The sequence below is a fragment of the Rhinatrema bivittatum genome, chromosome 8 (genome assembly GCF_901001135.1).
Source record: "Rhinatrema bivittatum chromosome 8, aRhiBiv1.1, whole genome shotgun sequence".
Taxonomy (NCBI): domain Eukaryota; kingdom Metazoa; phylum Chordata; class Amphibia; order Gymnophiona; family Rhinatrematidae; genus Rhinatrema; species Rhinatrema bivittatum.
Genome location: NC_042622.1, coordinates 105,510,867 through 105,631,134, shown reverse-complemented (window position 1 = coordinate 105,631,134; position 120,268 = coordinate 105,510,867). Strand labels below are relative to the sequence as shown.

General features: G+C 43.9%; 1 protein-coding gene across 2 annotated transcripts; it reads left to right on the top strand.

Annotated features, from left to right (window-relative positions):
* The first annotated feature begins 29,433 nt into the window (after positions 1-29,433).
* Positions 29,434-101,150, top strand: ZBTB34 (zinc finger and BTB domain containing 34). Of its 2 annotated transcripts, XM_029612883.1 has the most exons (3): positions 29,434-29,702; positions 52,823-52,939; positions 94,395-101,150. In XM_029612883.1, exon 3 carries the CDS (start codon positions 94,415-94,417, stop codon positions 95,933-95,935), a length of 1,521 nt encoding a protein of 506 aa, XP_029468743.1. In that variant the 5' UTR covers positions 29,434-29,702; positions 52,823-52,939; positions 94,395-94,414; the 3' UTR covers positions 95,936-101,150. The 2 variants fall into 2 exon arrangements, with proteins under 2 accessions (XP_029468743.1, XP_029468742.1); XM_029612882.1 differs by lacking the exon at positions 52,823-52,939.
* Positions 101,151-120,268: the final 19,118 nt, after the last annotated feature.

Genomic DNA, 120,268 nt, shown 5'->3' with positions numbered 1-120,268 from the left:
AGTGAGTAAAAAGTATTACAAAGACAGTTTTAAAATATATTTTATGTTTAAAATATTTAAAGCAAATAGAACCAAAACACAGTCTTATCAATCAAAACCAACGCAACAAAAAGACACTGTCTATTATTTCTCCGTGCTGTGACCATCAAATGTTATACAAAATTGGATTAAATAGAATTAATAGAATGATACTGCAGCAGCAAGCCAGACAACGGCAGTATGACAACTTGCCATCCGGACCACTCGTCATTTGCGGTGTGATGTTTTTAAAGTCCCAGAGATTTAAAGATTATAAGAATGTTCATTCAAGATAACCTCCATCTGTTCCCCGAAGTAAAGTTGAAGAAATAAGCCCGACAACGGCCGGTGTTTTGCGATATCACAATCGCTTCTTCAGGAGTATTTTTTAAAGGTAAATTTTCAGGACAGATGCTATTAATTAAAGAAAATATAAGTCAAACATATTGATTCCACAAAATTAGATAAGTACTTAGCTCTAGATGACACGGCAACGCGAACCTTCATCCCGGATGCGTACGTCTCTGACGCTGTTCAAATGAGAATGGGACAGAGGAAGCCCTGAACTACCTTCCCTTTAAAAAAGCCCGTGCTTTTGGCGTGTGATGACGTATCTCCGTAGCTGATAGATCATTACTATAGTAACATGTAAACAATTGTGCGTGCAGTGAGAGCACTTGTGATTCTCTGTTGACAAATTATTGCTGTGATAGCATGTGAACTATCTTACATTCATAGGAACACTTTAAGTTCTAATGCCGAATTCAAACCCACGTGTTCCATGGTCCCAAGCCGGTGGATCCAACATTGTTCTGCACGCAGTAGCCGAGTATTAAAGACCCCACCTCTCCAATTGGGGGACAATGGTTCAAGTACACAAACTTTTAAATCGTCAAAAGTGTGTTGAAAGCAAATACAATGGGATGTCAATGGAGCTGTAAGTCGACCTGTAGAGATACAGGACCGATGTTCGATGAGGCAGGTTTTGAGTGCCCGTTGAGTCTTGCCTACGTACCAAAGGTTGCAGAGGCACTGTATGAGATAAATTAACCCTGTTGAACGACAATCTGTGAAATGTCTTAGGACAAAGGTAAAATCAATTCTTGCAAAATATATAGCCAACGTGTCAATCATTACATGGCAAACTGTACATGTACCACAAGATGTATGTGCTCCTATTTTGATAGCAGACTGGGGCACCGAGGAATCGGAGTGTACCAACAAATCTTTGAAATTGGAACTCCGTGTAAATGCAAACCTAGGAACATCTTGAAATTCATTGTGGATCTGTAACATATGCCAATTGTGATAAATGATTCGCTTCATAATCTGAGTCATAGATGAGAAGGGCAAGACACAAGTCAAAATGTCTGTGGGTTCCATAGGACGTGGTAAGAATAACCATTCTCTATTGGTGAATTTTGCTCGGGTAAAAGCACGTTTCACACATCGCGGGGGATAGCCTCTCTTGATAAACAGATCTGTCAATGAAACTGCTTGATGACGGAATTCTTCTGTTGATGTGCACAATCTTCTTAGCCAAAAAAATTGGCTCACTGGAAGGTTTTCTTTCAGAGAACGCAGGTGTGCACTGGTGAAATATAAGAATATATTGGACGAAACTGCTTTTCTATAAATGGTGGTGTCAAAGCCATGCGGTTTTTTAAAAATCTTACTATCCAAAAAATGAATATCAGTGATACTAGTATCAGATGTGAAGTGAAGATGGGAATTCCGACCATTCAGCCAACTTAAAAAATCTTGAAAAAAGGCAATGGGACCATTCCAAAATAAAAGTATGTCATCTATATATCTTTTCCATACTTGTATGTATTGGATGAATGGATTGTTGTTGTAGATCCAGTTGTCTTCAAAAACGGCCATATAAAGGTTGGCCAAATCTGGTGCCATAGTGGCACCCATGGCAGTGCCACAAATTTGTTGGTAGAAATCTACTTCGAATGCAAAAAAATGTTTTGTCAAAGCAATATCTAATAATGCAGACAAGAAACTGGACGGAATCCTATGTGGACGTGGCCTTCTTCAAAAACCTTTTCTGCAATGTGTAGCATCTCATCCTGAGGAATAGAGGTATACAGTGCTTCAACATCAAGGGTTACTAACAAAAGCTGAGAAGTGTCCTCATGAAAAGTTTCAAGAAATTGAATAATCTGTTGAGAGTCTCTAATGTATGACTCTTGTGTAACAACAAAAGGAGCTAAGAAGAAATCAATAAATCTAGACAATGGCTCTAAAAGCGATCCTTTGCTGGAAACTATTGGTCTTCCTGGTGGATTTGAAATATTTTTATGAATTTTTGGTAAATGATAAAATACTGGGACAACTGGATGTTTGTTCAGTAAGAAAGCAATTTCATGAACTGTCAAAAAACCTTGGTCTATCCCCCTTTGAACAATTTGTTCAATTACATGAAAAATCTCATCTGTGGGGTCTGATGAAAGTGGTGTGTAAAATTGAGTATTTTGAAGTTGCCGTTGTGCTTCCGCTACATATTGGATACGATCCATAATTACAATTTTTCCCCCTTTATCAGCTGGTTTAATGATGAGATTTTGATTTGCTTGCAAATCTCTCAAAGCTTGGACTTCCAATCTGGTCAAGAGCGGTCAGAAGTGAAAGAAGCTCTTAAATCACGTAAGGTAGTTTGGTAGGAAGTGAATATTATGGGATCAACCGGACCTGGAGGAAACCACTTAGACTTGTTCCTTAGAATGGAAATATCACAACTAGATGGTGTATCAATGAAATAATGTTTTATGTATAGTTTTCGGACAAATTTAAATAAAGCTATTTGAAGTTGGAGCAAATCTGCTTTAGGTGTAGGTATAAATGTTAAACCTTTTTCAAGAAGTTGTGTTTGAAGAGATGACAACTGAAAAGTGGAAAGATTCAAAATCAACGATTCTGTTGAGTCTGGGACCGGGTCTGTCTGGTGTAGTTGGGCCCTTCTATCCAACGGCCCCCTCGAGACCGTGGGGGGCGTCGGAAGCCCCGACCTTGGCCTAAAAAACGATTCTCAGTCGAAGACTCTCTTTGTGGTGCTGTGTTCACATTTGGGACCAACTCATCACCTGATGAGTTATCACTGCCTGAGTCTAAAGTAACTCTGTTAGGCTTTTTCTTGGCTTTTTCATCCATCCATGGATAGACGTAGCCTTGAGTATAGTCCCTTTCATCTCTTTGTAATTTTTCAAATTTCATTTTTTTCAAATCTTCCTTAAATTTGTCCAATAAGTCATTTGTATTTTTAAGTTTTTCAGTGTAATTATCTAATTCCGAAGAGCTAGATAATTGTTCTTATCTTGATTTCAGATTCTTTTGTTTGTGCTGTTTTAATGATTAAAACCATCATATCAAGACTGCATTTGTTTAAAATTGCATTCCAATTGATCAAAAAGTCAGGATCTTCATTGTATAAGTGTGGTGCCTTAAGAATGCGTAAGCCCCGTGGTATCCTCTGGTGCCGGCAGTATTCCAAGAGGGTTTCTGCATGCAAAGTAGTGCGTATCAAACGGTGACTCAATTTATTATAAGTAATCCAAAGATCTGAATCTAATGGGCCTGTGGTAATGGAAAAAATTGACGGTTTCAATAGTAACGTTTGAATTTCAGCTTCTGAGAAGCTAAGAGTTTTCAGGGCGTCTGTCCCTGCCATAGGTTCAAATAATATGACAAACCAAATAGAACCAAAACACAGTCTTATCAATCAAAACCAACGCAACAAAAAGACACTGTCTATTATTTCTCCGTGCTGTGACCATCAAATGTTATACAAAATTGGATTAAATACTAAATTAATAGAATGATACCGCATCAGCAAGCCAGACAACGGCAGTATGACAACTTGCCGTCCGGACCACTCGTCATTTGCGGTGTGATGTTTTTAAAGTCCCAGAGATTTAAAGATTATAAGAATGTTCATTCAAGATAACCTCCATCTGTTCCCCGAAGTAAAGTTGAAGAAATAAGCCCGACAACGGCCGGTGTTTCGTGATATCACAATCGCTTCTTCAGGAGTATTTTTTAAAGGTAAATTTTCAGGACAGATGCTATTAATTAAAGAAAATATAAGTCAAACATATTGATTCCACAAAATTAGATAAGTACTTAGCTCTAGATGACACGGCAATGCGAACCTTCATCCCGGATGCGTACCTCTCCGACGCTGTTTAAATGAGAACGGGACAGAGCCATTGTCTTTTTGTTGCGTTGGTAAAATTTTTAAAGAACATATATATCTTTATCTTCCAATGTGTGATAAACATCTCCCTTTTACATAGGCATAAATGTAACAAATATTTGTAAGAAGTAAATGAACAAATACAATTTTCCTAGCAAAGTAGAAACCCACCTTAGGAATCCCATCTTCTCAGTATCACTCTCAATTCATTAAAAGTCTTCTTAAATCTGTCTTCTTCAACTGATTACTGTCTCTAGTAGGCACTCGTTTTAGACCTTGTCTACTCCACCCGCTGTATTTCTATGAATTTTCTCTACCAGTTTCCACCTTTTCCTGACACTGTAGTGTTTTGGCAACGAATGGCATGCATCAGAGGAACAGTATATAAAAACTGGAACACTGTTCTCTTCTTAGCAGTGGCATAGCAGCCCTAGCATCTAGGCCTGACTTGTGACTTTTTTTTTTCTTTTTTAATAGGTTTTCAAAACGAAATGAGATCCCAACAAAATTTTGTTGGAATTTAACTCGTTCCATTTAAATGATCTGAAACAAAATAGGAAATTTCATCTCTCATCCTATTTTGTTTCTCCTGAATGCCCATCCCTATTTATAATAACCAACTCAATGTACTCTAGATGGTAAAAAAGAAAGCTGCAGGACTGCCTACTTTAGGTGTTATTTTTAAACCTAAGCTGTCTGTCCCTATGTAAATGCTAGCTCCTACCACCCCAAATCTAAATCCTTATGATGTGGAAAGATTAAAAGTCCTTTCTGCTCTTTAACCACTGAAGAACAGTGAGGTAGATAAGTAAGAAGTATAAATATAACTAACTTTGAGCTCAGTTTATGGAACAGCCCACATTTCAGATCCTTTGTACCCGAATGTAAAAGGTGGAGTCATTTTAACATTGCATTTGTGAGTGGCAAAATGTTCCTTGCCTTCCAGCATGGTGGTTTCTGCTGAGAACAGACCACTTATCCCATCACCACCTTCTTGGCCTTGCTCCAGCTGTCATAACTGATGCAGTTTCACAAGATCAGGAGTGAATGTTTGCATTCAAAACAAGAGAGCAAACCGGCTTCAACTTGAAAACTGGTCACTTGGACAGTCCTGAGAAAAATCAATATTCACACCCACAGCTGCTGTGGTTGCTCTTGGCAAAATTTTTGTTTTGATCTTTCATAGATTACGGCAGCCTGTTGGCCAATACTGTGGTATAGTATATCTAATTTCTTTCAGGGTGGGAGACTGTTTTTGGATGTAATTTATTAAGTATAAAAAATGTTCTAAATTTGCTTTCTTGGTGATTTTTGCCTTTTATGATCTACATGCAACAACTGTCTTTCCAGATTATTAATAATGCTAATAACAGTTTGCATTTATATATTTTTATAAGCCTCTGAACATCAAAGGAGGTTGCGTGAATGGAAAAAGACAAAAGATGAGTGACAGAACAAGGGGTAGAGTCTTTGAAATTACATTGCTGTTCAGAAGCCCAAAAGGGGGCATTTCCACTCTCAAAATATATTTCAGGATTTCATTCTATGGTGTCATTCATCCAAAGCTGAATTATAGATACAAGCAAGTAAGCAGCCAGCCACTATGGAGCTGCATGCCAGTGCATTCTCTATTAACACTACACGTGAGCACTTTCCCCTGTGTGAAAGGGGAGCAGCCAGAACATCAACAATTTTGCTGTTACCACTAAGGGTCTGATTCATCAGTGTCTTTTCCTATAGATATAGAAAGGGAGAAAAACCTTGGTGCATCAGAGCCTGAGCATGAGGCATTAACTGAATCATCGGGCTGAGAAAGAACTGCAGGCACTCCAAACTCACAATCCTCATGTACAGATGTGTACTTGTTTTGCATGAAAGTGCAAAAGGTAATGAATGAGACTATTTTCAGTTTGTATGAATTGAACAGAGGTGGACAAATAGAAAACACATATACATGAAAATATGTATAAAAAAAGCTAAAAAATGGGCCTCCAGCAGGACAAGACCTGGTTTGGGTCTGTGGCCAGGTCCCAGTCACCAAGGCCTGGATCCAGTCCAAGGCTGAGCCGGGTCCTGGATGCCAAGGTTCAGGCCCAATCCCTCTGGAGGAGGGTGCCATAGTAACGTCACTGTGGCGCAACTTCCAAGCAGAGGACACCCAAAGTTGACAAACAAGAAGATAAGGCCTGGACCTCAGTGGCTGGGACCCTGCCTTGGCCAGGCCCCAGCATCAGGCCTAGGCATTGGGGACTGGGACCCAGCCTCAGCTGAACTCCAGTGTCAGACCTGAGCTGCAGCTGTTTTACTTCACCAAACGAACCAACAAACCAAACTTTACAGGGCTGCATTGATCATATTAATACTTTATTTATGTATGTATGTATGTATTTAAAAACTTTTTTATACCAGCATTAGTAGGTATATCATACCGGTTCACAATTGAACCAAAGGTGGAAAATACATAAAACAGAGAGCTGGGGGGGAGGGACAACAGAAAGAGGAGGCCGAAAGAGAGCCCACAGAGCAGCAATTAGTAATTAAATAACAGGCTAAATAACAGAAACTATCAATATAAATAACAGGAGAGGCAAAAACAAAATCAAAAAAGTCGAACTATGTACATGGGATCAGGTCAAAAATGGCGCAGCATCAGGTTAATGTGGGAGGGAGCTAATCAGGGTAAGCCTGCTTAAAGAGCCACGTCTTTAATTTCTTTTTGAATTTGGTGGTGCAAGGTTCGAGTCAGAGATTTGTAGGTAATGAATTCCATCGTGTGGGACCAGCAATGGAGATGGCACGATCCCACGTTAAGGAGAGGTGTGCCTTTTTGAGGGAGGGCACATGGAGGGTTCCTTTGTTGTTTGCTCTGGTAGGGCGGTTGGAGTGTGTAAGGCAGAATGGGTTGTCAACCAGTTAGAATTGTGACTGTATATGGATTTATGGATGATGGTGAGGGTTTTATATAGAATACGTGAAGGGATGGGGAGCCAATGTAGGTCTTTAAGGATGGGGGTGATGTGGGCTGATTTACGGGAATTTGTAATGGTCCTTGCTACCGTATTCTGGAGCATTTGAAGCAGTTTTATGGTGGAGTAGGGAAGCCCTAAGAGGAGAGAGTTACAGTAATCCATTTTAGAAGATAGGGTGGTTTGGATGACAGAGCGGAAGTCGTGGGTATGGAGTAAGGGTTTTAATTTTTTTAGAACATTGAGCTTGAAAAAGCCTTCTTTGACAATGTTATTGATGTATTTCTTTAAGTTCAGTTGCTGATCTATGAAGACCCCAAGGTCTCTTACAAATGGTTGAGCAGAAATGGAACTGAATGCTGGGTCATTTGCCAGGGAGAGTTTAGGAGTTTGGTGTTGGGAGATGAAGAGCAGTTCCATTTTAGTAGTGTTTAGGGCAAGGTGGAGATTTGAGAGTAAGGTGTTTAATAGAGGAAAGGCATATAGGTAGAACTTTAAGCCAAGGTCTGAGAGGAGCTGGCAGAGGGGTGTAAAGTAGATGTTAAATAGGGTGGAGGAGAGGGAGGAACCTTGTGGGACCCTTGTGAGAGGGAGTAAGGAGTAGAATCAGCATTACTTATTTTGACAGAGAATTTTCTATTAGGTAGGATTTGAACCACAGGAGGGCTAAGCTAGAGTTGCCAATGTCAGCAAGATGGGAGAGGAGGTGGTTGTGGCTAATAGTGTCAAATGCAGAGGAGATGTCAAGGAGGGCAAGGATGTAGCAGTGGCCTTGGTCCATGCCTCTGATGAGATGGTCAGAGAGGGTAAGAAGGAGGGTTTCCGTGTTAAAGTGCTTGCGAAAGCCAAATTGTGTAGGGTGAAGAATATTGTGGTTTTCGAGGTAATCCATGAGTTGTGAGTTGACTACCTTTTCCATAATTTTGGAGATAAATGGGAGGTTTGAGATGGGACAGAAGTTTGATGGATCGTTAGAGTCTAACGATGGTTTTTTGAATAGAGGTTTAACCACTGCATGCTTGAGGGTGTCTGGGACTATGCCGGAGGAGAGAGCAATTAATGATGTCAGCTATCGGTTTGCCAATGGAGTTAGGGATAGATAGGAGTGCTTTGGTGGGGATGGTGTCTGTGGGATGGGTGGCGGGTTTAATCTTTTTGAGAGTTGAGTCAATTTCCTTAGAGGAAGTGAGGTCAAGGGAGTCGAGGGTGGCGGTAGTTGGGCCAGTACTGGGGGGGATGCGGTAAGGAATGTTGGGGAATCTGAGGAGGATATTTGCAATTTTAGTGTGGAAATAGAGTGACAATTCTTCGCATTTAGTGGAGGCTTCAGAGTCTGGGATGGTGGGCGGAGCAGATTTAGTGAGATCCGCAACATAAGAAAAAAGGGCTTTGGGGTTGAACATGTATTCTTTTTTTTCTTTTTTTTTTTTTTTTTAATTTATGCATTTCGATTTACAAACATAACCCATCAAACGTGAATACAGAGTCAAGGATACATACTATTTTTAAACAATTAAATTCTATCTTCAAACAATACTCCTGTCCTGTACTCACTAAAGAAAAGAAGAAGGTAATAAATCATGAAGTTAATACTAATAGAGCCATCTTAGAAGACAATACCTGAAAGAAAGAAAGAAAGAAACTCTTCTTCCAGGTGAACAACTGATACTGAGTATTATAGCAGGAATCTCTCTAACTAGCCTCTACAACCCCTGACACAGCCTCTTGAGGGTGTGAATCAAGAAAAACCTTTAACTGTGAAACCTCAAAGAAGATATACTTCTGTTGCTGAAATTGGACTTCACATTTACAGGAATATTTCAGCAACATTCTACCACCTTTTTTCTCTAATTCTGATCTTAATGCTAAAAAGTTTTTTCTCCTTTCTTGAGATTGCTTCGATAAATCGGGATATATCCATATCTTCCCACCATGAAAAAAGGCTTTCCTATTTCTCATATATGCTTTAAATATTAGGTCTCTATCTATAGAAAAAGCAAATGCTACATGTAACACAGCTCTACTAGATATTACTGTATCTATATTAGATTCCAATACATCTGTTAAATTCAAAGATGCCTGTCTTTCTCCAGTATTCTGTACAGAAGCATTCTTTGAATTTACATAGTAAACCTTCGAGAAAGTGGGAAGAGTAGATACAGGTATCTTTAAAATCTCTACCAAATATTCTTTTAGCATTTCATGTGGAGATATTATTTCCAGCTTGGGAAAATTTATTATACGTAAATTCAAATATTTGAAAGAGTTTTCCAAAGCTTCCAATTTTTTATCGTAAATTATTTCAGCTCTGGCAAACTTCTGTTGCCAAGTTTCCAATTTATCGAGACATTTTTCTAGTTGTTGATTCTTAGCTTCAGAGTTGGACATAGATATTTCAATATTTTTAAATCTCTGATTTGAATCAGATGTTATCCTAGAGAGATTAATAACTGCAAGTTATAACGCTTTGATAGCGTCCCAAAGTGTATCCATGGTGATTGTTGCTGGTTTATCTAACTGCAAATGAGTCTCGGGTTCCCTTGATTCAATTTCCCTCGTTGTGGCAAGGGTTCCTTCTCCATTTAGCTGAATAGAATCTTGAACTCTCACAGCTTGAAAATAAATTTGTGCTGGAGGAGGAGGAGGAATAGTGGGGGCTCCGGGACTTAAGGATGTTTCGGTCAGGGAAGGTGACACTTGCTCTGTCACTTCCAGCGACCTGTCTCTCCGGTTCCATTCCTGCTGAAGGGGTTAAAAAGGAAGGTATCCGGGATTGTGAGACCAAAGATACAGGGGATGATGTCTGCATCTCCCTGATTTTGGCCTTACGTTTGGTGTGAGGCATTAGTCTAGTAACAATTAATTCCTCTTTTATACCTTCCTACCCAATACTCAAGAAAATTATAACTTCATGAACTGGAGGGATAGAGGGGAGGGTAGCTCTATTTAGTACTCACTTTTGTCCATATATTCCGCGAAGACTTGCCAAAGAGTTGTATTTTCTGGCGTTTTTTCTGGACAAAGCCACGCGCCGCAGGGCGTCCGATTTTGTTAATCCCGGAAGTCCCGCCTCCGTTGACGTCAGCAGTCAGGAAGGTGCTTCGCGAATCCAATTAGGGCTATTTTCCTTGGCAAGAAGAAATCGCAGCGAAAAGTAATTATGGTCCCTCAGCAGAGCTCCCTCTCACCTCCTCCTCCGGGGTTGAACATGTATTCACGTAAAAGTCGCATTTGACTTGAGGGTGGCGAGCCTGTAGCAGTGAAGGGCGGATTTGTAACTAGAGGTATGCTGAGGTGATGGTTCCTTACGCCATGTTCTCTCTGTCTGAGTTTATTTTTCATTAATTTTAACTCAGTGGTATACCATGGTTTCAGATTTTTAGAGGAAAGGTGCATTTCTTGTCTAGTGATAGGACATAGTTTGCAATGTCCAGAGTGAGATTGGTCCACGAGGCTAGAGCAGCTTCAGGGTTGGTGCAGTCAAGTTTGGGTAGGGAGGTAGCTAAGGATGATATTAGGTCTTCAGTTGAGCAGGGTTTTCTGGACACCTTGGTAGTACTATGGGCAGGGTTGCTGCTGGTCAGGGCATTTATAGATAGGAGTGTTTCTATGGTCCAACCGGGGTATGGGGTGCAAGAGGGAGTGTTAGCAGAGTAGATACAGGAGTTGATAAAGATAAGGTTTAAGGTGTGCCCAGATTTATGGGTAGGGGATGAGATGGTTTGTTTAAAGCCAATAGCGTGAAGGGAGTTAAGAAAGGTTTCCCAGGATGACGAAAGTGGGAGAGAGTCTACATGGAGAATAAATCTCCAAGTATAATGGCAGGGATTTCATTATTGATATTATCCGAAATGAATTCAATGATGGGGGATGTGTTGCATTCGAGGAAGGCAGGGGGGGAGTAGACTAGGCCAAGATTTGAACAGGCCAATTTCAAGTTTGGAGGGGGTCGACGGTTACAGGTTTGAGTTTTAAGTACTTTTTAGCTGCCAAAAGGAGGCCTCCGCATCTTTCCTTAGGTCTCGGGATGGAGAGGATCTCATAAGAGGGAGTAGGAAGCTGGTTGAGGAGGACATATCAGAGTCTTTAAGCCATGTTGCTGTGACGGCAAAGATATCAGGCTTGCAGTCAATTAGAAGATCATTAAGGATGGGGGGGGGGGGGGGTTTGGAGAGGGATTGAGCATTGAATAAGACTATGGAGAGGGTTGTGAGACCTAGTAATTGAGTCAGGGGGGAGATGAGGATGGGGAGGGGATTTGTGGAGGTGAGGGAAGGGGGGTCTGAAGGATGAGTGGTGAATGCGGGGGATGGGGTAGGCTGCCATTACAAATATTTGCTGTACAATGAACAATACAGGTTGTAGGGTAGCGGTGGGCTCTTATCCAAACAGCATTACAAAATAGTATATGCTTCAGCAATAAAGGGGAAAATAAACCTGTTGACATTAGCTACTGTCCAAGCCTGTCATTTAAAACTTCAAACTAAACACTACAAAATTATGCCTAAGGATAAGCTCATGAAATGAATTTTGCCAAACAGGGTAGGCCTAGAAAGAATGTTTTTTGCAGCTGTAATGAGGCTTGCTGTAGGGGAACAAAAATGTACCTAGGAGGAGGAGGACACCAAGGTCATAGGAGACCTAAGCAGTACAGTTTGTACATTTAAATTTTTCAAATTCTATGGAGGGCCCCTTTCTAACATGCATGTTTTTTGGCCAGATTTGGATACTATTATTAAAAAAAAACAAAAACATAAAACCAAGCCACACCTGTGTTTCAACCATGAAAAATGTAGCCTCTATCAGGGTAGAATATCGTAGTACAGTGGAGCTGAGAATCAGGGAAGCCAGGGTTCACATTCTGCTTTCACACTGACATTGTGACTTTAGGCAAGTCACATCACCCTCCATTGTTTCAGGTACTAACTTACTGTATCTGAATATAACTCACCTTGAGCACTGGTTTGAAAAGGAAAGTTGTAAAATCTAGATCCGGAGAACTGCTCCAAACAATGCTAAACAGCCTTTCAGCTCCAGGCCACCCTTTCATATCCAGCTAAGGTGACTTATTTGAAATGGGATGGGGGTTTCAATCTGGTTTCAGGGGGGCCATAGCAGGAACTTGTACACTGGGCCTACAGTCAGATTCCTGTCTGTGAATTATGCTACACACATCAGTCACAGACTTAACAAGGGCACGATGAAAGAGAACATGCAAGATGGATAATGATCAGCAAAGAACTTTTCATTCAAACTGCATTCAAGGGTGCCACCTGGCCTGGTTTTCAGGATGTCCCTAATGAATATACAAGATATAGTTGCATGCACTGCCTCACTTGTATGCAGAGAGCCCCAAATTTATGCGTTGAGGTATATCTTGAAAATCAGACAAGAGTGCACCCTTGAAGACGACATTTTGACACCCCTGAGTTAAAAGACTTCGGAAATTATGTTCCACACCCATAAAAATATTAGGATACTGTGAGTTTAAACATTTGCAAACTTAGTAAAACAAAAAAGCTGTGTTTAAAAAAAAAGAAAATAAAAAGTGACATTTTTAGCACTCTGCATTCTAGCTGAAAATTGCAGTTTTACTTTTTGGAGTTATTGTGACAATTGTCATGCATCTGCAAGCTGTTGTGATAAACTTCATCAAGATAATTAACTAATGAGCAGAACTGTATGACAGCCACAAATATTTTTGGCACCAAGAAGTGATGTAACATGAGGTCAGCCCCTTATCAATACTACATGTGATTTCTGCTAATTATACTTTCTTGACTGCTTACATGATATCATCCCTGGTAAATCATTTGTGAAAAAGTCAAAATAGCACCTTGGAACGTGTGTAAACAAAAATGTCAATTAAGTGAAGCCCATTATCAAAGCCTTCTGCTAGGAAGGTCTATTTTTTAGTTCAAAGCTCCTCAAGCCAACTCTCCTTAGCCACTGAGACTTATCAAGTCTCCTGACCTGATTCATTTTCAGAACTCCACACATCCACTGGAAACTATGAATACACTATAGGGTCACTGTAGAAAAAGTGAGTTCACAGCTTTAAACAAATTGTAGCGAGACAAGCTGATGTGATCAGCTGGGACATTCCTATTCTAACTGATGAAAACCTCAATGCAAGAAGACTGAATATTGTATTAAAGGAGAAAAACACAGGAATGGCAGTGCTGCTAGAAGTGTCAGAGTACCAAGTACTTATTCACTGAACATATGGTGTGAGAGAAGAGATGCAAGTACTTAAGAATGCAGTCTGAAACCAAGAAGATGTGGAAGAAAGATACAAAAATAGACCCTAATTGTTTTGGGCATGATTTAAATGAATTCCTAAGTGCTCCTTGCTATGCTACCTATACATTTTACATCGTATGAACTCCAAAAGGAAGCTCTCTTTGGCATAATGAGAGATGAGCAGTCGAGTTAAAAGACTGAGATTGTTCCCAACATACCCTGGTTTAGGAATGAGGTTCTTTCTTCTCAGGTTATGCACACAATAGATCCATTTGGAGGCACTGTTCAAGATAAGGTGATTCATGTCCTGTATATTATGCTTATCTTCCTTTATTAAATAGATGTGGCCCAATGAGAGTCGATCATCTGCTAAGGTGGATCAGTGAATGGCAAAAGGTTGAGTGTCATGGTTGTAGCCTAGCTTGTGCGTAATAAATTGTCATACTTAGTCTTGCCAAACATAAGGAAAATATTGTATTTATGATGGATGACAGCTTGTGAAAGTGGCAAAGCACCGAGCATTTAATGTGTGTATTCTGTTCTGCAAAGTTCCCAACCACATGATGTGTTGCTGCATATTTTAGCAAGACTATATAAACTGAATAGTGCTAATTGAAAGATGAGAAATCTGACCTGGATAAAAGGTCTTTATATGATTATATCAATAAGGCAAGTGGGGTAGATATCGCTACCCCTTGCTAGGATTATACCACATAGATTTGTACTGTTTGTACATTGATAATAATGATAACAATTAGACCACACTCCAACTTGTGAAGATTTCTTATGGTTTAACAAATCTGCATCTACTTTTATTTACATTTTTTATGTGAACAAGCAGATAAAAATGGTTCCAAAATTAAGGGGAAGCAGTGCCCATGACAAGTTGAGGATTTAAGCACCTGCCTAGAAATATTTGAATATGAGAGAAAAATCAGGGATGGCCAACTGTGATCCTCAAGAGCTCCAGACAGGTCTGATTTTCAGGACAACCCCAATGAATATGCATAAAATATATGTGCATGCATTACCTCCACTGTATCCAAATACATCTCATGTATATTCATAAGGGATATCCTGACAATCAAACCTGTTTGTGACTCTTGAGGAATGGAGTTGGCCATCTCTGCTCAAGGTTGTTTTGACTGTCCTTCCCTACATCAGGGCTTTCTGAACCTCTCTTGGGAACTCCACAGATTTTCAGGATAAACATAATGAATATGCAAGAGATAAATGTGCATGCATTGGAGAATCAGTATATGCACATCTGTCTCATGCAAGATCATTGTGGTTATTCTGGAAACTCAGCTGGCTCTAGAGTCCACAGGCCAGGTTTAGGAAACCCTGACCCACAAGACCACTTGTCTTACTCTTTCTGTTGTCGTCTGTCTGTCATGAGAAGGCCATTATCCAGTATTTTCTCTCGGTTTTCTAAACCCCTTCCCAGCACTATAAGTCAAACAGTACAGCACTCTAATTCAGAAAGCCTCATTTGTGTCCTGCTTTCAGTGCTCTTTACTGTAAGACTAACACTTGGCTTTTGAAAATCCCTTCAGAAGCAAGAGTATTAGCCAGGAGCTGAGCCTATGTTTGACAGTGCAGAGTACTAACCAATGGACTACTGGGTCCCTCCTTGCACTTATGTGAAAACTATTGATATAAACCTAAGTGCCATACTGGGTCAATTCAGTGGTCTACTGAACTCAGCACCTGTCTCCCAGTCAAGGCCACCTGTTATGCAAATTCAACTCCAGGGTCTCCTTTTCTGGAAACTGTGTACATTATCTATAGGCAACTATAAAGTAACCTCCTAATGTAAATTCCAGCATGAACGTGACCTTTATTTATTTATTTATTTATTTAAATTCTTTTAATATACCGATGCTCAAGGCAAGTCTTATCATACCGGTTTTCAATAAACAAGGGGAGAACCAAATTAACATGGATAGAGAAAGACAAAGTTACAATAAAACAAGGGGTGTATAACATGGCCGTTAGAAAGAAGGGGTAGATTGAACAAGTACAAACTAGATGGTAAGTAAACTAAACAAAGAGCAATTGATTAAATATCAAACATATTAGGTAAATGTAATGATGCAGACCAGCAGCACCAAATGTGTTAAAAATAATATTGTTGGCTAGGAATGTGGTTAGTTTCATTGAGATGATGTAAAATATTGTGTGTAGTGGCAGCTATGCGCCGATTACACAGTCAGGTAATATATACACTGGTGAAGCTATGCTCCATAATTAAAACTCAAAAAAAAAAATGCAAAGGCAGCTGTAGGCAAATCTGGCCCTCAAATGCTGCAGACAGTTCTGGTTTTCAAGATGTCCACAATGAATATGCATGAGAGAGATTTGCATGCATTGTCTCCATTGTCCAATCTCATGCACAGGCATTGTAGACATCCTAAAAACCTGACCTGTTTGTGGCACTCGAGGACCAGAGTTGCCTACCCCTAGTGGAGGTATCAAACAAAACTGGAACCAAACAGTACAGACTTACTGTAGGTCAGGAGTGGCCAACTCTGATCCTCCAGAACCACAAATAGGCCAGATGCATCTCTTTCTCATGCATGTTCATTGTGAATATTCTGAAAACCTGGCCTGTTTGTGGCACTGGAGCTGGTCACCTCTGCAGTATGTGCTTTCATTTACTATTAGTGTATGCTATATTGAGGAGTGTTTTATTTCAAAAATAATCTATTGTAAGAATGTGCATAGGAAAAAGTTAGTTTGTTTTTTTTTTTTGGGGGGGGGGTTGTTTGTGTCATTTCTCCATTTTAGTGTGTGCACTAAAACATAGAAATGAAAAAAAAAAAAGTGTTTTGTGTCATTTTGGATTGAAACAATAACAAATATGGGTGTTGTCATTATTGGCCTTAAGCCTACCCATCCCTAGTCTGGTTTTCTGGATGGCCACAATTACTATACATGAACTAGATTTGCAAATGCTCGGTTTCCAATGTATGCAATTACATTGCATATCCTGACAGCCGGATCGGTTAGGTGCATCTCCCAGAGAGTGTTGGGAAACATTGATTTACACATATTGAAGGCTCCATGGCTTTGTTTTCTCTGTCTACTGCCTTGCATTATAAATGCTCTTGAAATTTACACCCATATGTAAAAAACAAATCAGAAAGGGAAGAATAGATACAATGGTGAAAGAAATTTGCTAGAGGTGGATGCAAGGAGAGGCGAGTCCAAAATACCATATCTGCAAAGGTTCCCTGCAGCCATACTACCGTACACGACCTGTGGAAAAAGGGAACAATTTATCCGTCAGTCCACAAAAGGAAACCATTCATCAAAGGTTGGAGATAACTCAGTGAAAGCTGGTCATGGGACAAGAGTAGGCCTGAGAGGATCTGAGGCTGATATTGTGTCACGGTTGTTTAACTAGGAGGGTTCTTAATGCGCAAGAAGTGTCAGATTTCTAGGCTTAGGGATCGATTTTTAAGACCTGTGCGCGTGCGTCCATGTGCACACAGTTCCCAACGCACACATGAATGTAATGATTTTATAACATGCAAGCGTCGGCGTGCGCATGTTATAAAATACGGGTCCTGCGCGCACATGCATGCCGGATTTTCATGTCCGTATGTGCGGGTGGGTGGCCAGCTCCGTGCACAGGGGAGGAAATTTTAGCAAAATACATGCAGCGACACAATCGGGCCTTCCTCAGTTTGCTCCCAGGCCGCTCCAATTAAGGAGCAGACTTAGAGGGAACTTTCCTACCCCTAACTCTATCCTTCCTCCCTCTTCCCCGCCCCCTAAACCTACCCTAACTATCCCCAAATTTTTTATTTTCCTACTTACTGCTCTTCTGGAGCAGACATAATCTCCGCGCGCCAACCGGCTACCAGCGCGCACTTTCCCGGGACAGTGGGTAATGGCACTGTCCTGGCCCGCCCCTTTTACAGGGCCCGGCACTTCTACAGGTAATGGGGGTTACACCCGTGGCTGGGCCCATTATAAAAATGTGCACAGCTTGCGTAAGGCTTGGCCACGTGCATAACCCCCGGTTTTTATGTGCATGGCCCTTTTAAAATTGGGCCGATAATTAACAGTGGTGTACATAATAAAAACCAATGTGAATTTCTGTCTCTTTTGGGAAAAATCAAGCCCCAAAATTTTGGTAAGGCAAAACAAGAACTTCCAACCATCCTTTATTGTATAGGATGTCCTGTATTTTGATTAAAAATAAATTGCCTTTACATTTACATTCAATACACGAATTGCCCTTATTTATTCAATTAGACAGGCTGATACAATACCATGCGCTCAGATTAACCAGGGGTTGGATGCGCATTTTTGATGCGCATCCATAACCTCGTATGCAATAAAGGGATTAGCGCATGAAAAAAAAAAGTCTTTCCAGCGGTTAGGGTAGGAAAACGGACGCTCAATTTATGAGTATCCATTTTCCTAACCTTTGCACAACCACTTCTGGGTGCCCAATGCATGGATGCACTAGGGATGCACAATTTATCCCCAGTGCATCCTTTTTAGCGTGGCAGCTCATTTGCCTATTGCATCGAGTGCCCAGGAGAGGTAACTGGGCACACGTTTTAAGTGTGTCTGTATTGCATCGGCCTGAATGTTGGCAACCTTACTGGGTCATTTATCGTTTCACATTAGCAACTTATCATGTGCAATAATGCCGTAACGTGCACAATAAAAACATGCAATGCAAAATGCGTATGCAAATTAAAAATTGAGTATTCGAGTGGGAGGAGTTTGGGCAGAGTAAACGAAAATGAAGGTCTGCTAGCACAAAGTGCAATAGAGTAGCACATACTATTTTGGGATTTAACACCAGAAATAACTACACTTTTTTTTTTTTTTTTGCGATATAGTGAAAAACCTATTTAATGCGCTTCTGCGGCCAATAATGTGGATCGCAGATATTATTGCAGCGATTATCGCACATGATGAAAAGAAGAATTATAACAGACACACCTACCAGGCCTCCCTGCCCCAATAAAAACACCTGTTCTTACCTGGTCTAGCTTCCTTAAGCCATAATGTTTGTGGCAAATTTAATTGTTGGGGCATACTGGATGCTTCCGGAGGCAACAAGCGGAACAACAGCAACCTCAAGTACAGGTAAGGGCTATTCCAAGCCATCCAAGGGAAGTCCCTGCACCGGAGGCGGAGCCACTGGCCCCGCAGGGTCGGGGCCCAGGGCAGCGCCTGGCACACAGACGGCCATGGTGGAGGAGATACAGGGACCGCATCTTTCCTCCACAAACATCCTTGCTGGGCATGCCAGAGGACCATGTGGTTTGCAGATATCACTTCAGCTCTCAGGCTATCCTGGAATTATATGAAGAAATTTGAGGGGATCTGGATCCGGTCACCGAAAGGTCCACTCTGTGCCTGGCCTCACCAAACTGTTGTCCATCCTGCATTTGATGGCAACCGGCCCCTTCCAAACGACAGTAGAGGTCATGGGGGGAATGTCCCAAACCACTTTTTCCCACTGCCTGGACCAGATCATCACAGCAGTCTCTGACTGCATTAATCGCTACATAGCATTTCCTCGGGACAGGCAGGACTTGATGGACTTGAAGAGAGGCTTTTATGCTTTCACAAACTTTCCCAATGATCAGGGAGCTATCGACTGCACTCACGTGGCCATCATTCCAGCCCATGACAGGGAGGAGATGTACCGCAACAGAAAGCTCTTCCACTCCATTAACATGCAAGTGGTCCGTGATGCTCGAATGCACATCCTCGACGTGGTGGCCAGGTACCTGGGATTCCTTTATACTTAGGTAGTCAGGCCTGTGTGAAAATTCTGAGGATGGTGTGTACGATGATGGTTGGCTCATAGGTAAGAGAGACGCTTCTTTCTATATTCCATCTCTGTTTATGTGTTTGTGGCAAACTGCATGGACATGGGAGGTAGCTGGGGGGGAATCGAACAGCATCGTTGCCATGACAAGTAGCTTGTACAGTTACGTCTTCAGGCCATTGCCCCAGGGCCTGCCTTTTTTTTCCCCATGCTACAGAGGCCTGCTAATCTTGTGAGGGCAAACAATGCCCCTGCCCTAAAGCTTGGTGTGTGAGCAGGCACTAAACACTTTCAACGTGTTCATTTTCAAAATGGCCCTGTTCCTATCATCCCATTGGGAGCTACTTAAATATCACTGATTAATCACGAGCATGAAGTGTCTACACTGCTGGTACTGCACAATCACGTGTGGCAGGTTAGTTATGCCTCATCCAGATTGTTGGCCACAGTTTGGCTTGACCCTCACACTGCTGAACCAAAAGCAGTGACTGTTCATGTTGGTGGCCTAGCATATTCCCTGTGTCAGGGCTCACACATTGGTTTCTATGGAGGACATACTGAAGAGCAGGCAGGGACATTCGCAATCATACTATGAGATACTGTTTTTTCAGCTAACACAAGTGTGGCAGGTCTTCTGTATTGCTTCAGGGTTGGCAGACAGCTACCCACCAGTAGCCTTAGCTCACTTGTGAGGGCCTGGCACTTAGTTGTTGGAATACCCAGATGTGATTTAGTAGTCTGGAAGAGCAGAGCTACTTTTGATTACTGCTATCGAGCACATATACTAGCCCAGAACATACAACTACAGTACCTGCACCTAAATCAACTCCTTAAACTCTCTCATATCCCGGTTTTCCGCTATTATTAGGTATTACTCTACTCTATCATGTATGTAAATTCTGAGTATATCAAGTATGTAAACCTTGTTTTATTGTGTATGTAAATTTGTAAACCGCTTAGACGGACACGTAAGTGATCCCATGTGCGGTATATATCTCAATTGAGATGAATGTCGGTATATAAAAATAAATAAATAAATAAATAAATAAATAACTTTTAAATAAATAAATAAAACAGAACAATGTGATATGCACTTAGGATAGGCAAATCGGCCTTTAAGGCTCAGGGAAAGGTACAGGCTACCTTACATAGTCTTAGAGGATTCTGTGGTTTCCAAGCCAGATATGCAAGTGACAATGCTATGATTGATAGCTTAAATCTTTCATTGCTGCAGGAGATTTTGGGTACGGTTGCAGAACCTGGCTTCTCACATCCATTGCCATTCCCAACTCACTGGCAGAGACAAGGTACAATGAGGCCTTATGTGCTACCTGCTGTGTCATCGAACTCACCTTTGGAGTTCTCAGAAGTTCATTTTGCTGTTTGGACAAGACGGGTGGAGCTTTAATGTATGCCCCACCCAAAGTTGGAGATATAGTGCTGCTCTGCTGTACCTTCCATAATCTCGCTCTATGCCATGGACTATGAATGGATATACTTCCGGATCCCCATGTGTCCCCGCATGAGCCGAGGTCACCACGCTGAGTGGCAGCCAGCTTCACCAAAACCTTATACAATGCTACTTTGCCTGGTAGGCCTCATCTACCACACTCCTTGCAGGGAAGGAAGGCCAGTAGACTGTTAGCTGCTGCTCTCCTAACTATCATCTTTCTTTCTCTCATTACTTCTCTGTCCGTGTCAGTGTGTAACATAAAGCATGTATGCCTACTCAGGATTTGTCTTGACAATGGAGCCGTACAGTGTACTGGAAAAAGAGTTTTGAAAGTAAAGATGACATATAATACATGTGGCTGCCATAATGTGTTCTGCCTGATAGTGACACTAAAAGAGCCATGTTTGGTAGGGATCTGAATCGTGTGCCCGATCGTCTTAACGATCGAAATCGTCTGGCAGGAGAAGAAAATCGTGTTTGGCACGTTTTTTTAGTAAAAAATCGGTTTTTCCAATTAGTGCGCACTAACGGGAATTAGCGCACACTAACCATTGTTAGTGCGCACTAACAGAAATTGATACAATTTGACACTTTTCAGGGCAGTTTAGGCATGAATATGTATTCCTATTGGCTGTCCTCTTATTCATTGATGTTACCAAGGTTCCCACTGACAATATATGGGGGATGGGAAATGGAAATGGTAGGTAGCTTGACAAAAAAAGTAATGTGATTAGTCAATGTGACTAGAACTTGTGCCCTATCCCTAATACCGGGAGTGTTGTGATCTTCCTGCACGCAGTGCCCTATCCCTGATACTGAGAGTGTTGTGATCTTCCTGCACGCAGTGCCCTATCCCTGATACCGGGAGTGTTGTGATGATCTTCCTGCACGCAGTGCCCTATCCCTGCTACTGAGAGTGTTGTGATCTTCCTGCACGCAGTGCCCTATCCCTGATACCAGGAGTGTTGTGATCTTCCTGCACACAGTGCCCTATCCCGGTTACCGGGGGTGTTGTGATCTTCCTGCACGCAGTTCCCTATCCCTAATACTGGGAGTGTTGTGATTTTCCTGCACACAGTGCCCTATCCCGGTTACCGGGAGTGTTGTGATCCTCCTGATGGTTATTATTGGATTTAAGCGGTGCTACTACGTTAGTGATTTTGTTTTCAAAGTATGTAGCTAATTCTGTGCTTTGGTTAAAGCTTGGTCATCTGGAATAGTTGGTGGGGAAGATTTTGTAAGAGATGTGTCGTAAGAGAAGAGGGCTTTAGAGTCAAAGATAAAGTGGTGAATTTTAAGTGCGAAGAAATCCCTCTTTGTTCGGAGGATCATGTTCCTGTAACGGTGCATAGAATCTTTGTAGGCTGCTTGCGTCGAAGAGGAAGGGTTTTTCCGCCATTTGTGTTCTTTACATCTTAATTCTTGTTTGAGGGCTTTCAGTTCAGAAGTGAACCAGGGTTTCCTGTTGTCAGTATTCGGGTGTAAGACTTTCATGGTTGTAGGGCAGGTTAGATCTGCTACTTTATTGGATATTTTGAACCAAGAAGTGGTAGCCGCTTCAGCATCAGAGAGATCAAGGAGATTTAGTTCTTTGGTGAGGTAGGAGCTGAGGTTGTCTAAGGAGCATGGTTTCCTGAATTGGATGGTAGCCTTGTGGGATGGTAGGGGTGTGGTTTTGGATAACTAGGGTCGTTGTAATCAAAAGGTGGTCTGACCAAGGGATGGGAGAGCAAATGGGTTTAGTAGTGAAGGTGAGGCCTTCGTTTAAGAATATTAGGTCCAGAGTGTGACTTCCTTTATGTGTTGGGCTGTCTATGATTTGTTGGAAACCCAGGTATTTGAGTGAGGAGAGAAAGGTTTCACAATTTGAGGAATGTGGATGAACGTCGACGTGGAGGTTGAAGTTTCCCAAAATTATGGCTGGGGTGTCATAGTTAATATATTTGGCGATACGTTCAATAAGCGGGGAAGGGTCAGATTCTAGGAGCCCTGGGGGGGCGTAAATTAGGCATATTTGAAGCTGGGTGGATTTAAAGACTGCGAATTCGAGATTAGCTGCAGATTCTGAGTGTAAAAGTGCACATCTAAGTTCTTTTTTTACCGTGAGGAGGAGGCCGCTGCCTCTCTTTTTGAGTCATGGGATTGAGAAGGTGTCATACAACTGCAATGGAAGTTGGTTGATTAGCACTGTGTCCGTGGGTTTCATCCATGTTTCCGTAATTGCGCATATGTCAGGTTTGGTATCCAGTAGGTAGTCATTGAGAATGTGGGGTTTTTTAGTGAGCGATTGGGCATTAAACAGAGTAAGTGAGAACAAAGAAAGGCCCAGTAGTTGAGTGAGAGGGGAGATCATGATGGGGATCAGCCTTTTAGGTTGAATGTTAGGATGGGTGGAGGGTTTGGAGTAGTATCTGAAGTGGTTATGGATGATGGGTATTGGGAAGGTGAGCATGATGGCTGGTGTAAGTTGGTGGGTCCATTGAGTGGTCGTCTGCTGCTTGAGCCTAATGAGTAGGTTCGTCTGTTGAGTGTACGTCTGCTTCGTGAAAAACTGTTGAGGGTTGCTGTATGAGTCCGCTGAAAAACCGTCTGCTGAGCGAGTCCTTTGAGTGACCGTTTGAGTGAGTCTGCTGTATGTCCTTCTGTTTTGCGAGTCTGCGGGTCAACTGAGTGAACTAGTAAGGAATCGGCTTGCTGGGGGAAGAGTTTGACTGATGAAGAGGCTGGATGGATAATTGAAGAGATTTGATGATAGCTGGAGGAGGCAAGCTGTGAGCTGGGAGAAGTTGGAAGAATGGTAGAAAAGGTTGAATGGATACTGGAGATGGGACGTTTGAGACAGTGAAGGGATGAAGGCCGTCCGTGAAGGGGGGAGACGCCCTAGTCCTGGGGCTCGCAAAGGGGCGCACTAAGGGGCAGGCCCCTTAGGTCGCGCTCCTTCGGACGCGCGCCACCGCCAATTTAAAGGGTTTCTAGGAGCCCTCTGATAGGTCTGGGGCCTCTTCTGTGGGCACAGCTTACTCACGGTGTGGCGTTAGGGGCTTTCCTTTTTCGGTTCCGGCTTTCTCTTTTTTGTTTTTGTTTTTTTTAGTTTTAGTTCTTGGTTCCCGTTTGCGCCTCCTCTGCGCATTATCTGTCTTAGGGTGATAATGTCCAATGATCTGAAAGCGGCAAAGCAATGTAACATGGCAGTGGCTAACGCAAGAAGGATGCTAGGCTGCGTAGAGAGAGGCATAACCAGCAGAATAAAGGACGTGATATACCCCTGTATAGTTCATTGATGAGGTCTTACCTGTAATACCCTTAAGTTGGAGATTGTATCTCACAAAGGCTAAAGACATAAGAACATAAGAAATTGCCATGCTGGGTCAGACCAAGGGTCCATCAAGCCCAGCATCCTGTTTCCAACAGAGGCCAAAACCAGGCCACAAGAACCTGGCAATTACCCAAACACTAAGAAGATCCCATGCTACTGATGCAATTAATAGCAGTGGCTATTCCCTAAGTAAAATTGATTAATAGCCATTAATGGACTTCTCCTCCAAGAACTTATCCAAACCTTTTTTGAACCCAGCTACACGTGATGGATGCAGTCCAGAGAAAGGCAACCCAAACAGCTTGGAATCTCCAGCAAAAGAGTTATGAGACGAGATTGAAGGACCTAAATGTGTATATACTGGAGGAGAGGAGGCATGGCAGGGGTGATATGATATAGCCCTTCAAATACATGAAAAGTATTAATAAGGCACTGGAATCAAACCTTTATTTGTTGGAAAGAAAATTGTAGAACAAGAAGTTATAATATGAAGCCCCACACTGGACTAATGTCAGGAAGCATTTTTTCATGGAAAGGGTAGTAGATATATATAGAATGCCTACCCAATGGAGGTAGTGAGGACAAGGATAACACAGAAGATTCCTAGAGGCTAAATGATGGAGACTAAGAAAAGAATAACCTGTGTTGACTGGGATAACCTGCCCAGAGTAACAATTAATCTTATGAACATAAATATATCTAGATATGATATAAAGTTTGCTGAGCAAACTGGATGGACCGCTTGAATCTTTTTCTAGCGACATGTACTATGTTACTATGTAACTTAATTTTAATAATTAATTTTGCATTACTTATTGATTTGGCCGATGATCTGTTTCCAGTTATACCGTAATCATTTGCGTTAATTTTTATGCATGCTTTGCTGATGCATCAATGTATCCAGCTGTTCCCTCTATTAAGACTGTAGCTAACATATTACAATAATTATTTGCTCTGAGTATCCAAAGGCCAGTACATAATTGGTACTGGCCTTTGGATACTCATGATTGGTATCATGAATGTCGGTATAAAAAAGCCCTAAATAATAAATAAATGTCGGTATAAAAAAGCCCTAAATAATAAATAAATAAATAATCTTAACTGAAAACTGGCAGTGAAAATAAGATTTATAAATGTATACAATGCTGTCATTATTGACACACATCAAAATGGTTATAGTATTGCTACCCCAAAGCGGTGACAGATCTAAAGCAAATTTAATGATTATATAAACTGTAACATTGATTGGGGGGTGGTGGGATTGAAACTTGTGTTTTTAGGTTTTCTAATTACCAAGTCTATAAATTAGCTAATAATTAGAGTAGTACAGTCCAGAAACAGCTGACCCTTTCTAAGAGGATGGCACATTTTTAGAATGAGATCCTCCTCACCGTACCATCTAGCACCATAGCCTTCACTACCTTTACCACAAATCTACCATTAGCCAGTAGTACATTTTCTCAATGGAGGAAGGTAAATAGTATAGTGCCCCTAGCAATCTGTACTGGGACTGGTGCTTTTTAACATACCGGTATTTATAAATGATCTGGATAAGGGAATATATAAAGTGATCAAATTTGCAGCTGTTACAAAATTTTTCTCAGTTCTTAAACACAAGTTCAAGGAGGACCTTGAGTGACTGGGCATCCAAAGGCAGATGAAATTTAATGTGGACAAGTGCAAAGTAATGTGCATAGGGAAAAATAATCCAAACTGTAGCTACACAATGCCTGGCATTACCCATTGTGCACGTACACAAGACAGCACCTCTAAATAGGTGATATCACACTGTCTTATCATCATGTAACCTGGTTTATCCTCTACATTCCCTACTGCATCCACTGCTTCTTAGTGTTTGGGTAATTGCCAGGTTCTTGTGGCCTGGTTTTGGCCTCTGCTGGAAACAGGATGCTGGGCTTGATGGACCCTTGGTCTGACCCAGCATGGCAATTTCTTATGTTCTTATGCTGGCAATCAGTAGGATTGGTGCATCAACTTTCGGTGCAGTGTGGTGCCAGTCTCAGGGTAAGAAGCATAAAAAACTATGGGATCCACATAAGAATTGCCATACTGGGTCAGACAGTGTCCATTAAGCTCAATATCCTGTTTCCAACAGTGAACAATCTGGGTACCAAATACCTGGCAAAATCCTAAATAGATTCCTGTAACATACCATTAGACTGGATCCACACAGCACAGTAACTTAGAAACATAGAAAACATAGAAATGACGGCAGAAGAAGACCAAACGGCCCATCCAGTCTGCCCAGCAAGCCTCACACATTTTTTTCTCTCATACTTATCATTTTCTCTTAACTCTTGGTTCTATTTCCCTTCCACCCCCACCATTAATGTAGAGAGCAGTGATGGAGCTGCATCCAAGTGAAATACCTAGCTTGATTAGTTAGGGGTAGTAGGGGTAGTAACTGCTGCAATAAGCAAGCTACACCCATGTTTATTCCCTTTACCCAGACTATGTCATACAGCCCCTATTGGTTGTTTTTCTTCTCTCCTGCCGTTGAAGCGGAGAGCCATGCTGGTTATGCATTGAAAGTGAAGTATCAGGCCCTTTTGGTTTAGGGTAGTAACCGCCGTAACAAGCCAGCTACTCCCTGCTTTGTGAGTGCGAATCCTTTTTTTTTTTTTTTTTCTTCTCCCCTGCAGTTGAAGCTATTCTGGATATGCGTGAAGCCTCAGCTTTTCTTATTCCCCTGCTGTTGAAGCAGAGAGCTATGCTGGAAATGCTTGATGTATCAGCCTCTCCCATGCCATGAAGCAGAGAGCCATGCTGGATATGCATCGAAAGCGAAGTATCAGGCACATTTGGTTTGGGGTAGTAACCGCCGTAATAAGCCAGCTACTCCCCGCTTTGTGAGTGCGAACCCTATTTTCTTCTCCCCTGCCGTTGAAGCAGAGAACTATGCTGTATATGCTTGGAAAGTGAAGTATTAGGCTTATTTGGTTTGGGGTAGTAACCGCCGTAACAAGCCAGCTACTCCCCTCTTTGTGATAGCAAATCCTTTTTTCCACATTTCCTCTTGCCGTTGAAGCTTAGAGCGATGTTGGAGTCACAGTAAGCATCTGTATGTTTATTTAATAAGGGTATTGTTTCCGGGCAGTAGCCATCTTAACACTGTATTAAGCACTGCCCCTTCTGCCAAGTCGGGAGTAGGCCAAGCTGCGGTGAGAATCAGGGAGAGGATGTGTGAGCTTTTGGGAGGAAGGAATGTGGAAAGAATTTTCAGGGGAAGGAAGAATAAGCAGGGAGAACCTAGGGATTGGAGGAGTACGCGGGGGAGGGAAATGTGGAAAGATCTTGGTGGAAGTTAAGGGAAGGGAATGTGGGAAGCGCTTTCTGGGAACTAAGGAGAGGGAAGATTGAACCTGGGATGGGGGGGGGGGGGAGCAAAGAGAGAGGCAATGGAGATGAAGAGGGGAAAAGAACCCAGGATTAATGGACAGGGGCCAGGAAGTACTGGGACTTGAGAAAGTACCCTGGCTAGGAGGGAATGTGGCGGGAAAAGGGAAATGGTTATCAGATAGAGGGATATGAAGGAGCGAGGACTCTTGATTTTATGGGTTGGGGGGGGTTCCAGAAAGATAAGGCGAGAAGAATGGAGCAAAGAGCACAAAAAACAAGGAGAGGACGAATGGGGAAAGGTGAGCAGGCACTAAGGATCTGAAGAGAGCAGGAGCAAGAAAAGTAACGAATGAAGCAAGAGAAGAGAGCAGAAAGAGAAAGCATTAAAATATCCACTTTGAATGAAAACGACAAAGGGAAAACAGAAGGGTAAAAAATGATATCCGATGAAGCAACAGAACAAAAAAAAGAACTAAGAGAGAATATTAATAGCATGGGTTTAAAATATCCTAGGAACAAAGTCTCTACTCTAACCTGGCCATGTCTTTCACACATAATTTAAATGTTAATATCTGGATTTTGTTGCCTGAACTGATTTTTTTCTGGTGCGTAATTCATTCTGTTGCAAGTAGGACATAATATGAAGAGTATGCTTTTGAGAGTAGATTACAATTTTTCAAAGGGACAGTCCACCAAACAACAGCCCCTCATCTCAAGCTATTTTATGATGTTATCTCCCGTCCTTTTTATTTTCTTTTTGAAAATGTGTTTTTGTAATTGTAACCACTTATATTTTTGTTGTTTTTAATGATGTTTATGTGATGTGAACCGTTGTGATGTTTCCTTTCGAATGACGGTATACAAAACTTTTTAAATAAATCCCCCACCCACAAATGAACCTGATTACTGGTACTACAGTGAACAGCTTCAGCTACCAAAAAATATTTTTTCACTCGAGCCACAACGAAGCTCTAGAATTCAATGCTGGAGGCAATTAGTGTAGCTGGATTTGAAAAGGTTTGGAAAAGTTCCTGGAAGAAAAATGATTAACCACTTAGACTTGGGGAAAGCCACCACTGATCCCCGCGCAAAAGCAGCATGAAATCTACTATTTTGAATCCTGTGTGGAGCTTTCTACCCGGATTGGCAACTGAAACAGGATCCTGGAAATGATAGACCCTTAGCCTGCCTCAGTAGGGTAGTTCTTATTAGAGCGGTGTATGCGCTGTTTGTAAAATAAATACATACAAATTATGGAGCTTCCAGTACGGAATAAAATGCAGCAATTGAGGAGTAGAAGAAATTCCAGCAATACCGTGCAAAAGCAGCTAGCAGCATACACAGCACAAGAGCTGAAACTGCTGGGGAACCGGTACAAATTCTGACCCTGCAAGAGCCCAGGGTACTCCCCCGCCCACCGCCTTTTCAAGGCTAGTCCTGCTGGGCATGATTTATTTATCTGATTTATATTCAATTTCTTTTAGGTACTTCAAAGTGGATTACATTCAAGTGTTGTAAAACTTATTTCGTTATTCTTAGTGCCTCTGGATATTTCCAGATATGGATATGGCTCACTTTGGACGTGGCCATTCGACCCAGTTCCTGCAGCAAGGAAACTACGGACCAGTCTTTAGAGCCGACGTACTAGTGCACTGTAGGTAGTTGCAGTTCTCGTTCTCTGCCACTGACGTCAATACAAATACCATAATGCACCGGGGGTTGCGGGTAAGGGTTGGCCAGAAAACTAGGACAGAGTTGAATCTTTCACTTCAACACTTGTCGGCTGAAGAAACTACGGTACTGACGGAGCATAGCGAGCGATGGCAGCCTCCCCCTTCCTGACTTTACCTCCGGAGCGCAGTGGCGGAGACTCCCTCAGCTTCAGCTACGAACGTTAGGTGGGGAGGGAGGGTGGCTGTATGGAATTTGGTGACGTTCCCTCGGCCCCGGAGTTGGAGGGGGCGGGGCAAGAATATAGTGACGTCCCCTCGGCCCGAAGTTGAACGGGGCGGGGTAGGAATTTGGTGACGTCCCCTCGGCCCGGAGTTGAACGGGGGCGGGGTAGGAATTTCGTGATGTCCCCTCGGCCCAGAGTTGAACGGGGGCGGGGTAGGAATTTCGTGACGTCCCCTCGGACCTGGCCTTGCCTCTTCCCCCGCCGCGCTCAGAGCTGGGGGTGAGGGAGCGGCTGACCCGGAAGCGGCCTCAGCGGGGACTAGGAGCACGGGGAATCGCTTCCGGTTGCGGCGGGAGTGGGGCTGGGAGTGTGGGAAGCGCGGCTGCGGCGCCAGGCCTGCGAGCGCCCTTGGAGCGATGTGAGAAGGAACTGCGAACGGAAGGTGAGTAGGGACCAGAAAGGGAACTGAAACGGGACTTGCCTCAGGGAACTGTGATGCCACACTCCTTGCCCTGCCCCTGGAGCTTCCCGCTCGCAACCCATGGGGATCTGGGAAAAAGGTCTCAGTTATATTTAAATTCCCGTTGAGTCCAAAAATAATGATAGTAGTACATACAGCTTTATATGTCGAAAAATTAATATGGGCATAGCTTCAATGTTTTAAATGGGGGAGAGGGCGTAAAATGTATATTTTTATTTAAGCCAGGTATTTGAGTGCATTCATTTTCAGCTTTAAAATAAAAATCGTGTATGTTGATGGTAGTTGCAGTCCTTGACAAATTAAATAGGCAAGTATTTTATTCCTTTTTGTATACCTCTGTCATGGAATTTGGGATCGGGAGAAGTTACTTTTTCCCTTTAGGTTATTGCGGGATTCAAAATCCTTATTAGCGATTTGTTGCCCTTTTTTAACCTAAAGAAATCTCTTTCCGGCTGATGACTAGTAGGGCTCCTCCATATAACCTTTATCTGCATTTAGAAGGGAAAATGCAATCAAATCTAAGCTTTTCTTTCTTGTAAAGGAGCATTTTGTGTGGCTCTTTCTCCTCCTTTGCCAAATGACTCCTTGGAGGTCTTTGAGATGTTGGTTACTGGATGCTACTTAAAGTCGGAAGGAAACTGCATTTTTTTCCAACTTATCGCTAAAAACTTGAATGAAGTATGAGTGAGACCGATTGGTGAAAGAAACTTGAGAGAAAATGAGCCGTGCACAGTATTAACATACAAAATGAATTATCGCTTGCTTTTCAGAGTATTTGCACAACTTTTAAAATATTTTCAAAAGATATGTAGTCAAAATGAAACTTTCTCTTATGGTGAAACTTTATGTAAGGAGTAGAATTGGGGTGTGGCTATGCTGATCCTCGGTAATGTATATGAGGCATGAGTAGCTTAAAGAATGGGCGTGGGTTTAAGTACATTAAAAAAATGTAGCTATCATAGCTATATCTTGCTCAAAAAATCAGACACATGTAAGAAATATATCATAGAACAAAAGACCAGAACATGGTCTCAGATTTTCAGTGTTATCCATAGGAATGTTATTCCCATGGGAATCCCATGGGACACGTCCCATGGGATGGGACGGGACGGCACACATTTGTATTTCCCATGGTAGTCGATACTTGATATTGTAAAATAAATTTAGGCTGAAATTGTCATACTTAGATTATACTTTTGAGTGTTAAAGTTAATAAAGTTAATAAATTTTGTCGTTTTGCATGTCTCTTTGTACATGTAGTCCTATTTAGTAGACACTAAACGTAAACTTTCATAAATTTAATAATTTTATTTGAACTGTATTCCATATTAATATTGTAATGGGAATCCCATGGAATGGGATGGGACAGGCATAAATTGCCATGGGATGGGATGGGACAGAAAAATATGTCCCATGGACAAGCCTGCAGATTTTGCTCCTTTTTTATTGATGCTGTTTTGCTTTTTTTATATTTTGCTTTTTTTCTCAATTTTAAGTTTAATTTTTTTTTTCTTTTTGCTTTTCTAAATTTGATGCCAGGTGACTTGGCTCCTGGGATTTTTCCAGCCTTACATGGGATAGGGTCAAAATAAATACTAGAACAAATTAAAAAAAAAATTGTTAAAGGTAGAGAGCTGCTGTTTTAATAAAAATAAATTATGCCATGTATTAAGAGGGTTATTTGGCTATTTAAATAATACAGATAATGGAAATAATTTTAAAGTACTCCTTAAGAATTTACAAATTGCATCATGAAATTAGAGTATTCTAGTATGTCTGTCTATTTGTTCTTTTAAACCAATATTCTCTCTTATATATGATGGAAGCAATAGATTCATCAGTACTGAATATATAATAAAGCAATGAGAGAAAATTAGGCCTAATGAGAATTCTTCGCACTTGTGGTACATGCCCTATTCCAGGGGATAATTTTTTATTTAAAACATATATCCAGGAGCAACACCTACCTAGGTAGTTGTAGTGAGGTTCATAGCGCCGTGATCTCAGCCCTGGTTCCAACTGAGCAAGAGGTCAAAAGAAGCAGGAGGAAACTGCTGGATCAGAACAAAGCACATACATACATAGCCTTGAGGTTTCTGAATTTAAAATCTTAACAGTAAAATTGTTCAAGCAGAATAGTAATCAGCATCTTTATTTAAAGAAGTCTATGTCTAATAAAGGTTTTACTTGAGGCACTCTTTAAACTCAGACTTGATTCATGAATTTAATATGTACATGGTGATGCACATAGGGAAAAATAACCCATGCTATAGTTACAAGATGTTAGGATGCATATTAGGAGTTACCACCCAGAAAAAAGATATAGCGTCATAGTGGATAATACATTGAAATCTTCGGCTCGGTGTATTGCAGCAGTCAAAAAGCAAATAATGTTAGGAATTATTAGAAAGGGAATGGTGAATAAAACAGAGAATGTCATAATGCCTCTGTACCCCTCCATGGTGAGATTGCACCTTGAGTAGTGAGTACTGTGTATAATTTTGGTTGCCGCATCTCTAAAAAGATATAGTTGCACTGGAGAAAATACAGAGGAGCGACCAAAATAAAGGGGATGGAACAGGTCCCCTATAAGAAAAGTTAGTTTATTGCTATTTAGCTTGGAGAAGAGATGTCTGAGGGGGATATGACAAGAGGTCTATAAAATCATGAGGCCTAGAATGGGTAAATGTGAATCGGTTATTTACTCTTTCAGATAATAGGACTAGGGGGCACTCTATGAAGTTAAGTAGCACATTTTAAAACAAATCGGAGATTAGCCACTGTTGGAAACAGGATCCTGGAATTGATGGACCCTCAGTCTGACCCGGTATGGCAATTTCTTATGTTCTTATATTAATTGATTTGGGCGTCTTAGAGAGTGAATAGCAGAAAACAGTGAATTCGATATTATAAAAGATATTCCGGTTATATATGGCAGAGAAATTATTGTTCAGTTTGAAAAGGGATGTTAGTATGCAGAAGTAACTACTATAGATGCTTCATTAATACCCTACCTATAGACATGTTAACTGACTCGTTTATCAAATACATACGTGTCTTTTATTGGCCTTTAGAAACCTATAGATTGGAATATACTTATTCATGCTCTAGGCTGAGGTCGCTCTGACAGAAGTGTGGCCTTGCCAAAGCAGCTTCTATTATAACCTGAGAACAAGTCTGTGAGGGTAAATCTCCATTTCTTTTTTTCACAAAGTAGCAATAGTGCTCCATTGCAGTATTTTCTTACTTAATGCAAAATGGCCATCACTATGGTTGTTTCTACATTTATTTGCCAGTCTTAGCCAGTCATAGTGATCTATTTTTCATTCATTATCAAAGCAGTGCATAGAGTTGCTGTGGAAAGCACCCTCATTGCACGGAGTACAAACCTTTGCAGCAGCCAGAAGCATTTACAATCACAAAAAGACACATCCAGAAAACTTTAAACCAAGGTTTAAACGTGGCTACTCTGCATCCCTTCACATTCTTTCAACTCTGGTGTACAGCAATCTTCTTGGCCTCCATATCCACTATCTATTTTTCAGGAGAGCTCTTAAGATGAAATTTCTTGAATATGGCATTTTAAGTAATCTGCACAGGCATTGTCTCCAAAAGGCGAGACCCACTGGCATTGAGAAGCCACTAAAATACTTTAGTATCAAACACTGTTTAAGGCTTCACAACACTCGTAAGTTCTTCTGGTGATGCACTGATACTTATGCAGAACAAATCAGATTTCAAGTGGGCGCACACAGTAAGGGGGAATACACAGGGAGAAGGGGGGGAGTAGAGAACCAGGAGATAAAGTAAGCGAAGTGTGGAGTAAGGCGTGCAAGGGATACTTATTTATCTGTGGATGAGTAGCCTGCCCTTGTGTTCCTATTTCTGGAGTTGGCTGACCAGGGGCAGATGTTATACCCAGGAGAAGAATGAAGGCGGAGGATGGGTTCTGAATGCTGCCTGGCATGATGCCAGCAAGGGTTCTGGAAAGCAGATGCCTTATCTTCATGACCCTGAGACAGCCAGTAGTTTCATTCCATGGACACTGATTACATGTGACTTTTTAACTGACATGTTGTAGGATGGCAGCCTGCTTCATGTTTTACATGATTCTGCCATATTTCCTGCATGTCTGTGAAATGTCTAGTACACATTTCCCGCATGACTGTAAACTGTACCTCACCCACCAGTAGCTTCTTACAGCTAACTATTAGAATGCAGCTCAGTTGCATGTTGAGCCTTTGGTTGAACAGTCAGAAAAGTATATAAGCAGGAGGTTGTTTGTCCTGGTGGGTCTGGTAATACTTTCCATACTTTCTCTGGAGATCCTGTTCCAGACTCCGCATAAGAACTGACTCATAAAAATTTCTCTTGGCCTCCCTCTTCCCATTTGGATAGATCAGGTGCAGGTGAACTGCAGTCCTGTAATGTCACAATTTTCAGGACATCCACAGTGAATATACATGAAGTATATTTACATGCTAGGCAGGCAGTGCATGCATACATATACCACATGTGTATTCATAGAAACATAACTGCAGAAAGACCGAATGGCCCATCCATCCAATTAATTTAGCTTTATAATTCTTATCACTTCCTTAGAGATCCTCTGTATTTATCACATGCTTTCTTGAATTCACATACTGTTTGTTTCTACCACTTCCACTGTGAGGCTGTTCCACACATCTACCACCCTCTCTGTAAAGAAATATTTCCTAACATTGCTCCTGAGTCTACCTCTTTTCAACCTCATCTCATGACCCCTCGCTCTAGACCCACCTTTCCATTGAAAAAGGCTCACCTCCTGTGCATAGAAATTTTAGAGATATTTGAATTCCTCTATAAAATGTTCTATGTAAAGGCTATGCCTATATATACCCTGGTTTTAAGTTATATGTAAACCGACACGATGTGCAAACGGTTGTCGGTATATAAAAGCGTTTAAATAAATAAATATCACCCCTATCTCATCTTTCCTCTAGGGCAGTGGTTCTCAACCTTTTTCCCCATCATGACACACCTGACAGACCACGCTCACATGTGTGACACACTACTCGTTATAATTAACGGCAGAAATAAAAATAAAGGCCCAGTATTATTTTTATTAAGAATGACACAAGGGAAAGATACTGTCTGAACAGAAATTGCATAAATAGTAAACATCCCACACCAAAACAGCACCAATTTCCAGTACTCTAACAGTAAACACCTTACTTAAGAAAAGGCAACACTGAAAATATTACACCAGGCCTTAAGACATCAATACACCTCCTATTAGGAAAAAGGAACAAGCCAGGCTACTATACACAGAAAGTCCATGCCAGCAGAAAACCTCACCTGAATCACATGTGCTGACCCTCACCTAACAAAGAATAAAGAGACCAAAACGCATAACTGGAAGTATGCAGACAAAAACTGAATTGGAAACTGCAACAAGCCAGGGTCTCTGTTATGCAGTGTGACAAAGGAAAAAGAGAAGCATTGCCAGTCCCTATAAAACAAATCAAGAAATATAAAATCAGTAGCAGTAAAACCATACTAACAAAAAGAACAGATTATTTCAAAACAGCTGATGAATGGAATATCCAATAATTAAAAACTCATATAAAAATTTTCTAGATACCAATAAAATATTTTAAAATAGCAGACACAAAGGCCCAATAATGAAAAATGATACAAAAACGTTTTGCTCTGCATACCTGGGAACGTTTGATATCCAGGTGCCCTGAGATTGTTTTGAATTAGCAGAAGGAGGGATTTGTTTGCTAGCAACTTTCTCCTCTCTCTCTCACACTGGTTCTCAATCACTCACATATACACATGCTTTTTCTCTCTCACTTATATAGGCTCTTAATTACACATTTACACACATGCTGTCTATCTTTTCACGCTTACACATACAGGCTTTCAATCACACACATACATGCTGTCTTTTTATCTCACACACAGGCTCTCAATCACATACTTGCATGCTCCCTCACCTAACCCAGCTCTCAATCACACACAGACACACACATGGCCTCTCTTGTACTTATACACACAGGCTCTTAATCATACATACAAATGATCTCTCTCACACACATATACTCTTTCACACAAACAGGTTTTCAATCACAAACGTACACATACAGGATCTCAGTCATACACTTCCATTTATGCTATCTCTCACACACAGGCTCTCAATCACACACGTACTCTTTCACATATATATAGGCTCTCAATCATTCACATACATGCTGTCTCACACACAGGACCTGAAACACATATGCTTGCTCATTCACTCACTCCACCCCCCCGACCTAGGGACTGCAACAGCCTCCTCCACTTCCAACCCTAAAAGCAGTAGCAAACTCCTTCACTTTCAGCCCTCGTGGAGAAAGGAGTCCCATCGGCTGTGGGGGTTGAAGTTGTTCTTCGTTTTTCTCCGAGCCGCGCTGCTCATTCCTCTCTTCTCTTCTTCGGGCCAATGCTACCCGGACTAGTGTGGTCTCTTCTTCCCGCACACGCGCCCGCTGCTCACCACTTCCTCTTCCGGGCCATGGGGGAGGGAAGAAGAGAGCTTGCCGGTGCCGCTGACTCCAGCTGTCCTGCTGCTTTCTGTCCAGGCTATCAGCGTTTTAATCATAGGTGGAGGACCAATTTTCTCGGGTAGGGGGAGCAGCTGGATCAGCGGGGGACCAGGAAGTGTGGCGACACACTGGATGACAACACTGCTCTAGGGTATAGATGTTTAGATCTTTAAAATGAAGAATGTACTTTAGAATGATGAATTGTGAATATCCTGAAAATCAGACCTATTTGCGGCACTCCGGGACTGGAGTTGCCTACCCTGGGATAGATTCAGAAGGTGCAGCATGAGAAAAATGAGATGTCAAAGAAGGAGCTCCCCAATAACCCAGAGGCCCATGGTGGTTCCACTCCCTTTCTTCTACAGTGGCAGCATTTGGAGTTTTGTCCCTTGGACCCATGTCTAACCTTCCTTTCTCCTGCCTGGATGGTGAAGGGTGGTGAAGTTTTGTAAGAGCGTAAAGGCTATGTTTCAGATGAGGCATGACAGGAATGATTGAGGAGACTGGCATAAGAGGAATCCTTTACTCAAGTGTTTCCCCAACCCTTTCCTGGAGGCACATCTAGCCTGTTGCTACAATGAATATGCATAAGATTTATATACACTGGGTCTCCAGTGTATGCAGATCTGTCTTGTGCATATTCATTATGTTCATCCTGAAAACCAGACTGGTTAGGTGTACCTCCAGGAGCGGGTTGAGAAACACTGCTTTACTCAACCACATTGATAGCTCTAGTGTCCTCACACTCATGCATCAACTCCATTTAGGTCACTGACTTGGATATCAGTGTTATTTAAAACTGATACACTTTTGAGACATGGCTTAGCTTTTCTGGACATATAATGTACAGCAGTCTTTGATTAGGTCTCATATGCTCTTTACACTACATTAATTAACTAAAACTGTCTATCACCCACAATGTAGCTGTTCTTGTCTTAATTTGTTGTTCTCTGGAAAGACATGAGGGTCATGTGGGAGAGGAAATGGTGCCGCCTTTGGATTCTTTGGCTCCTCCAGGTATTGTTGTCCCCTTAAGTGTGTACTACATAAAAGAAAGGCACAGTAAGCTCTAACATGTTAGCCTAGATTATGATGTCTACCCTTAATATCCAGGGTGGCCCATGGAAAAGTAGCCTGCCTCCAATGCACTGGTATTGAAGGCAGACTACTTTTTCATGGGCCACCCTATATATTAAGCATGTTATAATACTGTTCGTTCTTATCATATATGTTATATAACCCTGGCCTGGAGGCATACATAACTGGTTTTGGTTTTTAGGATATCTGTAATGAATCTGCATGAGATATTTGCATCCACTAAAGATCTAGTCTGTGCAAATCTGTATCATATATATCCATAGTTTAATATCTAGAAATGTATGGCTCTAGGACTAGGTTGGAAAACATAATTTCTTTTGACCTTTACTCTGTGGGTTTGCACAATGATGATTGTGATAAAACTATATTACTGTTGGGTATCATTCTTATTAGAATTAGTTGACTCCTTCCAGCTCCAAGTTTCTCCAACAATGTTGTGACTGGCCATATCCTCCAAGGGAATTAATTGCAAGAGGCATGATACTGGCCCCCACCCCTCACCTCCTCTCTTAATACTTCTGGCATGCCATCTCATTCTGGCTTATCTTGCAGACCACTTGTGAGCTTGCAGCTCTCCATTTATATTTGTTTTATACTTTCATGTGCCACACCAGTGTTGTTGATGGCAGTCTGGACTTGAGGCTAGATATGCGTTGCTGCTTCTGCAAGCTGTCAATGACTCTAGGGCAGGGGAAAGCAAACTTTTGGGCCCAAGGATTGCATTGGGGGCCTGGTCAGAGGAGCCAGGGGCATGCACTTGCCACCAGGGACTAGAATCCCTTTCCTTGCTGTGGGCTGGATGGAAAACTCCAACAAACCAGATGAGGCTTGCAGACTACAGCTTGTCTCCCTCTGTCCTATAATGATCCTTATAGAACTGTTGGTAATGTTGGGCAACCTCATAGACCAAGATCTCCGGTCCCCTGGATGAAAGTTTGCCAATCAGGGCTTTTCTTCTATACTTGGTTCTCTGCTTGTTGGTAGCTAGTGGAACCTCTACATTCCTCTGGTCCCTAGAACAGTGTTTTTCAACCCAGTCCTCAGGGCATACCTAACCAGTCAAGTTTTCAGGATATTCACAGTGAATATGCATAAAATAGATTTGCATACAATGCTGAAAACTTGACTGGTTAGGTGTGCCCCGAGGACTGGGTTGAGAAGCACTGCCCTAGAGCCTGAGGATCGGCCAAGGTCCTAACTACAGCCATTTTGAATGGTTGAGATCCCCATAAGCTGCATGCTATTTTAGCTGCAAACTGTTGCCTTGTACATCCAGTTTGCAGGAAGTTTCTATATATAAGCATCCTGTTCTCCCAGTGAAGGTGTTTATCATCTGTATCTTACGAATGATGTAATTCGTCGTATTGAGGATATTTGTGTGTTAAGTGCTACTGGTCTCTTTGTTTGTCCCCTGTAAATTAGTACTTGGATGATGTCTATATAATTTCCATTGATCTGGGCATGTTTTGTATTTTTATGATTATATTTCCATCTTCCATCAGGTGTGCAGATGTAATGCTCTGCTTTGATCCTGATAGGCATTTGCAAGGTTTTAGAATGGCGACTTTTCCCATTGTTTTCTATGGAGCTGAGCTGCTTAAGTAGATTGAAGCATGTTTAAATGACATAGTAACATAGCAGTTGTTGGCTGATAAGAGCCTTTTGGCCCGTCAAGTTTGTCTATGTAGTTGTGCCTTCTACTGTGTAACTGCAGACATTGCTTGATCTCTAGTCTTCTCCCTTCCTTGCTCTTCCCAGTTGCCTCTCTGTCCCAAGTACACTTCAGTTCTTTCCAGGCCTGGATCTGTCAACAGGCACACTAGGCCTGTGCCTAGGGCAGCAGGCTGGCTGAAGATTTATTGCCTTTCAGCAGAGAGCAGCTCTCTGATTCCTGATGCAGCTCCTTACCTCCAGGGACTTTGCAGGAAACAGAAGAGCCTGCAGCAGATGGGGCAAAGAAATATCATTTTGGGGAGACTAGAAGAGGCTGAGTAGAGATCATTGGAGGGTGGGAAGAAAGGCTGGGGGTTGAGAGGGGATCAGCTGTTGGGCATATGTCTGTGTGAAAGAGGATCAAGAGTAGGGGGGTAGTGTTCATGTGTGTGAGAGAAGAGGGGTTCATGTCATGTGTGCATGGTGATATTGGGTGTGGTGATAAATAGTAGATGCAAGGAGGTGCAAGACCAGAGCATGGAAGGGATATCTCCCTTCTCCCCACCCGCTGCAATTCAAATCCTCCCTCCCTTGATGTTAGATTATTTCCCCCAGATGCAAAAACCACCCTTCCTACCTTTCCCTTCTCCCCCAGTCCTGGAAACCATTCCCCAACCCTTCTTACTCCCTCTTCCCCTTCAATTCAGGAACCTACCTCCCTCTCCCTCCTCCATCCCAGATTCCTAATCTTTCCCCACCCCTAGTCCTCTTTCCTTCTCGTACTCCTCCCCCTTTCTCCTCTACCCATCCCAGAGGTCTCCCAGTACTTACTTGAAATCTCTTTTGTTCATCCAATAAAAATAAAATAAAATTATGCGAATGTAGTCTAAAACTATTTTATTTTTATAATGTAATATAAAAGATGGAAATGGTAGACAATTTGCTTCAGAATTTTTTAATTTTGCCACAAGAAACTAGGGGACTATGTTCTAGATCTCCTGTTCCTGTTGTCCAGCATTGAAGGGGTGACAGTGCCTAGGGAGGCCAAAATCCTAAATCCATCTTTGATTCTATCATTGTTTTGGTTGCTAACAGCCATGTTGGTAGATATTCCAGGCATAGTACACAAGCTTCATTACAAGCTGCAGACTCATCCCTCTCCCAATATGCCAGGGGTAGGCAACTTCATACCATGGAGGTGGTGTATGCAAATTCATGGTGGATACCTTCAAAACCTGACTAACTTGTGGCACTCAAGGAGAGTTGCCTACCCCTGGTGTATTGGGATAGGGCAATGAGTCTGTACCTTGTAATGAAGCTTGTATACTATGGAATTTGGAGCAGGGGCCAGTTAAAAACCTTGATACAAAAGGTTTATTTGACTTTTCTGTGAGATGCAGTACCACGAAGACTTTCTGCATGCAATTTTCTGCCAGAAATTTTTAAAAATCAGATTTGGGCAAATCAGACTCGGTATGGTAGATTAATTGTGTATGTTTAGTACCCATATAGAAGCATGGAGTCCATTTTAAATGGGGATTATTTAAAGCAAAATTTTGTGAAAATGGAAATGTGGTTTTACCAAGTATATGATTTGTTTGATTTTGACCCAACACACTTGTCTAAAAAGAGCCTGTTACCTCTCTGGTCCCATTTAGACTAGTCATATGGTTGTACTTAACATACCAAATTTTCATTATAGCTTAAGTAGTACTTGTTCTGCTAGTGTGTAGGCACGAGTGTTTGTAGTTTTGCATTATTCCAAGTGTAACATACTTGGGTAAACACTCTAGACATTTTATGTTCTGTGTTTGTGAACATTCACAAAACAATAGAAGCCTTGATTATTGCAAATTGCAAGCTTGTAATAATCCACAGAATTGACAGTTTTGCAGCAAAACCATGAACACCTAATTCTGGAAAACAAAACAAACCTGTTCTCTGTTCATTATGCTGTATTTTTCTGTTTGATTTCCCAGAAGTGGGACTTTATAACACATTTTGATCCTGCTAGAAATCCTTAAAAGGAAATGTGTGTGTCATCCTGTGTATTATTTCAGAAGTACATACTGGTGAAGATTAATGCTCTGCAGAAAATTCAAGATTTTACCTTTCAGGGATTTTTATTCTCTTTAGGAAGCTGATTGCATCTGTGGAAGAAATCTCTTGCTGACTTTCACAAATTTCGTTACGTACTGGTATTGATCTCTCTGTTAATGTCACAAATGACACTGCACACAATAAGAAATGCCCAACTGGGTCAAATCGGGATCCATCAAGCCCCCCATCCTGTCTCTGACAGTGGCCAGTTTGGGTCACAAGTCCCTGGCAGATCCCTTGAAGTACACCTATTTCTTGTTACTTGCTCCCTGAGATAGCAATACCTTTAGGCTACCTGGCTAATAATGTTTAATGGACTTTTCCTTCAGGAACCCTTTTAAACCCTGCTGTGCTAGCCACCTTGACCATATGCTCTGAAAACATATTCCACAGTTTGTGTGTGGAGTACAAAAGTACTTTCCTCAATGTGTGTTAAATCTGCTGTTTCTTAGTGTCCAGTCAGATGAATCTAGAACAAGTGGGTTTTGCACTTCTTCCAGCAGATGGAGACAGAGCAAACTGAAGTCACAGTACATATACCTCTGCAGTGTCAGCCTGCCAGTATGCTCCACCTCCAGCAGATGGTGGATGTGCATCTCCCTACTGGGGATTGCTTCATTTTGAAAAAGGAGAATTCAGGATATTACATTCACCCCCGCTCTCCTGCAGTGATACCAAAAGGACCCTCCCACAAATGAGAATTCCTTAGGTGATTTCCTTGGTCCCTCAGATGAGTGCCTTGGTCCGGTAGCTGGTTTTTCAGCCAGCGTGGACTTAGCTGCTTAAGCAACTGAAAGGCAGCGGGTGCAGGAAGCTGTATGCGGCGATGACAGCATATGCCCTCTGCCTCCGAAGCCAGAGACCATCTCTGCAGTCAGCCAGGTAAGGCTGAGCTCAGATAAGTTTAAAAAAAAAAGAGACCAAAAGATCAGGTAATATGTAATTATGAAAGGTGCTCAACAAACAGACCCAAATACACTCCAAGGAGTGGGGAAAAAAGCACTAAAGTGAATAAAAAAAAATGGTAACAATTACAAAAGTACAATTTGACATTTGCTCAAAGTAAATATAATATTAGAACTAGACTTTTTCATACTATGTTACTCAGTTTTCTTAAAAATTTCTTGTTCTATGTAATGCTCACAGGCAAGTTTATTGTTCACTGTAAACCGGTTTGATTTGTATCCTATGCAAGAAGATCGGTATATAAAAGCTAAAAATAAATAAATAGACTTTCCTAAATGTATTGTATCGGACAAACACATATAAATCCCTATGCGTGTCTATGGGTTTGACACAATTCTGGATCCTCCCTAATAAAATACAGAAATAGGACAACTGTAAACATGGCAGACTTGCACATCATAGCAATATTGTTACAATATAGACAGCTCAAAATGATGTATTGGAACCTCACAGAGGTTCAACTGTCAACAAATAGTTTCATTTTTTGATCAATATATACTGTATCACAATGATGTTACAGTATGAATAAATACATCAGAATGTTGTTACAAAGTAATATACATACTCTACATGCAGTAAAGAAAACTAATGCAATAATAGATGTAAACAATGGTGCATTTATTCAGTGATCAGTTAGAAATAATTATGTGAACATGGTGTTCCTCCTAGGTGTGATATCAAATGCCCCGACAAGGCCCTTGTTTCGCCAAGTATGGCTTCCTCAGGGGGAAACACTGACAAGTTGGACACCAAAAAAATTTCATAAAGCTCCATTCCTGCTGATGCAGGGATAGCAAGAAATAAAACTGGATTTAAAATGCCAATGGACTTATTAAATCAAGTAATGCTACTGACCAACTTGATATCCTTTTTAAATCCTTTCAAATCAAAGCAGGCACAGCAGGTGCTAAATGTAAATGTTTATTCCGAAGGGCAGAAGTTGCGTTCAGGCGAGAATTGTGAAAAAACATATCGCCTCTCAAAACTCGACCGGTTCAGAAAATGTCCGCATGGAACAGAAACATTTGAGTGAATTAAGTGCAGGAATGCCTCTCGATCCGGCAGCCGCACATCACCAATCCCATATCGGGAGGAACTTCAAACAGAGCCAGTCGCAGCGTCATCCTCCCATGCCCTGCATACTCAAAGTGAGGCTCACTTTGAGTTCTTATTGTCAAACCCATAGACATGCATAGGGATTTACATGTTTGTCCAATACAGTATGTTTAGGAAAGTCTAGGTGTTCTAATATTTTATTTATTTTGAGCAAATGTCAAAGTTGTACTTGTTACCATTTTCAATCATATTAGTGTTTTTTCCCCATTCTTTTGGAGTGTATTTGGGTCTCTATAATTTACAGAGACTTAAAAGGAGGCTTTTGTAGCATCGGGGTTCCTCCCTTTTCCCAGTCTTCTGTGCTCGACGTGCCGTTCCGATGTTCATCCCGCTCCGTGGGAGGTCAATGGATGTGGGCAGCCTCTATAGGCTAGGCCCCGCTCTGAGGCTTTTTCGCTGCATGCTACATGGTAGGCCACAACAGCATTTCGCGCACTTTCTTAGGCTGCCCTCTACAGGATTGTTGGTTCGGCGTGTGCATCTAGCTCTGCATCCAGTTTTTGGATGCTTAGTCGGGCCTTGTATTATGTGCGTTAAGTGGCCTAATGCTTACCTGTGTGCGCAAGTTGTTGTGCACTGAAATTGTTTTACAGTGCTTATTTTTGGGACGCATAGGTTGAATGCCTAGTATTTTTGGTCATTAAAAAAAAAAGCTAGACCCAGGCCTCCAGCTGCTGCTGCTCAAGCGCACTGTCTGCCAAAATGGCATCTATGCCTAAGAAACCTAAGTGCCTTTCTATTTGCATTGCCTGTCATATTAGCCAGGAGTGCCCGCTAATTTGTGCCAGTGCTTTTTGGAGACTCAGGGAGAATTGTCTTCCTTTGATTTCTCTAAATCTGGCGCTTTCCAGCCAGATATAGGCCTGGGTATAGATGTCTCAGGTGGGGTGCCTGATTTTGGAACTTCCCTAACTGGTTTCTCAGCAAGGGATGGTAGCTTAGTGAGTACGCCTCAAGTACCTCCTGGATTGGATGCTTCTACCATTTTGTGGGTAGAATTGTTCCAGGGATTGCAATTCTTTCTCCAGATGCAATCTTCAGCCCTCTCTAATACTCCCAGAGCAGAGTTGCAGGTAGGAACCTTGCTGGGACCTACTGGTAAGCGCCAGAGTACTGCTAGAGTGGCAGCGGGACTTCCCGATGGAGGTCCGAACGGCATGGATGATGCTGATCCTGACTCCCTTGAGAGTGGTGAGATTCCTCCAGGATTAGAACCGTGTAGAATTATGCTAGGGTTCTTTCATAAACATGAACTGCCAGTTCTGATTTCCCAGACATTGAAAATGCGCGTAGTTCCTGTGACTGAGCCAAAGAAAAATCCCATTTTGACTTCCTTGCGTAAGGCCTCTCGTTTTTTTCCCCATGATGGAAGCCATTCAAGAATTAAATAATCTTGAGTGGGGTGCCTCAGAGGCTAATTTCAAAGGGGGTTGGGTTTTGGAAGGCCTGTACCCTCTGGATCCAGCGGCAAGAGAGCGTTTACGTTTTCCGAAGGTAGAAGCACTTGTGTGTGCAGTCTCCAAGCAGACCACTATTCCCGTGGAAGGAGGAGCAGCCTTGAAGGATGCTCATCATAGGATTGAGACTCTCCTTAAGCAAGCATTTGATGCAGTGGCAATGTCCTTGTAGATCGCTTCTTGTTGTTCCCTGGTGGCTTGATCTTGTTTGCTTCTCTCCTAGGAGGTCGATGAGTCTAACTATGGGGTGAACTCCAGGACATTTATGGAGCCAGCTGCTGCTTTTTTGGCAGATGCAGGTTGTGATTTGATCTGCTCTTCAGCTAGAGGAGTGGCTTCCATAGTAGCGGCCAGGCATCAGTTATGGCTGAGAAATTGGTTGGCCGAAGCGACCTCCAAGGCTAACCTTACCAAATTGCCAGAGGATAAGAAGCAGATGCCATGCTCTTTTAACATGAGTGGTCGTTCTAGAGGATCCAGGCATTTTTATCCCTATAGAGGAATAACCTTTCAGAGAACTCCACCTTTTGGTAGGTCTCTGTCCTTCTGTCCTCAGCAACCAAGAAGGGGCATGTGTTCGGGTAGTGGAACCTCCCGACCCTCCCAATTACGGTTTGCCAACCTACCCCGGGAACAGGAGATAGAACTGGCCCCCTATCAGAGGTGGGTTGAGATCACATCAGATCAATGGGTCCTGGAAGTGATATGAGAAGGATATGCTCTGGAGTTTCGCAGTTTTCCTCGGGACATGTTCATGGTGTCTCCCTGTAACTCACCACAGAAGGAAGCAGGCAGTGGAAAGTACATTGGCAAGGCTCCTCAGCCTGAGGGCTATGGTTCCAGTGCACAAGTCTCAAGAAAATATGGGTTGATATTCCATTTATTTCATTGTGCCTAAGGAGGGCTCCTTCCATCCCATCCTGGATCTCAAAGGTGTCAACTGTCATCTGCAGGTGTCACATTTGTTCATGGAAAAATTGTGCTCTGTAATAATGGCCATACAGTCAGAGGAATTTCTGACCTCTTTGGATCTGTCTGAGGCGTCCGACTAGAGCATCAACACTTTCTGCGGTTTGTAGTTCTGGGACACCATTATCTGTTTTGGGCCCTGCCCTTTGGTCTGGCCACTGCCCTAAGGACCTTTTCCAAGATAATTGTGGTAGTGGCAGCAGAATTGAGAAAAGATGAGATCCTTGTCCACTTATTTTTGGATGATTCAAGCCAAGACATAAGAACATGCCATACTGGGTCTGACCAAGGGACCATCAAGCCCAGAATCCTGTTTCCAACAGTGTCCATTCCAGGCCATAAGAATCTGGCAAGTACCCAAAAACTAAGTCTAAGCTGGAAGAGAGTAGAGTGACCCTCGAGGTGACCCCCCCCCCCCCCCTCCGTTGCAGGAGCTTGGCTGGTTGGTGAACCTGATCAAGAGCAGTCTTCAACCAGTTCAGTCATTGGAATACCTCTGGGTTCGGTTCGACAAAGCAGGGCAAGGTTTTCCTGCTGGAAGCACGCATTTAGAAGCTGATGACACAGCTCCGTCTGACCATATGGTCCTACCTGCAAGTACTTGGTATAATGGCAGCATCCCTGGAAGTGGTCCCATGGACGAGGGCGTACATGCATCCTCTTCAGCACTCCTGCTGTCTCGGTGGAACCCACAATCTCAGGACTTTTTGATTCGGGTCCTCCTGCCAATGGAAGTCTCCTCCCAACTGCAGTGGTGGCTGCAGGCAGATCATCTAATGAAGGGAGTTTCCATAGCATCACCGGACTGGCTAGTACTGACAATAGATGTGAGCCTCCTTGGTTGGGGAGTTCACTGACAGCGCAAGGGTGCTGCAAAACAGAAGTGTCTCTCTGGAATATCAATTGACTGGAAGCCAGGGTGGTCCAGTTGGCATGTTTGCAGGTCAGCAACAGGCTGCAAGATCGATTAGTCTGGATAATGTTGGACAATGCAACGTGGCTTACATCAATAGGCAGGGAGGAACCAAGAGCCAGCAAGAATCGCAGGAAAAAGGTCAGCTTATGGATTGGGCAGAAGTGCATCTCCAGATGATCTTAACCTCACACATAGCTGAAAAAGACAATGTATGAACAGACTTTCTCAGCAGGGAAAGTCTGGACCCAGGAGAATGGGCTTTGTCAGACAAGGTATTTCAGCTGATTCTGGATTGCTGGGGTCCCCACCTCCTGGTGACTTCTCACAATGCAAAAGCTCCGCGAATCTTCAGTCGCAGGAGAGATCTGAAATAGTTGGGGATTGATACCCTAGTGCTGGAGTGGCCAGAAGACAAGTTGCTGTTTGCTGTTCCTCCATGGCCCATGTTGGGCAGATTGATCTGAAGGATCGAGCATCACAGAGGTACAGTGCTCTTGGTTGCTCCAGATTGGCCCAGTAGGCCGTGGTATGTGGATTTGCGGTGGCTCCTGGGAGACTCTCCCCTTCAACTTCCAGCACATAGGAACCTACTAAATCAGGGTCCCAGTTCTTCACGAAGATCTGATTCTGTTTTGTCTTATGGTATGGACCTTGAGAGGGCTCGATGATTGAAACATGGATACTTAGTGGCAGTGATTTCCACTTTTCTTAGAGCTAGAAAATTCTCCACTTCTGTGTTCTATGTGCGAGTTTGGCGAGTGTTTTGAGGCTTGGTTTGAGGATCGAGGTACTCTTCCTCATTAGGTCAAGATCCCGCTCGTTTTGTAATCTTTGCAGAATGGCTTGAATAAAGGTTTAGCCCTTAATTCCTTAAAGATACAAGTAGCGGCTCTCACCTGTTTCCAGGACCAGGTGAATGGTGGTTCCTTGTTGGCTCATCCTGATATGGCCCATTTCCTGAAAGGAGTGAAATATCTTCGTCCTCCCTTTTTGGTTGCCAGTACTCTTATGGAGACTTAAATTGGTCTTGGATTTCTTAGCAGGTTCTTTGTTTAGACCGATGAGTAACCTGTCCTTGCGGTTACTGACCTTGAAAACTGTGTTTCTTGTGGCAATTTGTTCTGTGCAGAGTTTCCGAGCTGCAGGCCTTGTCTTGCCGGGAGCCCTTCCTCTGGGTGACTCCAGGGGCGATACAGCTGCATACTTTTCCTTTTCTACCAAAGGTGGTCACTGAATTTCTCTTGAATCAGGCCATCTCTGGACAGAAAGACATAGAGGAGTATCGTCTTTTTCAACCCTTGGATGTCAAAAGACACATCATCCGGTATCTGGAGGTTACTGAGCCTTTACGGAAAACAGATCGCCTGTTTCTTTCTTCACAGTGGTACTAAACAAGGAGAGCTGGCCTCGCAGGCTACAATAACCCACTGGATTAAGGAGGTAGTCATGGCAGCATATGTTGATGCTGGCAGGCTGTTACCTAGTCAGGTTAGGGCTCATTCCACTAGGACTCAGACAGTGTCATGGGCAGAAGTTAGGTTGCTGTCTCCTGTTGACATGGTCCTCATTACACACCTTTTCCAGGTATTATTGTCTGGATGTGCAGGCCAAAGAGGACACAGCCTTTGCAGGTGTGGTTTTTGACAGGACCACGGGCAGCCTCCTGCCCTATTTGGGAATAGCTTGAGTACATCCCACTTGTTCTGGATTCATCCGACCGGATGCTAAGAAATGAGAAATTACTACTTATCTGATAATTTCCTTTTCTTTAGTACAGTCAGATTTATCCAGCTTCCCTCACTTGGCTGCTGAATGATTGTACTATGGTCCTCTTGGGTGACTGTGTTACAAGGATTACTGGTAAGTGCTAGTCCAATCCGTAGACCAGTTTCTTGTCTGAGCCCAGTGCTTCCTCTGGGCTGAGTATTGACATGATTGTTTTTAATCAAGTTTTTTGCTAGTCTGCCCACAGTTTGCTTTTGAAGAAAATACTGGCAGGCTAATGTCACTGCAGGGGTATATATGCTGTGAATTCAGTTTGCTCCGTCTCCATCTGCTGGTAGAGGTGCATAACCCACTTATTCTGGATTCATCTGACTGTCCTAAAATAAGTTGGATATCTAAGTGTAGTATAGGAGACAATACATTCCTTTTCATTATGTCATCAAGTAAGAGTGATAATCCTACAGATTCTGCTGTCTCTTGTGGACAGCAGATCAGCTTTCTTTTCTTCTGTGGGTTGTTCAGAATAGTATGACACTAAAGGATCTTACAGGTACAAAATTTAGGGCATTACTTTTCAGAACTTCCCTCACTTCCCACAATTTGTAGGCATTAGCACATCTTCAACAAATTTCACTTAATCTCTCACCTTCCTCATTTCTCTTCCCATTGAGACTGTCTCTCTTTTGCTTTTGTGTGAATCTCCTCTTGTTTTTCACTGACTTTTTTTCTTTCCCCATTTCTCTTTCCCCCATATCTTGTCTCATGCGCTTTCCTTTCTGTACATTTATGGTGCCAGAGTTTCTGGAGATCAACGCTCATTTCAAGATATTAGGTTACAATATGGCTTCCATTGGTTCAGAATTTCAGTGCGATACTGGCTTGGGAAGGTAAAATTGAGCCCAAATAGTTTGTTTGTTTGTTTATTTATTCTTTTATATACCGACCTTCATGACGGGTGTCATATCAAATCGGTTTACATGGAACAAGGGGTAAAAAATCATTCTATCAACCGTTTAACAGTAAAATAATCAGAGGAGGTAAAAAAGTTCTTGGTTTTGGGGTTGTATTTACTGCTCCAAAGTCCTGGCAATGAGGCTTGGGCCCAGTAATGGAAGAAGGTGTGTTCAGTATTTTCAGCCTAGGTCATTTTCATGTTGCTAGCTGACCAAATCCAAATAGATTGCTTTCCTTGCCAAAATCCAGTGTTATTGCAGACAGCTTTTCTTTTGACTTCTGCCAATTTAGCATATTTTTGTTCTATTAAAGTACACTTTCACATGATTTTAAAGTACTTGAGAAATCACTGCTGAAATAGATTTAAAAAAGGTGCTGATGCTTTAAGAAGTCTTGAATATTTATGAGATTAATCTTGAGCAGACCAAGTTTTATATAGATCTGTTTTGGTATCAAGAATGTTAATACGTCTGTGATAGAAAATATCGTTTTTTGAAAATAAGCTGTTTTGCTTATCAGATTGGGTTTCTGTTTTATTAGGATAATTGTTATACAAGTTATTCATGCTGGAATTTTATTTTTCATATTATGAAAACTCAAACTGGAAAATAACATACTTAATTAGTAGCTTGCTATAGCTGCATTTAGAGAGTTTAGAAACATAGGCTGTATGGTTGTCTTCTGCCGTCATGTTTATATCTAGTCCGCCTTTCCACACACCAGCTGCTCAGCTCTATGATCCCTAGCTCTCCCCCCACAGAGATCCCCCTGTGCTTGCCAGTTGCTGGTTTAATAGAGAGAGGGGATGTTTTTTGAGAGAGGAACCATAGCTCAGTATAATCTGAGAGCAAATGTGAAATTGAGCTTCCAAGGTTTAAATACTTAACTACAACATTTGTGTAGTGCTTATCAATACTCTGTATGTAGAGATTAAAGACTGAATTAATGCACATCAACTTGACCCCTCAAGATGAGCATTTCTTGAGCTACAGTAAGGTCAAGACAACATGCAACAGTGAACTGAAAAGTTCACTGTTGCAACATGCATGTTGCAGAAAAATGTTACTCTTCTGCTTTCCTTGGTAGAATTTTGTGTTTCTAGAAACCTAATTATTTTAGCCAAACATTAGTTAAGCAATGAAAGTATAGTGGCAATCTCTGGATAATAGAACATGCCTGCACTGGTAGTATTAGAAGCTAGTACGAAATTAAGCCCATCCATGGACATTCCATGAAGTGTACCATTTTGCATACCCCAACCTCTGATTATAGCTCGTGTTGCACCTGGGCCATGGGCATTCTTGGTGCTTCAACAGCCTAAGACTTCCAAGGCACATGTGCCCAGTTGGCACCTGCACAGTTCATACTGGCAATGCAGATGTGGGGCAATTTCTCTTTATTGTATTTTATTTAGTTATTTTATATATACAGTATTTCCAAATAAAGATCACAACAGTTTACAACATAACATACATATTATGGCATGACTTATACAATGACTTAGTGTAATCACATAACATACATTGGCATGAACATTGACTTAATGTAATCAAGTGAGAGATCTATGGGGTGTTCTAGTGTTTTAACTAAAGGTACTGGAATAAGAGGTTAGTGGTTTATAAGATGTTTCAGATTTATTTTGGTGGCGTCTGGGTGTGATGGGCTATTTAGTTCTGTTAATTTATTAATGTCTTTTGACCTTATTGGTGCTTGTTCTGAGCACAGATAGTTTTAAGTTGTCCTCATTGGTGTTTGCTCTGATTTCAGATAAGTTTTAAGGTAGGTTATAGGCATTTTAAATTACCATGTTTTCAGTTCACTTTTGTATTTCTTTCTGGGGACAGTCATAACGTCTCAGGTAGTGATTTCCATAGTATTGGGCCAGCAATGGAGAATACATGGTCTCTTATTTTTGTTAGATGAGTGTTCGGTAATGTTGGCACAGCTAATAATCCTTTATTTTGAGATCTTGATGATCTCTGTGGTTTGTATGGTTGTAGTCCTATGGCTGCCAGACCTGGGTTATTAGAATGGATGGTTGTATGTATTAGTGTTAAGTTGTAAATTCGGGATTGTACAGGTAGCCAATGTAGAGCTATCAGTGAGTGCGTGATGTGATCACATTTTCTTGATCCTATTAAGAGCCTTGCTGCGGCATTTTGTAGAAGTTGTAGCTTTTTTTTATTAGACGGGTACTTCTAGTAAAAGAGTTACAGTAGTCTGTCAGAGAAGATGAGGGTTTGTAGGACCATGCAGAAGTCTTCATGAGTCAGGGGTTTCAGTCTATGTAGTAAATGCAGTTTTGCATAGCTTGTTTTAATTAATTTATGTATGTGCTTTTCCATTGTTAGGCTTTCATCTATCTGTATTCCTAAGTTTTGTACTTTTGTCAGGGTGTAATTTTAAAGTTACCGAGGTCTAGTGGCTGGGGTGTAACTATGGGTAGATTCCTTAGAATGATTTATGGTGGGGGTTTTTTGTGTTTATGGGTTGTTAGTTTGAGTTGGGATAGTTCAAATTATATTGCTTTTATGTGTGTCGAGAGTGTCGGTGCTGTATTTTCAGCAGATTTGGTGCATGGTATGTAGAACTGGATGTCGTTAGCATATAAGTAGAAGGCGATTCCTAGTGGATGAGTGCTAAACAAAGCTAATGAGTGGAACGATTGAGAGAAAAGGGCCATGGTAAGTCAAAATTTACATTGAAAGTGATGACATTAAAACCATACTTTAAATCTCCATTACCAATAATGTAGCTAGCTTGGCAATATTTTCTAGAAATATAATTTCTTAAACTGTACAATTTTTAGCCTTTGTTCAATAAGAGACTTATCAGATCATACTGATGTATGTGCATGCTCTCCGTCCCACAAAATAATTTAATTGCTGGATCTTGCCCAGTCAAACTTGGTGTAGAGCTTGATTGTTGATGGAGGACATTAGACCATTCCTTATTTTTCTGCCCACCAGCGATGTAGTAAGAGGACCAGCCCCCATTTTTGTGATCTCCCCTCTGGTTCTAAAAGGAGGTGTCAGCCAGATTTTTGCTGGTAAGTTCTGTTTCTAGCAGATGGTGGACATCCAAAGAATGGTATCTGAAAATTTTTTTCCCCATCTCTTCTCCATGGCTCTGGATCTATTATGGCTGATTTTCCTTTCAGCCTTCCTACCAGTATGCCCAAAATTCTACTGCAAGGATAATTACTGGGATGCCGATGTGTGATCATATCTCACCCATTCTAAAGAGTTTACATTGGCTCCCTGTTAAATGGAGGATTTCTTTTAAGATACTCATGTTAGTTTTTAAAAGTTTGAATGGTGTTCCTGCAAGTTTTAATGTGGCGCTGAAACTATACTGTCTATCACGAAACTTAAGATCCGCTAGCCAAATGCTTTTGAAGGTTCCTTCTCCTAGGATCGTTTGCAATGATGAATCTCATTGGAGACTATTCTATGTGCAGGGCCCTGTAATGTGGAATTATCTCCCTCAAAGTCTAAAGGAAGAGTCCTCTTTATTAAAATTTAGAAAACTAAAGACCTTTCTTTTTTTTTTCCTCAGGCTCATGCTTAATATGAATTTAAATAGGCAGCAGATTTTATGCTGTGCACTGATGTATAAGAACAGAAGGCCAGTACCGATTATGGACCAAAAATGACTATGCATGTGGTCAGCTAGGTATTTTGTTTAAGTTCTTGTTTGTTTTGTTTTATGAATGTTTTATTGTAAACCGCTTAGTAATTTTGATTTGCCAAATCCATCCCATCCTTCCTTCCGGCCCTTTTAAGTCTTACAAATAGCATGAGGTGTGGCCTGCCGAGTCTTTCCAGCACCTGACTTGAAAAGGCCTAAAGATGGGATCCATGGCAGTCGATCCCGCAGCAGCAAAAAAAGAAAAAAAAAAAGGACCTGCTTCTCGTGGCAGGGAAGGAGGTCTGCTGCAGCAAGGAATGTGACCTGGGGATGGCTGAAGAGGCTCTTTATGTGTGTGAGACAGTGGAAACCTGTGTGTGTGTGATTGCCTCTATATGTGAATGAAAAACTAAGAGGCCTGTGTGTGTGTGTGTAGGAGAGCATTTGATAGTGAGAGCTTGGATATGTGTGAGCATGTTAGTGAGACCATATCTGTGTGAGAGAAAAAGAGAGCTTAGTGTGTGTGGGAACACACGTGAGAGCTTAGGTATGTTTGTGGGAGAGCATATGAGTGACAGCTTGTGTGTGGGAGAGTATGGGAGAATGAGAGGTGTGTGTATGTGTGAGAGAGAGCCTGTCTGTTTGAGGAAGGAAGGGAAGGAGAGACCCTGAAAAAGACATTAGAAAGACCAATAAGGAAAAAGTGGCAAAAAGATCAGGAGCAGGACTAGAAAAAAAGGACGACAAATGTAAAAAAAGAAAAAAATGTGTGTATGTATATATTTACCTATAGAGAGAGAGAGAGATATGCCATCTTTGGGAATGTGCATTTTTTGTATTTTGCTCACTCTTTAGAGTTCTACTGTTCAGAGTTTGGTTTCTCAGGATTTCTGTTTTGGTTCTGACTGCATACTTGCTTCTAATTTGTAGTCCCTTATTTCTGTAAGGGTCTGTCTGTGTTCTGCATATGTGATTGAGGTGCAGTATTTCTGCTAGCATGTTTCTCTGTAGGAATTTGTAACAGTCCGGTTTATTCTGTTACCCCAGTAGAATGTGTATTAGTGTTTTCCCATCGATAGCAGGGCTGAATTAGCCATGCTGTCTGGAACGACCCTCCAGGGCGGCCTAGGCGGAGCTTCTCAAAGATCTGTGCGGCCTCGTGTGCTTTCCCGCATGGCGCCATCATCTTCTCTCCAGTCTGTTTTTTTTCTGCGCTGCAGGCTGCATGCAGAGCTCATTCCTTTTCGGTCTTTAGCTTTTTTTTTTTTTGCCTCACAAAAGCACTTTTAAGTGCTGAAAAATGGCTCCAAAACCGCTTAACTTTAAATATTGCCAGTGTGGGAAGATTGTCCGTCACAGATTGTCATAATTATTATTATTTTGCCTGGGCCTGGAGCACGACCAATCCTCTTGCTGGGATAGTGATTGGATGTCATCCCAGGCCCAGCGCTAGCGAGGATTGAAGATTTCCTGCTTGAAGGAGGAGTCCTCTGCCCATTTGTCGGAGTAACTATTGGCCCACTCCTCACCGGGCCCCGCATGGATCGCCTGGACAAACCTAAGAGGGCCTCCTCCCTCGGATCACTGGAGACAAGACCGGGCTGGGTGGATCAATCCCCTAAAGTGCCCATGCGCCACCACGGATCAGTGAAACAAAAGGCGTTTGGAAATGTGCTGCTGAAGTCCATGCACAAGTCTGCGTCTGCCAGTGTCTGAGCGACGCTGATGCAGAAGCACTGCGTCCGAGAGGCGCCTCTGATCACAATCTCATCGAAGGCGAAGCATCTAGTTGCCTAATACAAGGATGCTTTGCAGTATTCCAAATGCATCGAAGTAACACAGATGCGTGTCGACAGACTCGACACGGATGAAGCAAACCACGAAGCAGTCATCTGTGTAGGTGCCAGCGTCATTTGAACACAATGCAGAAAGCGCCAGAGGAATGCCAGTCTCATCAATCACTGGGCAAATCTTCTAGTAAGACACCTCACAAGCATCAACCGGGTGTGGATCCTCAGGTTGTATTCTCCCCAGAGGACATGGCTGAGCTTGATTTCTCAGACGTGGAGCCTCTCTCTGAACAGCTTTCCACTGGTTCCTCTGACTCCTCAGAGTTTACTCAGATTGTGTCCAAAGGAAAGCGAAGTTCCCATCACTTGCAGGATCACCTCTAGAAAAGACACGAGGTCTCACAAAATGGAGCAGTCAACGCACCGCCCAAAGGGTCCCAACTCTGACATCTTGCTAGCTGCATTGCCTCCAATGAAGCACAGTCTGAGCAGACGAAATCTCACCCCTGGGGGGAGGGGGGGTGATCTTGCGACACAAGCCATATCACAAATTGCTCTAATTCTGTCAGTTCTTCATCTCCTTTGAGGGACAGCCCATCTAGCCCTTCTTTTAGACCTCTCGCCTCTGGAAGAACTCTGCCTCCAAGAAAGAGTAGCCTGGCACAAGAGCCTAGAAGTCTATGCCCTCAGTTTTCTACGCAGCCAGATATTGGTCCAGAGAACTCCCCTCCATCCTCGCCAGGTTCCTCAACGCCAGAAAAGCAGCCAGAACAGTCTTAGCCACCAGAGCACCTTTCCTACTCCAAGTTTGTAGAAAAGGTTGGAACTCTCCTCAGCATTGAAACCAAGAAAGTTCCAGATCCACGGGCAGAAGTGTTTAGGAATTCTGAAGATATTCGAGGTCCCGGCCAAATCTACTGCCTTGCCATCCCACGCGGTTTTGGATTCGTTAATGGCAAACACCTGGGAGACCCCCTACTCTGGGCAACCAACATCCAGGAAAACTGACCTAATATTTAGAATGCAGCCATCACCATACTATGGCATGGTCCAGCTCCCGTACGTCTCGGTGGTCGAATCTGCCATGAAGCAGTCGAAGACCCGCTGTCACTCGAATTCTCCAGGTTGGGACTGTAAGTATCTAGATGATTTTGGGAAGAGATCCTTCTAAGTGGGTATGCTGAATGCTAAAAATCCAACAGCATCAGTTTTACATCACACAGTACCTGTATGAGTGCTTGCAGTCCCTGAAACCCAATCTTATGTCCACCTCGTCGGATGCAACACCACCACAACTGTTCTATGACTGGAGGAGGGGTTGACACCTATGCCTCATTTATGAGGCCTTTGAAACGTCTGCTCGTACTTCAGCGGGGGTCATAGTGGCCTGGTTGCAAGCCAGTGCTAAATGGGAGGACATAGATGAAAAGCTAGCAGACCTCCTCTTAAGGGCAACAGTTTGTTCAGAGACAAACTGTGGAGGACAGTCTCCGAACTAAAGGAGCAGAACATGGCTGTTCATTCCCCCAGTGTCACCAACAGAGCAACAGACCTTGAGCAGGAGGTACTATCCAAGTTACATAGAGGGCTACTGCCAAAGGCGTCCCTTCTGACCATACCCGCCTTACCATCCGCCAGCCTTCCAGCAAAACAGACCGCAACAGCAGCAGGGGCCCATGACAAGAGGCAAGCACAGAACAACCCCAAAACCCAACAGGGTTTTAGAGGGCCACCTTTAATGCCACAACTAGGAGACAGGATATCGCTTTTGTATGATTCTTGGCCAGCGATTACCTTGGATCATTGTGTGTTGAATCCTTCCACATCTAGTGCAATCTCTCCCCCCCCCCCCCCCCCCCCCCCAAATTCCCACATGCATGGACATCTGCTTCAGGAGGAAGTAAACAATCTCATGGATCACTGAGCATGGACAAAGCCCCAACACCAACTGGACAAGGGATTCTACTCCCAATACCTCGTCATACCCAAAAAGTCTGGAGGGCTTCAGCCAATACTGAACTTGCGAGCTCTGAACACATTTATTCAGAAGACGTAGTTCAAAATGATGTCTCAAGTCTATTCTACCCTTCTTACAACCCAACAATTGGATGTGCCCACTGGATCTCAAGAATGCATACTTCCACATTCCAATGCACTGCTCTTCCTGACACTACCTATGTTTTCAAGTCAATATGTACCATTACCAGTACAAGGTCCTCCCCTTTGGACTATCATCCGTGCCGAGGAACTTCACAAAGTGTTTAGCGGTAGCATTGACCTATTTAAGAAGGAAAGGAATATAATTTCCATACCTTGACGATTGGTTACTGGTGGCACCAAAGCCCACCACTCTACAGTTCAACCTAGAAATGACAATTTGTTGTCTGGAAGGGCTGGGGTTCGTTTTAAACTATGAAAAATCCATCCTTTATCCCACACAAACACTGCAGTTCTTTTGGGCCAAGATAATTATTGTTGTGGAGAAAGCATTTTTACCAAAAGAGCCCACATCCTTCGCAACCTGGCTTGCAGTTGAAAGGTAGTGCACTCTCCTGGGCCACATGGCAGCGGCAATATATGTAGTACCACAAACACATCTACACATGTGCTGTTTACAGTGGGATCTGAAGGCGCATTGGGCTCAGTTCTCACAACCATTTGCCCAAAGAATGTCTGACCCCATCCATGGCGTACTATCTGATGTGGTTGTACCCTGCAGTTCTCACCATAGGAGCACAGTTCCCCACCCCGTCCCATCAATTGGTTCTAACCACAGATGTCTTAACCAAGGGGTGGGGAGCCCATATGGAACATGTGTGCAAGGACTGTGGTCTGCATGGGAATGAGCTCAACAGATAAACCTGTTGGAGCTCAGAGCAATAAAGAATGCCCTCCACATGTTCAGAAACCTCCTGCGGGGAAAGAATGTCATGATACACATGGACATCCAGGTAGCCATGTTCTACATGAACAAGGAAGGAAGGTCTGGTTCCTGAATCTTGTGCAGGTAAGCAGTCCAGATCATGGAATGGGCGGAGGAACAATCTGTGTGTCTGTCTCTCTTTCTCTAGGCGACCTATCTTCCGGGCGTGGCAAACACCACGGCCGACAGACTAAGCAGGATTTTTCATCCGCATGAATGGGCCTTTCACCAAGATGTGGCAAACGAACTCTTTGCAATGTGGGGGTCTTCCTTGCATGGACCTTTTCGACGCTACACATCGGGAAAATAAGGAGATTCTGCTAAGTCTACCCCAGTAGGGAGCGATTCTTACAGGGCGTTTCTCATAACGTGAACTAGGGGACTTTTTTACCCCCCCCCCCCCCCCTCAATTCCACTAATTTCCAGGCAGTCTAGAAGTGTATTGTGGACGTCGCAGACCTCATTCTGACTGCTCCAGCTTGGCCCAGGCAACCATGGTACTCCTATTTAGTTCAAATCTCCATCGCCCCACCTATTCCTGACACAAGAATTCTGCACCCTCCTTCACCCCATGAACTCATCACTACATCTCAGTGCTTGTAGGTGAAAGGAGAGTGTTGAGCCACTTGCTGACGGAGATCCAAGATGTCTTGGTGTCATCCAGGAAGACTTCTTCCAGGAGACATTATTAAGGCAAGTGGCACAGACACTCGGCCTGGAATGGGAGCAGAAACAAACCCCTTCTCTTACTCCAGTAACAACTTCAGGGAGCATCTCCATTCCTAATTTCAGGTGGGCCTGGAGACTGCATCTGTGTGGGTCCATGTGAGTGCTATCGCTGCGTCGTATCATCCATGCAACGGACTTCCGGAGTGAAATCACCCTCTGGTCTCCCGATTCATGAAAGGCATCTTGCGCTTAAGACTGCCTATGATGAAGCCACCTGTTCTGTTGGACCTCAACATAGTGCTGGAACAGCTCATGCTTCCTCCCTTTGAACTGCTGTATTGCAGCCATATGAAATATCTAAATTGAAAGGTACTCTTCCTGGTTGTAGTGACTCAGCAAGACGAGTCAGTGAGTTACAGACACTGGTCCACTGTTCCCCATATCTGCAGTTTCACCATGTTAATTTAAGGTCACCTTGTGAACATCCCCGTCACTTGTCCCTAAGGTTGTATCTGCTTTCCAGGCCCGACGGCATGGAGGGAGAGATCGCTCGCGGGACCCCGCTGGACCACCAAGGACTTTTATTTCAGCTAAGTGAACAGGGGGAAGGGAAGTGAAAGCAGGAATGGGTTTGGCACATTTCTTAGAAACAGATCTCTACCACTTTGCGACTTGGATCTTCACTTTTACTGCTCCTAGCTGAAGGGCGGGAGCCAGCAACAGCAAATAGTTTGCGCTTAAACTTTGGCTTTTTCCACCGCTGCCAACCCTTAAGCCGTGCGGGTTAAACCCCGCCCTACCTCCGACATCACCAGGAGGCGTCGGCTTAAGGGACCCTGCGCAACGCCGGAGTCATCTCTACCACTTTGCGACTTGGATCTTCACTTTTACTGCTCCTAGCTGAAGGGCGGGAGCCAGCAACAGCAAATAGTTTGCGCTTAAACTTTGGCTTTTTCCACCGCTGCCAACCCTTAAGCCGCGTGGGTTAAACCCCGCCCTACCTCCGACATCACCAGGAGGCGTCGGCTTAAGGGACCCTGCGCAACGCCGGAGTCATCTCTACCACTTTGCGACTTGGATCTTCACTTTTACTGCTCCTAGCTGAAGGGCGGGAGCCAGCAACAGCAAATAGTTTGCGCTTAAACTTTGGCTTTTTCCACCGCTGCCAACCCTTAAGCCGCACGGGTTAAACCCCGCCCTACCTCCGACGTCACCAGGAGGCGTCGGCTTAAGGGACCCTGCGCAACGCCAGAGGCGCGCGCGCCGGGCGTCGCGCACCGAAGGAGCGCAACAAAGGGGCACGCCCCTTTGTGTGCCCCTTCGTGTGCTCCCGAGTGCACGACTTACTTTATATTTCTATTTTCTTTTGCAGATAATATAATCTTCTTCCTTCAAGCACGACATGAAGATTTCCACAATACTTGGCCAAGGAAGATATGGACCACTTCAATCAAAAAGAACTTCTTCTAGACCTCGACAAGTAACCCCAATCATGCATCATACTTACCCTACGCTGAACACTTTCATATTTACAACACTAACATTTCTCTTAATAAATATCCAATCCATTAGAAAGAAAACACCATTAATTTACGATTTAATTACTGCCTCCTCAGCTGATGTATTCCTATTCACTGAAACTTGGCTAAATGAACATGATATCGTAACCTTAAATAATTTATGTCCGGAAGGCTACATCCCTATATCACAACCTCGAGCTGACCATAGAGGTGGTGGTCTATTAGCAATAATTAAATCATCACTCTCTCCAATTAAAAAAACCATTACTAAAATAGAAACAAGAATAGAAATTCTCCTTATCACCACTAATATAATAAATATCTGTTTGATTTACAGTCCTCCTGGAACACTCCATACTCGTGAATCTTCATTACTAGAAACATTAGCTACACTACCTTGCGATCTATCTAACACAATCATTGCAGGTGACTTTAATTTACATTTCAACAAACCTCAACAAAACTCTGTCCAAACAAATTTAACTGAAGCACTATATGGCTTAAACTTTGTTCCCCTTATAAATGAACCTACACATAGACTAGGTAACACCCTAGATCAAATTTTCTATAACCAATCTACCATTGAGCTAAACTCATATATTACAACTGTTCCCTGGTCTGACCATTATCTTATAAAAGCTGCTGGAAAAATTAAAACTTCATGTAAAAACAATATTAATCCTTACACCTGTATTTCCAAAATTCCACGCCGAAAGAAAATAAACACTGAATTATTTACTGATACTTTGTTACCAATAATTAACCAAAATTCACATTCAAATGTGACTGATATGTTAACTTTTTGGAATAATTCCATTACAGAAACTTTAGATCAAATTGCATCATTTAAACTACAGAAAACATTTAGGAAAAAATCAGCTACCTGGTACAATGACTCTTTAAAAGCATCTAAAAGAAAACTTCGAAATTTAGAACGAAAATGGCGAAAAAAAACCCTTCCTACATGTAAACAAGAATACTATGCTTGTCTACAAAAATACAAAAAAGAAATAATAAACACCAAGAAAGCCTATTATACCTCAAATACAAAACGCTTATGGCAATCCCAGAATACTATTTTCAATTGTGAAAGATTTAACCACAATACAAGATACTTTATCTCCTATCACATCAAACGAGTTTTGTGATAAAATCGCTATACACTTTAAAAAGAAAACAAATGACATTTCTACAGAATTTTTCTCATTACCTATACCTAACAATACCTCTTTGCAAACGATCTGTACTTTTTCAGAATTCTCCCCAGTTAACAATAAAACTATCATCAACATACTATCAAAATCCAAACTTTCCAACAGTCCTTTTAATCCATGTTCAGGTCATCTACTCAGGGATTCAAAAGATCATCTTGCTCCTGCTATTACAAATTTAGTAAATGCCTCATTATCACAAGGCACTTTTCCAGATGTCTTAAAACAAACTTCTATCTTACCAATTCCCAAAAAGAAAAACCAAGACCCTACAGATTTAACAAATTATCGTCCAATTGCCTCAATACCATCCATTGCAAAAATTATAGAATCCGTAGCACTACACCAGCTATCAGAATATATTGATGAAAATAACATCCTACACAATAACCAACACGGGTTCAGAAAAGGTCATAGTACAGAATCTTTACTCACATCATCTTTCGATACAGTCATCAGAGGCTTTGATTCTAATACAAATTATCTACTGGTACTACTTGATATCTCCGCTGCGTTTGATACGCTAAATCACAAAATCCTACTTTCAATTTTATCGCAGATTGGTATCACAGGGCTTGCTCTACAATGGTTTCTTCATTTTTATCAAATCGTAAACAGAGAATCATGGTTGGTCAATATCATTCGGACTGGTACGCCACTGAGACGGGCGTTCCATAAGGCTCAGCGCTGTCACCTTTACTGTTTAATCTCTATTTATTACCTCTCTGTCGTCTCCTTGCAGGATTGAACCTCAATTTCAAAATTTACGCAGATGATATACAGTTCACTATACCTTTTACAGAATCCTGGTCCAAAACTTTTTCACTACTAGATTTATATTTATCAACAATAAAAACATGGCTCTCACACAACAGGCTGAAATTAAATACAAATAAGACAGAATTAATTTATTTATCAACTGTACCGGATTCAACCCTTCAACCACCTCCGAATTTTATTTTTCAGAATCAAACTAGCACTATAAAACCTTATGCAAAAAATCTGGGTATACTCATCGATTCCAGACTTGCTATGACAAATCACATATCAGACATTGTAAAAAAATCATTTTACAAAATATTTATGCTAAAAAAACTTAAACCACTTCTTCTTCCAAAAGATTTTCGCTCGGTCACCCAAGCTCTAATCCTATCCTCTCTAGATTACTGCAATTCACTATATCTTGGCTTGCCGCAATCAACCATACAACCTTTACAGCTAATACAGAATACCGCAGCCCGAATGTTGTGTAATGTATCTCGACTAGACCATATTTCACCTGTTTTGCAATATTTGCATTGGCTTCCCATTCCATATCGTATAACCTACAAAATTCTATCCACAATTCATAATCTGCTCTATAATACTAACGCTATTTGGCTATGCTCACTTTTAAGAATTTACAGACCGACTAGGCATCTCCGTTCCTTAGATAAATGTATTTTAGAAATACCAACAATAAAATCTGCTACTTTATCTCTAACCCGCAAATGAGCATTTTCTGTAGCCGGCCCAATAATGTGGAACTCACTTCCAGAACATATCCGACTGACAGCCAACCGCTCAGAATTTAAGAAACTACTAAAAACTCATCTTTTCTCCAGTGCATATAATCTGTATTAAAATCTTCACACATTACAGTATATAACTTCAATTTGTTCAATCTTGTTTGTACTAAGTATTGTAATTATGTTTTAATATGTGACCAAATTATGTATGTTTGAATGTGAACCGCCTAGACGGATAGTTTACCTACCCATTGTACGGTATATAAAACTTTTAAATAAATAAATAAATAAAAACTTTTAAATAAATCACATTGTCGACGTTCTTCCCAAAACCACATGGTAACGAGAGAGAACGATTACTCCATATATTGGACTGCAAGAGAGCTTTAGCTTAGTATAAACACAGGACACATTCCGAGAAAAGAGCTTCTCAGCTTTGTCTCCTTTAACCTGAACATACTGGGCCTCCTGTTGGTCAAATAAACTCTTTCCAATTGGATTTCTCAGTGCCTTCACTTTTGCTACACCAAGCGAGCAACGAGCCTTTTGGGCACACCAAAGGCTCATAAAGTAAGAGCAGTGGCAGCTTCAGTGGCTCATCTCCATAAGGTTCCAGTGCTGGATGTTTTGTAAAGCGGCCACGTGATCCTCTATGCACACTTTCACATCTCATTACTGTCTAGATCAGTAGGCTTCTTTGGACGCAGCGCTAGGTTCGGCAATGTTAGTCAGCATTGAGACGGTGAGTCTGTCCACAGCAGAGGTGGGTTGAGCACATACCGGCAATCCAGGACGACAGGACTCTCTTCTGTCCCATTCCTGAGTCTTCAGATTGTGCTCCCAACCCTCAGTTGGGTACTCCCAGCAGCATTGCTAATTCAGCCCTGCTATCAACAGGGATAAAAGTAAGTTTGCTTACCGGTAAACAGTGTTTTCCATAGATAACAGGATGAATTAGCCATGCTGACTCACCCATCTCCCTGGATAGCCTCTTCACTGGATGTGCTATACTGTGGACTGAAGATGGTGCCGCATGGGAAAGCGTGGGCAGCTGCACAGCGCCAAAGCTCTGTGATCTTTGAGAAGCTCCACCTAGGCTGCCCCAGAGGGACGTCCCAGACAGCATGGCTAATTCATCCTGCTATCTACGGAAAACACCATTTTCGGTAAGCTAACTTGCTTTTCTGGGGCCTGTTTAATATGTGCATTACTGTCTTCATAAATTTGCTGCTGTTTGAGTCCTAAGTTAGCACTGTAATTGTATGGTATAGCATGGCTTGGTTCTAGGTGCCTTTTTTTTTTTTAATTACAGGGGTTTGTGTCACTTCAGAAAGTGTTTAGTAGTGAGGGATTTTGTTTCACTGAGGTGACCCCAGAATTTTAAGATATAGATACTTTAGTATTGTGCGGTCCTCATTAATAGGATTATATTTTGTAATAGGTGGGGGGACTATTTGTTTAAAATTTCTTCTGTCCTTTATTGTTTGACATAACCCAATGTGCAAACATTTTATTTATATAGAGAGATAGTGAACTGACTTAGTTGTGCTCTGCTCCGTTCTTATGATTATTGCTATTTCATTGTAGCTGTGTTTTTAATGATGAATTCCAAGGCCCCCCCTCCACATCTACAGCCCCTGTTATGGATGACAATGTATAATGTGACCCCCAACACAACAGTTTGCCCTCGCCTGGTCTAGGAGGATGCAAGGAAAGGAAATTAGTAGATAAGGACCAATTTCTCCTTAAACTTAGGGGCACAGGAGGGAAGCAGAGTTCAGAATATTGCCATAAGAAGTGTATTGGGACTCAAACTGGGGCTAGATAAAATGCTGTGCCTTTTCTTTATCCTCTCAAATGCAAATTTGCTTTAAACCAGTAATTCAGAAATGCTGCTTCTCCTAGGACAAGCAGGATGGTAGTCCTCACATGTGAGTGACATTGGATGGAGCCTGGCATGGAAAACTTTTGACAAAGTTCTAGAAGCTTTGACCACACTGAGCATGCCCAGCCTGCTGCTATCCACGCATCCATGTGAGGTCCCACTTCAATCTCGTCTTTTCCCTGGAGCAGTTGCCTAGTGGTTTGTGGAGCTCTCTATTTTCTTGTTTTTCCTCGATAATTTTCGGGTGAATCCTGTTTCCTTGTCTGGTTCCCCTTCGCGGTTGGTGCCTCTTTGGTGTGGTAGGTTGTTTTTGATACCTTTTTCCAACTTTACGCCTTATTCCCAACTAACCTCACGGTGACTGCCGTTTTAGACCCAGATTACTTTTAAGTGGCGTTAATCTATTATGTAAGTACAGCACTTCCCAACCCAATACTAGAGGCATAGGTAACCAGTCTAGTTTTTAGGTTATCCACAATGAATGTGTTAGATTAGGTGCATGCATCTAGTCTTCGAAGTGTGCAAATATAGCTTATATATATTCATCCTGAAAAGCAGAACAGTTAGGTGTGCCTTTGGGATAGGATTGGGAAGGACTGATTTAAAATAAGAATCAGATGAAAAATATATTGAATGTGTTTCAGAATGTTTTGTTTTTTTGAGGGGGGTTGTGGGTTTTGGTTTTTTTTTTTAAACCTTATGGTTTAAAATTGACGGGGTTGATCTAGTATTCTGGTAGTTACTGATAACATGCTTAGTAGAAGATTTGAAATAGTTCTTGTTTCAGCATCCTCTCCTTTGAACTGGAAATATTGCTGCATTACCATTATCAGATTAAAAGTGTGCTTCCATGCAGGCACTCGCTAGGTGACCAAATAGCAGCCCTAGTATTACCTCTGCATAAAGCTGTTATTTTGTGGTTACAAAGAGTCGCTATTGCCCTGTGAATGTAAAAGAGAATAAAATAGGCCATTATATGAGATTTTTATAATAACTACCCTGTGATGTGGGGCCTGCATTTCTGCTAACTTGATTGGTTTGTCATCTGTTCTCATTCTTCTAGGCTTTACTTTCTTGAAGTGAGGGCAACCCCAGCTGTTATAATCAGCTAGTTCAGGGAATTAATGGGAGAAAAAGGAGCAACCTTTACTGATTTTCATCTAGTATTAGTTTTAATAAATGTCTTTACTATACTGTATTCCTTTTTTGGCTGGGAGAGGGGGGTGGGATCTGGTAGTTCCTCCTATCTCCTTTTCCTTCCAGTTCAGTTGGAATCGGGGCTATAATTCATGCACTGAGAGCTTTTATTCAGATTTACTTATGGATTTTTTTTTCCCTTTTCTTTAGCTGTACCTTGTTTGGTCATTGTAGTAATGGTCCTGGGGCCAGGCTCCATGCAGCAGGACTCTTTGTGGAATCCTGTATCTAACGGTCTAAATGCAGCCACTAAGTTTCGCTTTTAACAATGACCATGTATTTACCTCCCTAGAGAGCTATGAACTCTGCTTCCAGAGCAGCCCCAGCCAACCCAGGATATGTAAGGCCCGAACTGGAAGTTGAACTGGATACAGTCCGCATGGCAGCATGTAGCATTACCACTGGGCCTACCCTCTGTCCTCTGTTATCTGGATTCTTCTTGATCATTTCCCTTTCATTGGACTTCTGTTTCACTGTGGTTATGAAAGGTGATGTGGTAGTGCCGATATCCATTGCCCTTGGCCGATCAAAAGGGAGTCTGGTTCAGATCCCCGAACCCGGAGTGATTTGAAATGGTTTAAATATATTATGAATGACTGGTGATTTAAAGCTATGAGCACATGGAGAGCCATTTCATAGTCCCTTTATAATCAAGGAGGTACAAAAAGCAGTTTCTCATGTGATTGTTCCAGTGCAAAAAATATGATGCTTATTCATACAATTTTTGGGGGCATATATGGGATCTTCATTACACATCTATTTTTGAAGTGAGATTTTGTGATTTTCGTATTCTTATTCTTAGGGGGTTTTCACATATATCTATATGTAGCATCTGCCACCGAGCTGGGCCTCTGAACTAGTGCTTCTGTTGACCACAGATTTACCTATTAGCTTAGCACTTTTGTTAGCTACACTTTTATGGGAAAAATGAAAATGTATCAAGACTGTGGAATTCTTTTTCTGTGACTTCATTTCTCCAGCTCTCATAAGGGATATGACACACATTGCCTCTGGAATTTGCCATATTGTTTCCCAAATACTTCTATTCCTAGGCCATTACTTTCTTGACTTTTGTTGCCAAGAGGGAGGATGCTGCACCATAACAGCTGCTCTAATAATCTCTCTAGCTGACTAATAGATGTCAGAGTACAGAGGAGAGTCGGCTGAAATATCTGAATTTAATAAATACCAATGTGCAGACTCCTGTCACCTTTAAAAAAAAACAAAACTTTTTTTGGAAGAAAGCTAAAGATCTATCACTAAAATAGCCCAGCTAGAACTAAAAGAATTGCTTTGACTGTGTGTATGGGAGGAAAATGGGGGGGTTTAATTCTTTTTAAACTGGGTAAAAGTTTGGATACTTTACTCTTCTATAGCTAAGCTCCTCTTCTGTCCCTTCCAGTATTGGTGAGTTCTACTTCAGTCAGCATTTGTGTTTTGCTAATGCTAAGGAGCCCCGAGCTAGAAATTAAGCCTGGGACTCCTTGGAAGTTTGCTTTAAATAAATATTTCCTAGACAAAGGCAACAGTTCACTGAAAAAAATATTTATTTTATACTTAATCAATATTAGATTCTCCTAGGACAAGCAGGATGGTAGTCCTCGCAGATAAGTGACATCAGATGGAGCCCGGCATGGAAAACTATCTGCTCAGCCACGCAGGGTCCCTCTTCAATCTCGTTATTTCCACAAAGCAGTCGCCTTGCGGTTCTCGGAGTGCTCTCCATAAATTTCAAAAATTTTCTTTTTATCGAGGAGGTTTTTCCTCCGTGTGGGGTCCCTCTTCACTGTCAGTTCCCCCCAGCGTCTTGGTAGGTGTTTCTCTCATTCTTTGCTGTCTATTTTGAGCCTGTCGCCACCTGGTGGCTGCCAGCCATCGACCGCTTGCTGACTTATTTTCATGGCGTCTTCCGGTTTTCGTAAGTGTCCCCAGTGCCCGCAGACCATGTGTCTCATGGATCCGCAGAGGTCTGTACCCTTTGCCTGGTGGCTTCCCACGATGTACACAGGTGCCCCGACTGTACTCAGATGACCCCCAAGGACTTTCGTTCCCAGCTGGAAAAGATGGAGCAGCTTTTTGGCACCAAAAAGTTCGCTGTTTCTACTCCAGCATCAGGAACTTTGATACCAAAGGGTCGCAGAGACTTCTCCCACTCGGCGTCACCTTCTACGTCCTGTCCGATTTTTTTTTTTTTTTTTTCCCAGGCCATCAGGAGGCCCAGAACCATCGGTTCCCTCAGGGCCCTCAATGTCTCTGGCACCATCAATGCCCCCCGGTGCTGTCTGTGCCCTTGAGCCTCTGGTTTTGACTGGACCGCAGGCAGCCTCCTGCCCTGTTCGGGAGTAGCTTTGGTACATCCCACTGGTTTTGGATTCACCTGTCCATATGCTAGCAAAGGAGAAATGACTACTTACCTTATAATTTCCGTTCCTTTAATAAGGACAGGTAAATCCACCTTCCCGCCCTTGGCTGCCGGATGGTTGTGCTTTTGTGCTCCTGCATGGCTGCGTGTTCCAGGGAGTACTGGTAAGTGGCAATCCAGTCCCTAGATTTCACTCTTTGTCTGAGCTTAGTGTTTTCCTGTTGGCGAGTGATAGAATGATTCTGTTAATCAAGTTTTTGTTAGTTTGTCTGCAGTTGGCTTTTGCAGAGAATGCTGGCAGGCTGATGTCACTGCAGGGGTATGTATACTGTGATGTCAGTTTTGCTCCATCTCCAGCTGGTAGAGTTGCATAACCCACTTGCTTTGGATTCTCCTGTCCTTATTAAAGAAAAGGAAATTATCAGTTAAGTAGTAATTTCTCCGATGCACTGGAGGAAAATACGGAGAAGGGTGACCAAAATTGATAAAGCGCATGGAATGGCTCCCCTATGAGGAAAGGCTAAAGAGATGAGGGCTGTTCAGCTTTGAGAAGACAGCTGAGGGGGGCTATGATAGTCTATGAAATCATTAAAAGAAGTTGAATGGCTAAATGTGAAATTATTTACTCTTTCAGGTAATATAAAGACTAGGAAGCATTTCATAAAGGTAGCCTAATGGTTAGAGTAGTAGGCTATGAACTAGGGAAACCATGGTTCAAATCCCATTGCCACTCCTTGTGACCTTGGTCAAGTCACTTTACCCTCCATTGCTTCAGGATTGTGAGCTCTCTGGGGATAAGAAAATACCGTATTCTCACAGAACAAGCGGGATGGTAGTCCTCACATATGGGTGACATCACAGGATGGAGCTCAATGACGGAACACTTTTGTCAAAGTTTCTAGAACTTTGACTGGCCCCTACTGGGTATGCCCAGCATGGCACTAACCCTGCAGCCAGCAGGGGTCCCTCTTCAGTCGTCTTTTTTCCACGCAGCTGTAGCCACGCTGTTAAGGAGCTCTGCAAGGATTCCTGACAGGAATTTTCCTCATGGAATTATTAAAAGTTAAATTGCCCCACAGGGGTCCCTCCGTTAATTTTTTCAGTCCGCGGTACTCCGGTAAGTTTTTACCTGTTTTCAGTCGAGTTTGTCACCAAAGCAATCCTCACCAGACAGGGCATCGGGAGCTGCGACTCCGCCTTTAACGGTGGTCCCTCCGGCTATGCCTCTGCCTCCTTCTGTTCCGGAGCCGGGGCTGCTTGCTCCAGGTCTCCAAGAAGAACTGGACCGGATGATTCAGGAGGCCATCGACAAGGCGATGCACAGACTCCAGGTTCCCCCGGCACTGACATCGGTACCGATAGTGGAACAGACTACTGAACCGATTCCAGCAGCCTTGGCACCACTGCTATCGAGGATGGAAGGGCTTATAGCCGCTTTTCCACTGATGGACCCCGGGTCACCGATGGCTCCAGTGCCCTCCCCGCCTACTTTATCATCGGGAGGAGAAACACCGTTCCGCATCCCTTCATCGGGAGTTCTGCCTCAGCCATAGACATCGGTGCCAATACCCCTATCGGCACCATCGAGCCATCCACTTATGCCCTCGATGCCTGTGCCAGGGCCTTCATTGCTTTCATCGGTGCCTACGGTTATTCCTCCGATGCCTTCGGAGCCTAGACTGGGACCTTCAGGTATCCAACTACCCCATCCCTCTCCAGTTCCTAGAGCAGAGCTTTCCAAAGTGTGTGTCGGGACACATTAGTGTGTCACCTGTAGTGTGGAGGTGTGTCGCCCAGTCCACAGGGCCGGCGGAAGCAGGGAACTATAGCAGGAAGATCGGCGGGCAGTGGTGGGGCTTACATCACCACGGCCCGAAGAAAAGGGTCACGTTCACTCCTCCTCCTTCCTGCCTGTGCAACCCTGGAAGAAAAACGTTGCCGGAGCCGCGTGGGCAGGAAGGAGGAGGAGCATCTGCTGCGTACAGAAGAAGAGCAGCATTAATGGGCCGTTGCGGATCCCACGTCGCGACGGCCCGAGAAGAGGAGGAAACCCGATAGCAGGGCCGCTGCGGATCCCACATCGCGGCAGCCCGAGAAGAGGAGGAAACCCGATAGCAGGGCCGCTGCAGATCCAGTGTCACGGCCAGGGAAGATCAGGGCCTCTGAAGAGCCCATCCTTCGGCAACCCGTGCAGAGGGACAGCATGTGCCAGTGAGAGCCTGTGCTTGAGCAAGAGAGCATGTAGGAGTGAGAGAGCCTGTGTGTGTAAGAGTGAGACAGCATGTGCACGAGAGAGACAGTATGTATGTATGTATGTATGAGAGAGGCATGTGAGAGTGAGAGCTGTGGATGTGTGAGATTGCATGTGAGTGAGAGCCTGTGTGTGTGAGAATGTGTGAGATAGCGTGTGAGAATGAGAACCTGATTGTGTGTTTGAGGGAAGACAGATGGAGAGAAAAGAAATAGAAAAAAAGACCCTGTAAAAGGAATTGGCAAAAAAACAAGAAAGGAAAGGTGGGAAAAAAAGCCTGTGACAACAGATTAAAAAAACTAAGATCAGACAGCAAAGGTAAAAAAAAAAATTACTTTTTAGTGATTGGCACATGTAATCTTTGGGAATGTGCAAGAGTAGCACTTTCTCTATGCCGATCTCACAATGTACGAGATCAGCATGGAGGAAGTGGAAGCCTGCAAATATTTATTGTGAGATAGGTTGTGTTGTGAAACATTTTATTTATGTATATATTTAAGGAAACATACATAAATTGTTGAAATACATTTTGTTCGTTTAACCTTTAACTTCTGGTTTGCTGGTAGACTGAATTACTGTGTCACGAAATTGTTTGTCTAAAAAGTGTGTCACCAACATGAAAAGTTTGGAAAGCTCTGTCCTAGAGGGACAGGTGCTGATCCTTATGATACCTGGACTGATGATTCCTCACCAGACACAGATGATTTGCCATCACCTCCTTCACCCACTGAGAGTAGAAAGCGTTCTCCTCCAGAGGACCTTTCTTTCATAAATTTTGTGAAGGAAATGTCTGACTTGGTCCCCTGCCAATTACTGACGGAACAGGACGACAGACATTAAATGATGGAGTTGCTTCAATTCCTGGATGCGCCCAAGGAAATCGCCTCCATCCCTATCCACCAAGTTCTTCTAGATCTCCTCAAGTAGAACTGGGAACATCCTGGCTCCATTGCACCAGTCCACAGAAAAACTGACTTTACCTATTTGGTACAATCCGCTCCAGGCTTTCAGAAGCCTCAGTTGGATCACCAATCTGTGGTGGTTGAATCGGCAAAAAGGTCGAAACCTCACACTTCCTTTCCCCCTGGCAAGGAACAGAAGTTTTTAGATACCATTGGTCGCTGAGTCTTTCAAGGATCAATGTTGATCCTTTGAATTGCTGCTTACCAACTCTATATGACTCAATATAAATAGGTCATTTTTAAGCAGATACAGGAGTTGACAACCGCCATGCCTCAGTCACTTCCACACCCTAATTAACAAGGGTTTGGAGGCAGGCAAACATGAAATCAGATCATGTTATGACATCTTTGACACTGCAACCAGAGTATCTGCAGCTGCTATTTCAGCGAGACGATGGGCTTGGCTCAAGTCTTCAGACCTTCAACCGGAAGTCCAAGGTAGGTTGTCTGACCTTCCCTGCATAGGAGACAATCTCTTTGCGAGCAGATTCAAAAGACAGTGGCTGAATTAAAGGACCATCATGAGACTCTGACAGCTCTCTCTTGATACCTTCGGATTAGCCTTCCAAACAGCCTTTCCGGAAGGACTCTAAAAAGTCTTTCTACAGACCAAAGAAGTCCTACCTGCCAGCAGCCAGATGACGTTCTGCGAGACCATTCCTCATATCACAGTCTCGTCAGACCCGAAAACAAAAGCCACAGACATCCCGCCAGCCGGGCCTTGCCTCTGGCTTTTAACTTTCGTGTAGAGAGCTCAGCCAGATTCCATTATTTATTTATTTATTTGTAGGGTTTTATATACCGTTATTCGGTAGAGCCATCATAACGGTTTACAAATCTGCAATTATCATCCAACATATGCAATTATCTTACAATCAAATGGAGTTAACATAGTAGTTGGGAACAGTAGGGTTTTGTGAACAATCAACATTTTCTTAGTCGTTGGACAATACATTGAAATCCTTGGTTCAGTGCATGGTTGCGAGTAAAAAATCAAATAGAATGTTAAGAATGATCCATAAAGCAATGGAAAATAGAAAATATCATATTGCCTTTATACTGAACCATGATGCAACTGCAGCTTGAGCATTGGGTGCACTTCTGTACGCCCCATGTCATGAAAGACACAGTGGAACTAGAAAAGGTACAGAGGAAGGCTACAAATTGATAAAGGAATGATAATGGAGCATCTCTCCTATTATGAGAGGCCATGCAGGTTAGGGTTCTTCAGCTTGGAAAAGAGATGCCCTGGTACAAGTATGTAAAATTATTAGTGGGGTGGAGCAGGTAATTAAAGGACAGTTATTTACCCTTTCAAATAATACTAAACAAGGGTACACACCATGAAACTAACAACCAGCAGATTCAAAACACATATGAAGTACTTTTCACTTAGCTGTGAAGCTATGTAATCTGTTGCCAGAGGACGTGATCAATGTGACTGACATACAGGCCGATACAGTACAGTGCGCTCCGACGCGTTTTCGATGCGCTAGCTTTACACCTTATTCATTAAGGGGTAATAGCGCGTCGAAAACGCGCAGCCAACCCTCCCCCCCCCCCCCCAAAACTAATAGCGCCCGCAACATGCAAATGCATGTTGATGGCCCTATTAGTTATTCCCCCACGATTCACTAAGTAAAATGTGCAGCCAAGCCGCACATTTTACTTTCAGAAATTAGCGCCTACCCAAAGGTAGGTGTTAATTTCTGCTGGCACCAGGAAAGTGCACAGAAAAGCAGTAAAAACTGCTTTTCTGTACACCCTCCGACTTAATATCATGGCGATATTAAGTCTGAGGTTTCAAAAGTTAAAAATTAATTAAAAAAAAAATGTTAAATCGCCTCGCGGGTTGAAAACTGGACGCTCAATTTTGACTGCATCCTGTTTCCGAACCCGTGGCTGTCAGCGGGTTTGAGAACTGATGCAGGCAAAATTGAGAATCAGCTGTCAAACTCACTGACAGCTGCCGCACCTGTCAAAAAAGAGACGCTAGGGATGCGCTAGTGTCCCTAGCGCCTCTTTTTACCGCGGGCCCTAATTTGAATAATTTGTTTTAGTGAATCGCGCGCACAGGAGAGTGGCCTGTGCGTGCACCGGGAGAGCGGGCGCTTGCCCGCTCTCCCGCGAACTTTACTGTATCGGCCTGATAGTGGGTTTTAAGAAGTTTGGGAAAAGTCCATAACACATTAGCCAGATAGACTAAAGAAAGCTATTGCTATCCCTGGGAGTGAGTAACAGGAATTAGATCTACTTTATAGGATCCCTCAGGTACTTGCAACCTTGCATCTGAGAGACTATGCTGGGCTCAATGGACCTTGGTCTGACCTAGCATGGCAAACTGTTATAACATAATTGTACTGTGATCATGGGGTAGAAACAGGAAAGCTGCAATTCAGGTACCAGGTTGGGGGGAAGGTGCAGCATGGGGAGGTTTTGAAAGGGGGCAAGGAGACAATTTGTTTGGTCCATTTACCAGGGGAAGGGAGGGCTGGAGGGGTCAGGCCATGCAATGCCAATATCTTTTTAATTTTTAAATTTCAAGGGATTGGGTGGGGGGGGGGGGGCAGTCCTGGCCAGCAAGTGAGTTGGGACTTTTGTGGTTGGGGGAAATTGGGCCGGGAGGCCTGCAAATGTAGTTCTTGTTTTAATCTGTGCTACTTAAGTGAAGCTGGTTTAAAGTTATCCAGCTAATTTAGCCAGATGTAGTTCAAAATCGGCTAAGTTAGCCAGGTATCTAAATCTGACCCAGAAACGCCCCTAGAAAGCTTTTTTTTTTTTTAATCCAACTATAATTTAACCGGATAAGTGGCTAGAGTAGGGAAAAAACTTGCCATTTAGCCAGATAACTTGAGTTGTCAGTCTAAATGGCTTTTGAATATTGACCTCTTAGTGTCCAAGTTAACTACTAGCGCTTTGTGTTTAGCACTAGATTCTAGAAAAGTCTGCAACTGACTTGATTCATAAACATATTTGCGTGACTACCCATTGGGAATCATAACAATATGGCCCTACTTGTGAACCCTGTGAGCTAGGATAGAAAAGGTACTGGAAGGAGAGGTGCACGATTCCAGGTCCTCCACTGAGGTTGCTGGAATGGTCAGCCCCCAACTGTATATAAAAGCAGCCTGCAGCATTTCATAGTGTGACTTGTTGGCTAGAAGCTAGAAAGCATAGGAGTGCTTTTGAGTTGTTCCCCTGCTTGGGTACTGAGTTTACACACCTAATTCACTCCACCACTGGCAGTGATTTTCACATACAATCAATCAAATAGAACCCAAAAGTCCTATCACTGCTATATTAAATCAATAATTAAACACAATTTCAAATGAAGTTTCCTAACGTGTAGCAGATGGACTCAGACCAATGGATATAGTGTACTCTTGATAGCAGTTGGAGACGGATCAGATTTCAATCTGACGTCAGCCCCTAGTACATATACCCCTGCAGGAAGTGCAGCTGTTCAGTATTTTCCGTTTCCATAGCAGATAGGGACTATCTGCATGCTCTCCAGCGTTAGAGCAATTTTAACGGAGAAAACCCAAATTAAAATAATTTACCTCAATGACTAGCCCTGCTCTCCTGCGGTGACACTCGGTCCCTCCCCCAGTTGAGAATTCCCGAGGTGATTTCTGTGGTCCCTCGGAAGTGAGCCTAGGTCCGGCGGCCGTCCTTCGGCAGGGACCTAGCCCCCGATCTCAGGCATGGCTGAGAGGCAGCGGGTGCATCCACGAGCGCGGCGGTGAAGGTATTTGCCCTCTACCCCCGCAGCCGGAGACCGCTCGGAACGAAACCGGGAAGCGCGAAGACAAGGTAAGGTAGAAATCTTTTAAAGATTCCGGTCTCCGAAGCTCGAGGAATCGCACAGGTCACCGGCCAGGACCAGTGCCACCGGGTTGATCCGCCCTAGCTAGGCCCGACCCCAGTCAGAGCCAAGGGCTCTCCCACGTGGGAACCCCCCGAGGTGGTCGCCATATTACCCATGTGGTCGCCGTCGCCATTTTGGCTCTATTCACTGCCCGGACCGCCGTCTCGATCTGTGCGCGTAGGGCGAGCCGTGCACCCAACTTTACTTGTGTGCACAACGTACACGCTCAAGTGCTGCACGTACAAGTTGCTCGCGCTCACTAGGCCAGGCGCATAACTGCGACTTGTGCACACATCCATCTACACGCGCATATCCGCACAAGTCATTTTACGTGTCTATCGATGGCACCACCAGAGAAAGAACTCAAGGCTCAGGGCCTCTGCCCAGCATGCCGCCACAGAGCCGCACAACACGAGGCCGACGCCCTGGGGGGATCAAGCCCAGGGCCAGCCCCATCCGGGCCTGAGTACTAGTTCTTCAATAAGTACCCCGGACCTAGAAAATCCCAGTGGGACCCCTCCCCTCAAACGGTGCTCCCCAGGGACACAGCACCTCTTAACTTGGACCCAGCGTCTATCTCCTGGGTGGAAGTTTTCAAAGGCCTACACACCTTCGTTCACATGCAAATGGAACCACCGGTAATACAGCCACAGCCCATACCAGAGGACTGCTACGTCCCGGCCCCTGCTAGGTCCAGGGTAGTGAATCCACCATCCGGAAGCCCCACTTACAGGGACACGGACATCTCGGATGAGGAATCAGAGCCCCTGGAGGAAGGGGAACTCCCTCCGGGGACAGAGCCTCACCGGACCATGAGACACTTCTTCACCAAGGACGAGCTTCCAGACCTGGTCACCAGCAGCCTGAAGGAATTTGCAATACCAGGCCTAAGTGCCTCAGGGGAACCTAAGACGAACCCTCTGCTAGAGGGACTCCGCCAGACTTCCCGCCATTTCCCCCTGTTACAAGCCGTTCAACAGCTAATTGACATGGAATGGACTGCTCCAGAGTCCACATTCAAAGGAGGACGGGCTATGGCAGCCATATATCCTCTGGACCCAGCGGCCAAAGACCTGCTGACATGCCCAAAAGTGGATGCGATGGTCTGCGTGGTCTCGAAGCGCACTACTATCCCAGTGGAGGGAGGTGCAGTGCTCAAAGATGCTCAAGACAGACATCTGGAATCCATCCTTAAACAGTCCTTTGACGTCACTGCTATGTCCCTACAAATAGCGGCCTGCTGCACTGTTGTGACACGTGCCTGCCTATCACAGACCAGGAGCAACACCCCTGGGGAAGCCATGGAACCAGCAGTATCATTCCTTGCGGATGCTGCTTCCGACCTAGTATGCAATGCAGCTAGAGGAGTGTCATCAGCTGTTGCAGCCAGGAGACAACTCTGGCCGACGCATCTTCCAAATCGAGACTCACAAAGATGCCCTTCAAGGGATCCCTCCTATTGGGCAGTGAACTAGAGAAGCTGGCTGACAAATGGGGTGAGTCCTCACTACCGAGGCTACCGGAGGACAAAAGCAAGAGAAACCAGCGACCCTTCCCCCGACTCTCCAGGGGCAGAGGTTCACAGTGCTTCAATCCATACAGAAATAATTATCAAGGAACCAGCCCTTTCGGAACAAGCACAACAAGAGGGGAACCAGCTCGGGTCCAGGCCCCAGCCGCACCCCACAATGAGATTCAGCCGACCCATCCAAGGGAAGAAGCCATAGGGGGCAGACTAGCTGCATTCTACCACAGATGGGTCGAGATAACTTCAGACAAGTGGGTCCTAACCATCATTTGAGAGGGATACTACCTGGATTTCCTACGAACCCCTCCGGACAAATTCGTGGAATCCCCCTGCCACAACCTCTCCAAGAGGGTGGCAGTGGAAGCTACACTGACCAGGCTACTGGCCCTCGAGGCCATAACCCCAGTACCTACACAAGAAATAAATACTGGGCATTATTCCATTTACTTTATCGTCCCCAAGACCTCAATTCAGTCAACCGCCACCTGAGGATTCCCCGCTTCCACATGGAAACCCTATGCTCTGTAATAAGGGCGATACAACCGGGAGAGTTCCTCACATCCCTGGATCTTTCGGAAGCCTACTTACACATCCCAATCCATCAGGAACATCAGTGCTTCCTATGCTTCAAAATCCTGGACCGTTACTACCAGTTCCGGGCACTATCTTTCGGGTTAGCCACAGCACCCCGGACGTTCACCAAGATCATGGTGGTGGCGGCAACACTGAGGAAGGAAGGAATTCTCGTACACCCTTCCCTAGACGATTGGCTGATCAGGGCGAAATTCACAGAGGAAACTCAACCAACAGAGTCAAAACTCTACTGGAGAGCCTTGGATGGGTGGTCAACACAAAAAGAGTTGTCTGCAGCCCTCACAGTCTTTGGAATACCTAGGAGTCCGATTCGACACCAAGGAAGACAGGGTCAGCTTGACTTCCACAAAGAGATCAAAACTGAGGAACTTGTTACAAATCCTGCTGAGCGAACCTTGTCCCACAGCATGGGATTACCTGCAAGTCCTAGGTCTGATGGCATCCACACTGGAAGTAGTGCCATGGGCACGAGCTCACATGAGACCTCTATAGCGCTCACTTCTATCGTGCTGGAATCCACTGTCCCAGAACTACACCGTACATCTTCAGCTCCCGGGCAGAGTTCGGACCCAACTATGCTGGTGGCTACAAGACACCCACTTAAGCCAGGGAACGAGGCTATCCTCACCAACCTGGATCCTGCTCACCACGGATGCCAGCCTATGGGGATGGGGAGCACACTGCGAGGAACTAACTTCCCAAGGACAGTGGAACACGGAAGAATCAGGATGGAACATCAACCGCCTAGAAGCACGAGCAGTCAGACTAGCCTGTCTACGGTTTGGTCACAGACTCCAAGATAAAGCGGTCAGAGTAATGTCTGACAACGCCACAACAGTGGCCTACATCAACCGTCAAGGGGGAACCAGAAGCCAACAGGTGTCTCTGAAAATAGACCCTCTAATGGCATGGGTGGAATTAAATCTCCAGGAGATCTTGGCCGTCTACATCGCCGGGAAAGACAACATCACGGCGGACTACCTCAGCAGAGAAAGACTAGACCCAGGAGAATGGAAACTGTCGACCGCAGCGTTCCAAATGATAGTGAGCCAGCGGGGAACACCAGACATGGACCACCTGGCAAACCGGTCCAACGCCCAAGTACCCAGGTACTTCAGCCGCAGGCAGGAACCCCAGTCCCAAGGAATCGATGCCCTGGTGCAGACCTGGCCACAGGGGACTCTATTATACGCTTTCCCACCGTGGCCCCTATTGGGCGCGATCATTCACAAGATACAGCTGCACAGGGGACTAGTACTTCTGGTGGCCCCGGACTGGCCAAGAAGGCCGTGGTACACAGACATGAGGAGACTGGCAGGGAACCCCCCCTGCCTCTACCTCCACACAAAGACCTGCTCCAACAAGGGCCGATCCTCCGCGAGGACCCAGCTCAATTCTCGCTTACGGCCTGGCCCTTGAGAGGGCTCGCCTGAGAGAGAACGGATACTCGGGGGCTGTAATCAACACCCTGCTCAGAGCACGCAAATTCTCCACATCTTTTAACGTACATTAGGATTTGGAGAGTTTTTTTGAAGCCTGGTGCGAAGACCACGACATCACACCACGCTCAGTCAAAATTCCCGCGATATTGGAATTTCTACAGAACGGACTACAGAAGGGATTGTCCCTCAACTCCATCAAGGTACAGGTGGCCGCATTGTCATGCTACGGCACCAAGAGCGAGAGAGACAGCATAGCCTCTCACCCAGACGTTTCATGCTTCCTGAAGGGAGTCAAACACATCAGCCTACCCATTAAGTGGCCAGTACCTCTTTGGAACCTCAACCTGGTCCTGGATTTTCTAGCAGGAGCCTCCTTCAGGTCCCTCCACGGACTGTCTCTCCGTCTATTGACTCTGAAGACAGCATTCCTGCTGGCAGTTTGTTCAGCCCGCCGCATTTCGGAGCTACAGGCACTGTCCTGCCGTGAGCCATTCCTCAGACACACCCTGGGAACCATCCAGCTATGCACGGTTCCTTCTTTCCTTCCCAAAGTGGTGTCACACTTTCATCTCAACCAAACCATCTCGCTACCATCGCCGGACGAGTTTAAGAATTCGGAAGAAGCTCGAAGTCTATGTCACCTCAACATAGGCAGGCTTCTATCCAGATACCTGGAAGTGTCGGAACACGTACGAAAAACGGACCACCTATTCGTCCTTCACAGTGGGAAGAGACAAGGGGAAGCGGCCTCGTGGGCAACCATAGCCCGCTGGATCAAAGAAGTCATCAAGGCGGCCTACGTAGAAGCAGGCAAACCGCTGCCTCTACAAGTCAAGGCCCACTCTACTAGAGCCCAAGCAGTGTCATGGGCAGAAACCAGAATGTTGTCACCCGCCGAGATTTGCAGGGCGGCGACATGGTCTTCCATCCACACCTTCTCCAGGTTCTACCGCCTGGATGTTCAGGTTTGGGAGGACATGGCATTCGCAAGGACTATCCTAAGCGGGTCACGGGCAGCCTCCCACCCGGTTCAGGAGTAGCTTTTATACATCCCATTGGTTCTGAGTCCATCTGCTAAACGCTTGGAAATGGAGAAATTACTTACCTGATAATTTCGTTTTCCTTAGTGTAGACAGATGGACTCAGCATCCCACCCTTGGCTGCCGTTACTCATAGAATTTCGAATGATTCAAGGGTAAGCCATGCTTCCTTCACTTAGGACACCCACCCTATCGGGTGTCGACACTTTCCGGTTGAAGGCACTGGCGGTCTCCAGCTATAGCCAATTCGACCAGATCAAGTTAACCAAGTTATAAAGTTTAACCCAGTTATGAAGTTAATCAAGTTAATCAAATTAGTCAGTCACACATATATCCACAATGCTTTTCGAGGAGAATACTGAAGAGCTGCACTTCCTGCAGGGGTATATGTACTAGGGGCTGACGTCAGATTGAAATCTGATTTGTCTCCAGCTGCTATCAGGAGTACACTATACCCATTGGCTCTGAGTCCATCTGTCTACACTAAGGAAAACGAAATTATCAGGTAAGTAATTTCTCCATTTTTTTTTTTACCTCACCAGTAACCTCTGGCTCTCATATGCTTTGATATCTTTTTTTATATCTTTTTTTTGTTATATATATCTTTTTTTTATATTGAAAGTTTTTTAATATATTTGAGTTTGACAGCCTGGGCCAATACCGTAGTGGGAAGGGGACCAGTGCCAACCCTGGTGCTAGTTCCATATTTTTGATTAGAGATTTTTGGATAAGATGACTGAGGGAAGATATGATAGAGGTCTTTACAATGAGTGGAGTGGAAGGAGTAAACGCAAATCTGTTTACTCTTTCAAAAAATACAAAGACTAGGGGACATTCCGTGAAGTTACTAGGTAATACAATTAAGACAAACGGCCTATTTTTTTTTTTTTTTTACTCAATGCATATTTAAACTCTGGATTTCATAATCAGAGGATGTGTTGAAAACTGTTAGTGTAGCTGGGTTTAAAAAAAAGTTTGGACAAGTACCTGGAAGAAAAGTCCATAAATCATTATTAAGGTGGTCTTGGGGAAATCCACTGCTTTTCCCTAGGATAAGCAGCATGGAATCTATTGACCTTTTGGGATCCTGCCAGGAGCTTATGGCCTGGAATGGCCACTATTGGAAACGGGGTACTAGGCTTGTTGGACCTTTGATCTGACCCAGTATGGCAAATTCTATGTTCTCCTAATATACAATCTAATTAAATCTCAGTGGAAAATTAAAAGATAAACACAGAACCTATTGACAATTTTTTGTTAACTGCATATGCATATTTTATTTATATTTTATTTTATTCACAGATCAAAAGATGAAGTCATGCCACCTGAATCTTTTCTTCTTAAATTGTAGAAAATTATATGAAAAATTAAGTGATTTATCAAATTAATGTCCCATTTTTAAAAAAAAATAACCGGATGTCAAAAATTGTGGAGGAAAAAACCTCAGGAACCAAAAGCATGTGTGTGTATAATCATATGTTCTTACATAATATCACAAATATTTTCTCCATTGAGCGGAGCTTTTCAGCTTGAATATTCCTAAACAGCTTTGTAAAATTTCAGCCTCTTTGAAAAACCACGATCCTTCTTTCCATAGGTTAAACAATCTGGTAGCATAGTTCTTGTAACCCTGCCGATCCTGGTGAAAACTGGAATCTTTATAGATTGCTCTATAGGACCAACCAGTAAGATGATAGAGTACATAATCTTTTAAGAACACACAAGTGTACTCTTCACATGTCAGGACTACCTGGCACAACCATTAGATGTGATTAGGCGGGGGTCAGTGAGTGGGGTGCCACTAGGACACGTGAGGATGCCATTTTCAAAATGTGAAGAAGGGGTGACAGTCACGGAGCACTTACTAGGTTTGGAGAGAGTGCACACTGTAAGAGGGTGACCAGAATTCTCTATCTACCACCGTCAAAGGGGCACATTCAACTTGGTGGGTTGGGGGGGGGGGGGGGGGGTGGGGACGGGACACACTACAGATCCTTGCACCGGCTCTGCTGAAGCCTATAGTCTGACTTTAGTTATGAGAAAATTAATGAAGATTCTTCAGAAAGGAAGGATAGCAAGTCATCTTGGCTTTGGGGTTGCAGGATAGAAAACTGAAGAAGATTGTCAGTTGCATGTGATCAAATTCTTTGATAGGATGACTAAAGATTTAGATCCAGGGCATACCCTGGATGTGGCTTACTTGAATTTCAGCAAAGCTTTTGATACTGTCCCACATAAGACGCTCATAAATAAACTGCATAACTGAATGTTAGACTGGTTGTGTGATAACAGAAGGTGATGATCAATGGAATTCACTTTGAGGAAAGAAAGGTAATAAGTTGTGTGCCTCAGAGATCAAACCTGGGGTCTGTCGTGTTTGAATATCTTTTGTGAGCAATATTCCAAAGTGATTAGGGAGAAAAATATCTTTTTGCAAATGTTGCAGGGATCTGAAAAATAGTGGACATGCCTCAGGGAGTAGATGGAATGAAAAGTGATTTAAGAGAACTTGAAGAATGGTTGGCTGAGTGGTAATTGTTTCAATACAAAAAGAGAGTTATGCATTTTGGATGCAGAAATACAAGAGAACAGTATGTAGTCAGGGGTAAGATGCTGATGCCCTCAGAGCAGGAAGGGAGACCTCAGGGTGATTGTTTGAATTTGAGGTAGGGAAATAGTGCAAGAGGGCAATGGCCAGAGCCAGAGAAATGACAGGGCAAATAGAGGGGTAGAACTAATAGAAAAGAGGAGGCAATTATGCTATTGTACAGGTTAATGGTAAGAACTTACCTACACTATTATGCCCAATAGTATCTCTGGAAGGATGTAGACAGAATTGAGATGGTCCAGGCAGGGGCTACCAAATGATATGTGGTCTTCATCAGAAGCCCTATGAAATGAGACTTAGAAATGTAACCATGTATATCCTAGAAGAGGCACGCCTGGGAAGATCTAATGGATGTTTAAATATCTGAAATGTATTAATAATGTACAAGAAGCAAATGTTTCAAGGGAAAGGATGTTCTGGAGCAAGGAGTCAAGATAAGCCTCTGAGGGTATAGATTAAGGAGAAATATCAAATATTTTTTCATTAAAAGTGCAGTGAAAACATATATTGCCCTTCTGGGGTGGGTAGTATCAGCTAAAACAGTAATTGTTTGAGGGCAGAGTGGATCCTTGGTTGCTAAAAGTGAAGAGAACAGAAAACACGACCTAGCAGCAGACGTTTTAAGCATTCTTAGCTCCATATTTGCCTGATTCAGCAATGGGTGTTGGGATTGCTAGAATGTATGATGAAGGTGAACTTGGGGAAATCCACTACTTATCCCTGGGATAAGTAGCATGGAATCTTTAGATCCTGCCCAGGTACTTGTGGCCAAGATTGGCCACTGATGGAAACAGGATACTGGGCTTGATGGACTCTTGGTCTGACCCAGTATGACATGTTATGTTCTTAGTATGTTTTTATAATGTTACTGTGAGAACCAGCATATGGTTAAAAAAAAACCAAACTAAAAACATGGCTCTTCAAACAGGTCTTCCACTAACACCCCTCTACTTTTTCTCTACTGCAAATCCACGTTAAATTTCTTGACTCGCTAGTACTTCCGATCAACCTGTACATAGTTTTTCCCATACTTGTTAATCCTATACCCCCGCCGTATTAGAAACATGTTCATAATTTTTAACCATATGTCCGCTATCCCTATTTGTTACCAATTGTTCTATGTAATTGTTATGCTACAAATATATAAGCGCAGTGTTCATTGTAAACCAATACGATATGCAAACTGTTATCGGTATATAAAAGCTTTTAAATAAATAAAATAAATATGCTGGGGGATCTATTGTGCTGAAATCAGGTTCCCTAAAAAAACCAAGTTGTCATTTGTCATCCTGAAAAGTTAGGAAGGAAATATTTTTGTCTTATGGTGGTACTGGTTTTGTGATTATTGGTTTTTCTAACTAGTAGCAGATTTGCATAAAAATTAGAGAAATATTGTAAGCACTGTGTAAAATAAACTGTATACTTTGCCCTTCAGTCATGAATAGCCACTCGTGTCCAAAGTGGGGCAGTAGTTTTAGAAAAGGCGGGCTGCCTGCTCTTGCTCATTGTAAGGGAAAGTAACACTCATGAAATTTTTCGATCTAAGAAATGCTATTAGCACATAATCTCAACCTCTGCCTCTGGCAGAATCCTTTTATCACTTTGTCTATCACTTTAGGAAGAACCAGAAAAGAAGGGAAGTGCCTACGCTTTGCTGTCTTAAAGCTGCTTCTTGCCAGGAATGTGTTTTAGATATATGATAATTGTTACCTACTCTGCAATATAACAAATTATTTGGAATTCTCATGTTCTCCATTGACAAGAAGGGCTGAAATAGCTATGACACATGGGTGATGTCATCCAATGGCACCAAATGGTCCCTTCTCTCTGTTCATAGAGCTTTTACTCTACCAAGCATGTGTGGGAATTGCCTCATGAGCCCCTCTCTGTTTTTCTTTAATATCTTACTATCTTATTAAAATTACAAAACAGCACTTTTCATTGCTATCTTAAAAAAAAAAAAAAAATTCTTCATCAAATGTCTGGCACCAAGAAGCCTGCCATAAGTGGCTTCAAACTGTGTATGTGGTAGGAAAATGTCGATCTCAGATAGACATGACATTTCTTACCATTGGTTAGGACCAAATCATGACCAGACCAACTACTATTATTGTGGTCTGATGTTTTCATGCGCTAAGGTCCAGGGCTTGGAATTTGGAGAAACTATGTAAGTGTTTGAAGAGCTACAACCGGTGGTCCTCCTGGAGTGTGCAGCCTTGTTGAGCTCACTGGGTGCCAGGACCTTCTTGAAAAAGCCTTGCTCTTCACTGGAGCAGGTGTAAAGCCCCTCTACCACCTCAGTCATGCAAATAAAAACAATTGTCATTCTCTGGATTTTGTGAGCTTTGCAAGGCCCGTGACCTAGCTAAAAAAGTGCCATCCCTCGGAGCTGGTAGTGGTGGCAGCGCAACCAGCAGCAAAGAAGCAGCTGAAGCACCATTCAGCGATGAATCTGGTCTCAGTGCCTTGTTTATCAGAGCAAACGTCTGCATCATCAACACACCAAGCTCCAGTGCTTCAGAGACGATTCTTTGGAAGGTTATCAGGGGCAAAAGGAGATTTCTTTCACTTACCTTTGCCAATTTCAAGAGCAATGTCTGTGGTAAGGCTACTGGAGTAAAGCCTATGTTTGGACACACCAGATCCCATTTGCTCTATGGTGCCCTTAATATCTAAAAGGCCCACAAGTCAAATTTTACAAAATTCAGAGGAGGTGCAGGAAGATTCTATCCTAGTCTCTGAAGATGATGATCCACCCTCAACACCCAGCCAGAGGGCACGTCAGCCCATGGACCAAGTGGCAGAGTTGGTGAAGAACTTCTTTACCTCCCTGGTGGCTAAAGATAAGGAGGGCACTTTTCAACCCCTCCTTTCCAGAATATTAGATTTACTCCCACAAGGAGGAGTCTTGTGTTCCCCACACCCAAGGGGTACACATCAAAGCCCTCACAAGGGGATTCTATTCCTTCCCACTCTCCTGCAGCAGAATCCAACCAGTTGCATATACACCAAGAATAAATCCTCCTAGGCAACCAAGGACCCCTCCTCAATTATCTACTTCATCATTGGGATCCTGGATCAGTGTTGCCCCTCTGCTAGGATCAGAGGAAAGATTGATGGGAATTGCCTTCAACCCCCTACCTTAGGTTCTCTTATTCCAGATTTCTGGATAAGTTTGGTAAGGCTCTTGGAGTTAATGTCTGTAAGGACAAGGATCCACACACATGTCTTCAGCTTTCTTCAGAGTCTAGATACCCTGGCAGAACCAGCAGCCATTCAGGTTCATTTTATCCTGCAAGAATGCAGGAAAATCTGATGTGTCCCTGTGGTCAGGAAGTTAGACCTGAAACGTAGTCCAGAAAACTACAGTATTTTGAGTAGTGCAGTTGCCTCATTAGTCAGCACTAAAAAGGGCAAAGAAAACAAGAATGTTCTCAAACACTCACTCCTTGACAGTTTCAGAAAAAAAGGTTTTCCAGACTTCTATGCTTAATGCTTACATTTCTGCTCACTAGTTTTACATGGTGCAAAACTTACATGATTTTATTCAAAAACTGAAGCCATTTCTTCCTCCAATGGACAGCAGCTCTGCAAACCTGCAGCAGCTCCTCAAATTGGAGGAATGTATATGCCATCTTAGTCAGTTTGAGGCATTCAATGCAATGACCCACTGCCTATCAGCCTCTATTGGAGTACATCGAATGTCTTAAGAGCCATTCCAAAGGGAAATGATTGGGGTACAGAGCCACACACTCAATATACAATCAAAGTAACAGAATGTGGAATATGTGAAGGTCCTTATACAGTTTGAGTCGTTTTCAATTCTTTATTTCTAAAGCAGCAACTCTTATAAGAACAAATCCAATCGATAGTCTCTACCAATGTCCCCTGACATGGATGCTGTGTTTCGCCCGAAGGCTGCATTCCTCCTATATTGATGTTCTCCAAGTGAAGAGTGTTTAAAATTTACGGTGTTGTCCCTCCCAATGCAACCTTTGGGCGTAACAAAAGGAGTTGCTTTTGAAATAAAGAATTGAAAACTACTCAAACTGTATAAGGACCTTCACTTGTTCCATGCTCTGTTACTTTAAGAGCCAGCAATTGTGCAGTGATATCTACTATAAGCTAGATGTCCCCTGCCTGGGATCTCATCTTTTCAAGGACAAGCTCAGAGAAACAGTTGCTGAAATCAAAGAGCAACATGTGGCAGTCCAGCTGCACTCAACCAGCTCAGAGCAGTCCGCTTCAAGACAACCCTACTTTGTTTTTAAATGGTCATACATTCAGAGATGCCCTCTTTGGCAATCCCAACAATTATTGAGCTCAGTCTCTGCTTCTGCAGCAACAACTTCTTTCTGTTTGAATTAGGTAGCATAAGAGGTGCCAACCAAAAGCAATAAAACAGATCCAGCCTAAACTTAGACCAAGTATTTGACCAGTCTCCAAACTCAGCACTCGTCCTTCCCAGTTGGGGGGGGGGGGGGGGGAGAGAGAATTTGTTTGTCTACAAGATTGGCGCAAGAGCATCAAAGATCACTAGGTACTCAAAATTGTGGAATCTGGTTACCATTTGCATTTCTCCTGATTTCCCATGCTTCCTTATTGTTCAGCCTTCAATCCAGATCTGCTCACTCAGCACAGCTCTGCCTAGAGGTGGAGCTGCTCCTCAAAGCTGGCGATAAAGCCTGTCCCATCCTATCTCCATGTCCAGGAGTTCTCTGCCACTGTTTTCTTATCCCCAAGAAATCTGGGGGATTGAGACCCATCTTGTATTTAAGAAGTTTAAACAGTTTAGTATAGGGGAGATTCAAGATGAACACACAATTCTGCCCCTCATCCAGATGGGGGAAATGAATGTGTGCCCTGGATCTCTATGCATCCATTCCACCCACTGACTTTATCTATGCTTTGAGGTAGAATCTTCACTTCAGTATCAGGTGTTCCCCTTCGGTTTGTCGGCAGCACTGAGGGCCTTGATGTAGCTGTAGTAGCAGTGCCATCTCTATTGACAGGGCATCTGTCTCTTCTCTTACTAGGACGACTGGCTTGCGAGCGTGACTTCCCAAAAGAATTCTAACCTTTTCTACAGAAAACAATTCAACTCTTCCAACCCATAGGATTCTTATTAATGAATTTTGAAAAATCGACCTAGAATCATCTCTACAGGAAAGATCATTTCTTCCAACCGATTGAGAAAACTCTCCAATGCCTCACAAATCTATATATTTTTTGAAGGGTCGAATAAACATGTGGGTAAAGGTGAACCGGTAGATGTGGTGTATTTAGATTTTCAGAAGGCTTTTGACAAAGTCCCTCGAGAGGCTTCTAAGAAAACTAAAAAGTCATGGGATAGGAGGCAATGTTCTTTTGTAGATTGCAAACTGGTTAAAAGACAGAAAACAGAGTAGGATTAAATGATCTGTTTTCAAATTGGAAAAAGAGTGCCTCGGGATCTGTACTTGGACCGGAGCTTTTTAATATATTTATAAATCTGGAAAGGGGTATGACAAGTGAGGTGATCAAATCTGCAGATGGTACAAAATTATTCAGAGTAGTTAAATTACAAGCAGATTGTGATAAAATACAGGATGACCTTGTGAGACTGGGAAGACTGGGCATCCATACGGCAGATGAAATATAATGTGCACAAGTGCAAGGTGATGCATATAGGGAAAAATATCTCATGCTGTAGTTACTTGATGTTAAGTTCCATATTAGGAAAGAGATCTAGGTGCCATAGCAGATAATACAAGGACTAGACGGCACTCCATGAAGTTAGCAAGTAGCACATTTAAAACAAACTGGAGAAATTTCTCATTCAATGCATAATTAAGCTCTAGAATTCATTGCCAGAGAATGTGACTAAGGCATTTAGTGTAGCTGGGTTTAAAAAAGGTTTGGATTAGTTCCTGGAGGAGAAGTCCATACTAATCAATAGGGAATAGCCGTTGCTTATTGCTCGCATTAGTAGCTTGGGATCTATTTAATATTTGGGTACTTACCAGGTACTTGTGACTTGAATTGGCCACTGTTGGAAACAAGATGCTGGGCTTGATAGACCCTTGGTCTGACCCATTATGGCATATCTTATGTTCTAAAGTCCCTTGCTTATCAATTGATGAACACATCAGATTACAGCTAGGGAAGTGCCAGTTGTCCTGGGCTACATGGTGGTGGCAATTCATGTAGTATCACTAGCCCACCTGCATATGCAAACCCTGCAATGGGGCCTCTGCTCCAAATGGGACCAGTTGACTCAGCCTCTGACAAATTTGATGCTTCATTTCTTGCAATTATTCCATTGGTGGCTAAATACATTCTTCAGTAAGGGGCACTGCTCTGTATACGTCCTCATCAGGTGGCATTAGCAAAGGACGCCCACATGGGTTCCTTATAAACCTAAGGAATTTGGTCATTGAGAGGCAGTTTCAGATCAACCTTCTAGAATTGCAAGCAGTCGGACACACCTTAACCACTTTCTCTCCTCTACTCGAGGGAAAGAGCATTCTCATTCAAACTAATAATCAAGTATATATGGAGGTGGAGGCACAGGGTAATGGACACTCTGCCCAGAAGAAATAAGGATATGGGAATGCATGTGCAGTCGAGCAGTTTTTCAAGCAACCTACCGGGGTTTGGCTATATATTAGCGGATCACCTCAGTAGGGTATTTCACCCTAACAAATGGTCCCTGCAGCAGTCAGCAGCAGATAGACTGTTTACTCTTGATGTTAGGAAAACGTGAAAGATTTGGTCTCCAGTGAACACAGATTCACTCAGGATGGTTTTTTTACTCAACTGGTGTACAGATTTCATGTATGCTTTTTCACAGATTCTGTTGATAGGCAAGATGGTACAAAATGTGCTCAAATACTGGATCCATCTGATGCTTACTGCACCAGTATGGCTCAGACAACTGGCTCACATTCCTAGTACAACTGTCTGTGAGACCCCATTTCCTTTTGGGGGAGGGGGGGTCGATCCATCCTTGTTTTCAAGGACAATATCTATATTATCTGAACCTTCTCTCTCAAATAGCCTGAATATTGAGCAGTCGCTGATTGCCCCATTTTCCTTACCTAAGAAAATTGAGGATTTACCAGTGTCTACCAGAAAACCATAAACTAGAAGAGCTTTTGGCTTTCAGTGGAAACTGTTCTTAACCTGGTATAAGCCAAGGTCCCTACACCCATTTGCATGCAAGCCACGAGAGCTTCTCCAGTACTTGTTCTTACTTTCTTCCTCTGGTCTCCGAACCTCGCCAGTGAGAGTACACTTAAGTGCCATAGCAGCCTATCATAGTCAGATTGACAAAAGGCAAATCTCCACTCATCTTTTTAGTATCAAAATTCATGAAAAGCTTACGGCATACTAAACCTCCAATGGTCAATCCACCTGTGCCACGGGACTTCAAAATAGTTCTAGCACAACTCCGTCTATTTCTCTCACATTTCTCACATGAAGAGCAGTATTCACATTAGCCTGTGAGCTTCAGGCTTTGGTTCATTAATTGCCTAGCAGGCAGTTCTTCCACAATAGAGAAGTGCTTTGCACTCACCCCCATTTTCTATCAAAGGTAGTCTCAGCTTTTTATATTAGTCATGTTACCCACATTCTTTCCAAGGCCACATGAAGAGGAAAAGGCCCTTCATTCCTTAGAGTGTAAAAGAGCATTGACTTATTACAGGACAAGAACTCTGCCACATCGGCAGGCCTTGCAGCTATTCTTCTCTTACAGTCTATGCCATCTAGGCATAGCATTTGCCAAATGAACTTTGTCCAGTTGGCTAGTAGAATGCATTGCACATTATGTGCTGGCAGGACACCAGGTTTCGGATGGCTAATTCATCCTGCTGTCTATAGAGAACACAGTTTACGGTAAGCAAACTTGCTTACCATTTCATGGCTCATCAAGTGAAAGTCATGACTACATCAGTTGCTCTTCTACGAGCAGTACCTATTGTAGACATCTATCTGCAAAGCTGCAGCTTAGTAGTCTGTGCACACCTTCATGACCCATTACTGTCTGGACAACCTGTCAAAAAGTGACAGTAATTTTGGACAAGCAGTTTTTTGCATTATCTTTTCACAAAATAGTCTACCCTCCACAGTAGGGCCCAGGTTGCTCATTAAGTAAATGCTCTGCTGCAACCATCAAGGGACTTCTCATGTGCCATGGCTAATGCAACCTGGTTGTTGATGGAGAAAGCAAGTTTGCTTACTGTAAACCGTGTACTCTATAGACAGGATGAATTAATCATGCTTAATACTCATCTCCCTGGAGAGTCGACTAGCAAAATTTAGCTCTAAAATCAACTGATGAGCTCACAAGGCAGCGCTCACACAGGAACTCCCATGCATACTCAGCAGAGCAAAAGCTCTATGAGTTGAGAGAGAAGGACCTGTTTGGTGCCATTGGATAATGTCACCCATGTGTCATGGCTAATTTATCCTGTTGTCTACAGAGAAAACCATTTATGATAAGCAAACTTGCTTTCCATTTCAAATTTCACAGTGCTTTTTCTTTGCAAGAAGTAAACAAAAGAAAACTTAGTATCATTCACCAAATGGGGTACAGAATCTACAGCATGATATCTATAGTTTGCCCCAAATTGCATAGCAACTTCAGGTCTCAGGTTCCCCAGGAAGTTAAACCAAGTGTGTTAGTGTTTGGTATCTCTATTTTTAACATCATTGCTCAGTCAATGGAAATGGTTCAGATGTGGAAAGGTTTTTTTTTGTTTGTTTTTTTTTACACTGGATAGCTAAAATTGACTAGTTTTTAGAGGAGGACATCATCCTAGCATCTTAAATTGACTCCTTTTCAGCATCAATTTTTGGTTAGGGAATGTACAACTGAGTTTGAATAAGTGATACTTGTTTTACTTCTGACTTGTCTGTTTTTCATTAATTTTCAGGGCTGGATTAATGTTCTAGTACGTTACTTGTAGTTGTCATGTTCATAGAATGGTGTCTAATATACCAGTGGTTCTCAACCTTTTTTCTGTCGGGAAACACCTGACAGATGGTTCTCACATGCGTGACACACTGAACACATGACCATCATAGGGCTAAATGTAAAAGTACAGTTTGCATCCACAGGAAACCCCTGACCCACAATTATGGATGTAAAGCAGAATTATGACATTCCCCATACAACTCACCTTACAAAAAATATATTCTGGTTCTAGTGTCATCTCAGTAACAGCAACACAAACTCCAACTACTAGGATCAATAGCCTACTTGTGAAAAGACAGCAGTTTATCACTAATGCATGTCCTCTTGAGAAAATACAACAAATAAGACTGATACAGTAAAATACCTCACCTCTGTCACATACACAGAACTGACCTAACATACTCCCAGGATCTGCAGTAATGCACATAAACTAATCCACACACAGTTACACTTGTATTATGGAATGCACTCAAACAGTAACAACCCTACCTATGAAAAGGCAACACTACAAATATTAAATCAGGCCCTAAACACCAATACACCTCCTATTAGGAAACAGAACTAGCCAAGCAGCTATAGATCCCAACACAGAAAAAATTGTAAACTATACTAATAAGCAGAATAAATGTTTCACAACTATGAACAGAAGAATATCCAACAATTAAAAACTCATAAAAATTATTTAAAATTCTCCAAACACCAATAAAATATTTCAAAACAGCAGACACATCACATAATATTCAGTAATTAAAATGGCAGTCAATCAAGAAAAATAAACTTAAAAAGCCACCTTTACTAACCCCCTCCAGCAGCTCTCCTACTCCTCTTCCATGCAGGCCAGAAGCAGTAGTGGCTGAAGCTCTGTACTCATGGTCCTCTTCCTTAGTGCCCATGACCAGTCTCTCTGTCTCTCAATTACACACATACCAGTTACACCCCCATGACCAGTTTCTGTCTTTCACACACCAATCATCTCCCGACCAGTCTTTCTCTTACATACACACCAATCACCTTCCCGATCAGTCTCTCTCTCATGCACACACACACAGGCTTCCCACTTCCATGTTCTATCTTACATATACAGGCTTCTCACGCCCATGCTGTGTCACACACACCCAGGTTTCTTACTCCTATGCTAGCTCTCGCCACATGCACAGGCTTCTCATTCCCATAATCACTTTCTCTCTCACACACACACACTCCAGTCATCTCCCTGACCAGTCACTTCCATTGTCTTTCCTATATACACACATCACCTCTCTGACCAGTTTCTCTCAATCACACAATTTACATAGATGATAGTAAATTTGTGTATTTGTCTGCTAGTTAAAATTGTATATATTGTATATAAGAACATAAGAAAATGCCATACTGGGTCAGACCAAGGGTCCATCAAGCCCAGCATCCTGTTTCCAACAGTGGCCAATCCAGGCCATAAGAACCTGGCAAGTACCCAAAAACTAAGTCTATTCCATGTAACCATTGCTAATGGCAGTGGCTATTCTCTAAGTGAACTTAATAGCAGGTAATGGACTTCTCCTCCAAGAACTTATCCAATCCTTTTTTAAACACAGCTATACTAACTGCACGAACCACATTCTCTGGCAACAAATTCCAGAGTTTAATTGTGCGTTGAGTAAAAAAGAACTTTCTCCGATTAGTTTTAAATGTGCCCCATGCTAACTTCATGGAGTGTCCCCTAGTCTTTCTACTATCCGAAAGAGTAAATAACCGATTCACATCTACCCGTTCTAGACCTCTCATGATTTTAAACACCTCTATCATATCCCCCCTCAGTCGTCTCTTCTCCAAGCTGAAAAGTCCTAAGTTATTAATTATTCAATTCAATGTTGTCCAAGTTCCATAGTTTCCCTGTTCTCTGTAAGACATTCGTGTTAAGTCATTTCTAAGTTCTATGTAAACCGAAGTAATTGGTAACATTGTTACCAGAACGTCGGTATATAAAAATGTTAGATAAATAAATAAATAGATGATCTCAATCAATTGTTCTCACACTTACACACAGGCTCTCAGTCACAGTTACACATGCACACTCTCAATCACACCTACATGCTCACTTACAGACAGGCTGGCTGTCTATCTCATTTCCTGCCCCCCCCCCCCCCCCCCCCGAGCACAAATGGTAGCTGCAGCAGCCTCCTCTAGCCCCCGCAGGCCAAGAAAGAAGAATCCCATTGGCCACAGGAGGCTAATTCTGCTGTCTCCTGTACTGATTTCTGGCTGCTTCTGATTTTGCTTCGGGCCCATGCTACTGCTTGGGGCTGCCGCTACTTTTTCGTGTAGCGTGGCTCTTTCTTCTTCCCGCGCATCCCACTGCACATCACTTCCTGTTCGGGCCAGGGTGGGGGCAGGTGCGGGAAGAAGAAAAGGCCCAGCCACAGTTGCCAGCCTCCATTAACACTGCTGATAGCCCGGGCGGCAACAGCAACAGTGGAAGATAGCCTGCCTCTCGCTCGGTGGGGGAAGAGCAGTGGGAGACCGGTAGCACGCAACACATCTGCTGCTGCTTGGCTACATGCCGGTTGAGAAGCACTGTAATACACAAATTTCTCTCTATTTTTTCTCCTGTGGCAAATATGAAATTGAGTATTTTAGAATGGCCTTAGGCAAGGAAGTACAAACTGTGATGTTTCATTTGCCAAACTTAAGTTAACATTAAACTTACATTTTTCATTTTGAAAATAACTGCACATCTTTAGATATGCAGCTAATTTTGGGGTTGACTCAAGGGCCCAGTGCTTCACAGGAGATCCATGTTCAGTTTCCAGTCTCAGACTTGGGATTGTTTGGAGCTGGAGATGCTGTGAAGGCAGCATCCACTGCATCTGGAGAGGAATGGTGCCTAGCTGGTGCTCTATGGCAATACCTGCTGGTTGAAACAAGTGCACGGATGTACAGGGCTCCAAAGGGAACTGCAGCCAGTGCCCCCCAGCCAAGGATAGTCGCTGCCACAGCCAGACTTTATGGGAGGTTTAAAAGGGTGGGGGATCTCTAGTAGCCTATGCATAAAGGCTTACAGAACCCTAGAAGACCTCGGGAGCTGGATGCCCTACCAGTAGCATGAAGCTGCAAGGCAGAAAACAATGTGTAAATAAAAGTTTGTGGTGTTCACTTTTGTATCTTGCTTACAAAATTGTAAACTATTGTCTCTCTTGTTTACAGAGAACTAGCTATCCGAAGAGATGGACAGCAGCAGTTTCATTGAGTTTGATGTGCCCGAATACAGCAACACTGTTCTGAGCCAATTAAATGAACTGCGCCTGCAAGGAAAGCTATGTGACATCATTGTCCACATTCAGGGACAGCCATTCCGAGCCCACAAAGCTGTTCTAGCTGCCACTTCCCCGTATTTTCGTGATCATTCAGCATTAAGCACCATGAGTGGCTTATCAATATCTGTGATTAAAAATCCCACCGTCTTTGAACAATTGCTTACCTTTTGTTACACTGGAAGAATGTCTTTGCAGTTGAAGGATGTTGTTAGCTTTCTCACGGCAGCTAGCTTTCTTCAAATGCAGTGCGTCATTGACAAATGCACACAGATACTGGAAGGCATTCATTCAAAGATTAATGTGGTCGGTGTTGATTCTGCCATAGTGGGCAGTGAAGAGAATCAAGGAAATCAAAATGGCATCAAAGACAGCAGCTTCTTCGCCAATCCAGTTGAAATCCACCCACCCTATTGCCCCCAGGTGCGACAGTCGACGGCAAGTAGTGACTTCAAAATGGAAGCAACTTCAAATAAAGCTTTACGCAACCGCTTGCAAGAAGAAGGACACTCAGATCGTGGAAGCAGCGGTAGCGTTTCTGAACATGAAATTCAAATGGAAGGTGATCAGGAACAAGGAGACTTATTCATACGAGAAAATCAGGTTGCTGAAGTGAAAGTTAAAATGGAAAAGTCAGATAGACCAAGTTGTTCTGACAGCTCTTCTCTGGGTGATGATGGATACCATACAGAAATGGTTGATGGTGAACAAGTGATGGCTGTGAATGTTGGATCCTATGGGTCTGTACTGCAACATCCATATTCATTTCCTCAAGCTGCACCGCCTCCTGCCAACGTATCTGAAACCTATGGCAGTGTGAGCAATTCAAGTCCTTCCAGGTCCATGCTGAGCAGTTTCAGAGGAGGACGCGCACGCCAGAAACGACCTTCACATTTACAGAATGATATCCAGGGGATGATGCAAGGTTGTGATAGTGAAACAATCGCAAGTACCCAGGGGTATGAAAACAGTCCTCGGGCAAGAAACACTAGAAGCTACTGGCATCCATACAATGAAAGATTAATCTGTATTTACTGTGGAAAGACTTTCAACCAGAAAGGAAGTCTTGATCGACACATGCGACTCCACATGGGAATCACCCCTTTTGTGTGCAAGTTCTGTGGTAAGAAATACACACGAAAAGATCAGCTTGAATATCATATCCGTGGTCATACAGATGATAAACCTTTCCGCTGTGAGGTTTGTGGCAAATGCTTTCCTTTCCAAGGTACTCTAAATCAACATTTGAGAAAAAATCATCCTGGGGTCGTTGAAGTAAGACATCGCATTGAATCTCCAGAAAGAACAGACATATATGTGGATCAAAAAGCAGAAAATGATGCAACAATTGTCGAAACAAACATGGATTCTACAGTTGAAATTAACATGGACTCCACCATGGATGTCCACTCGGGTTCTAACATCCCCAATTAAAATGCTAAATAGCCAAGTGGAACCGAACAAAGCACATTAATCAATGCATATTTTAAAGATTTGCTTTTGTTTACTATTCTCTTTGTGTGTGGGGGGGGGGGGGGGGGGGGAGAAACAGCTTTTTAATGTCATATTGAGAGACTATTGATAATCTCTTGTTAGCTACTCAAGATTTCTGGGTGGAACACTACATGTTATTGCTTGTCCTTTGCTTTCTAGGAGAACAGGGTACTATTGCACTCCTGAAGCTCATAGTATGAAGGACAAATAACTGGGAGTAGGAGGGGAATAAGCCTAAATGGGTTACTTATTGGTTGAATTCTTGACATTTAAATTTCAGCAGTGATGAAAAATCATTTAATATGAAAGATGTTTAATTTTATCATATAGAGAGAGAGAGCGAGAGAGAATTTACAAAATTCAGATTTTACAGCTGGAAGAAAAATGTAGGGATAAAATCCTAACTGTATAATATCTGAATCTGGTGACTGGTGTTCCAAACACAGGTGGCAGTGCAAGAACTCCCAATGATCTCTGTCCAGGATATGGAGTAGACCAAATGGTATTGAAGTAGGGGACATTGCATGGAGTGACTTTCCCATAAAGAGTTTTATATAGGTCCAAACCTTTTATCTGGTCATGTAAGGGGGGGGGGGGGGTTGTTTAATACTCCAGAGAAGCCTTAGCAAAGATGATTGGTCCTAATAAGGTTTCCAGTACTTAAGTAAAACCCCTCAATATAACTGGATAAAACGTTGCATACTTAAGTGTTTTTTAAATAAGTTTTCCTATTTCTTAAACTTTTATGGTAGTTTTTGTTTTACATACTTTTTTCAGTTTTTTTAAATTTTTCTTGAAAAATGTAGTGCCCAGAAAAGTGTTTAATCTGGAAAAGGAAGTACTTTTTTTTTTTTTTTAATTCACAGAACAGGTGGGGCACATGTGGGCATCCTATGTGACATTGCCCTCTGAGAATGCCTCAGTCCTGTTCTCCAGGAGCCTCTCTCCACTTCCTTTAATACTGTGCACATTTTTCTTTTGGTATATCTAGTTAATATTTAAGAAGTTTATTTTGATAGTTATATATATGCAGTGTCACCTTGCAAGACCGTAAAATGCATTATTTTCCTTAAAACTAATCAAAAGGAAAATTGTAATTATATGTATAATGTTATACATATTATATATATACAAATTTTCCTCTCCTGATTGAAGTGAATGTAAAAAGATGTGTTTTTCAAGATAATGCATTATAAGAGGTTTTAATCTCTTAAATCTCATCTATTATCTAGAATTGTAGGATCTATTTTTTTAAAGAATATTAATTGGGTTTTTTTTCAATGTACTTTACTGATGTTCAGTGTTCAAAAGTGAAACATACTCTTAATAATCTTTACTTCATAAGAAAATAGGTAAACCAAATGCCATCAGTCTGTTAAATTGTGGATGGAGCTATTTGGATGTTTTTAGTTACTTGTCCAGGCTAAGATGCATGACCTGATGCTGACCTCTTTACCTGTTTTTCATGGTGTCTTTGCAAGCCCAAAAGTAGCAGTGAACATTTTTTTTTTTTAACTGGTTTAAAAAAAAAAAAAAATGACCTGTATTGTGGAAACATACCCCAGACAAGGGAATTCAGTAGAGTAGGGTCTGTTCATGGTGGGTTCAGTTGTAGCTGCACATGAAATTGTGCATGTACCTCTCCAAAACCAGTATTTTTCCATAGCATTTTCATGCACAGTAACTTCCTTCCTATGGTTCCAAGCCTATCTGAGATGCCTCGAATTACACGGAGAGGTGGGGATTGGAGAAAGGGGCAAGCAGGCATTTGGCTAAGGGGTCCCGTGGCAAAGCTGAATTAGGTCACTAAGGCTTTTCTTCAGGGCACCTGGCACTTGCTGGCTCACTTCTTAGTTTCTACTTTAGGGCCCCATTGTTTCTAATGCCGGCTCTGATGAAGGGATTTCCCCTAAACAAACGGGAGCTTAGAACAATACAACTATACCTCTGGTTACTCTGCATAATTAATCAGGGTTTTCTGCAGTGAAAAATAGTCGGACAAAGCCATTAGATGGGGTAAAAGTATGATTAAATATTTTGCTTCTCGCCAAATATTTAATTTGCTTTGAATGTGATGCTACGTTTTCTTAATTTTAAAATAACAGTTTGGTCAGTGTATTATGTGAACCCTACTGGTATTACTGAAACAATAGTAACACCTTTCAAGCAAAGGGTTCATAGCTGAAATAGACCTCAGACATGCTTATAAAAATGCTACTTTATCAAAGTAACTGTTTCAGATTGATTTATTTTTTAAATTTTGGTCATGTAGTTTTCTTCTGCTGCTTTTGGGCTTCTAGATCAATTGGAGCTGGCCTCTGCTGGGCTGTATAGCCCTGGGCCTTCACTTGCAACTACCTGAGGATTTCCTGATTTTTATAACACCCTCCCGCCCAGCCCAGCCATTCCAGTGACAGCCACTAGCCGGGGGCCACAGACTGCACTCCTTCTGGAGCCTGGTATGTGTATACCCTGAGTCCTGGACACTAAGTGTTACTGTTGCATGATGGCTGACACTCCTTGCCCCCTCTTCTCCCTCCCCCTATGGACTATGAACACTGCCTCTGCGGCATTCCTAGCTCAAGGAGCAAGTCTGGCTTGGCAACCCAATCCAGATCTCCTGCCACTAGATTGGCCCCTAACACCATTTAAAAAAAAAAATACAATTCTGTTTATAATCTAACATAAGATGCTTAATATCCAGCAAATATGTTTGACCAGCTCTATAATGTCATTTTGTAACTGAATTTAAAAAATGTAAAGACCAAGTGGGCCATAGTTTTATTTTCACAAACTGGTTTGTATTTACCAAAGAGTGGCTTATCCAAAACTAAGAAATCTGAGATATGAAAACATTGCTTTGATTCTTCAGGTCCAAGCATTTGTAATGTTACTGTCAAGGAGCAGGAGTTCGCTGACACTTCTGTGACTTTAATAATTTGGCAGGTTCCACTTGCTCTTTCCTTAGGTGTTTGTTTTTTGTCTTTTTGCCCTTTTTACTGCCAGCAGTGTTAAGAATTATCAAGCCATAACCTAGTACTGTAAAATGCAGCAGCGCATGGAAGGATGCATTCATGTAGGCCAGCGTAGATCCACTATTAACCTCGGTAAACATTACCTTCAAACGTCTTTACACAGATGGGATGAATGCACAGGGACTCTGGCAGCAGCAGTGAAATTGTGCCTTGTCACATGATTATATGCCAGGTTTACCATGACCATGAGTTCAGAACCTACACTCATCCAAGTCCATTTCATGCATTCACTACAACTAATTATGCAGTGTAACTCAAGGCAACATTTTTGCAAAGTACAGAACACACTTCTGTGCTTATTACTTTGGTAGAGTACTGTTATACATTTCGTTTATATCTGATTACAGGTTAGTCAATCCAAGTGATTTTTTTTTTTTGTGAAGAAATTTTGCAGCAGGAAAATGCATCCTGAATCCATGTAAGCTTGTTCATAATTGAGTCTCTTCTTCAGCTACCTTTGAAATACATAGACAAATGTGAAAGCCGTGACCTTGTCCTTTTCTAAGTATACAGTAACTCTGTAATTAAACTGTGAAAACAAATTTTTTTTTTACTTTTGTTAATGTTGTGGGTTTGAAACGGTTAACTTTTAATTTTCCTAATCAGTTACCCAGACTATAGCTTCTGTTATGAGTGTAAATATAGAAAGTAGTTTTGTAAATATAGTGCATTAATTTTGGGGCGGTGTCACAGGAGTTCTTCTGATTGTCTTTGCATTAAGTAGTGTGAATTGTATCATAGAGGATATTGGATGTTCACCGATCAAAAAGGATATTCTGAAGGCCTAGAGCAATAGGTCTTCAACATGATTTCTTCCCAGACATAAGTATGTTTTTATACTGAAGTTCACGGTTTTACATTTTGCCAAATCTCTCCCCCTCTCAAATATTTTAGGGCAGAGTTATGGGAAGACTGCCAACAATACAAAGCAACAAGGACTGGGAGAAGATCTATATGAATGAGCTTAATGTTTAAAAAAAAAAAAAAGTAAAACAAAAAATTTATTTTATTTGAATGTTTTTATTAGTTAACTGTGATATTTCTTAGTGTCATTATCCTGAAAGGATTCACATGAAACCTCCATTGAAAGGGACTCAAATATGCAACACCTAATCTATTTTCTGAGGGAATTTTACCCTTAAATGGTGCTTTTAAACTGGTCAGGGTTATTTATTAAATTTTATATATATGAAAGTATTTGGAAATTTACTTGTGTAAATTCTTTATATGAATTTATCTAGTTGTATTGTAGATTTCATAAAACTCAGAGCGACTGGACCTCAGTTCGGTGAAGTCATTCAGAATGTTCAAAGTTTATTGGACATTTCCTACCTATCTTTTAATACAGTGCCAGCATATTTTAATTGTAATGCATCTCCATACCAACCATATTGCTCAGCCCTCTTTGTAGGCTATAATTATGTATTTGCTTGCACTAGCCTGAAAGTTTCACCTAATGATAAACCTCAAATTCTGCAATGATGGGTTTTAGTGATTGGGAATGTATGAACTCAGTCGGTAAAGAGTAAGTAATCTTACTAATACAAGTTGGCATGGATGCAGTAAAACACTCATTCCAGCTGTATGTTTGCATTATTCTGCTTTTGGACTTGGGACATAAGCCATTGATTGCAGCCTTGATTATGAATGGTGGATTCTGCATCTTGCCTTTAGAATCATATTTTCCCTATTGTCAAAATTGCTTCTCTCTAGTATTTTTTTTACAGTAGAGATTTTTTTGATAAATGTTTGAACAGTTTAAATGACTTCTCTTGGTTACTTTTTCTCGCAATATAAACTTGGTAACCTCACAACTCCACACTTCATCATATGAAGTAAATGAAGCTAGCTAAGCTGATGCTGTAACTAATAACTTGCCATTAAGAATTGTTTTATAGCATGGATTTAAAAAAAAATATTTATTCAAAAATTATTTTACTCTTGTATTCATTTTTGGATTTTTTTTGTTTTGTTTTTAGATTGTGATATGACTATTTCAGTGCTGCTTACTTTTGATCTGATTAATTTACTCATTTCCTGCTTGTAAATCGCTTTTTTTAAATGGTATAAAGTTGATGGGATTGCTGTTTGTTTGTAAATAAAAATGCTGCTACAGCAAATCTGGTGTGAATTTTTTATGTCAAAGTTCAATGTTTTTAGATTATTTTTATTGTCTGTGTTGTGACATTTGTTATCTTTTATCAAATAGTTACTTCCCTGCTAAATATAAAATGTATTTCCTAGATTGTAGCAGATGGACTCAGGACCAATGGGTATAGTGTACTCGTGCTAGCAGTTGGAGACGGATCAGATTTCAATCTGACGTCAGCACCTAGTACATATACCCCTGCAGGAAGTGCAGATACTCAGTATTTTTCCGTCTCCAAAGCAGCTAGGAGCTATCTTCACGCTCGCCGAGCGTTAGAACAAATTTAAAGAACAAAACCTACCTGAAGACGAGCCCCGCACTCCTGCGGTGATACCCTCAGGTCCCTCCCCCAGTTTGTTTCCCGAGGTGATTTCCGTGGTCCCTCGGAGGTAAGAGCCTCGATCTGGTGGCCGAATTGCGGCAGGGACCTAGCCCCCAAGTGAGAAGGGTTTGGGCGCGGCATAGAGGCAGCCTCGGTCCGGAGCCGAATCGCAGCGAGGACTTAGCCCCTGAGCGAGAGGATTTCGGGCGCGGCTGAGATACAGAGGGTGCATCCCCTCGAGTGTGGCGGTGAAGGTATTTACCCTCTTCCCCCCCCCCCCCCCCCCCCCCCGCAGCCGGAGAGCGCCCGGGACGAAACCGGGAAGCGCCAAAGACAAGGTAAGGTGTACATCTTCTATTTAACCGGTCTCCGAAGATCGAGGAGGAACAGGGTCTGCCCACGTGGAGACCCTCCAAGGAGGTCGCCATATTGCCCGCACGCTCGCCGTCGCCATCTTGGCCGCCTTCGCCACCCGCTGCCCGATTGAGCGCACAAATTAAGCTAAGCGCATATTATAGGCGCCCAAAAACAGCTGGGCGCATATTTTAGTGGGGCGCGCATTATAGGCGCACAAGAATTTGGGCACACATTCTTAGGCGTACATTAAGACTTCCGCACATAATAAGCTTCGCGCACAGTACAAGGCGCATATATACATCTCGGAGCAAAACCGGCGCGCATATACCAGACGCAATGGAGCGCATAAGAGCTTACGTGTCCACAGAAGCAGCACCTCCAGAGATAGGCATAAAAGCCCAAGGCCTCTGCCCTGCATGCCACATCAGAGCTGCACAGAGCGAGGAAGCGGACGCTCTATGCGCACACTGTGAGGAGGCCCTGGGAGATCCAGTCCAGGGCCAGTCCTACCCGGGTCCCAGTGCTAGCTCCTCAGGGGGCACCCCGGACCTAGCTGGCCCAGTGAACCCATCCCACAGACGGGGGACCCCCAGGGAACCGGCGCCCCTCAACCTAGATCCGGCATCGATCTCCTGGGTGGAGTTATTTAAAGGGATTCACGCCTTTGTTCAGATGCAGACTGAACCCCGGGCCGGCCATCCATATGCACCGGAAGATCCTCATGCCCCCAGGGCCCTCGAGGCCTAGGCACAGGCTCCCACCACCCAGAAGCCCCACCTACAGGGAAACGGATTTCTCCTAGGAAGAACTTGAGCCCCTCGAGGGAGAACTCCCCTCGGGGACGGAGCCGCATCGAACCATGAGACGCTTCTTCTCAAAGGATGAGCTTCCGGACCTGGTATCTCAATGCCTGTCGGAACTCGCTATCCCGGGCCAAGGCACTCCGGGGGAACCTAGAATGAACCCCCTGCTGGAAGGCCTTCGACAGACGTCCCACCATTTTCCCCTCTTCCAGGCAGCACAACAGCTAATTGACCTGGAGTGGAATGCACCGGAATCCTCATTCAAAGGGGGTCGAGCCTTATTGGCCATGTACCCCCTGGACCCAGCAACCAAGGAGCTTCTGGTGTGCCCCAAGGTGGACGCCATAGTTTGCACGGTCGCTAAGCGCACTACCATACCACTGGAGGGAGGAGCGGCCCTCAAGGATGCACACGACCGCCTGGAAGCCATACTGAAACAGGCCTTTGAGGTGGCAGCCATGTCTCTACAAATTGCGACCTGCTGTACAGTGGTGACACGTTCCTGTTTATCCCAAGCCAGGAACAGCACCTCGGGGGAAGACGTGGAACCAGCACTTTCGTTCCTCACTGACGCTGCCTCCGACCTAGTACGCACGGCAGCCAGAGGAGTGTCATCCACAGTGGCAGTCAGGAGACAACTCTGGCTGCGAAATTGGTCGGCTGATGCCTCCTCCAAGACACGCCTCACAAGAATGCCCTTCCGGGGATCCCTCCTGTTCGGCAGCGAACTAGAGAAGCTGGCTAACAAATGGGGCGACTCTCCAGTACCTCGTCTACCAGAAGACAAGACGAAGAGAAACCAGTGTTCCTTTCCCAGGACCTCCAGAGGCAGAAGCTCACAGCGCTTCAACCCTTACAGGAACAACTACCAAGCGCCCCGCCCTACGGGCAGGAACCAGTCCTTTCGGAACAAACACAGCAAGAGGGGAACCAGCTCAGGTCCAGGCCCCAGTCGCACCCCACAATGAGATGCAGCCGACCCATCCAAGGGAAGAAGCCATAGGGGGCAGACTAACCCTATTCTACCGCAGATGGGTCGAGATAACTTCGGACAAGTGGGTCCTAGCCATCATCAGAGAGGGGTACTACCTGGACTTCCTTCGAACCCCTCTGGATAAGTTAGTGGAATCTCCCTGCCACGACCCCCTCAAGAGGGCGGCAGTGGAAGCTACTCTGACCAGACTCCTGACCCCAGAGGCCATAACCCCGGTACCAACACGGGAAATAAATTCCGGGCATTACTCAATTTACTTCATCGTACCCAAGAAAGAAGGTACGTTCAGACCCATCCTGGACCTCAAGTCGGTCAACCGACACCTAAGGGTCCCAAGATTTCGAATGGAAACCCTGCGGTCAGTCATACGTGCAATACAGCCAGGAGAATATCTCACATCCCTGGATCTGTCAGAAGCCTACTTGCACATCCCAAACCATCAGGAACACCAGCGCTACCTACGCTTCAAGGTCCTGAATCACCACTATCAATTCCGGGCACTACCCTTCGGGTTAGCCACTGCACCGCGGACCTTCACCAAGGTAATAGTAGTGGTAGTGGCGACACTCAGGAAGGAGGGAATCCTTGTTCATCCTTACCTGGACAACTGGCTGATCAGAGCAAAATCACCGGAGGAGAGCCACCGAGCAACCAACAGAGTCATAACTCTACTGGAAAGCCTAGGATGGGTAGTGAATACAAACAAGAGCTCCCTACAGCCATCACAGTCGCTAGAATACCTAGGGGTCCGATTCGACACCAAGGAGGACAAGGTCAGTCTGACCCCCACAAGGAGATCAAAGCTGCGGGACCGACTACAAACCCTGCTGAGCGCCACCCGGCCCACAGCATGGGATTACCTACAAGTCCTCGGTCTAATGGCATCCACACTGGAAGTGGTTCCATGGGCGCGAGCCCACATGAGACCCTTGCAGCGCTCACTCCTATCACGGTGGAGTCCACGATCCCAGAACTACACCGTGCATCTACCTTTACCGACCAGAGTTCGGACCCAGCTAAGGTGGTGGCTGCAGTCCAACCACATGAGCCGGGGATCAAGAAATATCCTCCCTGATCTGGACCCTGCTCACCACAGATGCCAGCCTACACGGATGGGGAGCACACTGCGAAGAGCTAACCGCCCAAGGGCGGTGGAACGAAGTTGAGTCGGGGTGAAACATCAACCGATTAGAGGCACGGGCAGTCCGGCTAGCCTGCCTACAGTTTGCCCACAGACTTCGAAACAAGGCGGTCAGAGTGATGTCGGACAACGCCAGCACGGTGGCCTACATCAACAGGCAGGGCGGAACCAGACGCCAACAGATATCCTTAGAAATAGCCCCCCTGATGTCCTGGGCAGAAGCAAATCTCCAGGACATCTCTGCCGGGAAGGACAACACCACGGCAGACTTCCTCAGCAGGGAAAGCCTAAACCCGGGAGAATGGAAGCTGTCAACCACAGCCTTCAAGATGATAGTGGATCGGTGGGGGACCCCAGACATGGATCTTCTGGCAAACAGATCCAACGCCCAAGTACCCAGATACTTCAGTCGCAGGCGAGATCCAAGTCACAAGGGATAGACGCCCTGGTACAGACCTGGCCTCCTATACGCCTTTCCCCCATGGCCCCTTCTGGGTGCAATCATCCACAAGGCTCAGCGACACAGAGGTCTAGTTCTTCTGGTGGCCCCGGACTGGCCAAGAAGACCCTGGTACGCAGACATGAGAAGACTACTGGCAGGGGACCCTATACCCCTGCCCCCACACAGGGACCTACTACAACAAGGTCCCGTCCTTCACGAGGATCCAGCTCAATTCTCTCTTACTGTCTGGCCATTGAGAGGTCCCGACTGAGGAAGAGGGGATACTCGGGGGCAGTAATAGATAGCCTCCTCCGAGGACGCAAGTTCTCCACATCGCTAACATATATAAGGATCTGGAGAGAATTTGAGGCCTGGTGCGAAGATCACAACATCGAACCACACTCCTCTAAAGTCCCCATAATTCTGGAATTCTTACAGAATGGACTCCAGAAGGGCCTGTCCCTCAACTCAATCAAGGTACAGGTGGCAGCGCTGTCATGCTACGGCCCCAGGAACAAGGGCGACAGCAAAGCCGCGCACCCAGACATATCAAGATTCCTGAAAGGGGTCAAACACATTCGCCCACCACTAAAGTGGCCAGTACCCCTGTGGAACCTCAACCTCGTCCTGGAATTCCTAGCAGGACCTGCCTTCAGACCCCCCCCCCCCCCCCCCCCCCCGAGGCCTGTCTCTCCGTCTACTAACCCTAAAGATGGTGTTCTTGCTGGCCGTTTATTCTCAGCCCGCCGCATTTCAGAGCTACAAGCACTGTCCTGCCGTGATCCATTTCTCAGAATCACCCCGGGGACCATCCATCTACGCACGGTCCCCTCCTTCCTCCCCAAAGTGGTCTCACACTTCCACCTCAACCAAACCATTTCATTACCAACGATAAAGGGTTTGAAGAAATCTGAAGAAGGCCGGTCTCTATGCCATCTCGACATCGGCAGACTACTATCCAGATACCTGGAAATGTCAGAACCAGTACGAAAGACAGACCACCTGTTCGTCCTGCACAGCGGGAAGAAACAAGGGGAAGCGGCCTCACGGGCAACCATTGCTCGCTGGATCAAAGAAGTCATCAAGGCGGCCTATGTAGAAGCGGGAAAACCACCACCTCTACAGGTCAAGGCCCATTCCACCAGAGCCCAGGCGGTTTCCTGGGCAGAAACCAGAATGCTGTCACCTGCCAAGATCTGCAGGGCGGCAAATCTTGACAGGTGACAGCATTCTGGTTTCTGCCCAGGAAACCGCCTGGGCTCTGGTGGAATGGGCCTTGACCTGTAGAGGTGGTGGTTTTCCCGCTTCTACATAGGCCGCCTTGATGACTTCTTTGATCCAGCGAGCAATGGACATCCAGATTCTACCGTCTGGATGTCCAGGCTCGGGAGGACACAGCATTTGCAAGAGCAATTCTTATTGGACCACGGGCAGCCTCCCACCCAGTTCGGGAGTAGCTTTTATACATCTCATTGGTCCTGAATCCATCTGCTACACGCTAGGAAATGGAGAAATTACTTACCTGATAATTTCGTTTTCCTTAGTGTAAACAGATGGACTCAGCAGCCCACCCTCGGCTGCCGTCATACATGGTCATTCATCGAATCAAGGTAAGCCACGTTTTCTTATCTTAGGGCATCCACCCTGCCGGGTGTCGACGCTTTCCGGTTGAGGACACTGGCGGTCTCCAGCTATAGTCGATCAACCAATTCATTCTAATCAGAGTAAACACATTAAGTTAATCAATTGGTCAGTCACACATATATCCACAGTGCTTTGCAAGGAAGAATACTGAGAATCTGCACTTCCTGCAGGGGTAATGTACTAGGTGCTGACGTCAGATTGAAATCTGATCCGTCTCCAACTGCTAGCATGAGTACGCTATACCCATTGGTCCTGAGTCCATCTGTCTACACTAAGGAAAACGAAATTATCAGGTAAGTAATTTCTCCATTTTCTTCAAGTTTGAACTGAATTTGCTCAAACTCAAATCTGAAACTTCAAACTTGTCAAGATCCCCTTCTTAAACATTTTGCCATTTTGATTGGTGGTAAAATTATGCAAAGTCAGAACAATATAGGGGGCTTGGGAAATTTGAAAATTCACTGCTGTTACAAAAAAATGTGCAGCAATCTATTGCCGAATCTCTGAGCTGGTTTCCAAGTCTTTGCAGATCCACCATTGTAAATCCACGTCAGCTGTTTCTTTAGTTTCTTAGCATCTAGGATGGAGCCCTGTTTTCCATACAGGGCTCCATCCTGTGATGTCACCCATATGTGAGGACTACCATCCTGCTTGTCCTGTGAGCATGGAATGTTTATCTGGTGTTAAGTTTTGTTAGTTTGTCCACAGTTAGCTTTTACAGAGAATAGGGGCAGGCTGATGTCACTGCAGGGGTACATGTACTGTGATGTCTGTTTTGCTCCATCTCCATCTGCTAGTAGGGGTGCACAACCCACTGGTTCTGGATTCATCTGTCTATTCTAAAGAAAATGAAATTATCAGGTAAGAGGTAATTTCTCATTTTTATTAATAGTTTTACCAAAAAAAAATCCAAGACACAGCAAGATTTCTCAGAGGATAGGCAGGATTTCAGTCACACACATGAGTGACATCATTGCTGGGAGCCCAGCCTGGAAAACCTATGCCAAAGATCTAAAACTGACTGAGCCTCTCTCAACATGCTCGAATATGCATTAAACTACTCATCATGTGTGGTCACCTCAGTCTTTTTTTTTTTCCTTTCCCTGTGGAGCCTTGTGTTCACAGTAGTTTGTCTCTGTGAAATTCACTGAAGTTTTTTTTTCTTAATTTTCCTCCAAGTACAAGCAGGATTGTAGTCCTCCCACGTGAAGTTTTTAGAACTTTGACTAGGCACATGGAGCATACCACTATCCAGGTGGGGTCCCTATTCAGTCTTCTTTTCCAAGGAGCTATCAAGTCATGGATGTGGAGCTTGTGCTTTTTTCTTTGGAAAGCTGTATTTTTTAGTTCACCTCTTGTCCTTTTTCCCACGCCAGGGCCCTCGATCCCTTCCCGTCTCTAGTTCGAGGTGTTGCGGTAAGTACCTCGGTCTTTGCAGTCAATTACTGATGGTGCTGTCTCCTGGTGGCCACTGGCTAGCAACCGCGCGGCGGTTGCTTTTTCCATGGTATTCTCCAGGTTCTGCTGCTGCCCCCAATGCCCTTGGACCATGTCCATCACAGACCCCCACGAGGTCTGCATTCTGTGCTTGGGGACCTTGCATGATGTATGTGGCTGTCCTTTTTATGCTCAGATGATCCCCAAGGGTCACCAAGCATGCTTGGACAAGCTGTTTGGGCCTATGAAAGCTGACACCTCGACAGCAGTGTCAGGGGCATCGATGCCTAGCGGTAGGGAGGGCCCAGGAGGTTTTTGCCCTCGCCCTGTCTTATCCTCTCCACTGCTGATTTCCCAGCTAGAAGTAGGTGCTGGAGATCGCCCCCATGTCTGTCTCTTCCCTCTGTGGGTCTGGATCATTGTCCTCTGCACTGGTGAAAGACCGGGCTGAGCATCAGGAGAAATCAAAGAAGCATAGTCATCAGTCACCTTCCTCCCATGGCTCCAAGCTCAGAAAGGCACTGGCAATCATCCGTGACGCCTCGAAGTGGCCCCGTCCGAACTAGGCATTGACACTCAATGCCAAGGGCCTGAAGTCCTCACCGATATCAATGCTGGGCACCAGTTCCCCTTGCGGCTCTGAGGGGAACTAGGTTACACTGCCTTAAGCTGTATTGTCTTTGACAGCATTCGAGAAGGAGTTGGTGGTGGAACGAGCCCTGCAGCTATCAAGCCGCCAGCCACCTTGGGGTCTCCGGTGCCACTGGAGTCTGCACTGTCCATGCTGGTGCTGTGGCTGGAGCACTTGGATCTGCTTCTCTGTGCACTGCTGACACAACCTGTGCTGATGCCCTGGGAGTCCTTGCTGCCATGGGGGGGCACCGGTGAGACCACATTCAGAGACCATCCCCATTGCATATTCCTCCAATGAGGAAGGGCCACTAACTCCGGTGGTATGTTTCCCCCCACCAACCGGTTCTGTGACCGCCAAGTCATGAGTTACCAGGTCCTTCGATGCAGTCAATGCCTCCAGGGCCCGTGGTGCCGTCGGTGCTTTGACCCAGGACTGTACTTCCTGCTCCACCACTGGTCTCACCAGGGAGTGAAGCTGATGGCCCTTACGACCCGTGGGAAGATGAGCCATCTGACTCTTCCTCTGAAGACTGAGGAGCTGATTTCTGAACCCTCTCCTCCAGAGGACCTGATGTTCACAGGCTTTGCATGAACGATGGTGGAGTCTGTCCCCTTTCAGCTCCTGCCTGACGAAGCCTCCAGGCATAAGATGCTGGAGACCCTTCAGTTTGTGGCACTCCTAAGGAAGCAGTTGCAGTCCCAGTCTATATTTTCAAAGACTTGATTGTCCGGTTCTGGGAGCATCCGATCTCTGTCCCTTTGGTAAACAGGAATACTGATACTGTGTACCTTGTACAGCCATCTACTGGCTTCGAGTGGAGCCATCTCCCACACCAGTCTGTGGTGGTGGAGTCAGCCCTTAAGAAAGTGGAGGTCTTGCATTCATGCCTTGGCTCCACCAGACTGTGCATAGAAGGCCCTAGATGCCCTGGGCTGCAAGGTCTGCCTATTACCAGTTATATATGAACCAGTATTCCAGAAACATCTGGAAGCAGATTCAGGAGTTGGAAGACTGCCTCCCTCAACAACTCCAGCAAGATTTCCTGAAGGCTGTGCAACAGGGATTGGAATGTGACAAACACAAAGTTAGGCCTGCATATGATGTCATTGAGACGGCGGCAAGGGTAGCTGCAGCAGGCATTGGAGCCCATTGTATGCCTTGGCTTCAGGCCTCCAATCTCTGAACTGAAGTGCAAGACAATATTGCTGACCTGCTTTGTACTGGACAGAATCTCTTTGGTGACAAAATCAAGGAGGCAGTAGCACAGCTCAAAGATTATCATGAGACCCTGCACCATATCTCGGCTAGCACCTTGGACCCATAGCTCTCAGGCAAACAATCCTAAAGGCAGAGACCTTGGACCCCCCCACCCCCCGCCCCCCTTTTTTTATTTTTTTACCAGCCAAGGAAGTACTACCCTTCTGCAGGTGGGGCACGGTCTCAACGGGCCGCACCAAGGTCTTGGCCTATGCAACAGCATGTCCCCAGAACTTGGCCAGCACCGCAGCAGACTTCCACTATGGCCTTTTTACTGGGTGCGAGGGAGTCCAGGCCAGTTACCAGTGCAGCCAGTGACAGACCTTCCACTCTGAGGTCGGCTCATGGCCTATGCGGACCATTGGATGGCAGTCACCTCAGATTGGTGGGTCCTCTCCATCATCTACCAGAGTTACCAGTTAAATTTCCAAGAGGCTCCGCCACACTCTCCCCTGTGCCCCTCGTAGGGGTCCTCAGTGGATCAGAAAATACTCTCCGCCCTCTCTGTGCCAAGGCGGTCGAACCTGTTTTTCCCAGTTAGAGGGGAACTGGCTTCTCCTCCAGGTATTTCCTCATCCCAAAGAGGACAGGAACCCTTTGTCTGATTTTGGACTTAAGGGCCTCGAAAAAATTCATCATGTGGCAGAAGTTCAAGATGGTCTCGCTAGGTGCCCTCATTCCTCTCCTGTGCCGGGGAGACTGGCTTTGCTCCCTCGATCTACAAGATACCTATACTCATATAGGGATTGCCCGTGCCCATCGGCGGTACCTCAGGGTTGTGGTGGGCGATCACTGTTTTCAGTACAGGGTGCTGCCCTTCAGTCTGGCTTCGGCTCCTAACGTTTTCACAAAGTGCCTTGCGGCAGTGGCTGTGTATCTGAGGAGGCAGCAAGTACAGGTCTTTCCCTACCTGGACAACTGTCTCGTCAAGGGCACCTCCAGGCAGGGAGTACTGCATTTCTTACAAGCCACCATTCGGATTTTGGAGACGCTGAGGTTTCTAATCCCCAATTACCCCATGTCCCAGCTGGTCCTGTCCCTGAACCTGAACTTTCTAGGTGCCAGGTTCGATATTACTCAGGTGTTTTTGCCCAAGGATCAGGCAATCAGCTTGGCCTCTTTGGTGGGAGTGATCTCCTGGAGTCACCAGCTCTCTGCACACAGGATGTTATGTTTGCTAGGACCAATGGCCACGGCCATCCATGTCACTCCCTTTGCTCACCTTCACATACACATGTGGGTCTCAGTGAGGTCAGGTCACCAAGGACCTTCAGGCGTGCATTCGAGTTGCTCTACCACTTCAGGACTCCCTGTCATGGTGAATGGCTCTTCCCAACGTAGAAGTGGGGGTCCCTTTCCAGGCTTCCCCCACTCAAGTTGTACTCACCACAGATGCCTCCCATCTGGGTTGGGGAGCACATGTGGGAGATCTTCACACCCAGGGTCACTAGTCAGCTCAGGAGAAGAGGCACCAGATCAACTTCTGGTGCTATGGTCAATCCGAGATGCCCTTTGGGCATTTCAGGATCTAATAGCCAGCAAGGTTGTGCTTGTTCAGACTGACAGTAAGGTAGCCATGTGGTACTTTAACAAGCATGGAGGAACAGGATCATTCCTGCTTTTCCAGGAGCCAGTCCAGATGTGATCATGGGTTCTGTCTCAGAACATCCTTCTCTTATCCAGGTACCTGCTGGATAAGGCAAATGTGCTAGCGGATGGCCTAAGTTGTTCCGGCCACACATGTGGTCCCTGAAGCAGGAGGTAGCGGACCGGATCTTCCACTTTTGGGGAAATCTGGACGTGGACCTCTTTGCTTCCCCTTGCAACAACAAAGTAGACCAGTTCTGCTCCCTAGCCGGGGGGAAAGGCAGGATGGCGTTGGATGCCTTTGCCTGCCACTGGGGCAGGGGCTTCCTGTATGCCTATCGTCCACTTCCCCTGCTGTCCAAGATGTTCCTGAAGCTCCAGCAGGAGCGGGGCACCATGATTCTCATCGTGTCTTATTAGAAACTGGCAGTTCTGGTTCCCACTCTTGCATGATCTTTCTCTATGGGATCTGATTCATCTGGGAGTGTCCCTGGACCTCCTGAGACAAGATCAGGGGAGGCTGTGCCAGCTCGACCTCCAGGCCTTGTCTCTCTCAGCTTGGGTGTTGAAAGGGTGAACTTGCAGCCCCTGAATCTCTCTGAGGGAGTGTTTCTGGTCCTTTTGGAGTCCAGAAAGCCTTCCACTAGGAAGTCTTTTGCCTGAAGTGGCAAGAGATTTTTGGTGTGGTGTGACTGCCAGGGATTGAACCCCCTTCTCATGTTCTACTTCCAAGTTGTTGGATTACCTGCTGTGCCTCTCAGGCGCTGGCTTGAAGACCACATCCATAAGAGTGCATCTCAGTGCGATTGGTGCCTACCACCAAGGGGTGGACAGATCTCCTATCTTGGTACAGCCTGTTGTGTGGGTCATTTCATGTGGGGTCTAATCCAGCTGAAACCTCCCATCAGGCCTCCTGCAGTTTCCTGGGACCTCAATGTTATCTTAGCCCACCTGATGAAGGCTTCCTTTGCACTCTTGTGACCTGAAGTATCTGACCTGGAAAGTTATTTTCTTGGTAGCATATACTTCGGCACATAGGATCAGCAAATTTCAGGCACTGGTGTCGTATCCACACTACATGAAGTTCTTCCACCATCGGCTTGTTCTTTGCACACACCCTAAGTTCCTACCGAAGGTGGTGACTGACTTCAACCTTAATCAGTCCATCGTCTTACCAACCTTCTTTCCTAAGCCTCATTCGGATTTGAGTGAGTGAACTCTGCACAGCCTAGATTACAAAAGGGCCCTAGCTTTTTTACCTAGCATGAACAGCAGGCCAGACAATCTCCGCAACTCTTCATTTCTTTCGACAAAAATAGATTGGGAATTGCTGTATCCAAGTAGACCTTATCTAACTGGCTTACAGATTGCTACAGCTGGCAGGCTATGTCAAGGCTCATTCCATTCGGGCCATGGCAGCTTCAGTGGCCCACTTGCGTGCAGTCCCCACGGATGAAATTTGAAGAGGTACAACATGGAGTTCCCTCCACACCTTTGCTTCACACTACTGCTTGATCAGAGAAGGTTGACGCGAAAGCCATTTCAGTCAGTTAGTCCTGCAGAACCTTTTCAGTAATGAAACCCAACTCTTCTGACTTTATGCCCCTTGTTCAGGCTCACTCCCTCTGTTGCCACTAGCCCTAATTTGGTGTGCCCATTGGCACCTAATTAAGTGCTGTGTGTCCCTTGTTCATATGGGAGCAGCCTATAGTTAGGTATTCATCCACATGCTTGTCCAAGGAGAAAGCAGAGTTGCTTACCTGTAACAGGTGTTCTCCTAGGACAGCAGGATGTGGTAGCCCTCAGAAAATCCACCCACCACCCCATGGAGTTGGGTTTCTAATGGTGGTTTTATTTTTTGGTAAATTCTATGTTACGAGACTGAAAAGGGACTCCACGTAGACGCATGGATAGTGGCATGCTCAGTGTGCCTAGTTAAAATTCTAGAAACTTTGACAGAAGTTTGCCATGCCCAGCTCCATCCGATTTCACCCACAGGCGAAGACTAACATCCTGCTCTCCTAGGAGAACACCTGTTATAGGTAAGCAACTCTGCTTTTCTCAAGGTTGCAGGTTCCCCCCCCCCGATTATGCACTTATCTGTAGCCAAGGTTATCAACATTTTTGGGTATGTTTTTATTTTACAGAGTGGAAGAGTAGCCTAGTGGTTAGAGCAGTGGGCTACAAACTAGGAGACTAGGGTTCAATTCCCATTGTTGCTCCTTGTGACCTTGGGCAGGTCACTTTATCCCCATTGCCTCAGGTACAAACTTAGATTGTAAGCCCTCTGGGGATAGGGATACACCTATAGAACCTGAATGTAATCTGCTTTGAAGTGCTACAAAATATAAAAAAATAAACTATCCCTGGGGTGGCAGTGCATGCTGCACAGCTGCATTGATTTCAATATCACATCCTTTTTCTTTCGTGACAAGTCCAGGTTTAAGAGATGCCCTCTGTACAAGGATTGTCTAGCATGAATCCCATGATGTGTCCTCTGCCTGGGGCCATTGCATAACATACAGGGTTGCAGCAAGTTCACCCGGCGGAACCCCAAGAGATGTAAGATCCGGCTTGATAAGCTGAAATAACTCTTCGGGCTGGAGAAGATCAGTCCATTGGCATCAGTATACCAGTGGACACCAAGCCATCAACAGTGGTGGGGCTGTTGGTGTTGGCTGCTAGGGATGCTGGAGATGGGCCATCATCTGCCTCTCCTTGGTCAAAAAAGTCGGATTCATTGTCTTTGGCCTCAGCATCAGGAAAAGGCCAATCTGAACATTGAGAGATGCCAAAGACACATCAGCAGCGGTCCCCATTGATACACCAGCTTCTGCTGTGATGCCTCCAAAGCATCCCTGTGGCGAGGAGTGCCAGTTTCTTATCAACACCCAGCGTTCGCCATGGTCTTCACTAGTTCTGATGCCTACCACCGATCCTCCTCTTGGTCCCAAAGAAGATTAGGTCAAATCTCCTGGGTCCCAGTCAGTCTTGGCCTCCGTGCTATTTGAAGAGGAGCTGGAGAAGCATATGCAGATGGCAGTGGAAGAAGGCAGTACAGGGCCTGGGTGTCTGGACACTGAAGCACGCATTGTCCTGCCTCGAGCTGCTGCTAGAATCCCTGCGTGCGCTCATTGGCATGTTACCAACACAGCCACTGTTGCTCTTCAGGGTAGCATCAATGGCCCGGTGGGGCATCGATGATGCCCCCGGCCAGACCAGTGGTAATCCATGGTTCCTCAAAGAGAACTCTCCCAGTGAAAGGGGTGACGTGGCCCGAGTCCCCACAGCCAGTGAGTCAGTTCCTATACCTATGGCTGGAGGCTGAGCGCCCTGTCCCCTTTATATGACAGTGAAGATGAAGGCCTTTATGAGCCTTGGGGGTGAATTACTCCCCCAATGTTTCTGGTGATGCATGGTATGGTCTCCCTTCAGAACCTTCTTCCACTAACAGAAGGAAGTTTCCTCTGGAAGACCTCTCCTTCACAGGCTTTGTCAGGGTGATGGTGGAAGCCATCCCATTTCAGTTGCAGACTGAGGATGCTTGGCACAAGATGCTGGATATTCTCCCGTACATGGAGCCTCCCAAGGAGTTTGTGGCGGTACCAGTATCGAGATCCTTGTGGAGTTATTGTTGAGGATGTGGGAAATACTCCCTTTCAGTTCTGTTAATAGGTAGGAGGATTTGTGCAGAAGGTGATCGAATCTGCTGTCAAGATGGACCCATTCCTCAGCACCCCCAGGGAAGGCTCAGAGGATCAAGGATGCTTGTGAGAGGAAATTGTTTCAGGGTGCTATGCTCATCTCCATATAGTGGCCTACCAGTTCTACATGGGCCAGTAAATGCAAGATATCCTGAAGCAGGTGCAGGAGATGGCTGAGGACACCCTCCAATTGCTGGTGCATAAGGGCCTGGGGTGTGGAAAAGATGGGGTCCAATTGATCTATAATGTTTTCAGAATGGGATCAAGGATCTCGGCTAAAGGGATCACATGATTGCGGGCTTTGGACTTCCATCAGAAAGTACAGGAGCATCCACTGATGTGCTGAACACTGGAGAGAATCTCTTCAGAGATAAAGTGAAGGACCTAGTGGCCAAAATGAGGGACCACCATGCAACACTCCAGCAGCTCTCAGCTAGCACACAGGATCTGTCTTCTACTAGGAGGTCTTTGTCTGGTCAGAGGAAGTCTTTCTTCTGCCCAAGGAGATACTAAACTCTGCTTCCTTGACCCTGTCAGCAGCAGCAGGCCCCTGATAGCCATCCCAGGCAATAGTGGACCCCAAAGCCCCAGCTAGTGTCTCAGTCAATTCCGGAGGCAAGGTTTTGACAAGATTGCAGGGAGCTTAACCACATCTGCCATGCCCAGGATGATGGACCTTTCGGTCACGGGGAGGCTGTGTGTGAACCAGTGGCCCGGTGTAACTTTAGACGAGTGGGTTCTGCCTGTCGTCCATGGAGGATACAAATTAAATTTGAATACCCCACCAAATTGCCCCCCCTGAGTCTGTTTTGAGGACCGATAGTGCATCAGGAGGTGCTTCTCTTGGAACTCTCCTCTCTCTTACTGGCCAGAGCAGTCGACCCTGTTCCACCAGGGCAAAGAGGACAGTGATTCTACTCCCAGTACTTCTGATTCCAAAGAAAGCATGAGGACTCCATCCCATCCTAGACCTGAGGGCCTTGAACAGGTTTATAAAAAAAAAAAGAATTCAAGATGCCCTTCTGCAAAAAGGAGACTGGCTATGCTCCGTCTATCTAAAGGACGCATACACTCACATTGAGATCTTCCCCAGTCACCGGAAGTATCTTCGATTCTTGGTGGGAAAACATCACTTTTAATACCACTTTCTGCCGTTTGTGTGAGCGTCAGTCTCACGTGTCTTCATGAAATGCTTAGCCATGGTGGCAGCACACCTTTGCAGGCTGGGAGTCCATGATTTCCCCTATCTGGATGATTGGCTGGTCAGGGGCAAGAGCTGTGGAGTCCATGCACACAACAATCCAAAAATTGGAGTCACTAAGGTTCGTCATCAACTACCCCAAGTCACATCTCAGCCTGTCACTGAAATTGGACTTTATTGGAGCCCTGGTAGACATGGCTCAGACCAAAGCTTTCCTGCCCCGCAATGGGCCATCAATCTGATGGCCATCATGGTAGAAATTCAAGTGAGCCAGCAGGTTTCAGCGAGGCACATGTTGAGATGTTAGGCCACATGACTGCATCAGTACATGAAGAACTCAATGCACCCTAAGGTCCTAGTGGTGACAAGCCATGCAGGATTTATGAGACTGCATCTGTGTCCCTCTGGGACTCCTTAACCTGGTTGCGGGTAAATTTCAATCTGGAATGGGGGTATCCTTCCAAAGTCCTTGGGACCAAATTGTGCTAATAAAGGAAGCATCCACCCTGGGCCGGCGGGCTCATGTCAGTAGGCGCCACACCCAGGGTCATGGTCTACCCAGGAATGACTTTGTCCAATCAATTTCCTGGTGCTCCGGTTGATCAGGTCTACTCCATGGGCTTTCAGAGATCAACTGTCCAACAAAATTGTACTGATATAGACCAACAACCAAGTGGCAATGTGCTATGTCAACAAGCAGGGAGGTACAGGAGCATACCTCTTGTGTCAGGAAGTAATCCAGATATGATTATGAGTCCTCTCCCACAGGATAGTGCTCCGGGCCATGTAGCTGGCCAGTACAGAGAATGTGATTGTGCACAGACTGAGTCACTCCTTTTGACCCACCTTTTCGACCAATGGGTAGCAAATGGGATCTTCCGCCTATGGGGAAGTCTGGAGGTGGATCTGTTTGCTATGCCTTGGAATAGGAAGTTTCCTCCATTCTGCTCCCTGTACAGGACACATGGCAGTCTAGCCTCAGATTTCTTCACCCACTATTGTGGTGTGGATCTCCTGTATGCTTATTTTCCAACTCCACTAGCAAGGACAAAGGGACTATGATTCTCATCGCCCTTCATTAGCCAAGGCAGGTCTGGTTTCCATTCCTTAGAAAGATGTGCATCAGGAAACTGAGCAGACTGGGATATTCCCCGCATCTCATCACTAAGGATCGGGGCATGTTGTGGCATCCTAACCTTCAGGCCCTGTTGCTCATACCTTGAATGTTGAGAGGTTGATTCTACAAACACTCAGTCTGTGGAGGATGTGTCTCAAGTCCTTGTAACTTCCGGAAGGATCACTTCTAGAAAGTCCTATGCATTGAAGTGAAGGCTCTCCATGGGGTGTGAGCTATAGGCCTTAAATCCTTTCTCTTCTCCACAAAAACTGCTTGACTGCCTTCTAGAGTCTGGTCTCATGAGACCAGACTCTAGAAGGCATGTTATGGAGGCATACACTGCCTCCATAACATGCAAATTTTCTCTCATGCATATTCATTGTGGATATCCTGAAAACCCGACTGGCTGGGGGGGTCCCCAGGACAGGGTTGAGAACCACTGGTGTAGAGGGTAAGACCATCTCTGTACAGCATATAGTTGTACAGTTCATGCAAGGTCTACTTCAGTTGAGGCCTCCCACTGTGTCCTGGCACTTCAGCGTGGTTTTAGCTCAGGTAATGAAAGCTTCTTTCGAGCCACTGTGCTCCTGGGACCTGAAGTACCTGACCTGGCAGGTCATATTTTTGTTGGTAGTTACTTCAGCTTGCAAGGTCAGTAAGCTCCAGGCATTAGTGACTTAACCACATAAGAACATAACATAAGATATGCCATACTGGGTCACACCAAGGGTCCATCAAGCCCAGCATCCTGTTTCCAACAGAGGCCAATCCAAGTCACAAGTACCTGGCAAGAACCCAAATATTAAATAGATCTCAAGCTACTATTCTTTGATTAATATTTTCTGGATTTTTCCTCTAAGAACTTTTCCAAACCTTTTTTAAACCCAGTTACACTAACTGCCATAACCACATTCTCTAGCAATGAATTCCAGAGCTTAACTATGCGCTGAGTGAAAAATAATTTTCTTCGATTTGTTTTAAATGAGCTACTTGCTATCTTCATGGAGTGCCCCCTAATCCTTCTAAGTTTTTCCACAATAAGGTGGCTTTGTGCTTGCACCCTAAGTTCCTGCCTAAGATGGTTTTGGACTTCCATCTTAATCAGTCCATCATCCTGTCAACATTTTTTCCCAGAGCCCATTCACATCAAAGCGATTGAGCCCTGCATGGTATGGACTACAAAAGAGCCTTAGCCTTCTATCTGGAGTGGACAGAAGCATATAGATGGTTCACCCAACCTTTTGTTTCTTTTGATCAGAACAAGTTTGGGATCACCATTGCTAAGCAGACGCTTTCCAGTTGACTAGCAGATTGCATCTCCTTCTGTTATGCCCAGGCAGGATTGTATCTTGGGGGCCATGACAAGGATCACTCTATTTGAGCCATGGCAGCGGCAGTGGCCCACTTGTGAGCAGGCCCCATGGAGATCTTCAGAGCTGTGACATGGAGTTCCATCCACTCATTCACATCTCATTACTGTCTGGATAGGGATGACCAACACGACAGCAGGTTTGGCCAATCTGTTCTTTGGAAAGTATTTGAGTGTAGAACCCAACTTATCTCCTAGGGCATGTTATTTCTGTTCAAGCTGCCTTCCTCCTGTTACCAACAAAATGTTGCTCTTGCCCCCATTGGCATTTGTTTTGTTAGCCCCTTTTTTCAGAGTGGGGGGGGGGGGGAGTCTGTAGCTAGGGATTCACCCATGTGTCAGGATTGCCATCCTGCTTGCCTCTGAGAAAACAGAGTTGCTTACCTGTGACAGGTGTTCTCAGAGGACAGCAGGATGTTTGTCCTCATGAAATCCACGCTCCACCCCGTGGAATTGGGTTTCCACTTCATGGGGTTTGTTGTTTTATTTTAATCCTCAATTCCATGTTATAAGACTGAGGGGACCCTGCGTGGATGCATGGTATAATGCATGCTTGAGCACGCTCAGAGAGGCTCAGTCAAAAGTTTTCTGTGCTGGGCTCTATTGGATGATGTCACCCATGTGTGAAAACTGACATCGTGCTGTCCTCAGAGAACACCTGTTATGGGTAAACAACTCTGGTTTATCCTTCAGAGATTTTAAAATGCCTACTTTTACTCATGCTGCTTGGTAACCCTTTAAAGTCAAGAATTATTTTTCCTGTAGTGCTTAAAGATTGAGAATTTTTCAGTGATTTTGAATATTCTTTAGTGAAATCTGAATAATATCCTTCTGAAACAAATTTGTATACTGATAAAACTGTGAACCAGTATTCAAAATTGTCTGTGAAAACAATTTTGGAGAACAGCTCAAAGAAGTCAACAGGTGCTTTCTTATTGATACTGGTTTCAAGGTACATGTGATTTTTCAGAACTCAAGGATCCAAGCAAGAGCTTGATCCAAGAGCAAGATCAAGAGCTTGATCCAAGAGCAAGATCCAGCTCTTCAGTCTTTGCACTGGCTACCCGTGGCTCACAGGAT

What these genes read in the sequence shown, in the direction of transcription:
- ZBTB34 (XM_029612882.1), top strand. Translation starts at nt 94,415, where the DNA reads ATGGACAGCAGCAGTTTCATTGAGTTTGATGTGCCCGAATACAGCAAC.